Source organism: Oncorhynchus keta, chromosome 21 (assembly GCF_023373465.1).
Source record: "Oncorhynchus keta strain PuntledgeMale-10-30-2019 chromosome 21, Oket_V2, whole genome shotgun sequence".
Taxonomy (NCBI): Eukaryota; Metazoa; Chordata; class Actinopteri; order Salmoniformes; family Salmonidae; genus Oncorhynchus; species Oncorhynchus keta.
Genome location: NC_068441.1, coordinates 32,136,109 through 32,280,287, shown reverse-complemented (window position 1 = coordinate 32,280,287; position 144,179 = coordinate 32,136,109). Strand labels below are relative to the sequence as shown.

At 41.9% G+C, this 144,179-nt stretch overlaps 5 protein-coding genes across 19 annotated transcripts; 3 read left to right on the top strand and 2 right to left on the bottom strand.

Annotated features, from left to right (window-relative positions):
- Nucleotides 1-5,385: 5,385 nt before the first annotated feature.
- slc6a22.1 (solute carrier family 6 member 22, tandem duplicate 1) lies at nucleotides 5,386-23,895 on the top strand. 6 transcript variants are annotated; one of them, XR_004822879.2, is made up of 15 exons: nucleotides 5,387-5,580; nucleotides 8,594-8,802; nucleotides 10,902-11,036; nucleotides 16,177-16,317; nucleotides 16,658-16,748; nucleotides 16,886-17,018; nucleotides 17,126-17,260; nucleotides 17,644-17,747; nucleotides 18,197-18,321; nucleotides 18,527-18,639; nucleotides 19,405-19,542; nucleotides 19,873-19,975; nucleotides 21,191-21,291; nucleotides 21,978-22,122; nucleotides 23,228-23,372. XR_004822879.2 is itself a non-coding variant. In XM_035756016.2 (15 exons), exons 2-15 carry the CDS (start codon nucleotides 8,598-8,600, stop codon nucleotides 23,468-23,470), a joined length of 1,899 nt encoding a protein of 632 aa, XP_035611909.1. In that variant the 5' UTR covers nucleotides 5,387-5,580; nucleotides 8,594-8,597; the 3' UTR covers nucleotides 23,471-23,895. The 6 variants fall into 6 exon arrangements, 5 of the variants coding, with proteins under 5 accessions (XP_035611912.2, XP_035611909.1, XP_035611908.1 ...); XM_035756016.2 differs by having other exon boundaries at nucleotides 19,405-19,503; nucleotides 21,952-22,122; nucleotides 23,228-23,895; XM_035756015.2 differs by having other exon boundaries at nucleotides 5,388-5,580; nucleotides 21,952-22,122; nucleotides 23,228-23,895.
- A 13,618-nt stretch (nucleotides 23,896-37,513) lies between these two features.
- On the bottom strand, nucleotides 37,514-85,662 carry fkbp5 (FKBP prolyl isomerase 5). Its single transcript, XM_035756021.2, has 11 exons — nucleotides 85,462-85,662; nucleotides 68,781-68,913; nucleotides 67,363-67,507; nucleotides 55,478-55,620; nucleotides 55,096-55,210; nucleotides 54,667-54,823; nucleotides 54,380-54,470; nucleotides 53,975-54,058; nucleotides 45,351-45,536; nucleotides 40,161-40,400; nucleotides 37,514-38,885 (listed from the first exon to the last, which is right to left on the bottom strand). The coding sequence occupies exons 2-11, from the start codon at nucleotides 68,883-68,885 to the stop codon at nucleotides 38,772-38,774; spliced, it is 1,380 nt and encodes a 459-aa protein (XP_035611914.1). The 5' UTR covers nucleotides 68,886-68,913; nucleotides 85,462-85,662; the 3' UTR covers nucleotides 37,514-38,771.
- Nucleotides 85,663-85,849: 187 nt separating this feature from the next.
- Nucleotides 85,850-105,318, top strand: LOC118370841 (serine/arginine-rich splicing factor 3-like). 4 transcript variants are annotated; one of them, XM_052473717.1, is made up of 8 exons: nucleotides 85,852-85,995; nucleotides 90,002-90,192; nucleotides 99,918-99,972; nucleotides 100,081-100,291; nucleotides 100,405-100,551; nucleotides 102,161-102,199; nucleotides 104,520-104,606; nucleotides 104,753-105,318. In XM_052473717.1, the coding sequence occupies exons 2-8, from the start codon at nucleotides 90,169-90,171 to the stop codon at nucleotides 104,778-104,780; spliced, it is 591 nt and encodes a 196-aa protein (XP_052329677.1). In that variant the 5' UTR covers nucleotides 85,852-85,995; nucleotides 90,002-90,168; the 3' UTR covers nucleotides 104,781-105,318. The 4 variants fall into 4 exon arrangements, 3 of the variants coding, with proteins under 3 accessions (XP_035611918.1, XP_052329677.1, XP_035611917.1); XM_035756025.2 differs by lacking the exon at nucleotides 90,002-90,192 and having other exon boundaries at nucleotides 85,850-85,995; XR_008074424.1 differs by lacking the exon at nucleotides 104,753-105,318 and having other exon boundaries at nucleotides 101,085-102,199; nucleotides 104,520-104,607.
- Nucleotides 105,319-113,165: 7,847 nt separating this feature from the next.
- rab44 (RAB44, member RAS oncogene family) lies at nucleotides 113,166-131,480 on the top strand. Of its 5 annotated transcripts, none has more exons than XM_052473712.1 (10): nucleotides 114,753-116,385; nucleotides 125,854-127,104; nucleotides 127,453-127,573; nucleotides 127,804-127,938; nucleotides 128,092-128,173; nucleotides 128,333-128,447; nucleotides 128,583-128,687; nucleotides 128,880-128,956; nucleotides 129,119-129,217; nucleotides 130,923-131,480. In XM_052473712.1, the coding sequence occupies exons 1-9, from the start codon at nucleotides 115,282-115,284 to the stop codon at nucleotides 129,210-129,212; spliced, it is 3,084 nt and encodes a 1,027-aa protein (XP_052329672.1). In that variant the 5' UTR covers nucleotides 114,753-115,281; the 3' UTR covers nucleotides 129,213-129,217; nucleotides 130,923-131,480. The 5 variants fall into 5 exon arrangements, with proteins under 5 accessions (XP_052329674.1, XP_052329672.1, XP_052329671.1 ...); XM_052473711.1 differs by having other exon boundaries at nucleotides 129,854-131,480; XM_052473714.1 differs by lacking the exons at nucleotides 114,753-116,385; nucleotides 130,923-131,480 and adding an exon at nucleotides 113,166-113,224 and having other exon boundaries at nucleotides 129,119-129,634.
- Nucleotides 129,841-139,732, bottom strand: LOC118400484 (ectonucleoside triphosphate diphosphohydrolase 8). 3 transcript variants are annotated; one of them, XM_035797404.2, is made up of 10 exons: nucleotides 139,549-139,732; nucleotides 138,497-138,649; nucleotides 137,886-138,003; nucleotides 137,292-137,442; nucleotides 136,687-136,846; nucleotides 135,322-135,552; nucleotides 134,475-134,741; nucleotides 134,227-134,337; nucleotides 133,216-133,347; nucleotides 129,841-130,029 (listed from the first exon to the last, which is right to left on the bottom strand). In XM_035797404.2, the coding sequence occupies exons 2-10, from the start codon at nucleotides 138,623-138,625 to the stop codon at nucleotides 129,841-129,843; spliced, it is 1,488 nt and encodes a 495-aa protein (XP_035653297.1). In that variant the 5' UTR covers nucleotides 138,626-138,649; nucleotides 139,549-139,732. The 3 variants fall into 3 exon arrangements, with proteins under 3 accessions (XP_035653297.1, XP_035653296.1, XP_035653298.1); XM_035797403.2 differs by having other exon boundaries at nucleotides 138,497-138,636; XM_035797405.2 differs by having other exon boundaries at nucleotides 138,497-138,636; nucleotides 139,652-139,723.
- Between the last annotated feature and the right edge of the window lie 4,447 nt (nucleotides 139,733-144,179).

The following is a 144,179-nucleotide window of genomic DNA, read 5'->3' as shown; positions in this document are numbered from 1 at the left end:
TTGTAGTCTGTTGTTACGGATACAGTTATCCTGTGTCTGTGTGTATCCTGTGTGTGTGTTTCTTTTCTCTCCTTCTCCCCTCACAGGTGAAAATCATCACTCCCCAATCAATCATCAATCAGAAGACACACCTCCTCCTATTTCCTGACCTATCACAGTTCCTTCCCCATGTTTTAAAAACCCCATCATTTGTTTGTTCTAGAGCTCAGCTCAGCCTCTCTGTAAATGCCATGTCTGTAGGTCTCTGTGTTTCACTCTCGCTTTGTGTCTTAAACCTCTCTTTTGTTTAAAGCACTTCATAGCACTTTGTCATCACCTGTGAGTATTATTTTTGGTTATGGTATTTGTTTGTTGCTGGTGGGAAAAGGGGGAAACCAAGACAAGTCGCCCATGGGCATACACTACCCGTAGGTGAACTTTGTTAAATACACTAGTTAGAACTGGGCGGACCACCCACTGTATTTTTGGTTAGTTAGTTAGCTGTTGTTAAAGTAGGCTAGTCTAGCTTAGGGGTGTGTTTTTGTATACTTATTGTTTCTTTCCTTGGGTCCAGCTCAGCCCCTTTTCCTGCTCCCCCCCCCATTACCGTGTGTTTATAAATAAACCTAGAGTTTGACGGTAGATTTCTGTTGTCGTGGTTATTTCGTGCACACTTTTACTTTGTCACAATAATAATTTGCATGAGTTATGTTACGGGTCTCATTACCATCCCCCCTAGACTGTCGGGCCAAAAGGGATTCGTAACATAAGTGGAGCCTCGTCCGGGATCTGTCATAACTGACACCCATGCCGCTCATGTAGATTGTTGTAGTGGTATAGTTCAGTGTTGAGCGTCATAGCTGAAGTAGCATTAGTGTTTGCTATTTTCTTTGGCACTTGTGAAGTAGTGTAAAATGACTACTTTTGATTTGAGATCCTTTTTGGATAACCCTTCGTGGGAGGTTTTTGACAAATGTCGTAGAGTTGATTTAATGACCTTGGCTGACCATTATTCAGTATCGATTCCGCAGAGTTTAGTTAAGGCGGAGGTTAAACGGCTAGTATTAAATGTATTGTTGGAAGAGCAGGTGCTTGTGTTACCGCTGCCTGAGTCTACTACCCCTGTAGCGGATGTTGCTGCTCCTATAAGCCCATTGGTGTCTGATAATGAGGGCGAGGCTAAAACCCCAGCCACATTGTCCCGTTTTGATCCACTCTCCCCACTGTCAAATGGTGATGCCAGGAGGGATGTCCGTTTAGCACAGTTCCAACTGGAGGTGGAAGAGAGCCCAAATTAGGCGAGAGACTCTCCAGTTGGAGATGTGTAAAATAGAGGCAGAAAAAGAACGAGAACAACGGCATTTGGAGATGTGTAAAATTGAGGCAGACAGAGAACAAAGGCAGTTGGAGTTCAAAATGCGCCAGATGGAACTGGAGGCAGAGACAGCGAGGCTAGCCTCCGGTCCTACTGTGCCTGTTTGTGAGCCGTCCTCACCTGCTGTGTCCTCAAACACGTTTGACATTAGTAGGCAGATTGCCTTAGTACCTTTGTTCAGAGAGTCAGAGGTTGACTCCTATTTTTGTGTATTGGAGCGTATAGCCGTAGCATGGAAATGGCCTGAAGAGGTATGGTGCCTATTACTTAAGTGTAAATTAACTGGTAAAGCCCAAGAGGTTTTGTCAGCGCTACCTCTGGAGGACAGTTTGAATTATGAAGTGGTCAAAGCTACTGTTCTTCGTGCCTATGAGCTTGTGCCTGAGGCATACCGACAGAGATTTAGGTCTCATAGAAAGTCTTCTAGTAAGACTTATGTGGAATTTGCTAGAGACAAGGGAAATCTGTTTGATAAATGGCATGCTGCTAGTAAGGTAACTGATTTCAACTCTCTCCGGGAGTTAATCTTGTTGGAAGAGTTTAAAAATTGCTTACCCGAACGCATTGTAGTTTACCTAAACGAACAGAAAGTATCCTGTCTGGCAGAAGCGTCTGTGTTGGCAGACAAGTTTGTGTTGACGCACAAGAGTGTGTTTTCGGCTCAAACCGAGAGTAGAGCCACTGAGTTTCCTACCTTTAGCCCTAGTCGGCCAGCAGTAGTATATCAAGCACGCCAGAAGAATGAGCGTCCCTGTTTCTATTGCCATAAAGTAGGACATATGATTAATGATTGCTTCCTGCTTAAACGCAAACAAGGGATGCCTCTTCGTGCCAAGCCACCAACAGGTGTTGCTCTAATTCGTACGGTTAAGAGGTCGGCAACAAAACAGGTGCCTCAGGGTAACTGTAGTTTGAAAGTCTCAGTCCCCGACCGCAGTTATGAACCATTCATTTTCGAGGGGTTTGTGTCCCTAACGAATGACGAAGCGTCTCAGCGACCAGTTAAAATCCTTAGAGATACTGGTGCGGCGCAGTCGTTTATATCGTCTGATGTGTTGCCCTTATCTGACGATACATACTGTGGTTCCAGTGTGTTAGTGCAGGGTATTGAAATGGGTTTTGTCCCAGTGCCATTGCACTTTGTGAAAGTACACTCTGAGTTAATCAGTGGAATATTCAGAGTGGGGGTACGTCCTATGTTGCCAGTGAAAGGTGTGACCTTTATAATGGGTAACGATATTGCCGGAGGAAAGGTAGTACCCGTATTGGAAGTATTGGATAAAAGTGACCACTCTCTCTCGAATGAGCTGGCACAGAGTTATCCACATGTGTTCCCCGCTTGTGCTGTCACTCGTGCTCAGGCACGACAAGAGGGTGATGAGAGAGACTTGTCGAACTCTGTTCAAAGGGGTTGATCAAGAGGATGGATTGTGTGATACCTCTGAGAAGCTGATCACCTCTGACAAACAGCCTAGGAAAGAATCAAAGAACGTTGAAGTTATTGCTGATGCAATACAGTTACCAGTCACTTGTGAGCAGCTGATTGCTAACCAAAAGGTTGACAACAAGCTTGCTAAATGTTTTTCTAGTGTTGTCTCATTGGAAGATGTGAAGAAGAAGAACGTGGCTTACTTCATTGATGGTAATCTCCTCATGCGTAAATGGAAATCCCATGTTGACGCGGATGGAGATTGGAATGCTGTTTACCAAATAGTGATTCCTACAGCCTTTCGACAAAATGTGTTATCCCTTGCTCATGATCACCAGTGGTCTGGTCATTTAGGAATCACAAAAACTTATGATCGGATCCTTCGACATTTCTTTTGGCCGGGTTTAAAACAAGATGTGGCTCAGTTCTGTCGGACATGCCACACATGTCAGATAACAGGAAAACCAAATCAGGTTATTCCTCCCGCTCCTCTTTGTCCCATACCTGTCACAGGTGAACCATTCGAGCATGTGGTGGTTGATTGTGTCGGACCGTTACCGAAGACAAAATCGAGTAACCCGTTTTTTGTTAACGATAATGTGTTGGCAGATGCTTTGTCTCGTGTGTGAAAATGATTTCTGTATGTTTTGCAAGGTTGTTGCTTAGTTGTGAGTATTCATTGAAATACTGTAGTCGCAACCCCTAGGGTTGCTCTTTTAAGGGTGGGAGTGTTACGGATACAGTTATCCTGTGTCTGTGTGTATCCTGTGTGTGTGTTTCTTTTCTCTCCTTCTCCCCTCACAGGTGAAAATCATCACTCCCCAATCAATCATCAATCAGAAGACACACCTCCTCCTATTTCCTGACCTATCACAGTTCCTTCCCCATGGTTTAAAAAACCCATCATTTGTTTGTTCTAGAGCTCAACTCAGCTCAATCTCTCTGTAATGCCATGTCTGTAGGTCTCTGTGTTTCACTCTCGCTTTGTGTCTTAAACCTCTCTTTTGTTTAAAGCACTTCATAGCACTTTGTCATCACCTGTGAGTATTATTTTTGGTTATGGTATTTGTTTGTTGCTGGTGGGAAAAGAGGGAAACCAAGACAAGTCGCCCATGGGCATACACTACCCGTAGGTGAACTTTGTTAAATACACTAGTTAGAACTGGGCGGACCACCCACTGTATTTTTGGTTAGTTAGTTAGCTGTTGTTAAAGTAGGCTAAATATAATAATAATATATGCCATTTAGCAGATGCTTTTATCCAAAGCGACTTACAGTCATGTGTGCATACATTCTACGTATGGGTGGTCCCGGGAATCGAACCCACTACCCTGGCGTTACAAGCGCCATGCTCTACCAACTGAGCTACAGAAGGACCACAAGTCTAGCTTAGGGGTGTGTTTTTGTATACTTATTGTTTCTTTCCTTGGGTTCAGCTCAGCCCCTTTTCCTGCTCCCCCCCCATTACCGTGTGTTTATAAATAAACCTAGACTTTGACGGTAGATTTCTGTTGTCGTGGTTATTTCGTGCACACTTTTACTTTGTCACAATAATAATTTGCATGAGTTATGTTACGGTTCTCATTACCATCCCCCCTAGACTGTCGGGCCAAAAGGGATTCGTAACATCTGTAATAGTTCGCAATGACGGGCGTCGGAGCCAGTGTAGTACGATTAGAACTTAGTCCTGTATTGACTCCTTGCCTGTTTGATGGTTCATCGGAGCATCCGAGTTAGAATCCTGCTCCTTGACAGCAGCAGCTCTGCCCTTTAGCTCAGTGCGGATGTTGCCTGTAATCCATGGCTTCTGGTTTGGGTATGTACGTACAGTCACTGTGGGGACGAAGTCATCGATGCACTTATTGATGAAGCCAGTGACTGATGTGGTATACTCCTCAATGCCATCGGAAGAATCCCGGAACATATTCCAGTCTGTGCTAGCAAAACAGTCCTTTAGCTTAACATCTGCTTCACCTGATCACTTTTTTATTGACGGAGTCATTGGTGCTTCCTGCTTTAATATTTGCTTGTAAGAAGGAATCAGGAGGATAGAATTATGGTCAGATTTGTCAAATGGAGGGCGGGGGAGACAGGTAGCATGTACAACAGTATGTACAAAATAAGTTAAACAAGTTACAAACAACGCAATTTTTAAAAACAAAATAACACATTTGGTTAGGAGCAAGTAAAATGTCAGCCATCCTGTCCGATAATTTTTTTTAAACCTTTATTTAACTAGGCAAGTCAGTTATTTTAAGATCAAATTCTTATTTACAATGACTTCCTTGTTCAGAGGCAGAATGACAGATTTTTACCTTGTCAGCTCAGGGATTCGATCCAGCAACCTTTTAGATACTGGCCCAACACTCTAACCACTAGGTTGCCTGCCACCCCAAAACTACATTCTACGTTTAAGTGTTCAAGTTCTGTAACTCATCTATCCTCTATCCATTGTGAAGTTATATGAGAGAGCGTTCATTTGCTAGAATTCCACAAAAGCCCCTTCGGCAATCAAAAGAAGCCTGCCTGCTGCTGCCGCTTCCACAGAGCAAATCACCTCCTCTTCCCTCCACCAAAGGAACCAGTGTTGACTTGACTCAGTAGCTCCGCCTTTCACACACACACGCGCACACTCCAACCTCTCTACATAGGCTCCCCCATGGCTAGTTCTGGGAAGGGTATTTGGCAGGGAGAGATGTTGGATCTAGATTTGCTTCCAGTGAAAGTGACCAGAACCAGTCTTCCTCCCATAGATTAATGGAGAAGTAGACTACAGAACTACAACTTCCTCCTTAAGGTACTCTCTCGTTCTCACTCTCTGCCTTTCTATTCTCCTCTCGTTCTATCAGGAAATATTTTATTTAGACTGTTTATCACTTTTTGTATTTGAAATTTGGTGGGCTGTGATAACATAAAGACATCTCCCTAGCTGTAGATAGAAACGGACTTGGGGCTTCGGTCAGTGGTAGCTTTCTCATTCTCTATCTGCAGTCAGCAGCACTTGCTGAATGTAGGCTAAAGGTTAACGTTACAGACTGGAGGCTCAGCAGTGCCACTGAGAGCAGCAGTGTCTTTCCGTTTTGTGTAACGCTACAGGCATGTCTAATGCATGAATAAATACTCTTATCGCATGTTTTTGATTTGAACGCACGATTTCTGGTTGTTGGTGTAGATTTTATTTTCATAATTCATGCTCCAAATGTTTGTTTTTAAACACTACAGTATGTTTATGTAACGAGTGCGCTGAGAGTCAGGAAGCAAGTTCAGGGAGTGAGTGATTTAATCGATAAACGAAACATAATACAAACCAAGAACAACGCATAAACAATGACTCCTGGGGAAGGAACCAAAGGGAGGGACATGTATAGGGCAGGTAATCAAGGAGGTGATGTCTGATGACGTGCAGGTGTGCGCCATAACGAGCAGCCTGGTGACCTAGAGGCCAGGGGGAGCACACCTGACAGTTGAAAAATTGTATAGAGACAAATGCATGAAGGATGAACCTAGAAAATCTGATCTGAAAAATATATTTATGTTGCAATTAACTTTAATATTTAGCAGTAGTAACTCTCCAACTTTACAATCACTGTGCCCATAAATCTTTACATGTCGATCTTCTCTATCCACTCTGTCATTCATCTAAAACAGGCGGTACTGTATATTGAACCAAGCAGTATTATATTATCAAAGATATACAGTCAGTAGCTACTCTTAGTATCACAAACTATGCCCTGGCTAGTGGTCTTCTGGGTGTCTCGTATATTACACCTATTTTAGGCTACAGTAGATCAGGAAGGCACAGCGGTGTCCTCCCCCAATGCAGGCCCAGGAGTGCCTTAAATAGTAAAGGCAAAAGTGACCTTTTAGAACACACTTAACAACAGACCTTACGGTTGTGCTTCTTATAATCGTATAAGTACAGGGTGTTCATTTTTTGTAATTAGCATAATGGTAGCAGCAGCACATATTTCCCATTATATGTCCCACCCCCACAAAGATACAAGGCAAGAGCACAAAGGAAACATTGATGACAGTATTACCCTACTGCCACCAAGTAGTGCTGATCCCATCTTACTCTAATGCAACAAGACTAGTGCCTCAGTGTGGAATTTGATCCGTCATACATGTTGCCAAGCATTGAGATGTTGCCCTGGTCCCTTACAATACCAGATGATTTGTGTGGCCACTGCCAAATAGTCAGCTGGTATTGGCTACTCACAGATACTCAGGCTAATCCTAGAATAGACCCCAGTATGGATCAGTGTGTGGGAACTGACTTTTCTCAGGATCAGTAAAGAATGAAAACAATGTGTCCTAATACAGTCCTCATAAACATAATACACAGTACATACAATACACTAGTTGATTCAATTGTTATAAGTCAACATTGCTATATTATACCTTCAGAGCAGTTCATGTAAGCAGTGTCCCCCTAATTTACTTTGAGAGGAGGGGGTTTTATGCACATCCAAAGTAATAACAGGAGCTGGATAAAAGGACGATCTAATGCATTGAAAGACGGGGTTTTGCTGCACTGGATCTTCCCTTTTTTCCCCTATTTTCTTTTTCTTTACAGGTCATACTGATCTAGGATCTTAATTTGAGCCAGTTTGCTACAGCAGGAAATAATCCTGTAGCAACAGGACATTTGAATTATTATGTGGATTACAATTCATGGAAATTTTTGCAGGGTTTGATACATTTTTCAGAGGAGAAAATAAAGTCTGAAACTTCAGACCTTTTTAAACCACAAATACACTACACGTTTTACATTTCCTGCATTGCAGGAACATTCTCCTGGAACAAGGTGATAAAATCAACAGTGAAGAGGCGACGCCGGGATGCTGCCCTTTTAGGCAGTTGCAAAGAAAAAGCCTTCTCTCAAACTGGCCAATAAAATGAAAAGATTAAGATGGACAAAAGAACAGACACTGGACAGAGGAACTGGCCTAGAAGGCCAGCATCTCGGAGTCGCCTGTTGACGTTTAGACTGGTGTTTTGCGGGTACTATTTAATGAAGTTGCCAGTTGATGATGTGTCTGTTTCTCAAACTATTTTCTCTAATGTACTTGTCCTCTTGCTCAGTTGTACACCGGGGCCTCCCACACCTCTTTCTATTCTGGTTAGAGACAGTTTGAGCTGTTCTGTGAAGGGAGTAGTACACATCGTTGTACCAGATTTTCAGTTTCTTGGCAATTTCTCACATGGAATAGCCTTCAATTCTTAGAACAAGAGTAGACTGATGAGTTTCAGAATAAAGTTATTTGTTTCTGGCCACTTTCATCCTGTAAACAAACCCAGAAATGGCGATGCTCCAGACACACAGCTAGTCTAAAGAAGGCCAGTTTTATTGCTTCTTTAATGAGCACAACAGTTTTCAGCTGTGCTAACATAATTGCAAAAGGGTTTGATCAATTAGCCTTTTAAAGTGATAAACTTGGATTAGCTAACACAACGTGTCATTGGAACACAAGAGTGATGGTTGCTGATAATGGGCCTCTGTATGCCAATGTAGATATTCCATATGCCATTTCCAGCTACAATATTCCTTTACAACATTAACAATGTCTACACTGTACTTCTGATCAATGTTATTTTAATGGACAAAAAAAATGGCTTTTCTTTCAAAAACAAGGACATTTCTAAGTTACATTTTTGAACGGTAGTGTGTGTAGCAGGTCATATGTAGCTGTTTGCTGTGTATCACTTTTCACTATATAAAACCAGCTGCTTTGTGATTGTACTGTCTTCATAGCACACTGTTAGATACATGGTTGTTCAATGAATAAAGCCCACTTTGTCTTCCTCAGTGTTATGGAGAAGCATAATGATCCCGATATAAGGTTCAATAAGATGGCCCACCAGGAGATGGGTCTGGTCCAGCCTGTCCCTGTGGCCAAAACCCAGACCAGGGGACAGTGGTCCAGCAAGCTGGAGTTCCTCCTGGCTGTGGCCGGACAGATCATCGGCCTGGGGAATGTATGGAGGTTCCCATACCTGTGCTACAAAAATGGGGGAGGTGAGTATCACATGGTCATACATTTAAAACACACATTAAATGTGTGGCGAGGTGAATTTTTGACTTTCCGATCATCAATGCAAAAAAGCTAGGCACTTTGTTTACTTCGTTGCGGTGGAGACAGTACAATCCTTTTTATTTCTTATGCTAATGTTTATTTTGAGACTTTCTAAAATTGTTAAACAGAATAGCTGGTCTTGCTGATTTGCATATTGTTGAGTTTCAACCTAAGCTGGTCATAATGTTGGAAAAAAATGTCTCGTTCTCAGCCGGCTCTCTAGCAATTAAACCTGGGGATGAGGTTAGAAAACATGTCTCGTTCTCAGCCGGCTCTCTAGCAATTAAACCTGGGGATGAGGTGAGAAAACATGTTGTTAAAGGTCCAATGCAGACGTTTTTATCTCAATGTCAAATAATTTCTGGGCAACAATTAACCCTCCCGTTGTGTTCGTTCCATGTTAATTCATTGTTCCCGGTCCAAAATGACCGCCCCATTATAGCTGATTTATAAATCCATAATAATGCATATATTATCACCTAATGTTGTGTTAGATCTTTTTATCAACTAAAGTTCTTGTGAACATTACAAATTGTGATCTACTATTTGCTATTTCTGGCCTGTAGGCCTCATTGACCTGAGCTCATACAACTTGTTTTTGAGTTTAAAAAAAGCATAATGTACGGATTATTTTGACTATAACAAATACTCAGATGAAACATATTGTGCTATTTATCACAGACTACTTTGTGTCAAAGTCTAACAAGGACTACTCCTCACCAGTGTCATTATCAAAGATATGACCAAGAGCGTCACATACAGTATATTGTTTGGTCATTGTGCTGCCACAGAATGAACTGTTAGCAAGGCCTCAAAAAAACTTTATATACCAGAGCTGCAATGTTGCGATTGTTTGTGAGAATGCCAACAGGTGTGGTTCCCGTGGGGGAAAGACTGTATTGGGGAAAGGTTCCCGTGGGGGTTGCCATGAAGGGGAGTGAGATGTGTGTGTGCTCAAACACACATGCATGTGGGGGTCTGGGAGACGAAGTGTGTCCATCTGATGAATGGGCATGTGTCTGAACTCAATTTTATACACTAATTGTAGTCTCACCCATTCATTTCTAATGACCAGTCATTTTTAACCGGCAACACCACAGGTGTACATAACTTAAATAAAACACCCAAAATGCAATGAAAATCATCAAAATGTATTTTGTGTGTTCAGATGCGCTGTGTGGACAAAGTCATGGAACCTTATGACAATGAGATTAAATTAACTACATTTTTCAGAGAGAGAACTTGTCAATCGGTCCAATTTGATCAGAACACATCAGGAGGGTTAAGTACCTTACAATTATTATTTTTTTTATTTTTACCATTTTATTTGAAACAATCTTATCAAAGTGCAATTTCTCAAGCAAAAATTTTGCTCGGACTGTCTGGGAGTGGTTTGAGTAGGGAGGGGAAAACTGAACACTGAACACTATCTGTTATTGGCAGAGAGATTTGGAACTCTTTCCTATTGGTCTATGTTTTCCTACTTAGGTTGCACTATGCAGAAATTGCTCTGCCATTTCCTGGTTGCTAAAATTCTAATATTTCACCTGAATTCAGTGTATGTGACAAAACAAGCAAATACAGTTTAGAGAATCATTGTTCTATCTTAACCACTGTGAAATATATTTTCCATCATATTTTATTTTCAGCTGTTTGAAGCTGGTGTGCAAAACATAGAAATAGCACACAAAGAACAGATCTACCGCTTATTTAAACTTGCTTTCAACGAGTATGACAGATCTATAATAAACATTTCAATTAGAATTTTCTCAGATTGCCCAAAAAGTTACGTATTGCAGCTAATTTAACGCCTGGTGATGTCACTAGGCAGGCCAAAACTCCATCCCACCAAAACATGCTGAAATGTTAGGCATTCTTTTCAAGCAGCTCTTACACTAAAAGGGCATTATCATAATTTTCACAATATTATTCCAACCTCATAGGAAAATCACATTTTTGACTGCACCAGGCTTTTAAGTTATGGTCTTAATCCTTGGTAAATTACATGTTTACTTGTGGTTTAACTTGTGTTGTTCTTAAGGGGTGTTCTTCATCCCTTATGTGCTTTTCCTGTTCACCTGTGGCATTCCCCTCTTTCTTCTGGAGACCTCCCTGGGCCAGTACACCACGCAGGGCAGCATCACCTGCTGGAGGAAGATCTGCCCCCTGTTTGAAGGTAAACTTCAGGACCCATATTTTTAAAGCGCCACGGAGTAGGACTGCTGATCTAGAATCAGGCCCTCTGGCCATATATTTTTTTTATATATTTTTTTATTTAACCAGGTAGGCTAGTTGAGAACAAGTTCTCATTTGCAACTGCGGCCTGGCCAAGATAAAGCATAGCAGTGTGAACAGACAACACAGAGTTACACATGGAGTAAACAATTAACAAGTCAATAACACAGTAGCAAAAAGGGGAGTCTATATACAATGTGTGCAAAAGGCATGAGGAGGTAGGGGAATAATTACAATATTGCAGATTAACACTGGAGTGATAAATGATCAGATGATCATGTACAGGTGGAGATATTGGTGTGCAAAAGAGCAGAAAAGTAAATAAATAAAAACTGTGGGGATGAGGTAGGTGAAAATGGGTGGGCTATTTACCAATAGATTATGTACAGCTGCAGCGATCGGTTAGCTGCTCAGATAGCTGATGTTTGAAGTTGGTCCAACTTCAGCGATTTTTGCAATTCGTTCCAGTCACAGGCAGCAGAGTACTGGAACGAAAGGCGGCCGAATGAGGTGTTGGCTTTAGGGATGATCAGTGAGATACACCTGCTGGAGCGCGTGCTACGGATGGGTGTTGCCATCGTGACCAGTGAACTGAGATAAGGCGGAGCTTTACCTAGCATGGCCTTGTAGATGACCTGGAGCCAGTGGGTCTGGCGACTAATATGTAGCGAGGGCCAGCCGACTAGAGCATACAAGTCGCAGTGGTGGGTAGTATAAGGTGCTTTAGTGACAAAACGGATGGCACTGTGATAAACTGCATCCAGTTTGCTGAGTAGAGTGTTGGAAGCGATTTTGTAGATGACATCGCCGAAGTCGAGGATCGGTAGGATAGTCAGTTTTACTAGGGCAAGCTTGGCAGCGTGAGTGAAGGAGGCTTTGTTGCGGAATAGAAAGCCGACTCTTGATTTGCTTTTCGATTGGAGATGTTTGATATGGGTCTGGAAGGAGAGTTTGCAGTCTAGCCAGACACCTAGGTACTTATAGGTGTCCACATATTCAAGGTCGGAACCATCCAGTGTGGTGATGCTAGTCGGGCATGCGGGTGCAGGCAGCGATCGGTTGAAAAGCATGCATTTGGTTTTACTAGCGTTTAAGAGCAGTTGGAGGCCACGGAAGGAGTGTTGTATGGCATTGAAGCTCGTTTGGAGGTTAGATAGCACAGTGTCCAATGACGGGCCGAAAGTATATAGAATGGTGTCGTCTGCGTAGAGGTGGATCAGGGAATCACCCGCAGCAAGACCAACATCATTGATATATACAGAGAAAAGAGTCGGCCCGAGAATTGAACCCTGTGGCACCCCCATAGAGACTGCCAGAGGACCGGACAGCATGCCCTCCGATTTGACACACTGAACTCTGTCTGCAAAGTAATTGGTGAACCAGGCAAGGCAGTCATCCGAAAAACCGAGGCTACTGAGTCTGCCGATAAGAATCTGGTGATTGACAGATTCGAAAGCCTTGGCAAGGTCGATGAAGACGGCTGCACAGTACTGTCTTTTATCGATGGCGGTTATGATGTCGTTTAGTACCTTGAGTGTGGCTGAGGTGCACCCGTGACCGGCTCGGAAACCAGATTGCATAGCGGAGAAGGTACGGTGGGATTCGAGATGGTCAGTGACCTGTTTGTTGACTTGGCTTTCGAAGACCTTAGATAGGCAGGGCAGAATGGATATAGGTCTGTAACAGTTTGGGTCCAGGGTGTCTCCCCCTTTGAAGAGGGGGATGACTGCAGCAGCTTTCCAATCCTTGGGGATCTCAGACGATATGAGAGAGAGGTTGAACAGGCTGGTAAATAGGGGTTGCGACAATGGCGGCGGATAGTTTCAGAAATAGAGGGTCCAGATTGTCAAGCCCAGCTGATTTATACGGGTCCAGGTTTTGCAGCTCTTTCAGAACATCTGTTATCTGGATTTGGGTAAAGGATAACCTGGAGAGGCTTGGGCGAGGAGCTGCGGGGGGGCCGGAGCTGTTGGCCGAGGTAGGAGTGGCCAGGCGGAAGGCATGGCCAGCCGTTGAGAAATGCTTGTTGAAGTTTTCGATAATCATGGATTTGTCGTGGTGACCGTGTTCCCTAGCCTCAGTGCAGTGGGCAGCTGGGAGGAGGTGCTCTTGTTCTCCATGGACTTCACAGTGTCCCAGAACTTTTGGAGTTGGAGCTACAGGATGCAAACTTCTGCCTGAAGAAGCTGGCCTTAGCTTTCCTGACTGACTGTGTGTATTGGTTCCTGACTTCCCTGAACAGTTGCATATCGCGGGGACTGTTCGATGCTATTGCAGTCCGCCTCAGGATGTTTTTGTGCTGGTCGAGGGCAGTCAGGTCTGGAGTGAACCAAGGGCTGTATCTGTTCTTAGTTCTGAATTTTTTGAACGGAGCATGCTTATCTAAAATGGTCGTTTTTAGACAAGAGGAAGTTACTCTTAAAGAATGACCAGGCATCCTCAACTGACGGGATGAGGTCAATGTCCTTCCAGGATACCCGGGCCAGGTCGATTAGAAAGGCCTGCTCACAGAAGTGTTTTAGGGAACGTTTGACAATGATGAGGGGTGGTCGTTTGACTGCGGCACCGTAGCGGATACAGGCAATGAGGCAGTGGTCGCTGAGATCCTGGTTGAAGACAGCGGAGGTGTATTTCGTCGTTATGATCTAAAAGGCATTCCTCCTACTCTGATATGGTTCATAAAACGGACACAGGGTCTTGTGGTGCATACGGCAGGCACGTGCACAGATGGAGCCCTATGGGTGCTTGAGCACATGCCCTTTTTCCCTCCTGTTAAAGTGCCCTTTCGATTGGTGGCGTTTAAAAAAATAATACATACTTCATTTTCTTTAACTTTTCTCTCTTGTAACATTAAATGCATTGAATTGCCTATCAAATTAGATCCTTTCTCATAAACTCGTGAATCTTGAAAGAAGTCCCCTCCCTGCCTTTCTGTTGCTGCACTCGTCCTCATCGCATGCATGTGCTACCCACCGGCGCCGAGCAGTGAGTTTGAAATTAATACCACCAAGTTACTTTGGAGTTGCTACAGTATGATCTTAATTTGATCACCCTGTTGCAGCATAACATTTCTGCAATGTAGGAAATGTAAAACGTGCAGTGTATTTCAGGTTTTAAAACGGCTTCTGAAGTTTGTAATTTCCATTTTGAAATTTCAGACTTGATTTTCCCTAACTAAAAATAAATCAGCCCCTACAAAAATGTCCATTAATTTTAATCCACATAATAATTAACATTTCCTGTTGCTGCAGAATTATTTTCCTGCCTAAGCAAACTCGCTCAAATTAAAATCCTGCATCTGTAGCATGTCAGGGTCCAGGCAACTGAAATTCATCTGTTTGTCAGTAGTATAACAAATTCAAATCAAGTAAAGACTAACTTGCTTTACAGCCTAGCTAACTAGCTGATGCATCTAGCCTACATTACCGATGATATAGCCCATCCAAGTAGTGGTTCTAGCAAAGATACTTAACTAACTCTGGATTTGAATTAATGGCCATTCTTGTTGAGGTTGATACATTTTCGTAAGGGAAGTCTGACATTTCAAAGTCAGAAGTACAAACTTAAGAAGCCTTTTTAAACCTCAAATACACTGCAAGTTTTAGTTCTGCAACAGGGTGATCAAATTAAGATCCTACATCTGTACAGGGCCAGACAATGATCCATAGGTACATACATGCTTTTCCTTCTGTTTATTATATTTCACTATTCTATTTGTAAAAGCTTGACTGTGATTTTAATCACTATGCTTTACCAGTTTGAAACAATATAAGGCTACATTTTAGATTACTTGTAATGGCACTCTGGGGATGATGGGTCATTTTTAAAATCTAACTTAAGTTAACAAATGTATAATATAAGGTATAGGGGGCAGCATTTTCACTTTTGGATAAATAGCGTGCCCAATTTCAACTTCCTGCTACTCATACCAAGAATATAAGATATGCATATTATTAGTAGCTTTGGATAGCAAACACTCTGAAGTTTCTACAACTTTTTGAATCATGTCTGTGAGTATAACAGAACTTGTGAGGACTAACCTTTCAGAATTTTTATTTTTTAGGTCTCTGTCTGTTCCTGTATTGAACACAGACCCGTCTTCCATTTGATCGATCATTAACGTTTAAAAATACCTAAAGTTGTATTACAAAAATAGTTTGAAATGTTTTGGCAAAGTTTACATGCAAATTTTAAAATATTTTGTAGTGACGTTGCGCAATTTGGAACCTGTTTTTTTTCTGGATCAAACGCGCCAAATAAATGGACATTTTGGATATACAGTGGGGCAAAAAAGTATTTAGTCAGCCACCAATTGTGCAAGTTCTCCCACTTAAAAAGATGAGAGAGGCCTGTAATTTTCATCATAGGTACACTTCAACTATGACAGACAAAATGAGGAAAAGAAATCCGGAAAGTCACATTGTAGGATTTTTAATGAATTTATTTGCATATTATGGTGGAAAATAAGTATTTTCAACTTTGGATTTTCTCCTACCATATACATTTCTACATTATTTTAACATTTCTACAAACTTCAAAAGTGTTCTCTTTCCAATGGTACCAATTATATGCATATCCTGGCTTCAGGGCCTGAGGTACAGGCAGTTTACTTTGGGCACGTCATTCAGACAGGAAATGGAGAAAAAAAGGGGCTATCCCTAAGAAGAAAAGGGATCAAAGTAACAAAACACTTGATTCCCATTTTTGGATGAATCTTGGGTTAAATATCAACAATATTACACAGGCTCATACTAATACATGAACTATTAGATGAAGGAGTAAGTGATAGCCTTTCCTGTGACAAGACAGGTACATTCTAGATACTAGCCCTGATTAATAAGTTACGGTGCCATTCCAACAAGACAGACGTGCGAGTCTTTGAACTAGAGGTCTTCAAGGGTCCGAAAGGTCTGAATACATTCCGAATGCATTGTATGAGACCACTTGTTATTTGTCACATATATTTCTCAGAAGAAACTATTATTTTCTGAACATTTACATCGCCATATTTGTCCGGAAACAACTTCTTCATCTTTTCTCCTTTATTATTTTCTTCTTCTCCTCCTCTTCCTCCTCTTCAGGACTGGGTTATGGTGGTCAGGTGGTAGTTCTGTATTCCAGCATCTATTACATCATCATCCTGGCCTGGGCCTTCTTCTACCTCTTCTCCTCGTTCAGCTCTGAGCTCCCCTGGGCCAGTTGTAGAAACAGCTGGAACACAGGTATGTATTTCAGTGTAGCCTGAGTGCCAGTCTGCTTGTGCTATAATGCCAACTGCTTGTCACTCATTGACAAGGACTGCAATGGAGTTGGCATTGCCAAGACCACAGACAGATCTGGGACCAGGTTAACTTCAATGTGTAGACATGTTGATGGAGACGTACTGTGGCTATTAAGCTCAAATTAAAGATAGTATCTTACATTTATGGACACTACTTCAGACTGACTTACTCCGTTTTTGGCAAGTGAGTTGATAAATGTTTATTTTTAAATGTCTCCTTATCCAGGAATGATTCAGAGTTCTGAGACATGCTTGTTAATGTGTAATTTCTTCCTAACCAGCAACCTGCGTGGAGTTTGATAGAAGAGTAGTAGGATATCCAAACTGGACAATAACAGGAAACGCAACATCGCCAGTGAGAGAGTTCTGGGAGTGAGTATACAAAACCATTCTAATGAATCAAGTCTTTATTAACCACCAGATGGGCACAATGGCTATGTGCCTTAGGAGGTGCTGAGAGAATGATGAACAGCAAGTGGTGGGATTGGAACTGAAAATATCATTTGCAGGAGAAGAGTTTTGAATCTCACAGACAGTGTCTACAAGCTTGGAAATATTCGCTGGGACCTATCTTTGTGTCTTCTATTGTCCTGGATTATCTGTTACTTCTGTGTCTGGAAAGGAGTGAAATCTACTGGGAAGGTAAGGTGGCGTCTCTGCCATTCAGCCTGATGACACCATGAATGTGTAAAGTTGTTAGGATGAGCCATAGACTGAGTAAACGTAATGCTGGTCTGGTCTCCCCTTAGGTGGTCTATTTCACTGCCACCTTCCCCTATGTGATGCTGTTGGTATTGCTAGTTCGTGGACTCACACTGCCAGGGGCCATAGATGGTATCAAGTTCTACCTCTACCCAGATCCAGCCCGCCTCGCTGACCCACAGGTAGGAACACACTTCATTGTATAATTTGTGTTCAGGTGTAGCAAAAACATCATTACATACTGTAGCGATTCATGGGGGATAAAAAGTAATGTCTCTGCCTGTGTTTGAACCCTGGTCGGCATGACCACTGGCCCAAGAAAGTTTACTCCCTTGGGAGAACAGTTTACATTCCTAAGAACGTCAGATTTGTTACAATAGCAATACCTTATGAAAAATAAGAAGACTGAATTTCAAAGGAAATACATTTCCTGTTGACTTATTATAGCTACGAGCTCAAAATAGGCACCATTTTGAAATGGCCTCTGATACCCTGGGATGAGACTAGTGGATCAGAACTGTGAAACTCTGAATACTATTGTGTCTCTCTCTGGTATGTCTCACAGGTGTGGATGGATGCTGGAACACAAATCTTCTACTCCTATGCGATCTGCATCGGCTGCCTGACCGCCCTTGGCAGCTATAACAAGTATGAGAACAACTGTTACAAGTGAGTGGAAGAATGAAGTACACTGATATACATGTATTTATTTTGATTAACCTTTATTTAACTAGGCAAGTCAGTTAAGAACAAATTCATATTTACAATGACAGCCTACCCTGGCCAAACCCAGATGACGCCAATTGTGCACCGCCCTATGGGACTCCCAATCACGACTGGATGTGATACAGCCTGGAGTCGAACCAGGGACTGTAGAGTCTTGCACTGAGATGCAGTGCCTTAGAACGGTGTGCCACTCGGGAGTGATAAATGAGACTAGCTAGATAATATGTGCAGGCAGAACGGTTTCCCTTGCCTGCAAAAGCATTCCTTGTGCATATAATTCTTTGGAAGTTGGGTTGCAGAAATTGGAGGCTGTCTGGAAAGTTGATCTGCATATTGTAGGTCATTTGAATTCCTTTGTGTTTGGACTAACAGGGAAGTGAATCTCTTTTTAGGGACTGTATGTACCTGTGCCTTTTGAACAGCGGAACCAGCTTCGTGGCTGGTTTTTCTATCTTCTCTGTACTGGGCTTCATGGCTTATGAACAGGGGACAGACATCGCAACCGTGGCTGAATCAGGTAAGTGTTGTAGAAAAGCAGCAGTGAGATTTTAATGATTGAATTAATTAAGTTAGTAATGAATAAACAAATGCACAAATAAACAGACCTTTTAAAGTTATGCTTTGTTACAAGACAGGTGTCTGAGCCTTTCAAGGAGCTAACTATTCCCTCTGACCTGCCCCTGAAAGTATAGTAATGAGTTTACCTGTGTTACTGCATACAGGTCCTGGCCTGGCGTTCATCGCCTACCCTCGTGCTGTGGCCATGATGCCAGTACCCCAACTCTGGGCCATTTTGTTCTTCATCATGATCATCCTACTGGGGTTAGATAGTCAGGTAGGTTAGAGTGGCCCTGATGGCCTATTAAATTATTTGCCTAATAATAATATAAATAATAATAATATATGCCATTTAGCAGACGCTTTTATCCAAAGCGACTTACAGTCATGTGTGCATACATTCTACGTATGGGTGGTCCCGGGGATTGAACCCACTACCCTGGCGTTACAAGCGCCATGCTCTACCAACTGAGCTACAGAAGGACCACAGAAGGACCACAGAAGGATAATTACAGGATAATTACATTGACCTACAATCATCACTAAACTCAATGGACGTGATGCTGTGAAGATGTAGCTAGTATTTCAAATAAGATAATTTCCACTAAGAACCCCATCCTTAACAGCTTCTACCACCAAGCCATAAGACTGCTGAACAATTAATCAAATGGCCACCACTATTTACATTTACATTGTCCCCCCCCATTTGTTTTGTACACTGCTGCTACTCGCTGTTTATTATCTATGTATGCATTTTCACTTCACCCATACCTACATGTACAAATTACCTCGCCTAACCTGTACCCCCGCACACTGACTCGGTACCGGTATCCCCTGTATATAGTAGCCTCGTTATTTAAATTTTATCGTTCTACTTTTTATTATTTTTTACTTTTGTTTATTTGGTAAATATTTTCTTAACTCTTCTTGAACTGCACTGCTGGTTAAGGGCTTGTAAAGTAAGCATGTCACATTATGGTCTCGACTTGTTGTATTCGACGCATGTGACAAATAAAGTTTGATTTGACCATCTCTGCTTCAGTTCGTAGGTCTGGAGGCTCTGATGACAGCTATCTCAGACATGTATCCCTCCTTCTTCCTGGTTGGTCATCGGCGTAAAATACTCCTCCTCATCATCAGTGTGAGTAGCTTCTTCATCGGCCTGGTCATGGTCACAGAGGTGAGAGGTCATCTGATGTCATTATTATATAAGGAATTTATCATTTCAAAGGCATCATTATTAGCTCAATCATGACAGTAACCAGGTATATTATTGATAATCTACCTCCCAAGTGTTGTTTCAACATATCCCTGTGTTTCAGCACTTTGGGGGACACAACTCGTTCTGCAGATTCTACTTATTCCATAAGTACTTGGGCCACTGGACATACTTAAGATCATTGTCTGAGTGTGTTGTACACTCTGGAGGTAGATTATCGAGTCTTATTGTTGTTCTCAATAAGAATGTACTTTATGAATTATTTCTCTCCACACCCTCCTCTGTTTGCAGGGAGGCCTGTATATCTTCCAGCTGTTTGATTACTATGCCTGCAGTGGGATGACTCTCCTTCTCTTCGCTGTACTACAGTCAGTGTGTGTCAGCTGGGTTTATGGTGAGTTAGTCCTGCCTGCTTCAGTAGCTCTTAAGGCATGCTTCGGAGTGTGCTCGTATACTCCCTTAAAACGCCTTTGCTTGATGAAAAACGATAAAAAAGCAGCAATAGTTCTGTTTGTCCATCGCCGTAGCGAGTATACACTTCATCAACATAGCCCTAATTAATCTAAGATAGCTTAAGAAATCTATCATTCATTTGGACGTTTTTGCAGAGGAGATCTTAGTCGTGCAATTTTACACCCAACTAAGATCTATAGTGCAGTATTTGTCAAAAATTTGCATGAAAATTATTAGTCTCTCGTTGAATGACAACAAACACTTGAAGAATCACTACTGTTGACCAATCACTGGCAACGGGGTGTAGACTTCGGCTAGCCTTGATAAAAATTTGTGTGCACGAACGGCCAAAAAAACCTTTGCCCGAGACCACAATGAACAAAAACGTCACAAAATGTCATTGTAATATATGCACAAACTGTTCTGAACTGTTTCGGATAGGAAGCATGCGGACACCTTTCGTGTCAGTGCCTTTATATTACTTTATAAACCATTTATAAACATTTATTTATACATGAAAATGCCTTCATAAATGTTTGTAAGTTATTGTAAAGTGTTACTGCTATCCTTGTAGATCTTATGAAAATATCATATTAAAAGACCCTGCATGGCCCCATTCCATCAATCACAGATAGTGGCACAGCAGTCAAAGGCACTGCATCTCAGTGCAAGAGGCATCATTACAGACCCTGGTTCGATTCCAGGCTGTATCACAACCGGCCGTGATTGGGAGTCCCATAGGACAGCGCACAATTGGCCCAGCGTCGTCTGGGTTTGGCCGTGGAGGGCCGTCATTGTAAATAAGAATTTGTTCTTAACTGACTTGCCTAGTTAAATAAAGGTTACATTTAAAACGTTTAAAAAATATAAATCACAGATATTCCCTCAGGAGGTTTCTCTTAGCGGTGGTAATGGCGTTATCCAAGCTTTTCCTCTTGCAGACATTCGCATTTTGGACATCGATGAGAAACGACACCTGTCTAAAACAGTATCAAAAAAGTAAACCTGTCGTCCGGGTTTCCCAATCTGCAATTGCTTGAACTTGTTTGTCACTTGGTAGTTTGAGAAGGTTTACCTGGATGGCATTTGATTGACCAACTGACCAAACCCTTTCCTTGACTGCTGTGATTGAGCCTCTGTTATGTTTACTCTACAGGTGCAGATCGTCTGTACGATAATATAGAGGACATGATCGGTTATCGACCATTACCCCTCATTAAGTACTGTTTGAAGTATATCACTCCAGTCATCTGCACTGTAAGTATTACTTCTTAACACCCTACTCTCAACAGAAAATTCATTAGTTATTTTTCAGACTATTGTTATACAGATGTAGGATCTTAATTTGAACAAGTTTGCTACAGCAGAGAAATAATACTGCAGCAACATTATATGTGTAATTATTATGTGGATTATAATTAATGGGCATTTTTGTAGGGGTTCATACATTTTTCATAAGAGAAAATCAAGTCGGAAATGTCAAAGTGGAAATTAAACAGCTTCAGAAGCCTTTTTTTAAACCTTAAATACACTACAATTTTTGTATTTCTTGCATTGCAGGAAAGTTCTCCTGCAACAGGTTGGTCAAATTAAGATCCAATATCTGTAGTAAACATGACGTTGATGTCACAGTAATACAAGTGATTTACAGACAAACAAAAGTTAATAAGTTGACAATTTATAGAAATGGATGTCTGTGTAACCTATGTAGAGTAGAGAATCCTTCCTTTACGTTCAATATAAATGTTTCACCATAAACCTGACCTAAAAGTACTGGAAAATGGTAACCTTGTTCTCTCTGTCCACGCTCAAGCCTCACTGTTACTCTACTATATTATAATTAGTACAATGCTCTCTGAAAATACATTGTTCTTTAATGTTTATTATAAAACATCCCTCCATATATTTTTGTTCTAGGCTACGTTTGTCTTCTCCTTGATTAGGTTTACCCCGCTAAAGTTCAACAACACCTTTGAGTATACTTGGTGGGGTTACGCCATTGGCTGGTGGTTCACCCTCTCCTCCACACTCATAGTTCCTCTGTGGATGGTGTACATTGTGAGTGTCACTCCTGGTACACTGCGACAGGTAAATAGTTACTTTGTTAAACTTCTATAGCATTTTTTCATAACAGAAAAACATCTCAAAGCACTTCAAAAGCTACAAAAAACAAGCAATATATCATGGGAAGCCTAGCAATTGTTAGAGATCGCTAGTTATGTTTCTCTCTTAATACAATGATATACTCATATATTACAGCATATTCATATTCCATTCACCCAGCTCATCACTTTGCTCGTTGTATAATTCCTTCTCGCATCCTTTTCCCTTGTGGACTTCATTGCACAACAGCTGTAACCTCTCCAAACCAAAATACCATAACTGCTACACAACCTACATATTTATCAGCAAACAAGAGCTAAACCCACAGTTAATGTGTACAATCAGTTACACAGTTAGGCCCTGGTGCGATTTATATTTATTTAACCAGGCAAGTCAGTTAAACAAATTCTTATTTACAATGACAGCCTACCAGGGAACAGTGGGTTTAACAGATTTGTACCTTGTCAGCTTGGGGATTTGATCCAGCAACCTTTCAGTTACTGGCCCAACGCTCTAACCACTAGACTACCTGCTGCCCCGAATAAATTAATAATACCGAACACTTACCCTGACTTGGAAGAGTCGCAGTGTTGGATAGCCTTAGCCAGCTAGCTAACATAAATAGCATTCCTCTCTGTTTGAGTAGGCTAAATTAACTGCATTTGCTAAGTAAGTGAAAGAAACTCTCTCTACTACTGCTTTTTCTTAATTAAAAATACATTTAAAAAATTGTTAAATGATTGTCTTTCTCTCTCTTTGAGTCAACTACTCACCACAGTTTATTCGCTACAGTGCTATCTTGCTGTAGCCTACATTATGCTTTCAGTACTAGATTAATTCTCTGATCCTTTGATTGGATGGACAATATACCAGTTCATACTGCAAGAGTTCGAAACATTTGATTAAAATCACTGAGGGGGGTCCTCCCATTCCTCCTCTAAGGAGCCTCCACTGTTACACACTGATGTTTCTTTTACAAAAACAAATAAGTGAAAAAATCCATGCTCTCCAAACATCACCAGTTATTGTCTCATTGCCCCTCGTAAGCCCCTTTTAAAAATGCTCCTCTGTCCTCTCTCTCCTTCCTCAGAGACTGTCTATCCTCACCACGCCCTCAGAGGATCTCCCTATTACCAAGGCCCAGAAAAAGGCCCTCCTGGCCAAGCAGTCCGAGCTGGACAGACCACTGGGGGACATGAAGATACCAGCCTGGGGCCACAATCTCATAGACAGAGATACTCTCTCGCTCGCCCACCATCCCTACAGGCCTGGAGAAAAGCAGGTTCAGCCAGTCACTCACTCTCCTAAAGGTTGTGACACTGTGACTGTGTGACACTGTTTGGTCTGAGTGGGTTAGGAAAGTATATATCATCCACCACAGGCCTTTTTCTTGGGAGAGTGTTGTGGGCAAGTGCTTTCAAAACACACACTACTTCCTGTGTGTAGCATTATTAAGGAGACGTAGCAGCACTGGTTCTGGGAAAGTCTTGGATGTGGAAATAGTTTGGGCCAGAACACACTGAAGTGAGATAGTCAGTAAGGTCCAGCACAAAAGATGGACCTTTGAAGTTGTGCTTTAACCCTGACTTGGGTCATGTAGGACACAGTATTTCATCGAAATTCATGACTTTCTGTCACCGAACATAGTGGAGACAAAGGCATATGACGATCATGCTCTTGGTCGCAGTTGGTTAAATGATTCTGTATATACATGTGATCAAACCCTTTTTAATAAAGAAAGGTAATATTTGATTTGTATAGGTTTAAAAATCAGACATCGTTTTTTTACTAGTACTTTGTTAAGTATGACATTTGTGATAATATCCATAGTTGTTGAGAATGGATTGCGCAGGTGTGTATAAACACTCAGTGGCCAGTTTATTGGGTGCACCCATCTAGTACCAGGTTGGACCCCACTTGGCCTCCAGAACAGCCTGAATTCTTCGGGGACATGGAAACGTTTCTCAATTTCTCAAGGGACCTAACGTTCACCTGGTAAACATTCCCCACATGATTACACCACCTCCACCAGCCAGTACTGTTGACACCAGGTAGGATGGGGCCATGGACGCTGCTTATTCCACATTCTGACTCTGTCATCAGCATGACGCAACAGGAACCAGGATTCGACGGACCAGACAATGTTTTCCCACTACTCAATTGTCCAGTATTGGTGTTTGAGTGCCCACTAGACCTAAGCGACTTTTGAGTGTGGTATGATCGTCGGGACCAGGTCGCGTTGGTTCCACCGAGAATGGTGCGACAAACAAAACACATCCAGTCAGCGGCAGTCCTGCTTCAGCTGACATGAGTGGAACCCTGTGTGGTCGTCTGCTGCAATCCATGACAAGGACCGATTTGTGTTTTCTGAGATGCCATTCTGCAAACCACTGTTGTACTGCGCCGTTATTTGCCTGTTTGTGGCCCACCGGTTAGCTTGCACAATTCTTGCCATTCTCCTTCGACCTCTCTCATCAACGAGCTGTTTTCGCCCGCAGGACTGCCACTGACTGGATGCATTTTGTTTGTCGCACCATTCTCTGTAAACCCTATACACAGTCATGCGTGAAAAAACCCAAGAGGGCAGACCTTTCTGAGGTACTAGAACCAACCCACCTGTCCCCGACGATCATACCACACTCAGTCGCTTAGGTCACTCGTTTTGCCCATTCTAACATTTGATCGAACAGTAACTGAATGCCTCATGCCTGTCTGCCTGTTTTATATACCAGCCCACGTGACTCACTGTCTGTAGGAGTTAACCATTTTTATGAACGGGGTGGTGAACAAAATCCAATTTTATTGGTCACATACACATGGTTAGCGGATGTTATTGCAAATGTAGCGAAATGCTTCTGCTTCTAGTTCTGACAGTGTAGCAATATCGAACATGTTATCTAACAATTCCACAACAACTACCTAACACACAAATCTAATTAAGGACTGGAATAAGAATATATACATATACATATATGGATGAGCAATGACAGAGGCATAGGCAAGATGTAATAGATGGTATAAAATACAGTATATACATATGAGATGAGTAATGCAAGATATGTTAACATTATTAAAGTGACTAGTGATCCATTTATTGAAGTGGCCAATGATTTAAAGTCTGTATGTAGGCAGCAGCCTCTCTGTGTTCGTGATGGCTGTATAACAGTCTGATGGCCTTGAGATAGAAGCTGTTTTTCAGTCTCCCTGTCCCAGCTTTGATGCACCTGTACTGACCTCGCCTTCTGGATGGTAGCGGGGTGAACAGGCAGTGGCTCGAGTGGTTGTTGTCCTTGATGATCTTTTTGGCCTTCCTGTGACATCACGTGCTGTAGGTGTCCTGGAGGGCAGGTAGTTTGCCCCCGGTGATGCGTTGTGCAGACCGTACCAGCCTCTGGAGAACCTTACGGTTGTGGCAGTGCAGTTGCCGTACCAGGCGGTGATACAGCCCAACAGGATGTTCATCTGTAAAAGTTTTAGGTGACAAGCCAAATTTCTTCAGCCTCTTGAGTTTTTGATAACCTTTATTTAACTAGGCAAGTCAGTTAAGAACAAATCTTTATTTTCAATGACGGCCTAGGAACAGTGGGTTAACTGCCTTTTTCAGGGGCAAAACGACAGATTTTTACCTTGTCAGCTCAGGGATTTGATCTTGCAACCTTTTGGTCACAAGTCCAACCCTCTAATCACCAGGCTACCTGCTGCCTTGTTCACCAGACTGTTTGTGTGGGTGGACCATTTCAGTTTATCCGTGATGTCGCCGACAGAGATGGCCGCCTTGCTTCGCGTTCCTAGGAAACTATGAAGTATTTAGTTTTTTATGTGTTATTTCTTACAATGTTACCCCAGAAAATCTTGGGTTTTATTACATACAGTCGGGAGGAACTATTGGATATAAGAGCAACGTCAACTCACCAACATTACGACCAGGAATACGACTTTCCCGAAGCGGATCCTCTGTTTGACCTACCACCCAGGACAATGGATTGGATCCCAGCCGGCGACCCAAAACAACGGCGCCATAGAAGGGGCAGACGGAGCGGTCTTCTGGTCAGGCTCCATAGACAGGCACATCGCGCACCGCTCCCGAGCATATTACTCGCCAATGTCCTGTCACGCCTTGGTCTTAGTATTTTGTGTTTTCGTTATTTATTTGGTCAGGCCAGGGTGTGACATGGGTTTATTTTGTTGTGTTTCGTATTGGGGTTTTAGTAGGCATTGGGATTGCGGCTGAGTAGGGGTGTCTAGCATAGGCTTGGCTGCCTGAGGCGGTTCTCAATCAGTCAGGTGATTCTCGTTGTCTCTGATTGGGAACCATATTTAGGTAGCCTAAGTTTCACTGTGTGTTTCGTGGGTGATTGTTCCTGTCTCTGTGTTTGTCATCACAAGATAGGCTGTATAGGTTTTCACGTTTCATTTGTTGTTTTGTATTTAAGTTATTTCATGTATCGTACATATTTTAATTAAAGATCATGAGTAACCACCACACCGCATTTTGGTCCGCTCCTCTTTCAACAGACAAACGTCGTTACAGAATCACCCACCACACCCGGACTGAGCAGCGTTGTGACAGGCAGCGACAGCAGAAGCAGCGAAAGGAGGAATGGACATGGGAAGACGTTTTGGATGGCAAGGGTTGTTACACTTGGGAGGAGATACTGGCTGGAGGAGATACTGGCTGGAAGAGATCGCTCCCATGGGAACAGGTGGAGGCACTTAGGAGAGCAGAGGCAGCCGGAGAGAGGAGCCAACGTTACGAGGGAACACTGTTGGCAAGGAAACCCGAAAGTCAGCCCCAAAAATGTATTGGGGGGGGGGCTCAGGGAGAGTGTGGCAGAGTCAGGGTTCAGACCTGAGCCAACTCCCCCTGTTTATCGTGAGGAGCAGCGATCACAGGACTTCTGGACTTGGGAGGAGATATTGGACGGAAAGGGACTCTGGGCACAGCCTGGTGAATATCGACACCCCAAAGAAGAACTGGAGGCGGCGAAAGCGGAGAGGCGCTGGTATGAAGAGGCAGCACTGCGACGCGGATGGAAGCCTGAGAGTCGGCCCCAAAAAAGTATTGAGGGGTGGCTCACAGGGAGTATGGCTACGCCAGGTAGGAGACCTGCGCAAACTTCCTGTGCTTACCGGGGGGCTAAAGACACCGGGCAGGCACCGTGTTATGCTATGGAGCGCACAGTGTCTCCAGTGCGGGTGCATAGGCCGGTGCAGTACATACCAGCTCTTCGTATTGGCCGGGCTAGAGTGGGCATCGAGCCAGGCAAGGTTGGGCAGGCTTGGTGCTCAAGAGCTCCAGTGCGCCTGCACAGTCCAGTCTATCCAGTGCCACCTCCACACACCAGTCCTCCGGTGGCAGCTCCCCGCACCAGGCTTCCTGTGCGTGTCCTCGGTCCAGTACCACCAGTTCCAGCCCCACGCACCAGGCCTTCAGTGCGCCTCGCATGTTTAGCGCAGCCAGAGCTTTCCTCCTCTCCTGTGCTGCCGGAGTCTCCCGCCTGTTTAGCGCAGCCAGCGCTTTCCTCCTCTCCTGTACTGCCGGAGTCTCCCGCCTGTTTAGCGCAGCCAGAGCTTTCCTCCTCTCCTGCGCTGCCGGAGTCTCCTGCATGTTCAGCGCTGCCAGAGCCTTCCTCCTCTACAGCGCTGCTGAAGTCTCCTGCCTGTTCAGCGCAGCCTGAGCTGCCAGCCTGCATGGAGCAGCCTGAGCTGCCAGTCTGCATGGAGCAGCCAGAGCTGCCAGTCTGCATAGAGCTGCTAGTCTGCATGGAGCAGCCTGAGCTGTCAGTCTGCATGGAGCAACCAGAGCTGCCAGTTTGCATGGAGCAGCCAGAGCTGCCAGTCTGCATAGAGCAGCCAGAGCTGCCAGTCTGCATGGAGCAGCCAGAGCAGACAGGATCCGCCAGTCAGCCAGGATCCACCAGTCAGCCAGGATCCGCCAGTCAGCCAGGATCTGCCAGTCAGCCATGATCTTCCAGATCTGCCAGTCAGCCAGACTTCCAGATCTGCCAGTCAGCCATGATCTTCCAGATCTGCCAGTCAGCCATGATCTTCCAGATCTGCCAGTCAGCCAGACTCTTCCAGATCTGCCAGTCAGCCAGACTCTTCCAGATCTGCCAGTCAACCAGACTCTTCCAGATCTGCCAGTCAACCAGACTCTTCCAGATCCGCCAGCCAGCCAGGATCTGCCAGAGCCAACTACCTGCCTGAGCTTCCTCTCAGTCCCGAGCTTCCCCTCAGTCCCGAGCTTCCCCTCAGTCCCGAGCTGCCCCTCAGTCCAGCGGGGACCTTGGTGAGGGTTATTAGGCCTAGGCCGGCGGTGAGGGTTGCCAATCAAAGGACGCGGGACAGAGGGACTAAGACTTGGTTGGAGTGGGATCCACGTCCCGAGCCGGAGCCGCCACCGTGGACAGACGCCCACCCGGACCCTCCCCTATGGGTTTAGGTGTGCGGCCCGGAGTCCGGCGCACCGCTCCCGAGCATACTACTCGCCAATGTCCTGTCACGCCTTGGTCTTAGTATTTTTTGTTTTCGTTATTTATTTGGTCAGGCCAGGGTGTGACATGGGTTTATTTTGTTGTGTTTCATATTGGGGTTTTAGTAGGCATTGGGATTGCGGCTGAGTAGGGGTGTCTAGCATAGGCTTGGCTGCCTGAGGCGGTTCTCAATCAGAGTCAGGTGATACTCGTTGTCTCTGATTGGGAACCATATTTAGGTAGCCTAGGTTTCACTGCGTGTTTCGTGGGTGATTGTTCCTATCTCTGTGTTTGTCATCACAAGATAGGCTGTATAGGTTTTCACATTTTGTTTGTTTTGTATTTAAGTTATTTCATGTATCGTACATATTTTCATTAAAGATCATGAGTAACCACCACGCCGCATTTTGGTCCAATCCTCTTTCAACAGACGAACGTCGTTACATGTCCAGTCTCTTGACAACAAGGTAGACGAAATTCGAGCAAGGGTAGCATTCCAGAGAGACATCGGAGACTAACGTTCTTTGTTTCATGGAAACATGGTTCACTCGAGACACGCCATCTGAGTCGGTACAGCCACCATCCTGGTTTCTGGTAAGAAGGGCGGGGGTGTATGCCTTATGATTAACGAGATGTGGTGTGATAACAACATACAGGAACTCAATTCCTTTTGTACACCTGACTTAGAATTCCTCACAATCAAATGCCGACCGCATTATCTACCAAGAGAATTCTCTTCGATCATAATCACAGTCGTGTTTATTCCCCCCCAAGCAGACACATCGACGGCCCTGAAAGAACTTCATTCGATTCTATGTAAACTGGAAAACGCATATCCCGAGGCTGCATTCATTGCAGCTGTGGATTTTAACAAGGCTAATTTGAAAACAAGGCTCATATATCAGATATCAGAATATCGATTGTGCTTCCAGGGCTGGCAAAACCCTAGATCACTGTTATTCTAACTTCCGTGACGCATATAAGGCCCTCCCCGCCCTCCCTTCGGAAAAGCTGACCACGACTCCATTTTGTTGCTCCCAGCCTATAGACAGAAACTAAAACAGGAAGCACCCGCGCTCTGGTCTGTTCAACGCTGGTCCAACCAATCGGATTCCACGCTTCAAGATTGCTTTGATCACGTGGACTGGGATAGGTTCCGCATTGCGACGAACAACAACATTGACGAATACTCTGATTCGGTGAGCGAGTTTATTAGCAAGTGCATTGTCTATTAAAACATTCCCCAACCAGAAACCGTGGATTGATGGCAACATTCGCACAAAAATGAAAGCACAAACCACAGCTTTTAACCAGGGCAAGGAGCTTGGAAACATGACCGAATATAAACAGTGTAGCTATTCCCTCCGCAAGGCAATCAAACAAGCTAAGCGTCAGTATAGAGACAAAGTGGAGTCTCAATTCAACGGGAGAGGGGTATGTGGCAGGGTCTACAGTCAATCACGGACTACCAAAGAAAAACCAGCTCCGTCGCGGACCACGATGCCTTGTTACCAGACAGATGAAACAACTTTTTTGCTTGCTTTGAGGATAATACAGTTCCACTGACACTGACCCGCTACCAAAACCTGTGGGCTCTCCTTCACTGTAGCCAACGTGAGTAAAACATTTAAACGTGTTAACCCTCACAAGGCTGCAGGCCCAGACGGCATTCCCAGCTGTGTCCTCAGAGCATGCGCAGACCAGCTGGCTGGTGTGTTTACGGACATATTCAATCAATCCCTATCCCAGTCTGCTGTTCCCACATGCTTCAAGAGGGTCAGCATTGTTCCTGTTCCCAAGTCACGGACCAGGATGTCTTGCTCCCAGGCAGACTAAATAACTTTTTTGCCCGCTTTGAGGACAATACAGTGCCACTGACACGGCCTGCAACGAAAACATGCGGTCTCTCCTTCACTGCAGCCGAGGTGAGTAAGACATTTAAACGTGTTAACCCTCGCAAGGCTGCAGGCCCAGACGGCATCCCCAGCCGCGCCCTCAGAGCATGCGCAGACCAGCTGGCCGGTGTGTTTACGGACATATTCAATCAATCCCTATACCAGTCTGCTGTTCCCACATGCTTCAAGAGGGCCACCATTGTTCCTGTTCCCAAGAAAGCTAAGGTAACTGAGCTAAACGACTACCGCCCCGTAGCACTCACTTCCGTCATCATGAAGTGCTTTGAGAGACACCCTAGACCCACTCCAATTTGCTTACCGCCCAAATAGGTCCACAGACGATGCAATCTCAACCACACTGCACACTGCCCTAACCCACCTGGACAAGAGGAATATCTATGTGAGAATGCTGTTCATCGACTACAGCTCGGCATTCAACACCATAGTACCCTCCAAGCTCGTCATCAAGCTCGAGACCCTGGGTCTCGACCCCGCCTGTGCAACTGGGTACTGGACTTCCTGACGGGCCGCCCCCAGGTGGTGAGGGTAGGCAACAACATCTCCTCCCCGCTGATACTCAACACAGGGGGGCCCACAAGGGTGCGTTCTGAGCCCTCTCCTGTACTCCCTGTTCACCCACGACTGCGTGGCCACGCACTCCTCCAACTCAATCATCAAGTTTGCGGACGACACAACAGTGGTAGGCTTGATTACCAACAACGACGAGACGGCCTACAGGGAGGAGGTGAGGGCCCTCGGAGTGTGGTGTCAGGAAAATAACCTCACACTCAACGTCAACAAAACTAAGGAGATGATTGTGGACTTCAGGAAACAGCAGAGGGAACACCCCCTATCCACATCGATGGAACAGTAGTGGTGAGGGTAGCTAGTTTTAAGTTCCTCGGCATACACATCACAGACAAACTGAATTGGTCCACTCACACTGACAGCGTCGTGAAGAAGGCGCAGCAGCGCCTATTCAACCTCAGGAGGCTGAGAAATTTGGCTTGTCACCAAAAGCAATGTGGCTTGTCACCAAAAGCACTCACAAACTTCTACAGATGCACAATCGAGAGCATCCTGGCGGGCTGTATCACCGCCTGGTACGGCAACTGCTCCGCCCTCAACCATAAGGCTCTCCAGAGGGTAGTGAGGACTGCACAACGCATCACCGGGGGCAAACTACCTGCCCTCCAGGACACCTACACAACCCGTTGTTACAGGAAGGCCATAAAGATTATCAAGGACATCAACCACCCGAACCACTGCCTGTTCACCCCGCTATCATCCAGAAGGCGAGGTCAGTACAGGTGCATCAAAGCTGGGACCGAGAGACTGAAAAACAGCTTCTATCTCAAGGCCATCAGACTGTTAAACAGCCACCACTAACATTGAGTGGCTGCTGCCAACATACTGACTCAACTCCAGCCACTTTAATAATGGAAAAATGTATGTAATCCATTTATCACCAGCCACTTTATATAATGCTTACATACCCTACATTACTCATCTCATATGAATATACTGTACGCTATACCATCTACTGCATCTTGCCATCTTGATGTAATTAAATGTATCACTAGCCACTTTAAACAATGCCACTTTATATGTTTTCATACCCTACATTACTCATCTCATATGTATATACTCTTTTCCATCTGCTGCATCTTGCCTATGCCGTTCAGGCATCACTCAGTCATATATGTTTATGTACATATTCGTATTCATTCCTAATACACACAAGTGTAAAGGTAGTTGTGAAATTGTTAGGTTATATTGCTTGTTAGATATTACTGCATGGTCGGAACTAGAAGCACAAGCATTTCGCTGCACTTGCATTAACATCTGCTAACCATGTGTATGTGACAAATACATTTGATTTGATGCTGTCCTGTCGATAGGATAGGGGGGTGCTCCCTCTGCTGTTTCCTGAAGTCCACGATCATCTCCTTTGCTTTGACTTGAGAGGTTGTTTTGCTGACAACACACTCCGAGTGCCCTCACCTCCTCCCTGTAGGCTGTCTCATTGTTGGTAATCAAGCCTACTACTGTTGTGTTATCTGCAAACTTGATGATCGAGTTGGAGGCGTGCATGGCCACGCAGTCATGGGTGTACAGGGATTACTGGAGGGGGTTGATGTTGTTACCTACCTTCACCACCAGGGGACGGCCCGTCAGGAAGTCCAGGACCCAATTGCACAGGGCGGGGTTGAGACCCAGGACCTGTAGAGCTTGTAGGGTACTATGGTGTTGAATACTGAGCTATATTCAATTAACATTATTCTTACATAGGTATTCTTCTTGTTCAGATGGGATAGGGCAGTGTTTTGACGATTGCATCGTTTGTGGACCTATTGGGGATGTAAGCCAATTGAAGTGGGTCTAGGGTGACAGGTAAGGTGGAGGTGATATGATCCTTGACTAGCCTCTCAAAGCACTTCATGATCTGGCAACTGAGTGTATAGTAATAATTTGTATTTTATTTGGAACCCCATTAGCTGTTGCTGAAGCAGCATCTACGCTTCCTGAGGTCCACATAAAACATGACATAATACAGAACATCAATAGACAAGAACCGCTCAAGGACTAAACAGCACAAATTTCAAATTAAAATAATAGAACCAAAAAAAGGTCCTACTTGACAGTTACACATATTACTGACAATTACCCACACATCAGTACATATTAGTATGCCTAAGAGCTGTGCTAAGCATCTCTTTATCACAGACAGATCTCTCCCCATCTTTACAACAATTTAATCTATGCCTTGAACATCCATGACAATTTACACCAAGAAGTTTAGTCTTCTCAATTCACTCAACATCCACATCATTCATTACCAGATTCAGCTGAGGTCTATAACTTAGGGAATGATTTTTACATAATACAATGTTATACATTTTAGATATGCTTAGGACTAGTTTATTACAAGCCACTCATTCCAAAACTGACCGCAACTCTGTTTAGGGTTGCAGTGATTTCACTGCTGTTCCTGACGTGTATAATATTGAATCATCAGTGTATGTAGACACAAAGGCTTATGAATAGAGTAGAAACACTCTACAGTACTGTGATATCATTTTTTTGCCAATATCAATACATTCATTAAACCTAGTGCCATGGTTTATATGTACATTTTTCACCCATTTTATTTTTTCACTACTGTAAATTAAAAGTGTAATTAGCTACAGAAATATCATCTGAGTCATCTGAAACTGATCCTAGATCAGCACTCCTATTCTGAGGTAATTGAACAGACACATACTCTCATTCCAGGGGCTTTCAATACATTTTTCCCAGAGGGTATAGACAGACTGTGTTCTATAGCCGGGCTGAAAAATGATGCAGGAATAATGCCCTTCTATTAGTTACTGAACAAAACGGTAAATAACAGCAGTTACCAGTAACTATACCAACACAGAGCACAGCTGCACCTGAATTTGTGTCTGAGGTGAATTTAGCCTGATATGAAAATGAATACATTAAGCTTTAGATGGTTGTTTGTACAATATCTATATTCATCCTTTAATGAAGTATTATGGGTTGTATTACAGTGTGCAAAAGGATCTGATGATTGCTGACCAATGAGGTGGGAGCTCTAGCTCTACTATCCCTCTGATGATAGTTGGTGGGGTTTGTTTGTTCATAGATACCTTAACAACCCTCATTGTAGCAGGTTAGGGTGATAAGTGTTTCAAGATGTGGGCATATTATTGTTTTTCTCATGATCATTTTACACAAATCCCCAGCTGCTTATTCCATTAGTATTTGACATTATGGTGGAGTGATTGGTTGTGTCACTCCACATAACCTTGTGTCAGGCTACCATCTGGTGTGCTTCAGCAAATTGTAATGCTATCAAAAAGCAAGGATGACCAAGGCACTCTTCATATAATGAAATGCCTTTGTTTGTATGGTATGTTGAATGGAACAAAGTTTTTCAACAGACACGTTTTAAGCAGCATGGCCTTCGTCAGGGAGTACAAAGATACAATGTGTACTTTTGCACAAACCATGTTCCAATCACCCTGATTGAAGAGGAAGTGGTTTAGTTAATAGACTAAAGTTATTTAGTTATTGGACAACACCTAGTAAACAGCCATATACATTCAAAAGTGAAATAGATATTTTATCAAAATGCATATTAAGGTTAGAACTATTAGAAAATACAAAGTAGTTATACTCTTGAAAAGGAGTCAGTTTTTAAATCTTTGTTCCACTGAACATGCCATACAAATAAAGGCATTTGAATTACATGAAGAGTGCCTTAGTCCTCCTTGCTTTTTGATGACCAATTTACCCCTTTTACCAAAGAGCACCTTCTATCTACAAAGACCTACTACTGTGTACATTAGCAGCGCTTCCCTTCTTTTATTCTACACTTTGTAATACTAGTTCCAACAGAGATGTTAGACAGACTTGTAAAAGGCTCTGGTTCTAACCACTGAGTTTAAAGATGAGGTCATTAAGGGTTTCAAGTGTTTCAAGAAAAAAAGTTGAATGGTAACTTATGAATTCACATAACAAGTTATGTTCGGTTTCCCAGAATCTCCATTGAAAATGCCTTTTTAGGTTCGGCTATATCTGTGTCTGGGAAACTGGCTCATTATATCCTATCTTTCTTAATATTGATTAGACATTTGAAAGAGTAGCCATTCCATAGAGACTGCCAAGACATGCCAAAGTCACCTTACCATGAACAAGTATTTGAAAGGTTCCCTCATTGCCCCCACGCTATTGCATTACAGTAAATAAAGAACAACAGAATAAGTCTGATATTTGTGTGCTCCTTGCATTTAAGGTAACACTTTATTTGGATAGTTCATCTGTAGATGCTCTATAGACCATCAGCAACATTTCAACCATCTCCTAACCCTTACTTTCCTAACACTGAACTTAACCCTTATACTAAACCTAGCTCTAAGCCTAAACTTAACCTTTACTCTTATTCTATACCTAACCGTAGCAAGCAATTGCTTTTCGACAGATGGTCATTCTGTCTGTAGAGCATCTACAGATGGACAATCCAAATAAAGTGTGACCCAATTCAAATATGAAATTGACAAGTTTGTTGTTGTAAGGTAAGACAGAATGTCTATTTAAAGTGTGCCAGTTATCAGGTTGTACAACATGCCTATACGGAAAAATGAGATCACTCTGTTAGAGACTTTCAGTGAGAGTGTGCCTGTTATGAGTGAGAAGTTGTATTTTATACTATTTCCTACTGCATTCATGTGTCAAATGTCAATGCCCCCTTTCTGTATTTGATATTTCAGGCAAGAAGAGAAAAGAGCTGAGACGTATTGCCTGAGTATATGAGCGCAACTACAACTTCCCCTTGTTTGACACCTCAAGCAATATAGTAATATCATTTTTAACGTTTTATTGTTTAAAATAATGATATTACTAATCATACAGCATTTTGTTGAAATGAGGGTACGAAATAACTATTTCAAGTTACGTTTACAGCAATTTGATATTGGGGCTTTATGACCGGGGTTTCCTTTGTTCCTTTTCAAGTCTTTAAATGCAGGAGGTCTATTTTATGTTTACACATAGGACATCATCATGATCCTCTGACTGAAAATCACCATGGAGATCCAGTCACTTGTTTCACTAATGTGCCATGGTAGATAAAGAATATGCATCACTAAAAGTCCAGTTGGGGTTGGGCAGGCCAATGTAAACTAAACATGTAATCTCTATTGACTGCATTTGCACATTTACCAGAGACAGAGTGAATACTTAAAGGGATACTTTGGGATTTTGGCAGTAAGGCTATTTATCTTGTTCCCAGAGTCATGAACTCATGGATACCATTTGTATCTCTCTGTGACCAGTATGAAGGAAGATAGAGCTAGTTTCGCAAGCCAGTGCTAACTAGTGTTAGCGTACTGACTAATGCTAATAATCAATTGCACTAGCGCTAGTTAGCAACTTCCTTCTAACTGCACACAGAGACATAAAAATTGTATCCATGAGTTTATCTGACTCTAGGGAAGTAGATAAATGGCCAAAATCCCAAAGTATCCCTGTATTAATTTGTTGGAACATAGATTCAAGGCTGTATCACATCCAGCCGTGATTGGGAGTCCCATAGGGTGGCGCACATTTGGCCCAGCGTTGTCCGGGGTAGGCCGTCATTGTAAAGAAGAATTTGTTCTCAACTGACTTGTCTAGTTAAATAAAGGTTCAATAAAAAAATCTAATTCAATACCATCTGTGTCATGTTTATAACACTTACAACGGATTATGTACAGTATGTGGTGCATTGTAAGACTCTTATGTCTAACGCTCAGTGTAGTCCAATAACATTTAACATTTACATTTAAGTCATTTAGCAGACGCTCTTATCCAGAGCGACTTACAAATTGGTGCATTCACCTTATGACATCCAGTGGAACAGCCACTTTACAATAGTGCATCTAAATCTTTTAAGGGGGGTGAGAAGGATTACTTTATCCTATCCTAGGTATTCCTTAAAGAGGTGGGGTTTCAGGTGTCTCCGGAAGGTGGTGATTGACTCCGCTGTCCTGGCGTCGTGAGGGAGTTTGTTCCACCATTGGGGGGCCAGAGCAGCGAACAGTTTTGACTGGGCTGAGCGGGAACTGTACTTCCTCAGTGGTAGGGAGGCGAGCAGGCCAGAGGTGGATGAACGCAGTGCCCTTGTTTGGGTGTAGGGCCTGATCAGAGCCTGGAGGTACTGAGGTGCCGTTCCCCTCACAGCTCCGTAGGCAAGCATTCATAGTTGGGTCAGTATGAATAGAAGCAGGTCATTTGTATCCAGAGCATTGGTGAACAAATATTATGGATGTTATTAACATAGAAACTCTTGATAAGGTTTAAATGCTGTGATATCTAGTCCTGGCAACACTACACTTAAATCCTAACCTTGTGGCATTACTGTGGGTTAAGGTAACTACCCCCCAATAAATAGTGTTGGGCACAGAGATACATTTTAAGTTAAACAGATACGTTTCAATAAAAAAAGCATACACACACAAGGAGTCAATGGCTTCTTTTTATATTGAGAGCATAAGCCTCCCTTATTTTGTTTAACAATTATAAAATCATTAAGACAACCAAGGGCAGATGTCCAATGAATGCAAAAAAAACGAAAGCCCAGATTTTATCCAAGGCGTCATTGAGTGTTATTGTTCATTAAAAGACAACATCGGTGATTTTACAATCTTAGCTGAAGATCGAGGTGCATCCTTGTCCATAATTTAACACTCTTTTATTAAAAGGAAATAAGACAAGTCAGACAGTACAGCCACCCATTCCAGGACTGAGGAGGAAGAGAACTACGAGACTAGAACCTTTTTGGTAATTACGGGAGACCTTGGTCCCAGCATGACTCCCTGTCTAAATAAAAACCTGCCCTAGATATTATCAGTCACATAATTTAAATTCAAACAGTGTACTGTGAAAAAAGAATTTGTCCAGGAGAGAATGCAAGGTTGAAGTCAGAGAGGACTGGACAGCAGCTTGGAAAGCTGAGACTTAAAGCTTCATTATTGGACATTGATTTGGGCAGTCAACGAGAGTAGCACACACAGAACAGTATGTAGCATCTGTACCATGCAAGGGTCTATCTGGGATGAGCCTGTACTTGTTAATTCTCCATGTTCAAGAGTAAAGAGTGGGGGGGGGGTTCTTTAATCACTGCAAATAAACTGTATGACTCATTGTCTTAACATAAGTAGTCTTCTGGGACTGTGGGTGTTATGACAATTAAGTGACGATGACGCCAGCTGTTTTGTCTGTGTCTCCACTTCCACATTGCCAAATTATGTATATTGAGGATTACAATTGTGACTAAGCACAAGGTGCAAGGCAACCCCAGCCAACTCAACCAATAGACTGAAGCTACCAAAATAGAATGATACCTGTTGCTCATCTGTATTGTGCCAAATGAGAAAATGCCATGGCAAAATTATATTTGATTATCACCATCAGAATGCAGACTGTGGGTTTGAGTTAAGTTGAGGTGTGCATTTGGAGGCATTGTGCAACGCAAGAGGTTCAGGACTAGACCTGGACTGGATTCCATGTTATGGACTGAAAGAAGGAATGCTGTTTGGCCTGCAGCCTTCCCCACTCACTCGCGCCCCCTGTCTGTCGTGCAGGGGACAGCACATATGGTGGGGGGTAGGTAGGGGATGATGAGGTCAGGGTGGAGGGGTGTGGTCTGGCCCCGTCTGGTTCCTGCCTCTGTGTGCGTAGCGAGGGGAGACCTGCCCCCCCCCTAGCCTCCTCGGGAGCATCAAGGACAGTCCTGGCCGTGGTCCTGACTCCTGCGGCGTCTCTTAATTGCCACTTGATGGTTCTCGTTCATCACTCCACTGTCCTCCCCCCACCTCCTCTTCCCCTTCCCTGCCTGTTGAGCACACAAATACAAAGGAGAGGGACTTTTAAATGTTTAGATGTCTTCCATTGTGCAAAAATAAATCACTTTTTATACATTTTGTTTTGCAATATTAACGAGTATAATATTTATTACAATAGATCATGGAGTAAAAAGGAAGCATCGAGTGGTAAAGAGTGGTCCTCTGTAGCTCAGTTTGTAAGAGCATGGCTCTTACAACGGCAGGATAGTGGGTTTGATTCAGACAACCACTCATACACTTGGGCATGAGTCCTTTCGATAAAAGCATCTGAAAAATGGCATAGGCATAGGCTACCCTGTCATTAGCCTAGTGGTTAGAGCATTGGACTAGTAACTGAAAGGTTGCAAGTTCAAATCCCCGAGCTGACAAGGTACAAAATCGGTCGTTCTGCCCCTGAACAGGCAGTTAACCCACTGTTCCTAGGCCGTCATTGAAAATAAGAATTTGTTCTTAACTGACTTGCCTAGTAAAATAAAGGAAAAACATATATTATAAACAGAGAACAAAAGTTCAGTACTACCACTAGATGTCAGCCTACTACCACTAAACATGAAACTCTAAACCAGCGATTCTCTACTGGTGGGTCACAACCCAAATTAGCGTTTCTGAGTAAAAAACAATAACTTTTAATTGTCAAAAAAATCTGGATTTTTTTTTCCCCCTCATGAAATAAATACTCCAGTCTGAAAATAAACGACTAAACCCAGATAGGAAGTGTGTAGAAATGATAATGGACCTATCATTTGATCTAAACTATTTTTCTTGAATCACAGAGATTTCAATAGCAGCGCTATTGGATTTCGTTAATTGTGTGGTCAAACCAGTAAGCTTGCCAACATTTGTCATGAAAAACATGATCAATATGGAATAATTAATAATGCAAGATGTGGGAAATGTGTTCCCTTGTCATATAAAACAACAATGAGATTGTAAAAAAAACTGGGATGAAACTAAAAACACAGTTGAGAACCACTGCTCTAAACCATGAACGATGGACCACAGTCAGTCAGCAGCACAGCACAGATTATTGAAATAGATAAACATCTCATATCACATGTATCAAATTACTCAAACAGTGAACAAGGTCAGATTGTAAAACTAATTACACATCCATATTGCGTCCCAAATGCTACCCTATTCCCAATATAGTGCACAACTTTTGACCAGGGCTGATTGCGCTCTGTTCAAAAGCAGTGCACGATATAGGGAATAAGTTGTAGTTTGGGATGCAGCCCATCCAGACTGTGAAAGATGTTGTTACAGACCTTGACGTCATGTTCAGCAAACTTCTGGAACATGTTGGCATAGATCTTCTTGTCCCTTTCATGGTGTTCCCGGATTTTGCATTGACAGATAGAGACTTGACCGTGTGCCGCCCGGTTGGAAGGGTTGACCTGCAGCACCAGTTTAAAGTCAGACATGGCCAGGCTGAACTCATTACGGAAGAGACGAGCCTCCCCACGCCGGTACAGAGCCTTCTCATTCTTCCCATCCAATTCGATCACCTGCGAGATACACACAGACACACAACTAAATTGGTAACATTTTACATTAAGGTATACCTACAGGGATTTATAAAGGGCTTTAAAAAAAAAAAAAAGCAAATTATTAGTATATAAAGCTGTAAAAAAAAATAATAACAGAATGGTTGAAATTGTGTGATTATTTTTTGAACGCTTGCTAAACAGATTAATACAGTGCCTTGCGAAAGTATTCGGCCCCTTTGAACTTTGCGACCTTTTGCCACATTTCAGGCTTCAAACATAAAGATATAAAACTGTATTTTTTTGTGAAGAATCAACAACAAGTGGGACACAATCATGAAGTGGAACGACATTTATTGGATATTTCAAACCTTTTTAACAAATCAAAAACTGAAAAATTGGGCGTGCAAAATTATTCAGCCCCCTTAAGTTAATACTTTGTAGCGCCACCTGTTGCTGCGATTACAGCTGTAAGTCGCTTGGGGTATGTCTCTATCAGTTTTGCACATCGAGAGACTGACATGTTTCCCCATTCCTCCTTGCAAAACATCTCAAGCTCAGTGAGGTTGGATGGAGAGCATTTGTGAACAGCAGTTTTCAGTTCTTTCCACAGATTCTCGATTGGATTCAGGTCTGGACTTTGACTTGGCCATTCTAACACCTGGATATGTTTATTTTTGAACCATTCCATTGTAGATTTTGCTTTATGTTTTGGATCATTGTCTTGTTGGAAGACAAATCTCCGTCCCAGTCTCAGGTCTTTTGCAGACTCCATCAGGTTTTCTTCCAGAATGGTCCTGTATTTGGCTCCATCCATCTTCCCATCAATTTTAACCATCTTCCCTGTCCATGCTGAAGAAAAGCAGGCCCAAACCATGATGCTGCCACCACCATGTTTGACAGTGGGGATGGTGTGTTCAGGGTGATGAGCTGTGTTGCTTTTACGCCAAACATAACGTTTTGCATTGTTGCCAAAAAGTTCAATTTTGGTTTCATCTGACCAGAGCACCTTCTTCCACATGTTTGGTGTGTCTCCCAGGTGGCTTGTGGCAAACACTTTTTATGGATATCTTTAAGAAATGGCTTTCTTCTTGCCACTCTTCCATAAATGCCAGATTTGTGCAATATATGACTGATTGTTGTCCTATGGACAGAGTCTCCCACCTCAGCTGTAGATCTCTGCAGTTCATCCAGAGTGATCATGGGCCTCTTGGCTGCATCTCTGATCAGTCTTCTCCTTGTATGAGCTGAAAGTTTAGAGGGACGGCCAGGTCTTGGTAGATTTGCAGTGGTCTGATACTCCTTCCATTTCAATATTATCGCTTGCACAGTGCTCCTTTGGATGTTTAAAGCTTGGGAAATCTTTTTGTATCCAAATCCGGCTTTAAACTTCTTCACAACAGTATCTTGGACCTGGCTGGTGTGTTCCTTGTTCTTCATGATGCTCTCTGCGCTTTTAACGGACCTCTGAGACTATCACAGTGCAGGTGCATTTATACGGAGACTTGATTACACACAGGTGGATTGTATTTATCATCATTAGTCATTTAGGTCAACATTGGATCATTCAGAGATCCTCACTGAACTTCTGGAGAGAGTTTGCTGCACTGAAAGTAAAGGGGCTGAATAATTTTGCACGCCCAATCTTTCAATTTTTGATTTGTTAAAAAAGTTTGAAATATCCAATAAATGTCATTCCACTTCATGATTATGTCCCACTTGTTGTTGATTCTTCACAAAAAAAATACAGTTTTATATCTTTATGTTTGAAGCCTGAAATGTGGCAAAAGGTCGCAAAGTTCAAGGGGGCCGAATACTTTCGCAAGGCACTGTACATACACTACATGAACAAAAGTATGTGGACACCTCCTCGAATGTCTCATTCAAGAATTATGGACATTAATATGGAGCTGGTCCCCCCTTTGCTGCTTGCTACAACAGCTTCCACTATTCTGGGAAGGCTTTCCACTTGCTTCCATTCAGCCACTAGAACATTAGTAAGGTTGGGCACTGATCAGTCGGCGTTCCAATTCAACCCCAAGGTGTTCGATGGGGTTGAGGTCAGGGCTCTGTGCAGGCCAGTCAAGTTCTTCCACACCAATCTAGACAAACCATTTATGTATGGACCTCGCTTTGTGCATGGGGGCATTGTCATGCTGAAACATGAATGGGCCTTCCCGTTAAGATTTCACTTCACTGGAACTAAGGGGTCTAGCCCGAACCATGAAAAACAGCCTCAGACCATTATTCTTCCTCCACCAAACTTTAGTTGGCACTATGCATTGGGGTAGGTAGCATTCTCCTAGCATCCGCTAAACCCAGATTTGTCTGTCACTCCAGAGAACACTTTTCCACTGCCCCAGAGTCCAATGGGGGTGAGTTTTACACCACTCCATCTGACGCTTGACATTATGCATGGTGATCTTAGGCTTGTGTGCGGCTGCTCAGCCATGGAAACCCATTTCATGAAGCTCCTGACGAACAGTTATATTGCTGAAGTTGCATCCAGAGGCAGTTTGGAACTCGGTAGTGAGTGTTGCAACCGAGTACAGATACTTTTTACACAATATGCGCTACCGCACTCGGCAGTCCTGTTCTGTGAGCCTACCACTTCGTAGCTGAGCCATTGTTGCTCCTCGACCAACAACTTCGTAGCTGAGCCATTGTTGCTCCACTTCACAATAACATCACTTACAATTGACCGGCACAGCTATAGTGTCACGTTCTGACCTTAATTCCTTTTTTTATGTCTTTGTGTTAGTTTGGTTAGGGAGTGAGTTGGGGTGGGTAGTCTGTGTTCTTTTTCTATGTTGTATTTCTGTGTTTGGCCTGGTATGGTTCTCAATCAGAGGCAGCTGTCGATCATTGTCTCTGATTGAGAATAATACTTAGGTAGCCTGTTTTCCCCATTTTGGTTGTGGGTGATTGTTTTCTGTTTAGTGTCTGTTCACCTGGCAGAACTGTTTAGTTTTCTCTTCGTTATTATTTTGTGTAGTGTTCTGTTTGTTCAATTAAAATATTATGAACATTTACCACGCTGCATTTTGGTCCTCCTCTCCTTCCACCAACGAGAAGCGTTACAGAATCACCCACCAACCAAGGACCAAGAAGCGTGGTATCGAGCAGCAGCGTTCGCTGAACTCATGGACATGGGAGGAGATTTTCGACGGTAAGGGACCCTGGGCACAGACTGGGGAATATCGCCACCCCAAGGAAAAACTGGAGGCAGCGAGAGCTGAGCGGCAGCGATATGAGGAGGCAGCATGGCAGTGTGACAGGCACGAGAGGCAGCCCCAAAAATGTTTGGGGGAGGGGCACACGGGGAGTGTGGCGGAGTCAGGCTGGAGACCTGAGCCCACTCCTCGTGCTTACCGGAGGAAGCGTAGTACTGGTCAGGCACCGTGTTATGCGGTCAAGCGCACGGTGTCGCCAGTATGCGCTCATAGCCCGGTGCGCTATAGGCCAGCTCCCGCAAGTGCCATGCGAGTGTGGGCATCCAGCCAGGGCGTGTTCTGCCGGCTCAGCATGTCTGGTCTCCGGTACGCCGTCTCGGCCCAGGGTATCCTGCGCCTGCTCTGCGTGCTGTGTCTCCAGGGCGCTGGGAGGGTGCAGTGCATCCTATGCCTGCGCTCCGCCCGTGCCGGGTGAATGTGGGCATTGAGCCTAAGGGAGAGGTCCATCCGGGGCCTCCTCCATGCACCAGGCCTACTGTAGGTATCCCCAGCCTGGAGGGTCCTATGGCAGCCCCACGTACCAGGCCGTCTCTCCGTCTCTTCCCTCCAGGTTCGTCCGTCTGTCCTGAGCTGCCAGAGCCGCCCGTCTGTCCTGAGCTGCCAGAGCCGCCCGTCTGTCCTGAGCTGCCAGAGCAGCCCATCTGTCCTGAGCTGCCGGAGCCGTCCGTCAGTCAGGAGCTGCCGGAGCCGCCCGTCAGTCAGGAGCTGCCGGAGCCGCCCGTCAGTCAGGAGCTCCCGGAGCCGCCCGTCAGTCAGGAGCCGCCGGAGCTGCCCGGATTGCCGGAGTCACCGCTGCCGGAGTCACCCTTCACTACGGTGCTGCCGGAGTCGCCCTTCACTACAGCGCTGCCGGATTCGCCCTTCACTCCGGTGCTGCCAGAGTCTCCCGCCTGTCCGGCGCTGCCCGGAGTCTCCCGTCTATTTGGGGCCCGCTGTTAGGGTCCCCAGTACGAGGTCGGCGGCGAGGGTCGCCGCTCCAAAGTGGGCCAAGACCATGGTGGAGTGGGGGACACGTCCCGCGCCAGAGCCTCCACCGTGGTTATAGGTGATAGGTGTTAGGTGTTTTCTGTTTAGTGTCTGTTAACCTGGCAGAACTGTTTTGTTTTCTCTTCTAGTTATTATTTTGTGTAGTGTTCTGTTTGTTCAATTAAAATATTACGAACATTTACCACGCTGCAATTTGGTCCTCCTCTCCTTCCACCAACGAGAAGCGTTACATCTAGCAAGGATGACATTTTACAAACTGACTTGTTGAAAAACTGGCATCCTATGATTGTGCCATGTTGAAAGTCACTGAGCTCTTCAGTATGGCCATTCTACTGCCAATGTTTGTCTATGGAGACTACATGGCTGTGTGCTCGATTTTATATACCTGTCAGCAACAGGTGTGGCTGAAATAGCTGAATCCACTAATTTCAAGTAGTGTCGACATATTTTTGTAAATATAGTGTATATATAGTGCATATAGTATATATAGTGCATATAGTATATATAGTATATATATATATAAGAAAATAAATGTACATATATATATATATATATATATATACAGTATATATAAATGTACATATGTATACAACCCCACTGACCCAGATCAAAGAGTTAAAGAGACACACAACTGTATGCTATTCCATGCACAGGCACTAGCTGCATGCTCTGTTCGGCTTCAGAATATGGTATACGTGTATATGTGTGTGGGGATCCCATGTGTACAGCCAGGTATGCATTGAGATTGTACCTTGTTGCAGTTCTCCACAACCAGTGCATACTCTCTCAGCCTCAGGTAGCACATTGCCAGGTTGAGCTGGGCGACCAGTAGGAAGTTCTGGATCGTCTGCTGCTGTTCCTTCCCTACACCAAACTCCATCTCGAGCCACGACACAATACGCTGGTATTGGACCACCGCCTGCAGGAAACACCCTGCCTAGAACCAGGGACAACACATGGAGTAGGTTTTGCAGGTCTCTCATGCAAAAAAAGCAACATTTAATAACGCAAAAGAAATGTGCAAAGCAGGAACATACACAGATAGGGCTCTACCAATGCAGAGCACATGCCCCTTTGCCCTTCCATCTCTAAAGTTCCCCTTTGTATTGGGCTATAAAAAAGTATACAGTACCAGTCAAAAGTTGGGACACACCTACTCATTCAAGAAAAAAAGTGTTTAAACAAATCAAAATATATTTGAGATTTGAGATTCTTCAAAGTAGCCACCCTTTGCCTTGATGACAGCTTTGCACACTCTTGGCATTCTCTCAGACAGCTTCATGAGGTAGTCACCTGGACTGCATTTCAATCAATAGATGTGCCTTGTTAAAAGTTAATTTGTGGAATTTCTTTCCTTCTTAATGCGTTTGAGCCAGTCAGTTGTATACAGAAGATAACCCTATTTGGTAAAATACCAAGTCCATATTATGGCAAGAACATCTCAAAAAGCAAAAGAGAAACGACAGTCCATCATTACCTTATTACCTTAAAACATGAAGATCAGTCAATCCGGGAAAATGTCAAAAAGTTTTAAAGTTTCCTCAAGTGCAGTCGCATAAACCATCAAGCGATATGATGAAACTGGCTCTCATGAGGACTGCCACAGGAAAGGAGGACCCAGAGTTACCTCTGCTGCAGAAGATAAGTTCATTAGAGTTAACTGCACCTCAGATTGCAGCCTAAATAAATGCTTCACAGAGTTCAAGAAACAGACACATCTCAACATCAACTGTTCAGAGGAGACTGTGTGAATCAGGCCTTCATGGTTGAATTGTTGCAAGGAAACCACTACTAATGGACACCAATAATAAGAAGAGTCCATGCCTTGCTGAGGCCAAGAAACATGAGCAATAGACATTATACCGGTGGAAATCTGTCCTTTGGTCTGATGAGTCCATATTTGAGATTTTTGGTTCCAACCGCCGTGTCTTTGTGAGACGCAGAGTAGGTGAATGATGATCTCTGCATGTGTGGTTTCCACAGTGAAGCATGGAGGAGGAAGTGTGATGGTGCGGGAGTGCTTTGCTGGTGAGACTGTTAGAATTCAAGGCACACTTAATCAGTATGGCTACCACAGCATTCTGCAGCGATACACCATCCCAACTGGTTTGCGCTTAGTGTCACTATCATTCGTTTTTCAACAGGACAATGACCCAAAACACACCTCCCGGCTGTGTAAGGGTTATTTGACCAAGGAGAGTGATGGAGTGCTGCATCAGATGACCTGGCCTCCACAATCACCCGACCTCAACCCAATTGAGATGGTTTGGTATGAGTTGGACCGCAGAGTGAAAGAACAGCAATCAACTAGTGCTCAGCATATTTGGGAACTCCATCAAGAATGTTGGAAAAGCATTCCTCATGAAGCTGGTTGAGAGAATGCAAAGAGTGTGCAATGATATCATCAAGGCAAAGGGTGGCTACTTTGGAGAATCTAAAGTCTAAAATATATTTTGATTTGTTTAACACTTTTTTGGTCACTACATGGTTATTCCACATGTGTTATTTCATAGTTTTGATGTCTTCAATATTATTCTACAATGTAAAAAGAATTGTGAAAATAAAGAAAAACCCTTGAATGAGTATGTGTGTCCAAACCTTTGACTGGTACTGTGTGTGTATGTGTATGTGTATATATACATATAACATCAAAAAGGTGGGGAAAGGAACCATATTTCGGTAATCCAACCAGCTGAAAATATGTGTTGGTACTTAAAGAATATGATGCCAGATCAGTTGTCATCTGAGACATTAATACTAATGATAGGATGACATAAACTGTATCTTGGAAAGTCTACACATTATAGTTATCAGATTCACATGGAATTGTTGTGCAATTTAAATGTTTAAATATGAAACTATTTGTGAAAAGATTAAATGTATTTTAGCTTCTTAATGAGAGAACGGTTTGTTATAGAGTAAACTCTGCCAACTCAGTGGCCCCGCCCATGTGAACAGACAGTGGTTGTAAACTATGAAACAGGGCCCTCTCTCCCAATCCTATATAAGCCCCTTGATGAAAATGTAACTTCCTGTTCCAAGGACTTGTGGACTTGAGGTCCCCACGTTGAAAGGACAACCACCTACAGAACTAAGCTAACCTTAGAGAACCTAACAAAATTAGCATTGAATTTCAATGTGAAGTTGACGACCTACACGCCGGAAGGATGAATTTTGACTATACCAGCCAGAATATAGCATGAGCATATTAGCATGGCAACTTGGTATGAACTTTGAACTCTTATTTACTAAAGAAGTGATACTTCCTAGCCATCGCGTTAGCGCAGCAACTGTAGACGCGGAGTAGGAGAGGACGGACAGAGTATTTGTTCTATCACAAAACGACGGTACTACCAAGTATCCATTCTACCATCAGACATTCTTCAAAGGACAACCCGGCCTCCCCTTACGACCCATCGTTCGAAGCGCAGCTCAGAGTAAATATTTATTGCATTTTCGTTTTTGAAATGGGCGGTAATTTAGAATGCATAAGATACTATATTTTCGATAGCATAGCTGCCTACGGCCCGATAGAGACATAGATTCTCCCTCTTCCCGCTCTTTCATTCAAATCCCCACCCCCTTTCTCTGCGTAACCAGCTGTCATATCTGTTCCGTCCGCTAGGGACGTTTTCCTTTATGACATCATTTGTAATCAATGTATGATACATTCTGTGTATATGTAATTCTGTGTGATTATTTAGGTATTTAGTAAATAAATAATGAAACCACATTTTGTATTGCTGATTCAACTTGTTAGACAGGGTTCGTGAAGATAACCAAGAACTTACAACTTTCAGATGAGACTAAACAAGGTGACGATTAAATATTGACTGCTATTGATGTAAAACATTACTAAGTCTTTAAGAGTTTATTTGGAAGCTAACAGCTCTATAAACATTCTTTAGTGGTACCCTGACTTTCTAGTTAATTACGTTCAACTGATTAGCTGAATAAGGTATTATGAATTACAGAGAAATTATTTTATAGAATAGCATGTCATGTCACTTAATCCAGCATAACCAAAGACACAACAATATATATACACACACACACTGACTGTACAAAACATTATGAACACCTGCTCTTTCCATGACATAAACTGACAAGGTGAATCCAGGTGAAAGAAAGCAATGATCCCTTATTGATGTCACTTATTAAATCCACTTCACTCAGTGTAGATGAAGGGGAGGAGGCAGGTTAAAGGATTTGTAAGCCAGTGGAGACATGTATTGTTTATGTATTTTTATTTAACCTTTATTTAACTAGGCAAGTCAGTTATTAAGAAAAAAAAGTATTTACAATGACAGCCTACCCTAGCAACACTGGGACAATTGTACATCGCCCTATGAGACTCCCAATCACAGCCAGATATGATGCAGCCTGGATTTGAATCAGGGATTATAGTGATGCCTCGTGTATTAAGATGCAGTGCCTTAGACCGCAGAGCCACTCAGGAGCCATACATGGAGTGTGTATGTGTGCCATTCAGAGGGTGAATGGGCAAGAGAAAAGATTGAAGTGCCTTTGAATGGGGTATGGTAGTAGGTGCCAGGCGTGCCGGTTTGTATCAAGAACTGCAAAACTGCTGGGTTTTTCACACTCAACAGTTTCCCGTGTGTATCAAGAACGTTCCACCACCCAAAGGACATCCAGCCAACTTGACCCAACTGTGGAAAGCATTAGAGTCAACATGGGCCAGCATCCCTGTGGAATGCTTTTAACACCTTGTAGAGTCCATGCCCAGATGCAACTCAACATTAAGAAGGTGTTTTTAATGTTTTTTACACTCAATATATATGGTCTCATTTGCATATTTTGTTACAATATTTCAGAAGAAAATGTATACAAAAAACTAACTGTTCACTGTATACAGTTTTGTCATTGTTGTTCTGAACCCACCATCATTAAATGTGTAATTTATTTAGCCATTAAGATGCGGCCATCTATTGTTTTTATGTAACTAAATAGTCATAATTACTCAATGAGTCTGTGACCGCGGATGCAGAATTTCTTTTTTCGGGGGTTCCTTATTATAGTTTGAGCACCTGGGGAGGCAGGTAACCTTGTGGTTAGAGCGTTGGGCCAGTAACCAAAAGGATTGAATCCCTGAGCTGACAAGGCACAAATCTGTCGTTCTGCCCCTGAACAAGGCAGTTAACCCACTGTTCCTAGGTCATCATTGTAAATAAGAATTTGTTCTTAACTGACTTGCCTAGTTAAATAAAATAAAAACTTCCCCAAAAAATGTTTTGTACACAACCCTTGTGAAAAGTACAACAAATACAGTAAGCATTATTACAATCTCTCAGTTTAGGCATTAACTCATCATTTTAAGGTTAGAGTTAAGGCATTAACTCAGAAATCTTAAGGTTAGGCACGGGTGACCTGGCTAAAATTAGGGATGCACAATATAATCGGTGAACATATCGGAATCGGTCAATATTAGCTAAAAATGCAAACATCGGTATTGGCCCGATGTCTAGGTTAACGCCGATGTGAAAAACCAATATCAAAGCTGAAGTGCATACCTATATAACCTAGATACATTTTGGCGCTAAAATTTGGCACTACACCTGCAACACGGCATTCCTAACCTAGCCCGCAATGTCTGCTGTGTGGATTGAGCAGTCAAGTCGAGCAGTCATTTGAAAGATTAAGACAATTTCAGCGACACAACTCAAAGGCGAAATCCATTAACACCAAGATAATGGAATTCATTGACACTGTTCCGCTCTGTCATGGGTGATGTTGGCTTTCGTGAATGATAGTGCACCGGTACACACTAACGTTACCAAGTGCGCTATTGTTCACATGTTGCCCTACCAGAGTTACACAGTAATAGCATCACTGCTATTAGCTTCAGGACACGCCGTTTGGGTCTTTGCGTGTCAAAAGAAATACATGTCAAATAACAATATTTGACAATAACACTATTTGACGTTTTAAATAAGCTTTTAATTTGACACGTCAAATAACACAGTTCTATTACAGAATTTTATTTTTATTTTTATTTTACCTTTATTTTACTAGGCAAGTCAGTTAAGAACAAATTCTTATTTTCAATGACGGCCTAGGAACAGTAGGTTAACTGCCTGTTCAGGGGCAGAACAACAGATTTTGTACCTTCTCAGCTCGGGGATTTGAACTTGCAACCTTTCGTTGTTGTGTGTTCTGAATTTGCGCATGCAAGCCAAGCACCACCACTACTATCAGTAGCACTGTCAAAGCTGTACAAAAAAATCTGCAAACAAGCAAACGGCCACGAACGGCGTGTTTACAATAACGTGTTTGTAATAAAGCATTATTTGTTTGACAGCAAATTCTGAGGTAGATAGCTAGCTTTAGCTTGGCACCAATACAACCAGCCTGAAAACAATGACCAGTAGAAACTGCAGTCATTTTCACTATTCTTAGCAATGATTTAGGAATCCTTGTGAGTAAGTATTAGCTAGGTAGCCACTTGTTGTTCGCCTATTGAAATTTAACTTCAGTTCATGAAAATAAATAGCTAGCCAGCTACTTAACCCTGTTGTCCAAAGCTAATGTTATAAGCAGCCAGCTAGCTTCATCTGGCTAGCAAGGCTCGACCTGACCGGGTTATGTGTTGTGAAGCTAGCCACAATAGTGGAATTTTCAGTTTGCCTAAAAGTACCTCTTTGAAAGTGATGCAGAAGGTTACAATTGGTGGAATCATGACAAATTTAGACTAGATAATGTTAAACAAGGTTGGAATATGAAGCGATGAAATGGGTTATCAGTCTACTCTGTGACACCCACATAACACAACTGTGAAGAGTTTACACAAATATTAGCATGTAACCTTTTATCACGAGACTGTGACTGTGTGAAATCACCTTCCCAGTCAGCCTACTGTGTGTATTGACATTCATATTGCACTGTACAGCTTTACCTAAGGATTGGGGATCAATGAAATGGGGTAACAGTCTACTCAATACCCTATATATATATTTTTCCCAATATCCTCCAAAACATCCACACAGTATTGTTTTTCCTCGGGAATAGTGCTCAATACACATATTTTGACAATAAATGTGGCTCAATTCACAATGGTTTCAGAGTCCTAAAATAAGGGCTATGATGCTAATGTTCTCTGAGTGTCACTGAGTAGACTGATACCCCATGTCATTGATCCACAATCCATAGGTGGGGCAGTCTAGTGGTTAGAGCGTTGGACTAGTAACCGGAAGGTTGCAAGTTCAAATCCCCGAGCTGACAAGGTACAAATCTGTTGTTCTGCCCCTGAACAGGCAGTTAACCCACTGTTCCTAGGCCATCATTGAAAATAAGAATTTGTTCTTAACTGACTTGCCTAGTTTAAAAAAAAGGCTATACAGTGAAATAATATTCCCCCAATGCAATTCTAAAGTGTAATACATCCAGTCTGATTTCAGCAGATTTTTGTCAAATTGTCTTTTGTTGATTTTATATAACATTGCAACCTTGTTTAGCAGGATCTATTCAATTATGGCATAATTCTACTATTTGTATGCATTTGCATCACTGTCAGTTACATTCTTTTATTTTGAAGGCTAACCGCAAAGTCCACTATTGTGGCTAATCCTTATTGTGGCTAGCTTCACATAGATGGGTACAACCACCATTAATCAAATAAGAACTGTCTTATAAATGAGGGTTATTTTAGAGTATGACAACTAGCTATATAGTTAGTTAGCTAACTATAGCTAGTGAAACAGATGATGTAGTTTTGCTATGTTTTTTGGGAAGAACTGTAATGGTTCTCTTTCGGTAAAGTAGAGTCAGACCAAAATGCGGCGTGGCTATTGCAATCCATGTTTAATGAAACAAAGTAAACACGAATCAAAAACAATAAACGTACCACGAAAACCGAACCAGCCTAATACTGGTGCAAAGTAACACAGAGACAGTAACAAGGACAATCACCCACAAAACCCAACACCAAACAGGCTACCTAAATATGGTTCCCAATCAGAGACAATGACGAACACCTGCCTCTGATTGAGAACCATATCAGGCCAAACATAGAACTAGACAAACTAGACATGTAACATAGAATGCCCACTCAGCTCACACCCTGACCAACCAAAACATAGAAACATACAAAGCAAACTATGGTCAGGGTGTGACAAGAACATTGTTTGCATCCATGAGCTAGCCAACTTTTTTTATGACCAGCACTGTAGATGCGTGTCACGCCCTGACCTTAGATATCTCTGTTTTCTATATATTTTGGTTAGGTCAGGGTGTGACTAGGGTGGGTACTCTAGTGTTGTATGTCTAGGGTTTTGTATGTCTAGGGTTTTGTATGTCTAGGGTTGTTGTAGGTCTAGGGGGTTTTGTATTTTTATGTTGGCCTGATATGGTTCCCAATCAGAGACAGCTGTTTATCATTGTCTCTGATTGGGGATCATATTTAGGCAGCCCTGTTTCCCACTTTCTGGTGTGGGATCTTGTCTACATTGAATTGCCTGAGTGCACACCTGTAGCGTCACGGTTAATTTGGTTGTTTTTGTTGGGTGAGTTTCAGTTGATTAAAATGATGTGGAACGCTACTCACGCTGCGCGAGACAACTTTACCAGCATCATAGCATACCTATCGATGAATCGTTGTGACATAAAATACGAGCGATAGTGTAATCAATATGTATTAACTAGGCAAAAAAACGAATGAATGCGTTAAATTATTATGTGACGTGCAGTCATATTTAGGTCCTGATTGGTCAACAAGTTTATTTGACAGGTCAAATAACATGCAAAGACCCAAACGGCGTTCCATAGAAATCCTGGTTGAGAATGAAATGACTGAACAAATGAACAACGAAACAGCAAAGCAACTAAGTGAAAGAAATAGGTTTTGACTATGTTTTACTGGTAAAGGGGACATACGTAAATGCCAAGAAAAATAACGTTGTGGTGTGTGTGTGTGTGTGTGTGTGTGTGTGTGTGTGTGTGTGTGTGTGTGTGTGTGTGTGTGTGTGTGTGTGTGTGTGTGTGTGTGTGTGTGTAACCTTTATTTAACTAGGCAAGTCAGTTAAGAAAAAAATGTTATTCACAATGACCGCCTACCCTGGCCAAACCCGGATGACGCTGGGCCAATTGTGCGCCGCCCTATGGGACTCCCAATCCCGGTCAGCTGCGTCCATGTGTGTGTGTGTTTTCACTATTTAACTGTACTAGAATGCTTAAAAGGCTGCTAAAATTTGAAATACCGGTTATCATTATCGGTTTCTTTTGGCAAGGAAACTATCAGATATCGGTATCGGCCAAAAATGTCATATCGGTGCATCACTAGCTAAAATATTCATACACAGATGCATCCAATGGTCATTACATTTTGTCTATTGTCTGAAAGACAGAGATGGTGCACCATACCTTGAAATATTGGGTCCCTTTCTGTTTGGCTCTAGCAGACAAATCCAGTTTCTCCTTTAGATCCAATTCCCAGGATTCTTTGGCCTTGAAAAGAAAACATACTGTTATCAGTTTCAGAGAAGGCCTTGAAAAGAAAACATACTGTTATCAGTTTCAGAGAAGGCCTTGAAAAGAAAACATACTGTTATCAGTTTCAGAGATGGTGACTTTCAATGAGATTATGCCTGTTTCTTCCCATTATTTTCTCCAGGGTCACTCTGCCATCATGGAATATCTAACTGAGACCCTCATTGTCTAAACTCCACCAGCTCAAATAAAAGCAATCTGTTGGTATCTTCCAGGGACACTAATAGGATACATGAACACATTCTTTTTACCCTATCTAATCCAGTAAGTAGAACTCACCTTCTCAAAGTCATTTAGAGTCACTTCATACATCAGGTCTGAGTTTGGTCCAATCTTATGCTGTGCTCTACCATCTTTCCCAAAGCCATACCTACAAAAAACAAGAGCGAGAGTATTGTATGGCTGATTATTTCTGACGCACACCTACATTCTTTCGTGATTTTTCTATAGAGATGCTTGTTGAAGGTTACAAATCATTGCTGATGATGACTGACTAAGCATATCTACTTTTTGTTGCAATAGGTCCACCTCAGCGACAGGAGGTAGAGTAGAGTAAAGGCCCTTACTTGGGTTTTAAGTAGAGCATGCAGCATTCTCCTTTCTGCATCTTCTCCATGGCTCTGTCTACACCCAGAGGAACACCCATGTCCTCTGACTCGCCCACAACGAAGTGCACGTTCCTGGAGTCAAACAGACGCTCTCCACAGCGACCCTCCAGGTGCACTGTGGAATACAGGACTGCAATTGAAAATATACCGATTTTCTTTCTTTTTTTTAATGGAAAATATTATTATTATACTTCAGATAACAAACATAATGTAGGTTTGAATGTTCACAGTTTTTTTGTGTTGTTTGAGACTACAAAAATCAAAATGTTGATGACAGTCAATGTGAGACAAAGCCTTTGTACCAAAATCAATACAAATATTGATCACCAAGTTCACAGTTAATGAGATCACAATGAATGTGATGGAGAGAAGGCATGTCTGCCTCACCGTGGACAGTTGATCCATCATTGGGACTATTATAACCTTCCCCTTTGACCCTTATCCTCCTCGTGATGCCGCCATCGTCCGTCAACACCTCCCCTTTGAAGCTCAGCAGCTCCACCTAAAGGAAGTGAAGAGACACGTAAGAACAGAAAAAACATCAAATCACATCCATTTGTTGGGTGTTGACCACAACAGTAACCATATGATTCCATAATGATGAGAATTATGACAGAGACCGTGTTATTTATGTGTTTTGTTCACAATGCAGAGAGAGAATATAGAACAATCCACAGTCAGAATACAGTATAGGGGAAACCTGCAACTGTATGTGTAGATGAAGGCCCGTATACCACCATCACATTGGAAACCACTCTGCTTAACCTACCTCAAACTGTAGCATGGCATTGGGAGGTATTTTGGGGGGGCATCCAGCTGAACCATAAGCATATTCTGGTTTGCAGAGGAGCATGCACACCTCTCCTCTCTGCATAGAGGACACACCAATATCCAAGCCCTTAATCACCTGACCTGAGGAGTGATATATGAGAAGAGACATGATGAACAGATGTAGGCTACATATGCAGTGACATATAGGTGATACATACGGCAGGTGAATAAGATGTGTTACCACAACCCACCATCCACACTCCCTCCCCAACATGCACACAGATGTCAAACACATGCCACACTTTGAGATGTAAGTATGATGGTAGGGTAACAATTTATATTAAAGTCCCTTAATAAACCATTTATACGTTTATATAGAGTTTACTTATCAAGTATTAATCATTATTCCTATATTTGTTCATGTAAATAAGAAATATCTAAATAGTAATTTACACATACATAAACACTATTTTAAATAATGTGTTAATGATTTCTAAGAAAATTAGTACGGTGTTTCATCATTGTATGTTCACAATTTGTAAATTATTAATCATGCATTACTGATGTACTTATAAACCAGGTCTAAAGGAGTTATTGTCAACTCAAAAGATTATTTATAAGGCATTTGTTAATGGTTTATACGGTATATTATTAGTATAATGATGCAAAGCATCAGCTACTCTTCCTGGGGTCCACATAAAACATGAAACATGACATAATACAGAACATCAATAGACAAGAACAGCTCAAGGACAGAACTACATAAACTTTTTTTTAAACAAAAGGCACACAGCCTACATATCAATACATACACACAAACTATCTAGGTCAAAGAATTCTTTGACTCAAAATTTACAGTGCATTCAGAAAGTATTCAGACCCCTTGACTTTTTCCACATTTTGTTACATTACAGCCTCATTCTAAAGTGGATTAAATAGATTTTTTCCCCATAATGACAAAGCGAAAACAGATTTTTAGAAATGCTTGCATTATTAGAAATATAAACAGAAATACCTTATTTACATAAGTATTCAGACCTTTTGCTATGAGACTCGAAATTGGAGTCCACCTGTGGGAAATTCAATAGTTTGGACATGATTTGGTAAGGCACACAGCTGTTTATATAATGTCCCACAGTTGATAGTGCATGTCAGAGCAAAAACCAAGCCATGAAGTCGAAGGAATTGTCCGTAGAGCACAGAGACAGGATTGTGTCGAGGCACAGATCTGGGGAAGGGTACCAAAACATTTCTGCAGCATTAAAGGTCCCCAAGAACACAGTGGCCTCCATCATTTTTAAATGGAAGAAGTTTGGAACCACCAAGACTGTGCTGCCATCCTGTTAGAAGGTAACATATTATTTTATTATAGTGGTTAAGATGAACTTTCATTGTGTTCCATTGTGCTTATCGCCCCCTAGGGAGCTTTCTGTGCGGAATCAGGAAGTATTGTGCAGTTCTTTCTGTGCAGCTATTCCTTGTCACGCTTCAGCCACTGAAAATATTTGTTTGTAAGTTCAATTCAAGCATATTGCTAGTGATGATAATATTGTTTATTGATAAAATTGCTTACTTATCAATGTTGGTTGGTTGCATTTACTCACACAAATTCCAATGCCTTTCATGTATGCCAGTCAGCTGTATTAGTTTGTAAAACATACAATACTGTACTTTTGTTACTGTTTCTAGTGTAATATGCTTTGTTATTGTACAGAGGTGTTTTCACATTATTAGAGTAATGAAAAGAGTTGGCTAGTTACTACTCATATGGTAATTAGCTATCTAGTTTGGCATCATGCCAGATACATGGTTTTTTGGCAGGTGCTTTGTATTTATGCAACTTCAACTTGGAATGTATAATGTACAGCTACAGTATGTCAATGTGAATTGATACTAAAGTAGATTATTTTCTGTATTTTGCAGTTTCACAACAAACGTTTTCAATATATCCGTTCAAGAAAAGTCAAGCCTTTTATTGAAGACTTAGTTGTTAGCTATCTGTCTAATTCTGCATGGTAACGCAATTCCAGGGCAGAATAAAGACTCTTCCTAAAGATGGACGCCCTGCCAAACTGAGCAATCGTGGGAGAAGGGCCTTGGTCAGAGAGGTGACACAGAACCAGATGGTCACTCTGACAGAACTCCAGAGTTCCTCTGTGGAGATGGGAGAATGTTCCAGAAGGACAACCATGTCTGCAGCACTCCACCAATCAGGCCTTATGGCAGAGTGGCCAGACGAAAGCCACTGCTCAGTAAAAGGCACATGACAGTCCGCTTGGAGTTTGCCAAAAGACACCTAATGACTCTCAGACCATGAGAAATAAGATTCTCTGGTCTGATGATATCAAGATTGAACTCTTTGGCCTGAATGCCAAGCATCACGTCTGGAGGAAACCTGGCACCATCCCTATGGTGCAGCATGGAGGTTGCAGCATCATGCTGTGGCGGCAGGTAGCCTAGTGGTTTGAGCATTGGACTTGTAGCCGAAAGGTTGCAAGATCAAATCCCTGAGCTGACAAGGTAAAAATCGTTAACCCACTGTTCCTAGGCCATCATTGCAAATAAGAATTTGTTCTTAACTGGCTTGCCTAGTTAAATAAAGGTTAAAAAATAAATACAAATTCTGTGGGGATGTTTTGGGATAGTCAGGATTGAGGGAATGAGGAATGAAGCAAAGTACAGAGAGATCCTTGACTGAAACCTGCTCCAGAGCACTCAGGACCTAAGACTGGGGTGAAGGTTTGCTTTCCAACAGCACAACGACCCTAAGCAAACAGCCAAGACAACGCAGGAGTGGCTTCGGGACAAGTCTCTGAATGTCCTTGAGTGGCACAGCCAGAGGCCGGACTTGAACCCGATCGAACATTTCTGGATATTTATTTTGAGGTTCCTTTTTAAATATATACATTTTAGTATAAGGCTGTAATGTAACAAAAGTCAAGGGTTCTGAAAACTTTCCAAATGTACTGTATGTAACTAGCAACATTGCTAAAGCTTAGATCTGTATAAGTAAACTGAAATATTTTTGTGGTCTCTGACACCCAAAGTCAGTATCTACTTGCTATTTAGCAATAAAATGTAAGTTTGTCATTTTTGTTTAATACCTCTTCCATGGAGGTTTTCATATTGATCTAGAACAAGACAAAAACAATGCCTTTCCTAAGAGCCTGAAACATGCTCTAAGACACCTGTATTTATTTGTTTTTACCATAAAGAGCTTACAGTAAGGCCATTCTTCTGGAAAAGTGGTCAAAAAAAGATCCAAGTCCTTGATTTTTCAATTACTTCGAACTATAAGATTCTATCAGCAAAATGTATCGTTTTGAGATGACTATTTTTAAGTCCCAGATCTCAGAATTTTTTTGTGATGTCTCACCTGGATAGCTAGATGAGACAACCACATATCAGAGTATTCCAGCTAAACAATGGATGTATTACGTTTTGCAAAAACACTTTTTAATTCACATCTAAAATCTATGAATAAAATATCTGAGAACAGTGATATCTGACACAATCAAATTGTATTTGTCGCATGCGTTGAATACAAGTGTAGATTTGCTTAAGCCTTTCCCAACAATGCAGCTAAAAAGTAAGAAAATGAATCAATAAAAAAGGAAATAGTAACACAATAAAATAGCACAAAATAATACCATTTTAATATATATATAATATAATTTATAATATAATTTAAAATAGAACATTGCGGCCCCCACACGCCTGTGGGGAAAACAACCCAAGGTACCTTGGTTATTAATTATAATTATAAATTAAATTATCCCATTGGCTCACAGCAAAAACCTGACCTTTTTCAAACAAATTTTCTTCTTGTCTGCTTGCTTAAGTCAATTACAAAACTACATGTAGATGTCTTACCTGTGATGAAATGTTTTCCACACGCATTGCTACGTGTAGCCTACTTGGACAACGGGTCCCCACAATTTCCCACTCTTCCACACCAAATAGCATGAAGCCACAGTGCTCTTCTCGCAGGTTCGATTTCTCTACGTGGGAGCATTGCGAACCGCAAGTTGGCATTTTTGACCTGGCTACATGTACATTGAACAACACAGCAGCCTTTCAGCATGTTTTTTTATTTCTGTATAACAAAAATCTATGACGAAGGTGGCTCTTTCACAGAGGGGGTCTACGAGAAAGAATGCTTGTTTTCCCCAATTTGTGGGCATAGTCGAGGGGAATTCCTTATTATTACAGGAATACCAAATGTGACTATAGATCAAATGCTTTTCAAATGCACTCATTAACAATTAATAAATATCACATTCATGACATTTACATTTATAAATACGTACAGTTCCTTCAGAAAGTATTCACAAACACTTGAATTTTCCAATGTTTTGTTTAGCGTTACAGCCTGAATTTAAAATATAATAAATGTAGTTTCTTTTTTGTCATAGTTAGAAAATGAAAAGCTGAAATGTCTCGAGTCAATAAGTATTCAACCCCCTTTGTTATGGCAAGCCTAAATAAGTTCAGGAGTAGAAATTCACTTAACAAAACACATAATAAGATGCATGGACTAGTGTTAAAACATGATTTTTCAATGACTTTCTCATCTCTGTACCCCACACATACAATTATCTGTAAGGTCCCTCAGTCGAACAGTACATTTTAAACACAGATTCAACCACAAAGACCAGGGAGGTTTTCCAGTGCCTCGCAAAGAAGGGCACCTATTGGTAGATGGGTAAAAGAAAAAAGTAGACATTGAATATCCCTTTGAGCATGGTGAAGTTATTAATTACACTTTGGATGGTATATCAATACACCCAGTCACTACATAGATACCGCCGTCTTTCCTAACTCATTTGCCAGAGAGGAAGGAAACCACTCATGGATTTTACCATGAGGGCAATGACGACTTTAAAACAGTTACAGAATGTAATGGCTGTGATAGAACACTGAGGATGGGTCAACAACATTATAGTTACTCCACAATACTAACCTAAATGACCGAATTAATAGAAGGAAGCCTGTACGAATACAAATGTTTTCAAAACATGTATCCTGATTGCAAGAAGGCACTAAAGTAATATTGAAAAAATTACTGCGTACCACTCTCCATATTTTAAGCATCTATGGCACAACCTGCAAATGGTTGTCGAGCAATGTTCAACAAATTTATTAAATTGTTTTGCAAATTTTGCAAAATCCAGGTGTGGATTTTGAGCTCTTAGAGACGTATCCAGAAAGACTTGCAATCGCTACCACAGGCGCTTCTACAGCGTTTTGTCTCGGGTGTGAAATGTACATTTGTTTTTTTCTGTATTTCATTTTCAATAAATTAGCAAAATGTCAAATGTTTAAAAAATAATAATAATAACTTTGTCATTGTGGGATGTTGTGTGTGTCACGCCTTGGTCATAGTGTTTTGTGTTTCGTTATATATTTGGTCAGGCCAGGGTTTATTTTGTGGTATTTCGTATTGGGGTTTGTAGTTATTGGGATTGCGGCTGAGTAGGTGTGTTGCATAGGCATGGCTGCCTGAGGCGGTTCTCAATCAGAGTCAGGTGATTCTCGTTGTCTCTGATTGGGAACCGTATTTAGGTAGCCGGGGTTCACTGTGTATTTCGTGGGTGATTGTTCCTGTCTCTGTGTAGTGTTCACCAGATAGGCTGTAATTAGGTTTCACGTTCCGTTTGTTGTTTTTGTATATGTATAAGTTATTTCGTGTATCGCGATCCTTCATTAAAGATCATGAGTAACAACCACGCTGCATTTCGGTCCGACTCTCTTTCAACAAACGAAGAACGCCGTTACAGTGTGTAGATGGGCTTTGAATTCAGGCTGTAACACAACACAATGTGGAATAAGTCTAGGGGAAGGAATAGTTTCTGAAAGCACTGTATACAAATGGGGAGACAAACCATCAAATCAAATTTTATTGGTCACATTCACAGTGACATCTGTTAACCATGTGTGTGTAGCGAAATGTTTGTGCTTCAATCTAGTTCCAACAGTGCAGTAATACCTAACAAGTAATCTAACAATTCCACAGCTACCTAATACACACAAATCTAAGCAAAGGGATGGAATAAGAATATATACATATAAATATATGGATGAGCGAAGACCGAGCGGCATAGGCAAGATGCAATAGATGGTATAAAAATACAGTGTATATACATATGGGATGAGTAATGCAAGATATGTTAACATTATTAAAGTGACCTGTGATCTATTTATTAGAGTGGCCAATGATTTAAAGTCTGTATGTAGGTAGCAGCCTCTCTGTGTTAATGACAACTGTTTAACAGTCTGATGGCCTTGAGATAGAAGCTGTTTATCAATCTCTCGGTCCCAGCTTTGATGCACCTGTACTGGCCTCACCTTCTGGATGGTAAGCGGGGTGAACAAGCAGTGGCTCGGGTGTTTGTTGTCCTTGATGATCTTTTTGGCCATCCTGTGACAACGGGTGCATTAGGTCTCCTGGAGGGCAGGTAGTTTGCCCCGGGTGATGCGTTGTGCAGACCGCACCACCCTCCTGGAGAGCCCTGCGGCTGTGGCAGTGTGGTTGTCATACCAGGTGGTGATACAGCCCGATAGGATGCTCTCAATTGTGCATCTGTAAAGGTTTGAGGGTTACAAGCCAAATTTCTTCGGTCTCCTGTGGTTAAAGAGGCGTTGTTGCGCCTTCTTCACCACACTATCTGTGTGGGTAGACCATTTCAGTTTGTCAGTGATGTGTACGCCAAGAAACTTAAAACTTTCCACCTTCTCTACTGCTGTCCCATCGATGTGGATAGGGGGGTGCTCCCTCTGCTGTTTTCTGAAGTCCACGATCATCTCCTTTATTTTGTTGACATTGAGTGAGAGGTTGTTTTGCTGACACCATACTCTGAGTGCCCTCACCTCCTCCCTATAGGCTGTCTCGTTGTTGGTGATCAAGCCTACTACTGTTGTTTAATCTGCAAACTTGATGATTGAGTTAGAGGCGTGCATGGCCATGCAGTCATGGGTGAACAAGGAGTACAAGAGGGGGCTGAGCACGCACCCTTGTGGGGCCCCAGTGTTGAGGATCAGCGAAGGGGGGGTGGCCCGTCAGCAAGTCCAGGATCCAAATGCACAGGGCGGCGTTGAGACCCAGGGCCTCAAACTTAATGATGAGCTTAGAGGGTACTATGGTGTTGAATGCTGAGCTGTAGTCAATGAACAGCATTCTTACATACAGTAGGTATTCCTCTTGTCCAGATGGGATAAGGCAGTGTGCAGTGTGATGGCGATTGCATCGTCTGTGGATCTATTGGGACGGTATGCATATTGAAGTTGGTCTAGGGTGGCAGGTAAGGTGTAGGTGATATGATCCTGGACTAGCCTCTCAAAGCACATCATAATGAGTGCTATGGGGCGATAGTCATTTAGATCATTTACCTTTGCCTTCTTGGGTACAGGAACAATGGTGGCCATCTTGAAGCATGTGGGGACAGCAGACTGGGATAGTGAGAGATCGAATATGCCCTTAAACACACCAGCCAGCTGGTCTGCGCATGTTCTGAGGAATGTTTTAAATGTCTTACTCACATCGGCCACGAAGAAGGAGAGGGAGAGGCCACAGTTGCGGGCCATGTCGGTGGCACTGTATTAACCTCAAAGTAGGCAATGAAGGTGTTTCGTTTGTCTGGAAGCGAGACGTCAGTGTTCGTGACGTGGCTGTTTTTTCCTTTTTGTAGTCTGTGATTGCCTGTAGACCCTGCCACATACATCTCGTGTCTGAGCCGTTGAATTGTGACTCCACTTTGGCCCTATACCAACATTTCGCTTGTTTCATTTCCTTGCGGAGGGAATAACTACACCGTTTTTATTCAGCCATATTCCCAGTTATCTTTTCATGGTTAACCTGCTACTCCTACCCCCTACTTTTTCGAACATTCTGTTAAAAATCGCGCAACATTTCAGCGCCCTGCTGCTCATGCCAGGAATATAGTATATGCATATGATTAGTATGTGTGGATAGAAAACACTCAGATGTTTATAAAACTGGTTAAATCACGGCTGTGAGTATAACAGAACGTGCGTTTCATCGAAAAGCGCAGGAAAATCTGATCACTGAAAATTGGAAAATATATCAATGCGCCACTTGCATGTATTGTCTATGGGAAAGCAAATTACCTGGAGCCGAGATTGCAATTCCTACAGCTTCGACACGATGTCAACAGTCTTGTCATTTGCCTAGGCTTTGTTTCTTGGTCAAACAAAGAAGAGACAGCCCATTTCTTCAGGTCTCGGACCAGATATTTTGGTTGAGATTTACCCGGACATTATTTCCAGACGTACCCCTATAGAATATACATCGCCTCGTGATCAATTTGATCGCTTATTATCGTTTACTAATACCTAAAGTTGCATTACAAAAGTATTTCGAAGTGTTTTGTGAAAGTTTATCGTCTACTTTTTTAATTTAAAAAAATGACGTTACGTTTTAAGACGCTATTTTTTTTTGTTTATCACACAGTCTTCATAGATCGATATCTAGGTTATTTATTGGACCGATTTAATCGAAAAAAAGACCCAATAGTGATTATGGGACATCTAGGAGTACCAACAAAGAAGATGGTCAAAGGTAATGAATGTTTTATATTTTATTTGTGAGGTTTGTGTAGCGCCGACTATGCTAATTATTTTGTTTACGTCCCCTGCGGATCTTTTGGGGTGTTACATGCTATCAGATAATAGCTTCTCATGCTTTCGCCGAAAAGCATTTAAAAAATCTGACTAGTTGCCTGGATTCACAACGAGTGTAGCTTTAATTCAATACCCTGCATGTGTATTTTAATGAACGTTTGAGTTTTAACTAGTACTATTAGCATTTAGCGTAGCGCATTTGCATTTCCAGATGTCTAGATGGGACGCCTGCGTGTCAGGTAGGAGCAAGAGGTTAAATGCGGTGGTTCACGCTTTCAGTTTTGCGCAAATGCCGCCATCTATTCACATCTCCAATGCACTTCCTTATAAACTGACTCACCGAATCAGCGTACAAATCAATATTATTCTCCGAGGCGATGTTCCAGTCCGCGTGATCAAAACTTCTTGTCATAGGTACATCCTGTTTGAATTTATGCCTATAGACAGGATACGTAATATGGAGTCGTGGTCAGATTTGGCGAAAGGAGGGAGGGGGAGAGACTTGTATGCATCGCGGAAGTTAGAGTAACAGTGATCCAGTATTGTGCTACAGTCAATATGTTGATAGAATTTAGGTAGCCTTGTTCTCAAATTTGCTTTGTTAACTTCTTACGGCTGAAATCCCGTTAACAGGATCGATTTGACAACAGCCAGTGAAAGTGCAGGGCACCAAATTCAAACAGAAATCTCATAATTAAAATTCCCCAAACACAAATATTATACACCATTTTAAAGATAAACTTGTTGTTAATCCCACCAGTGTGCGATTTCAAAAAGGCTTTACAACGAAAGCATACCATGCGATTATGTTAGGTCAGCGCCTAGTCACAGAAAAACACAGCAATTTTTCCAGACAAAGAGAGGAGTCACAAAAAGCAGAAATAGAGATCAAATTAATCACTAACCTTTGATGATCTTCATCAGATGGTACCCATAGGACTTCATGTTACACAATACATGTATGTTTTGTTTGATAAAGTTCATATATATTTCCAAAAATGTCAGTTTACATTGGCACGTTATGTTCAGTAATGTTTTGCTTCCAAAACATCCGTCATAAATGTTGAAATACAATTGTTATGCATGGAATTAAAGATATACTTCTCCTTAATGCAACCACTGTGTCAGATTTCAAAATAGCTTTACAGCAAAAGCACACTATGGAATAATCTGAGTACAGCGCTCAGAGACCAAAACAAGCCATACAGATACAAATATTCACTTACCTTTGATGATCTTTATCGGAATGCACTCCAGGAATCCCAGTTCCACAATAAATGTTTGTTTTGTTCGATAAAGTCCATAATTTATGTCCAAAGACCTCCTTTTTGTTCGCGGGTTTAGTTCACAAATCCAAATTCACAAGGCGCAAGTACTAAGTCCAGACGAAAAGTCAAAAAAGTTCCATTACAGTTCGTAGAAACATGTCAAACGATGTATATAATACATTTTTAGGATGTTTTTATCGTAAATCTTCAATAATGTTCCAACCGGACAATTCCTTTGCTTTTAGAAATGAAAGGGAACGCAGCTCGCTCTCACGGCCATGCGCGAGACTTAGCTCATGGAATTCTGCTAGACACCTGGTTCAAACAGCTCTTATTCACTCCCGCTTCACAGTAGAAGCCTGAAAAAAGGTTCTAATGACTGTTGCCATCTAGTGGTAGCATTAGGAAGTGCAATCGGACCAAATCCAAGCACTTCCTGATTGGATTTTTTCTCAGGTTTTTGCCTGCCATATGAGTTCTGTTATACTCACATACATAATTCAAACAGAAACTTCAGTGTGTTTTCTATCCAAATCTACTAATAATATGCATATCTTAGCTTCTGTGCCTGAGTAGCAGGCAGTTTACTCGGGGCACCTTATTCATCCAAGCTACTCAATACTGCCCCCCAGCCATAAGAAGTTCAAATCCCCAGATACAATAAATGCAGCCTCAGGATATATGGTTTCCAGTGAAGTTCCTTGAGGGCCGTTGTGGTATCGGCTTAAGGGGGGGATATACACGGCGGTGACAATAACCAACAAGAATTATCTTGGACATAATATGGTCGGCATTTGATTGAGTTAAAATGTCTTGAGTTCCTGTATGTTTTCATGATTACACCATGATTTGTTAATCATGAAGCATACACCCCCGCACTTCTTCACAGAGAAATGTTTATTTCTGTCGGAGCGACACATAAAGAATTCCGGTGGCTGTTCCGACTCTGACAACATATCCCGAGAAAGCCATATTTCCCCGATGTCTCTCTGGAAAGCAACCCTTGCCCTAATTTAGTCTACCTTGTTATATACTCGGAAGCGGTGGGTGGTGTCCCCACCTCTGAAGTCTGACCAGAAGGCCGCTCCATCTACCTCTTCTGCGGCGATGTTGTTTTGGGTCGGCCTCTGGAATCAGATCAAATGTCCTGGGTGGTGGTGCGAACAAAGGATCCGCTTTGTGAAAGTTGTATTCCTGGTCGTAATGTTGGTAAGTTGATGTCAATCTGATATCCAATATTTCTTCCCGGCTGTATGTAATTAACACTTAAGATTTTCTGGGCTAACAATGGAAGAAAGAATACATAAAAAAACTAAATACTGCATAGTTTCCTAAGGACTAGAAGCGAGGTGACCCTCTCTGTCGGCACCATCTTGTCTTTAAAAACCGTTAATAAATTCCTTATAAATAGTCTTGTGAGTTAGAAATTAGATTTTTGTCATTTTAGTCATTTAGCAGATGCTCTTATCCAGAGCGACTTACAGTAGAGTGCATCATTTTTTATTTTTTATTCTGAGCCCCCATGGGAATCGAACCCAAAAACCTTGTTGCAAGCGCCATGCTCAACCAACTGAGCCACAATAACGCCTTTATAACTGGTTTATAAGTACATTAGTAGTATATTATTGATCATGAACAAATTGTGAACATGCTATGATCAAACACCTTATTCATTATCTTATTAACTCTTAATAAATAATTTTAAATAGTGTTTATAAATGCGTAAATAACTATTTAGAGATTGCATATTGACATTTACAAATGTAATAAATGGAACAATGATTAATAAATGGCAAATAAACACTTTACAAACTGTTTATAAATGGTTTATTAAGGGACCTTAATATAAAGTGTTACCTGATGTAAAAGCTATGTACATCTGTAGATCCTGATAACGGTCATCTTCAGCTAAAAGTTACTGAGATGTACAGAAACAAGTACTGGAAGGAAGAGGCAGACTCAGACTCGAACATACCTTTTCCCAGATTGAAGATGAAGGGTTTCTTGCGGTCCATACTGGAGTCAAACTTCTTCCCATTGAGAAGTTTGCCAGTGTAGTGCACTGCTACCTTGTCCCCGATCATGGGTCTGTCCCCATCCTCTCCCTGTTTTTTCACCACCTGTACAAAGAACAGATGTCAGCCCTAAGATCAGCTCAGCTCAGCATGCTAGTTAGTACTTGTTTTCTATAGCTAGACAGTAGCTAGATTTCCATCCAATTGGAGAAAGATTTTCATGCAAATATTCTAGAATCCGCATAAAGAAAATATGTGTTTCCACCAATTGGACTTGTTGCGAATAAAAATCACTGTGTGATGACGTAGTGCCCTCAAAATGACATTTTGCATAAGTTTTCATGTACCGAATACAAATCTAAAGTTCAATGTGTTTCCATATAATTTTCAACTCTACCGATAGTTTTGTCACAAAAACAGTTTCATTAAATAGAAAATGTGCCTAACGTTGCTCTGGTCTTGGCACATGCTCTCGAGCCAACAGTTCGCAGATACAGTGCGGGTAGGCTAGTATACATGATGAGATTATTATGGATAAGAGCAAGAATATTTTTATTTGTCAAATGGCAGTCAAGCATCGATCATCATGTCATCAGAATAAGACCCTTGATATTTATTGGAATGGAGGATCAAGATCACTGTGTACTTTCACCACACTGAAGTTCATCATAACTTATTTTAGCTATAGCCTAATAAACTGCAAGGTTTCCCGAGTTGTAGTGGGAGGACCACACACCATAGCATCGTGTGACTCCAAATTTACTTTGATATGATTGTCATTATATCAATATTTGTGCATAAAAGCGTTTCCACCACCCTTTCTCGCATTACTGATTGTACAGTAAAAAAAAACACAAAAAGATCACACAATGTCAAATTAACAAATTATCTGTCAGCATTCATAAAATTGTACCGAAACGTCCTGTATCCATCACAGCTGTAGTGATTTTTTTTAATACGATATGACTTTATTCATGTGAAATATTTATCTTTCATGTACCCCTACTAGTATTTTTAATCCTAACGGTATTTCTTGCCGTGCTCTGTTCTTCTTGCCACGTTTAGAGGAGGATGTGCTCAAAACAAAGGAACACTTGAGTGGTGGCAGAATTATGAAAGAAGAGTATCTCTGAAGTCTCTCTGAATAACATGCCAAAGGGAACACATTGTGTGTGTGCTTCAGGCCTGACTTAAAAGAGGATGACAACAGTAGAACACATCCTACCTTTCATAACCAACAACGCATGTTTATGGAATGATAAGCAACGCAGAGAATGACAAGTAGAGCTGAATCCTAATAATAATTTGAACTGCGCTCCTTTATGTCAAGTCCGAGTTTGTCCTTTACAGAGGATGGTGGGATGAGATTAAAGCCTACCTTGCAAATTCCCTCGTCTTTGTTAGGAGTGACGTCAATGCCCTTAACGGCAAAGACCACAGCAGGAGACTGGTCATCCATGGACTGATCCTTATCTGTGGTCATATCGGCACCTGAGAATGCCACTCTAACCCTGCACAAAAGAGTCACACACAAACATTGTTAGAACTGGGATACGCACCAATGTAATAACACACTCACAAAACCCCACCAACACACAAAGTCACCAGTAGAAAGGCCTCTCAGAATCACCTGACTCTCACTTTAAATGTAATCAATGATATTCATATGACCTTTAGGTAGGTACATTGTTAACTATATTATACAGTATCTCTGACATCATGTGAGTCAGGGAATGGCGCCTCTATCATCTCAACTCTGTTTCTTCTTCATTCTGATAAAATGCATGAGCTGACGCATACCCAAAAATGTATGTTGAGGTGCTGACTAACGAAGAATAAACTCTGCGCCGTCCCTCTTTGTGAGGCATGCAGCACAGTACGTTCTTGATAGACTGTTGTCATTGAAGAGCCAAACATGTTTTCTGATGAGGAACTTAGAGAAAGTGCCTCAATGGCTGCCTTATCTCCCAGCCCACAGTACATCGTGTTAACTCACGGTACATCGTGTTAACTCATGATACATCGTGTTAACTCACGGTACATCGTGTTAACTCACGGTACATCGTGTTAACTTTCTGCAGTCATACCATCACACTAATGTCAAGACACCAGAAAACGTACACATGTAGCATCTTAATTTGAGTCAGTTTACTATATCAGGAAAATAATCCGGAAGCAACAGGAAATGCAAAATTATTATGTGGATTATAATTCATTGTACGGGATGATACCTTTTTTCATAAGGGAAAATCAAGTCTGAAATGTCAAAGTGGAAATTACAAACTCCAGACGCCATTTTAAACTTTTTAAAGTTCTCCTGCAACAAGGTGATGAAATTAAGATCTTACATCTGTAGGTCTTTATGTACAGTATCTATGCTGTTTCTTTGCAGTATACTATTCCCACATTCACTAGTGACAATGCCAAAATGTTAAATTCAATCAAAACTGCAATGTGGTAAGTAATTTACACAGTAGCTCTTTTTCTTCCATGGCCAAATAAAATTATTTTTGTTCCTACTTCATTCTGAAAACTGTCCCTTGATGAATGAAATATGAGAGATGATGGTGCAACAGTGCAGTCAATCTTTGTGATGCTGCACAGTGCGTTCTGGGACACCGTTGAAGAGCCAAAAGAGATTTCTGATGATGAGCTAACATATAATATTATCCTGATGTCTTTCAATGGCAGCCTTCATGAGTTGTATCTCTCAAACCACAATACATCATGTTAACTCATGGAATGTGTTGCTGTCATACCATAATACTAGCATCAACAGTGCAATGCACATAGTTTAGAACGAACTGTAAAAACTCCTCACATTAATTTAATGAAAATTCCACACACAAAAAAAGACAGTGGGCTGGGTGTGCTACGCCAGAGCCTGTTGCATCTTTAGAGATACGATACAACTTAATTTTCCCCTCAGGCCAATAAGATTAGGGCCTGGTCCCATGCCTTAGGACATAAGAAAATTAGGTAGACGCAATCAGGGTTAAAGTCATCATTATTCATCTTTCATCAACTCCAGATTTGAGTTCAGTCCACCATGACGCTATGTGACTACCTAAAGAGCACTATGGTATTAAAATGCTGCTTTGCTGTCATATTTGCCAAGTTAACGTGTATTGTGTCGATGTTGATTTTGGAATGTCTATATCTGTTTATAGCTTTAGCCTGCCCGTGAACTAGGGCTGGGCGATATGATGATATATATTGTGTGACTATAGAGCATAATATGAAACGATATAAAAACGTATATCGTTTATTTCGCTGTGTTTAAAAATCACACTCTTTACAGCAATATTTTTCCTCAATTGGACGATGCTTTTCGTGCCGTGTGGAAGGAAATTTGCAACACAAACAAACATGGAGGAGAGTGAACGGGACACAGAGCATGGAGACACGGAGCTCGTACCTAAAAGAGGGGCTACTTTGGTCGCATGGACGTGGTTTGGGTATGAAAAGTCTGACATGGACCAGAAAACCGTCCTTTGCAAAATATGCCGCAGGCCGGTCCCGACAACAGGCTCAAACACCACTAACCTCTTAACACCTACTCAAGAATCATGTGAAACAGTACAGGGAGAGTCTACGGATGAGACCCAAAAAAGTACAGTCGCGTGCTCAAAATAATCATGTGAAACAGTACGGAGAGAGTCTACGGATGAGACCCAAAAAAGTACAGTCGCGTGCTCAAAATAATCATGTGAAACAGTACGGAGAGTCTACGGATGAGACCCAAAAAAGTACAGTCGCGTGCTCAAAATAATCATGTGAAACAGTACGGAGAGTCTACGGATGAGACCCAAAAAAGTACAGTCGCGTGCTCAAAATAATCATGTGAAACAGTACGGAGAGAGTCTACGGATGAGACTCAAAAAAGTACAGTCGCGTGCTCAAAACAATCATGTGAAACAGTACGGAGAGAGTCTACGGATGAGACCCAAAAAAGTACCGTCGCGTGCTCAAAACAAACCCCCGACTCAGACGTTGCAAGAGGCTTTTGCCCGCGACCCACCATATGGCAAAGAATCAAAGATGGAAGGAGATAACAGCTGCCGTTACAACTTAAGTCTGCAAAGACATGGCCCCAATTTACACGGTCAAGAAACGGGGGTTTCGTGAGTTGATGCTAACACTTGAACCAAGGTACTAAATGCAAACTGATATGTGACGCATATTAACCAGGTAGGCCAGTTGAGAACAAGTTCTCATTTACAACTGCGACCTGGCCAAGATAAAGTAAAGCAGTGCGACAAAAACAACAACACGGAGTAACACATGGGATAAACAAACGTACAGTCAATAACACAATAGAAAAAAATATATATACAGTGTGTGCAAATGAAGTAAGGAGGTAAGGCAATAAATGTGCAAGTATAAATACTGGTGTGCAAAAAAGCAGAAAAACAAAAACAAATATGGGGATGAGGTAGGTAGTTGGTTGGATGGGCTATTTACAGATGGGCTGTGTACAGCTGCAGCAATCGGTAAGCTGCTCTAACAGCTGACGCTTAAAGTTAGTGAGGGGGATATAAGTCTCCAACTTCTGTGATTTTGGCAATTCGTTCCAGTCATTGGCAGCAGAGAACTGGAAGGAAAGGCAGCCAAAGTAGGTGTTGGCTTTGGGGATGATGTAACGGCTCTCCTCTTCGTCTGATGATGAGGAAAGGAATCGTCGGACCAACACGCAGCGTGGTAAGTTTTCATAGTAAATTTAATTAAATAAACTGAACACTGAATGACAAAAAACAACAAAGAGAGTGAACGACACAAAACAGGAAACAACTACCCACAAACACAGGTGGGAACAGGCTACCTAAGTATGGTTCTCAATCAGAGACAACAATTGACAGCTTCCTCTGATTGGGAACCACACCAGGCCAAACACATAGAAATACAACACACAGAACAAAACATAGAATGCCCACCCCAACTCACACCCTGACCAAACCAAAATAGAGACATAAAAAAGGAACTAAGGTCAGGACGTGACAGATGACCAGTGAAAAATACCTGCTGGAGCGCATGCTACTGGTGGGTGTTGCTATGGTGACAAGTGAGCTGAGATAAGGTGGAGCTTTACCTAGCAAAAACTTATAGATGACCTGGAGCCAGTGGGTTTGGGAACAAATATGTAGTGAGGACCAGCCAACGAGAGCATACAGGTTGCATTGATGGGTAGTATATGGGGCTTTGGTTACAAAACAAATGGCACTGTGATAGCAAATTGGATGCAGACTGAGTAGAGTGTTGGAGGCTATTTTGTAAATGACATCGCGGAAGTCAAGGATCAGCAGAATAGTCAGTTTTACGAGGGTATGTTTGGCAGCATGAGTGTTGAAGGCTTTGTTGCGAAATAGGAAGCCAATTCTAGATTTAATTTTGGATTGGAGATGCTTAATGTGAGTCTGGAAGGCGAGTTTACAGTCTAGCCAGACACCTAGGTATTTATAGTTGTCCACATATTCTAAGTCAGAACCGTCCAGATTAGTGATCACAGTCAGGCGGGTGGGTGCAGGCAGTGATCGGTTGAAGAGCATGCATTTTGTTTTACTAGCAGTTGGAGGCCACGGAAGGAGTGTTGTATGGCATTGAAGCTCATTTTGAGTTTTGTTAACAGTGTCCAAAGAGGGGCCAGATGTATACAGGTGTTGTCTGTGTAGAGGTGGATCAACAAATCACCCGCAGCAAGAGCGACATCATTGATAAATACAGAAAAAAGAGTCTGCCCTAGAATTGAACCCTGTGGCACCCCCATAGAGACTGCCAGAGGTCCGGACAAAAGGCCTTCCGATTTGATACACTGAACTCTATCTGAGAAATAGTTAGTGAACCAGGCGAGGCAGTCATTAGAGAAACCAAGGCTGTTGAGTCTGCCGATAAGAATACGGGTGAAAGAATACGGTCGAAAGCCTTGGCCAGGTTGATGAAGACGGCTGCACAATACTGTCTTTTATCGATGGCAGTTATGATATCGTTTAGGACCTTGAGCGTGGCTGAGGTACACCCGTGACCAGCTCGGAAACCAGATTGCATTGCAGGGAAGTAACGGTGGGATTCGAAATGGTTGGTGATCTGTTTATTCACTTGGCTTTCAAAAACTTTGGAAAGGCAGGGCAGAATGGATATAGGTCTGTAACAGTTTGGGTCTAGAGTGTCTCCCCCTTTGAAGAGGGGGATGACCGCGGCCCTTTCCAATCTTTAGGGATTTCAGACGATACGAAAGAGAGGTTGAACAGACTAGTAATAGGGGTTGCAACAATGTAGGCAGATAATTTTAGAAAGAGAGGGTCCAGATTGTCTATTCCAGCTGATTTGTAGGGATCCAGATTTTGCAGCTTTTTCCAAACATCAGCTGTCTGGATTTGGGTGAAGGAGAAGCAGGGGGGCTTGGGCCAGATGCTGCGGGGGGGGGGTGCGGAGCTGTTGGCCGGTGTAGGGGTAGCCAGGTGGAAATCATGGCCAGCCGTAGAGAAATGCTTATTGAAATTCTCGATTATTGTGGATTCATCAGTGGTGACAGTGTTTCCTAGTCTCAGTGCAGTGGGCAGCTGGGAGGAGATACTCTTATTCTCCATGGACTTTACAGTGTCCCAAAACTTTTAGGAATTTGTGCTGCAGGATGCAAATTTCTGTTTGAAAAAAAGTAGCCTTTGCTTTCCTAACTGACTGTGTGTATTGGTCCCTGACTTCCCTGAAAAATTGCATATCACGGGGACTATTCGAAGCGAGTGCAGTATGCTTATTTAAGATGGAGAGGAAAGCACTTTTAAAGAACAACCAGGCATCCTCTACTGACAGGATGGGGTCAATATCCTTTCAGGATACCCGGGTCAGGTTGATTAGAAAGGCCTGCTCGCAGAAGTGTTTTAGGGAGCGTTTGACAGTGATGAGGGGTAGTCATTTGACCATGGACCCATAACGGACGCAGACAATGAGGCAGTGATCGCTGAGATCCTGGTTGAAAACAGCAGAGGTGTATTTAGAGGGCAAGTTGGTCAGGATGATATCTATGAGGGTGTGCATGTTTATGGATTTGGGGTTGTACCTGGTAGGTTCCTTGATAATTTGTGTGAGATTGAGGGCATCTATCTTAGATTGTAGGACGGCCGGGGTGTTAAGCATATCCCAATTTAAGTCACCTAGCAGTACGAACTCTGACGATAGATGGAGGGCAATCAATTCACATATAGTGTCCAGGGCACAGCTGTTAGCTGAGGGGGTCTATAACAAGCGGCAACAGTGAGGAACTTATTTCTAGAGAGATGGATCTTTAAAAGCAGAAGCTCAAACTGTTTAGGCATAGACCTGGATAGTATGACAGAACTCTGCAGGCTATCTCTACAGTAGATTGCAATTCCACCCCCTTTAGCAGTTCTGTCTTGATGGGGATGTACATTTCAGAATTTTTGGTGGCCTTCCTAAGCCAGGATTCAGACATGGCAAGGACATCAGGGTTGGCGTAGTGTGCTAAAGCAGTTAATAAAGCAAACTTCGGGAGGAGGCTTCTGATGTTAACATGAATGAACCCAGGGCTTTTACGGTTGCGGAAGTCAACAAATGAGCGCGCCTGGGGACACACAGGGCCTGGGTTAGCCTCTACATCACCAGAGGAACAGAGGAGGAGTATGATGAGGGTATGGCTAAAGGCTCTAAGAACTGGTTGTCTAGTGCTTTGGGAACAGAGAATAAAAAGAGCAGATTTCTGGGCGGGGTAGGATAGATTCGGGGCATAGTGTACAGACAAGGGTATGGTAGGGTGCGAGTACAGTGGGGGTAAACCTAGGCATTGAGTCACGATGAGAGAGGTTGTATCTCTGGAGGTGCCAGTTCAGCTAGGTGCGGTCTCTGCATGTGTGGGGGGTGGGACTATCTGAGGCATGTTGAGAGAACTATCTGAGGCTTGTTGAGCAGGACTAGGGGCTCCACAGTAAAATAAAACAATGAGAGCTGCCCTAAACAATGGTTTATGATGCATATTGACATGTTAATTGATGTCAATTAGCCTATCAGAAGCTTCTTAAGCCATGATATAATTTTCTGTAATTTTCCAAGTTGTTTAAAGGCACAGTCAATTTAGTGTATGTAAACTTCTGACCCACTGGAATTGTGATACAGTGAATTATGAGTGAAATAGTCTGTCTGTAAACAGTTGTTGTAAAAATGACTTATGTCATGCAAAAAGTAGATGTCCTAACAGACTTGCCAAAACTATAATTTGTTAACAAGAAATTTGTGGAGTGGTTGAAAAACGAGTTGGAATGACTCCAATCTAAGTGTATGTAAACTTCAGACTTAAACTGATGTATGTACATATACAAACTCGTCAAAAAAAGAAATGTCCTCTCACTGTCAACTGTGTTTAATTTAAGCAAACTTAACATGTGTAAATATTTGTATGAACATAACAAGATTCAAGAACTGAGACAAACTGAACAAGTTCCACAGACATGTGACTAAAATAAATGGAATAATGTGTCCCTGAACAAAGGGGGGGTCAAAATCAAAAGTAACAGTCAGTATCTGGTGTGACCACCAGCTGCATTAAGTAATGCAGTGCATCTCCTCATGGACTGCCCCAGATTTACCGGTTCTTGCTGTGAGATGTTACCCCACTCTTCCACCAAGGCACCTGCAAGTTCCCTGACATTTCTGGGGGGAATGGCCCTAGCCCTCACCCTCCGATCCAACATGTCCCAGACGTGCTCAATGAGATTGAGATCCGGGCTCTTCGCTGGCCATGGCAGAACACTGACATTTCTGTCTTGTGGGAAATCACGCACAGAACGAACAATGTGGCTGGTGGCATTGTCATGCTGGAGGGTCATATCAGGATGAGCCTGCAGGAAGGGTACCACATGAGGGAGGAGGATGTCTTCCCTATAACGCACACTGCCCCAGACCATGACAGACCCTCCAACCCCAAATTGATCCCCCTCCAGAGTACAGGCCTCGGTGCAAAGCTCATTCCTTTGACGATAAACGCAAATCCGACTATCACCCTGGTGAGACAAAACCGCAACTCGTCAGTCCTGTCGGGTCCAGCGACGGTGGGTTTGTGCCCATGGGCGATGTCGTTGCCGGTGATGTCTGGTGAAGACCTGCCTTACAACAGGCCTACCACCCCTCAGTCCAGCCTCTCTCAGCCTATTGTGGACAGTCCTGAGCACTGATGGAGGGATTGTGCGTTTCTGGTGTAACTCGAGCAGTTGTTGCTATCCTGTACCTGTCCCGCTGGTGTGATGTTCGGATGTACTGATCCTGTGCAGGTGTTGTTCCACATGGTCTGCCACTGCGAGGACGATCAGCTGTCCGTCCTGTCTCCCTGTAGTGCTGTCTTAGGCCTCTTTAGTGTCCTAAGTTTTCATAAGTGTGACCGTAATTGCCTACCTTCTGTAAGCTCTTAGTGTCTTAACCGTTCCACAGGGGCATATTCATTCATTGTTTATGGTTCATTGAACAAGCATGGGAAACCGTGTTTAAACCCTTTACAAATGAAGAACTGTGAAGTTAAGATTTTTACTAATTATCTTTGAAAGACAGGGTCCTGAAAAAGTGAAAAATATATTGATTTTAGGCCTGTATTTATTTTGTTTGCAACTAGTTTAAGTGTTTTTTCGATTTCCCTTTTTTAGATTTTATACATTCATATTTAAAATCTTGTAACATGCTTAATTGAACATTTACACAAAGGTTCTAAATAACAGGAGAAATAATCAAACATGAATAAGTACCTTTTATTTGTTGAGTATAATTCTAAATGTAATAAGAAATAGGCCTTTACACGTGGTCATTTTATAAAAACTATTTATTCATTTGAATTTACAGAAAATGTGCCATATCGTGATATGTATTGTTATCGTCTACATTGCTCTCTGTTACTGTCATGTTCGTTATAGCGATGAGACCAAGGCGCAGCGTGATGAGAATACATCTTCTTTAATGAAACGAAGAAACTTAAACAAACTTACAAAAACAACAAAATGAACGTGAAGCTATAATAATAGTGCTGACACAGGCAACTAAACATAGACAATAACCCACGAAATACCCAAGGAATATGGCTGCCTAAATATGGTTCCAATCAGAGACAACGATAAACAGTTGCCTCTAATTGAGAACCAATCTAGGCAACCATAGACATACATAACACCTAGACTATTAAACACCCATAGACATACAAAACCCCTAGACAGGGTCACAAAAACACATACATCACCCATGTCACACCCTGACCTTACCAAAATAATAAAGACAACAAAGAATACTAAAGTCAGGGCGTGACAGTACACCCCCCTGAGTACTGTTGCGGCCCGTCGTAGGAGGTTCCGGTCTGCGGCCCGTCGTACGAGTTTCCGGACTGCGACCAGTCGTGGTAGGTTCCGGACTGCGACCAGTCGTGGCAGGTTCCGGACTGCAACCCGTCGTGGTAGGTTCCGGACTGCGACCCGTCGTGGTAGGTTCCGGTCTGCGGCCCGTCGTACGAGGTTCCGGTCTGTAGACTGTTGCCGGACGCTCTGGACTGGGTACTGTTGCCGGACGCTCTGGACTGGTGAGGCGCACTGTAGGCCTGGTGCATGGTGCCGGCACTGGTGGTACCGGGCTGGGGACACGCACCTCATGGCAAGTGCGGGGAGGAGGAACAGGGTGTACTGGACTGCCGAGGCGCACTATAGGCCTGGTGCGTGGTGCCGGCACTGGTGGTACCGGGCTGGGGAGACGCACCTCAGGGCGAGTGCGAGGAGCAGGAGCAGGGAGTACTGGACCCTGGAGAAGCACTGGAGGCCTGGTGCGTGGTATCGGCACTGGTGGTACCGGGCTGAGGACACGCACCTCAGGGCGAGTGCGGGGAGGAGGAACAGGGCGTACAGGGCTCTGGATGAGCACAGGAAGCCTAGTGCATGGTGTTGGCACTGGTGGTACTGGGTTGGGGACACGCACCTCAGGGTGAGTGCGGGGAGCAGGCACAGGACGTACTGGGCTGTGGAGGCGTACTGGAGGTCTGGATTGTAGAGCTGACACAACCCGTCCTGGCTGGATGTTAATACTTGCCCACTGGCACAGGACGCACAGGGCTGTGCAGACTCACAGTACGCAGGATATCCTGGTCCATGTAGGTATACTGAAGACCAGGAGCGCTGAGCCGGCACCCTCCTTCCTGGCTGGATGCCCATTCTAGCCAGGCAAATGCGAGGAGCTGGAATAGAGCGCACCGGGCTAGAAATGCGCACTGGAGACACCGTGCGTTCCACCGCATAACACGGTGCCAGACCAGTAACATGCTCCCCACGGTAAGCACAAGGAGTTGGCTCCTACCTGACTCAGCCAATCTCCTCTTGTGCCCCCCCCACAAAATCTTGGGGCTGCCTCTCGGGCTTCCGTGCTAGCCGTGTACCCTTATATCGTCGCCGTTCCTCCATTCTCCTGTATCCCTCCTCGCAATGTTCCATAGAATCCCAAGCGGGCTCTGGTACTCTCCCTGGATCGATCGACCACCTCTCTATCTCCTCCCAGGTTGTTACCCACTCATCCTTCTCCCGGGTCCATTCTTCCACAAAGCGATGTTCCTCCATTTCACGCTGCTTGGTCCTTGTTTGGTGGGTTATTCTGTCACGTTCGTTATAGCGATGAGACCAAGGCGCGATGAGAATACATCTTCTTTAATGAAACAAAGAAACTTAAACAAACTTACAAAAACAACAAAAACGAACGTGAAGCTATAATAATAGTGCTGACACAGGCAACTAAACATAGACAATAACCCACGAAATGCCCAAGGAATATGGCTGCCTAAATATGGTTCCAATCAGAGACAACGATAAACAGTTGCCTCTAATTGAGAACCAATCTAGGCAACCATAGACATACATAACACCTAGACTAGTAAACACCCATAGACATACAAAACCCCCAGACAGGAACAAAAACACATACATTACCCATGTCACACCCTGACCTAACCAAAATAATAAAGAAAACAAAGAATACTAGGGTCAGGGCGTGACAGTTACTCATGTTTTGTATTGTCATTAGCACATATACATGATTCCAATTTAAGCTCCAAGATGCAGGCAATTAGAGAAAAACAAAAAAGTTTACAGTGCTGATTTATTGGCACATTGAACCATGTCGTGCATCGTAGTTCAAAAAAACTCCATGGATAGTGGTAAAATATGAAATCATATCTGACTTCCGACATCGTTATGCACCTTCGCCATTCACTACCTACACTTTCCCATAGGCCCTAAACCCTTGATATTTCTCGATCTGAAGTGTCTGGATAGGTACTCAGTGTGGTGGTGGAGCTTCCACCATATTGCTTAAACCTTACAAATCTGCAAACATTGAATGGTTAGAGCCAAGGGAAAGGGAGCAAATTGGAAGCAGCTGACACAGTTGATCTGTTGGCCCTCTAGATACCCAGTGACCTACTTGCTTCACTGCTGGTCTGGACAATCCATACCAGACATGATGAACTAAGTTCAAAGCATTTTCCGGTACTTTCATATACTTTTTAGCAAGTAGTTCTTAAAGTAGTGCTCACGAGCCAAAAGTGGTCCCCGAAAAATGCGTACTACGTCACATATGTGCAGGTATGTGCACCACGTAATTGCTCTCTCTCTCTTGCTCTGCTGTGTGTGCATCTTGCTAGCTGTCACTCAAATGACGAGGGGCTGAAGCTCATTGGATGAAACGTTAGTTGCTAGGGGTCTGGAAAATGTAGTGGAAATGGTGCTGCACAGCTTCCAGAAAACAGTCACTTTCAGACTAGGGATTTTGTGGATAGTTGAGGTAAAACAATAATTCTGCTCACATATTATGCATGTATAAACTACACATTGACACATTCAGACCAAAGTGGGAGGATTAAAAAATACATACTAGTCGCCAAAGTACTGTAACATGTCTTTAAATGGCTTTCTACTAATCATTGTGGTCCATCTCTCCTCCTCCATCTCTTCCACCCCTCTACAACCAACCCCCTCCTCTGAAACATCTTCTCTGCCTCTTTCTTTACCCCTTGCTCACACGTTACCCTTCCACTCTTGCTTTTTTTCACGACACGCAGGTTAAAATATCAAAACAAACTCTGAACCAATTACATTAATTTGGGAACAGGTTGAAAAGCATTAAACATTTATAGCAATTTTGCTAGTTAGCTTGCACTTGCTAGCTAATTTGTCCTGGGATATATACATTCATCCGAAATGCACAAGGTCCTCTACTCCGACAATTAATCCACACATAAAATGGTCAACCGAATCGTTTTGAGTCATCTCTCCTCCTTCCAGGCTTTTTCATCTTTGAACTGATATGGTGATTGGCATCTAAACTTTCATAGTATTACTACACCGACAGGCAACACAGTTCGTCTTTCAAATCACCCACGTGGGTATAACCAATGAGGAGATTGCACGTGGGTACCTGCTTCTATAAACCAATGAGGAGATGGGAGAGGCAGGACTTGCAGCGCGATCTGAGTCAGAAATAGAAAGGAGTTCTATTTTAGCCCTTGGCAACGCAGACGCTCGTTGACGTATGCGAGCAGTGTGGTCAGCCTGTAAGACAGTTCTTATTTGATTAATGGTGGTCGGACCCATCTATGTGACGCTAGCCACAATAAGGATTAGCCACAACAGTGACTAAGGTTAGCCTTCAAAATAAAAGTATGGCATAATTCTACTATTTATATTAATTTGCATCACTGTCAATGACAATACTTTTATTTTGAAGGCAAACCACAAATTCCACTATTATACATAATCTTTATTGTGACTAGCTTCACAATACATAACCAGGTCCGGTCGAGCATCACTAGCTAGATGAAGCTAGCTGGCTACTTATAACGTTAGCTTTGGTCAACAGGGTTAAGAAGCTGGCTAGCTATTTATTTTCATGAAGTTCAATTTCAATAGGCGAACAACAAGTGGAAACCTGGCTAATACTTACAAGGATTCCTAAATCATTGCTAGGAATAATGAAAAGGACTGCAGTTTCTACTGGTCATTGTTTTCAGGCTGGTTGTATTGGTGCTAGCTAGGTACCAAGCTAAAGCTATCTACCCCAGAAGTTGCGGTCAAACAAATTATGCTTTTTTACCAACGCAGTATTGAAAACACATAGTTAGTGGCCGGTGTTTGCAGACTTTTTTGTGCAGATTTGACAGTGATACTGTATATTTTTTGACACACAAAGACCCTAACGTCATTACTTCATGGTCTTCATGGACTTTGGTTTTGCACATCGGCGTTAAACTAGACATCGGCCGATACCGATGTTGGCATTTTTAGCTAATATCGTCCGATTACGATATGTTCACTGATATATCGTGCATCCCTAGTTTTCATGTCTTCACTATTATTCTACAATGTAGACAATTGTAAAAATAAAGAAAAAGCCTTGAATGAGTAGGTGTGTCCAAACTTTTGACTGCTACATATGTGAATGGTGTGTATAGACAGTATGTACAGTATATGAATAGAAAAGGTATGTACAGCAGTAGTTATATAGGATGAACCATGACTACAATTTAGTATATACATATAAAGTGGTAAAACAGTATGGAAACATTATTATAGTGACAGGGGTTCAATGACTCTGTAGGGCAGCAGTCTCTAAGGTGCAGGATTGAGTACTGGATGGTAGCCGGCTAGTGATAGTGTCTCAGGTTCAGGGAAGGGTACTGGGCAGTGGCCGGCTAGTGATGACTGTTTAACAGTCTGATGGCCTGGGGATAGAAGCTGTTTATCAATCTCTCGTCAGTCCCAGCTTTGATGCATCTATACTGTCTCCGCCTTCTAGATGGTAGCGGGGTAAACAGGCCATGGCTCAAGTGGAGAGTACCTATTGGTATACTGGTGCATATTGTACAGAGGTGCTTGTGAGCGCGCACACACACACAGGAGGCTGGTGGGAGGAGCTATAGGAGGACGGGCTCATTGTAATGTCTGGAATGGAATTCATGGAATGGTATCAAACAGATCAGACATATGGAAACCACATTTGACTATGTTCCATTTATTCCATTTCAGACATTACAACGAGCCCATCCTCCTATAGCTTCTTCCACCTGCCTCCACTGACACACACTCTCACTCTCATACACACATACTCTCACACACATTTGATGCTTAATTTAGATCTGTAAGAATCTCACATTTGTTCCCGCATACAGTATGTCAGAATGATATCAGGAGCCTGTGATCACTTGTCATTGTTAACATAAACAACAATAACCATAGTAATAAATAATCAAATTATTATTGTTTTCTGTGACTCTGCCTTTCCTCATATGGATATCACTTCTAAGAAATGTTGGAACGGAACATCATGTTCTGGGAGCTGTAAATGTATAGTTTCGACATTGACAGAGCCAAATGCATAAACACACACACACACAACTAACATGTAAGAATAATTAGTTGATTTAATGATCTAGTAATATAATTATGAAATAAACCTGTGTAATAGCCTGTATGACTCTATGTCCATCTCTGTCTGTCCACCTCTGTCGATCTCTGTTTGTGTCCACCTGCACAGTAGTGTGCGTTTCCATCTGTGTGTGTGTGTGTGTGTGTGTGTGTGTGTGTGTGTGTGTGTGTGTGTGTGTGTGTGTGTGTGTGTGTGTGTGTGTGTGTGTGTGTGTGTGTGTGTATATGGTTTTACTATCCTTGTGGGAACCAGAAATTAGTAAAACAAGGACAATTCTGATGTGTGGGAATATTTCCCCAGTACCCACAAGGAAAAAGGCTATTTTAGGTTTAGGGGTTAGGTTTAGGGTTACAATTCAGGTTAGTGTTAGAGGTTAGGTTCAGGGTTAAGGTCAGGTTTAAGGTTGTGTGTGTGTGTGTGTGTGTGTGTGTGTGTGTGTGTGTGTGTGTGTGTGTGTGTGTGTGTGTGTGTGTGTGTGTGTGTGTGTGTGTGTGTGTGTGTGTGTGTGTGTGTGTGTGTGTGTGTGTGTGTGTGTGTGTGTGTGTGTGTGTGTGTGTGTGAACACTATGGCTCTTCCGTTCCAAATTCCTGGCACAATCTGATGGTGTTCACCAATCTGAAACCCACTCAGTCACAACACAGCATCGGTGGCGATATCCAAATAGGCTCCCCGCAACACAAATAGAGACTAACACACATTCCGTCTTCTTTTAATGGGGGAAATGCAGGGATTGATGCAGATGTACTAAAAAATCTATTATTTTAATTTCTGAAATGTCAAATCTGAGTTTGGAAGGCGTTAAAATGTTTGGTAACACAGGCTACGGAACATTACTAGCGGAATGTAACTGTTATTAATTATGTACCACAGTATTTAATCCAAACATCATTCATTCGGAATCCTTGTGAATTTGTCTTTAAGTTAATATTTATGATGAAGAAATATAAACCATCTTGGTATGTTATTATTAATGTAAGTTACAGCTGTGTTACAGCCGGTAGTGCGTGAGTTCGTCTCGTAGCCCTTGCCTGCAGTCAAATGACCTAGTGGCCTCATGAGTGGAATGTTATTTTTTTCATCATTTCATAATTAATCAACTTTTTTTTTTCTTTTTTTATCCAGTGTTTCTATGTCAAACAATGTTGTTATATTTCTGTATTCTGTGATGTATATAAAGTGTAATATTGGGATGCAAACTCAAAATGTAATACATTTCAACTCTATCTGACATGGTACATGTCTTTTTTTTAAGCCCTTAACCATGTGTGAGGTGTATACTTTTGTTTCAAAGTAGATTTGTTTAAGAATCAAGAAACACTGTGTGTGACCCTGATTTAGTACACTGCAGTAAAAGGTTATTCAGAGAGAGAGTGGAACAGAGACCCTGTGGATAAATGCATGGACGGAACACAACAGAGCAGAGAACATTCAGTCCTGAGAGCTCCAGCACTACACAGATGCATACTGTGCCTCCAAGCTCTCTATCACAAGTCAATGCTACACACTAATCCACATATAAACATGCAGTAAACCATTGTGTGGCCAAGCAGACCTTGGGTGGAAACCTTGGTCTGATAATAGAGGGTACTGTATGTACACCTAATCCCCTACACATAACAAGCCTTGAACGTGTGCTGCAATAAATGCTTTGGTTGTCTTCAACCTGCAACCTTATCCAGCAATCACAATGCAAAGGAAATTACAGATTAACATATTTAACAGTGTCCTAGTTTTCTATCCGTTTTGCCCAGTCTTCCAGTCAGTAATTAGACTGAAACAATGATTGGATAAAATCATACTGTTTTTAACAATAGTCACACCTATTATACTATGCTTCACTGCATAAGCAACAGTTCTGGAGAAACATGTTGAATAAATGTAAACATCTAGCATACAAAGTCTGTTATATATTTCTTAAACTATATGTAATAAGCCTGTAATAAGAAATAGGGCTAAATATTCATTTTAGGTCAATTATAGATTTTCCTTTAATTAAATAGAAATTGTAATTGATATATTATTCTCTCTCGCTTTGTGTGTGTGTGTGTGTGTGTGTGTGTGTGTGTGTGTGTGTGTGTGTGTGTGTGTGTGTGTGTGTGTGTGTGTGTGTGTGTGTGTGTGTGTGTGTGTGTGTGTGTGTGTGTGTGTGTGTGTGTGAAGAGAGTGAGAAAGAAAGAAAAATCATGAAAAGAGTAAATCGGTTATAATAGCATTGGATTAGTCTTCAATGGATGTAAATTCATCTCACTCGCATAAAAAACATTGACACGTGATAAATGAAGGACTAGAACATGAGCATGAGATCTAGCCTACATGTATCTGGAAAAGAACCGGAGAACAGAACTTAATTGCACTGAACACTGATTCTACACATTAGCCAAATTACCGGAATCATATGTTTTAAAAACTGAAATTATTAAAAACATATTGCTTATTATCTACTTTTTCATTTTATTCCGAGGCTACAATTGTATATACAACACTAGGCTACAATTGTATACCATGTAACTCAATACTCATTGGTCTCGCTAGATAAAATATGCCCAATAAAGCCATTCAGAAGACAGCAAACCAGTTATCCTATGTCCATACAAGACAAAGAAATAAAGCTGTAACTTACCTATTTATCTTTTGTCTTTTGTCTCTTTTGAGTGCTCGTGTGCTGCTTCCGTGCTAACTTCAGCCGGTATATCACCGCTAGCTCTGCAACGCAAGTAAGCACCCTATGCTGCTGATTTCAAACCCGCCCTCTCATAACAAAACAGGGTACTGAATGTTCTGCCGGCAGTTTTTTACACTCAAACCCCCCGACATTAGTGAAGATCAAAACGCGAGTGTGAGCCCTAAGGAGAGGAGAATTGAAATTACACTAGGAAGAAGGCGGAGGGAACTGCGAGGGGGGGGGTGGTTTAGTGGAAAACATACGAACAGGCCTTGGAAAGTAGCCACAAAGTAACACAATGTTCCGGTAGTACTGTAGCTGCGCTCTGATGAGGACACACTGTTCTAGCAGACACCCTGACCCTGTAACCCGTTCTGTTCCGAGCGCCGCCGCAGCTCGCGCAGCGCAGCGCAGCGCAATTACCAGGAACAGCCTGTACAGCAGTGTACTCACTCTGTCCTCGAGAACAGCTCAGCTCCAATAAACGGAACAGTAAGTACACAGATGAACTTTGCGTTTCAGAAGTGTTCAATGCTTTACTGGAGGAAAGATAGTTAGGCTACGCCATATTGAATGGAATAATTTATCAAGTAACATACTGGCTGCCTAGGTTAATAATGAGATGTGGAATTAAATGTCATTCAATTTGCTATGTTGGCTAAATTCAATATTTTTTGGGGGTGAATAATATTTACATAGTCATTTTCACATCTTAATCATCATAACAACAAGCAGGTTATTTGGAGCATTGATTGTCAGCCACAATTCATTAGAGTAATCAAGCACATGAGACATTTATTATAAAATTTGACAGATTGAAAATGTATTTGGGGGGTTTCTTTTTAGACTCATTTTATTTTTGTATTTTTTACAAAGCAGAATCCAGTCATATATTTAGGCCTCGTAATCAAGGGCCTTTGTGTAAACCATGTTTTGGACTAATAACAATCAAATGTACCAAAATATGAATAATATATGAACAATATATAACGTTTCTAGTTAGTTTACCTCAGTGCTCCAATCATATAGTCCTATTTGTGTTTCATAAACCAAGATTGGCAGTTTTACCAAGTGTGGTGTAGCCTAATGCACAATATGTTATAGGCCCTAGGCTAAAAACTAGGCCTTTATGCTAGTGTATGTTGTTGATGTTTTTCTTATATTTCAAGGATACACATTGACGCTATCAAATCATGCTCAATAGCTCTCTCAGGGACATGATGTATGTTACTTAAGCTTTCAGGTCACAAAATACCACCAATCCTATAGGTTGTCATCAGTAAGGATTACGTGTAGTATAACCCTACTGTAATAGCCTATGAAATGGATACAATTACACATTGTAAAACATACATACTACATGCAATGCATTAAATGCTTGTAATGGGCATTTTATTTTTCAAATTAACTATCAACAACATAAGTTCTTAAGCTATTACACTTGAGCAGCCATGAGAATGAATAACATCTATATTTACACTTCCTTCTGTGTTGTACAAGGAGACTGACATATACATCTGTTTTTGGAAGTAGACCAAGTCCTCAATGAGCAGGACAATTCTGTTATGTTAGTTTATGATATATTCCATCAAGTACCTCATAAGTGCCAAGTTGGAAATTGGATCAGTAGATGTCACTTTGTTCCCTGTGCTCTGCACATTAACTTTGGTTCTCGTCAATGAATACCTCCTCAATTACATGCAGTATATATATGTATCTATTTCAGGTAGGCCTGTGTGAACAACCTTTCAATACTTGGGGGGATTTAACCTATACCGTGCATACAGTGCATTCAGAAAGTACAGAGACACCTTGGCTTTTTCCACATTTTTTATGTACAGCATTATTCTAAAATTGATTAAATAGTTGTTTTCCCCTCATCAATCTACACACAATACCCCATAATGACAAAGCAAAAACAATGACAAAGCAAAAAATAAACCTGAAATATCACATTTACATAAGTATTCAGACCGTTTACTCAGTACTTTGTTGAATCACCGTTGGCAGCGATTACAGCTTTGAGTCTTCTTGGGTATGATGCTACAAGCTTGGCACACCTGTATTTGGGGAGTTTCTCACATTTTTCTCTGCAGATCCTCTCAAGGTCTGTCAGGTTGGATGCACAGCCATTTTCAGGTCTCTCCAGAGATGTTCGATCAGGTTCAATTCCGGGCTCTGGCTGGGACACTCAAGGACATTCAGAGACTTGTCCCGAAGCCACTCCTGCGTTGTCTTGGCTGTGTACTTAGGGTCGTTGTCCTGTTGGAAGGTGAACCTTCGCCCCAGTCTGAGGTCCTGAGTACTCTGGAGCAGGTTTTCATCAAGGATCTCTCTGTACTTTTCTCTGTTCATCTTTCCCTCGATCCTGACTAGTCTCCCATTTTTTTGCAGCTGAAAAACTTCCCCACAGCATGATGCTGCCACCACCATGCTTCAACATAGGGATGGTGCCAGGTTTCCTCCAGACGTGACGCTTGGCATTCAGGTCAAAGAGTTTAAACTTGGTTTCATTAGACCAGATAATCTTGTTTCTCATGGTCTGAGAGTCATACATGCCTTTTGGCAAACTCCAAGCGGGCTGTCATGTGCCTTTTACTAAGGAGTGGCTTCCGTCTGGCCACTACCATAGGGGCCTGATTTGTGGAGTGCTGCAGAGATGGTTGTCCTTCTGAAAGGTTCTTCCATCTCCACAGAGGAACTCCAGAGCTCTGTCAGAGTAAGCATCTGGTTCTTGGTCACCTTCCTGAACAAGGCCATTCTCCCGCGATTGCTCCGTTTGGCCGGGCAGACAGCTCTAGGAAGAGTCTTGGTACCCTTCCCCAGATCTGTGCCTTGACACAATCCTGTCTCAGAGCTCTATGGACAATTCCTTTGACCTCATGGATTGGTTTTTGCTCTGACATGAACTGTCAAATGCGGAACCTTATATTGACAGGTGTGTGCCTTTCCAAATCATGTCCAATCAATTGAATTTACCACAGGTGGACTCCAATCAAGTTGTAGAAACATCTCATGGGTGATCAATGGAAAAAGGATGCACCTGAGCTCAATTTCGACACTCATAGCAAAGGGTCTGAATACTTACGGTACCAGTCAAAAGTTTGGACACATCTACTCCTTCAAGGGTTTTGCTTTATTTGTACTATTTTCTACATTGTAGAATAGTAGTGAAGACATCAAAACTATGAAATAGCAAATATGGAATCATGGAGTAACAAAGTGTTTAACAAATGAAAATACATTTTATATTTGAGATTCTTCAAAGAAGCCACCCTTTTCCTTGATGACACCTAGGTACACCTTTGGCATTCTCTCAACCAGCTTCATGAGGTAGTCACCTAGAATGCAATTCAATGAACAGGTGTCGTCACGCCCTGATCTGTTTCACCTGTTCTTGTGATTGTCTCCAACCCCTCCTGGTGTCGCTTATTTTCCCCAGTGTATTTATCCATGTGTTTCCTGCCTCTTTGTGCCAGGTCGTCTTGTATGATTCCAAGTAAACCAGCATTTTTTCCTTTTCCCTGCTTTTTGCATTCTCCTTTTCCTAGTCCTCCCGGTTATGACCCTTGACAGTTTTTCTACTTTGTACCCGCCTGCCTGACCATTCTGCCTGCCTTGACCACGAGAGCCTGTCTGCCACTCTCGACTGTGTTCTGGTTTTGACCTTTTTGCCTGTCCATGACCATTCTCTTGCCTACCCCTTTGGATTAAAAAACATTGTAAGACTCCAACCATCTGCCTCCTGTGTCTGAATGTGGGTCTTGCCTTGTGCTTTGATAGGTGTGCCTTGTTAAAATTTTATTTGTGGAATTTCTTTCCTTCTTAATGCGTTTGAGCCAGTCAGTTGTGTTGTGACAAGGTAGGGGTTGTATACAGACGATAGACCTATTTGGTAAAAGACCAAGTCCATATTATGGCAAAAACATCTCAAATAAACAAGGAGAAATGACAGTCCATCATTACTTTAAGACATGAAGGTCAGTCAATCTGGAAAATTTCAAGAACTTTGAAAGTTTCTTCAACTGCAGTCGCAAAAAACATCAAGCGCTCATGAGGACCGCAACAGGAAAGGAAGACCCAGAGTTACCTCTGCTGCAGAGGATAAGTTCATTAGAGTTAATTGCACCTCAGATTGCAGCCCAAATAAATGCAGCCAAATAAATGCAGAGTTCAAGTAATATCTCTGCACAGACACATTTCAACATCAACTGTTCAGAGGAGACTGCGTGAAACAGGCCTTCATGGTCGAATTGCTGCAACTAAAAGTATCTTTGTGTATCTTTGTGAGATGCAGAGTAGGTGAACAGATGATCTCTGCATGTGTGATTCCCACCGTGAAGCATGGAGGGGGAGTTATAATGTGACGGTGCTTTGCTGGTGACACTGTCTGTGATTTATTTCAAATTCAAGGCACACTTAGCCAGTATGGCTACAACAGCATTCTGCAACAATACGCCATCCCTTCCCAATGGGACTATCACTTGTTTTTCAACAGGACAATGACTCAACACACCTCCAGGCTGTGTAAGGGCTATTTGACCAAGAAGGAGAGTGATTGAGTGCTGCATCAGATATCCTGGCATCCGCATTCACCCGACCTCAACCCAATTGAGATGGTTTGACGGCAGAGAGAAGGATAAACAGCCAACAAGTGCTCAGCATATGTGGGAACACCTTCAAGACCAGGTAAAGCTGGTTGAGAGAATGCCAAGAGTGTGCAACGCTGTCATCAAGGCAATGGGTGACTGTTTTGAAGGATCTAAATTATAAAATATATTTTTATTTGTTGAACATGTTTTTGGTTACTACATGATTCCATATGTGTTATTTTATAGTTTTGATGTCTTCACTATTATTCTACAATGTAGAAAATAGCAAACATAAAGAAAAACCTTGAATGAGTAGGTGTGTTCAAACTTTTGACGGGTACTGTATGTAAATAATGTATTTCTGTTGTTTATTTTGAATAGATTTCTTTTTTAATTCTACATTGTACATAAATTCTACAAGATTCACAAATTATGAAGGTGATATATACCTTTAAATCACACCTGATATTTTTATGTTTATTTGGATTATATAGCCTAGTTGAGAAACACCTGACATGATATACACTATAATTTACCTACATGACATACATGCAGTATAAACTAGCAACAAATGTCCTCTGCCAGTTACAGTTGAATCACAGGTCATTCTGTAGTTCCTCAAACAGCCTACTGATTTCACTTCTAATAATGTATTGGAGTTCTCTCTGGTAATGGGCTCTATTCTGTGGGTTTTCCTAAAAGATAGTGTAAGGCAATTCATCTATAAGACATATGTTTTTAAAACATTGGTTAAGACATGTTGTTATAATACTTGAGGAACATAGTGATTGATTCTCATTTCTCCATATTAGACTGATATTTTGTTGATCCCTAGAGTCCTGCTTATCAGCATTTAGGCTAATTGAAGCAATGATGAGGAGGTTAGCCCAAAAACCTACGTTTAGGCTATGGCCTAGGCCTTATAGACCTAGGCCTCAGTATGGATGAAATATAAAGGCTAAATATAGGTCAAATATATAAGCTACAGTGCCTTGCAAAATTATTCATTCCCCTTGGCGTTTTTCCTATTTTGTTGCATTACAACCTGTAATTTAAATAATTTTTATTTGGATTTCATGTAAATGGACATACACAAAATAGTCCAAAGTGGTGAAGTGAAATGAAAAAAACAACTTCTTTCAACAACAAAAAAGAAGGAAAAAAAGAAAAGTGGTGCGTGCATGTGTATTCACCCCCTTTGCTATGAAGCCACTAAATAAGATCTGGTGCAACCCATTACCTTCAGAAGTCACATAATTAGTTAAATAAAGTCCACCTGTGTGCAATCTAAGTGGTCACATGATCTGAGGAGGACCTGCCGTACAATAGGCCTACATGCCCTCAGTCCAGTCTCTCTCAGCCTATTGCAGACAGTCAGCACTGATGGAGGGATTGTGCGTTCCTGGTGTAACTCTGGCAGTTGTTGTTGCCATCCTGTACCTGTCCCGCGGGTGTGATGTTCGGACGTACAGATCCTGTGCAGGTGTTGTTACACGTGGTCTGCCGCTGCGAGGACGATCAGCTGTCCGTCCTGTCTCCCTGTAGAGCTGTCTAATGCATCTCACAGTACAGACATTGCAATTTATTGCCCTGGCCACATCTGCAGTCCTCATGCCTCCTTGCAGCATGCCTAAGCATGCACGTTCATGCAGATGAGCAGGTACCCTGGGCATCTTTCTTTTGGTGTTTTTCAGAGTCAGGAGAAAGTGAGTCTCCAGCTTCAGTGATTTTTGCTGTTTGTTCCAGTCATTGGCAGCAGAGAACTGGAAGGAAAGGCAGCCAAAGGAAGAATTGGCTTTGGGGGTGACCAATGAGATATACCTGCTGGAGCGCGTGCTACGGATGGGTGCTGCTATGGTGACCAGTGAGCTGAGATAAGGCGGGGCTTTACCTAGCAGAGACTTGTAGATGACCTGGAGCCAGTGGGTTTGGCGGCGAGTATGAAGCGAAGGCCAGCCAACGAGAGCGTACAGGTCGCAGTGGTGGGTAGTATATGGGGCTTTGGTGACAAAACAGATGGCACTGTGATAAACTGCATCCACTTTGTTGAGTAGAGCGTTTGAGGCTGTTTTGTAAATGACATCGCCAAAGTCGAGGATCAGTAGGCTGGTCAGTTTTACGAGGGTATGTTTGGCAGCATGAGTGAAGAATACTTTGTTGCGAAATAGGAAGCCGATTCTAGATGTATTAAAGAAGGCCTGGAGATGCTTAATGCGAGTCTGGAAGGAAAGTTTACAGTCTAACCAGACACCTAGAATATGTGGACAACTACAAATACCTAAGTCAGAACCATCCAGAGTAGTGATGCTGGACGGGCGGGCAGGTGCGGGCAGCGATCGGTTGAATAGCATGCATTTAGTTTTACTTGCATTTAAGAGCAATTGGAGGCCATGGAAGAAGAGTTGTATGGCATTGAAGCTCATCTGCAGGTTAGTTAACAGTGTCCAAAGAAGGTCCAGAGGTATACAGAATGGTGTCGTCTGCTTAGAGGTTGATCAGAGAATCACCAGCAGCAAGAGCGACATCATTGATGTATAGAGAGAAGAGAGTAAGAAAGTATGTTCATCTCTAGGAGACATAACGCGCCTCCTTCCTGAGCTGTATGACGGCTGCGTGGTCTCATGGTGTTTATACTTGTGTACTATTGTTTGTACAGATGAACGTGTCACCTTCAGGCATTTGGATATTGCTCCCAAGGTTGAACCAGACTTGTGGAGGTCTACAATTTTTTTATGAGGTCTTGGCTGATTTCTTTTGATTTTCCCATTATGTCAAGCAAAGATGCAATGCGTTTGAAGGTAGGCCTTAAAATACATCCACAGGTACACCTCCAATTGACTCCAATTATGTCAATTAGCCTATCAGAAACTTCTAAAGCCATTACATAATTTTCTGGAATTTTCCAAGCTGTTTAAAGGCACAGTCAGCTTAGTGTATGTGTCACGCTCGGTGTATAGAGGAGACCAAGGCACAGCGTAGTAAGCGTACATTCTTCTATAATAAAAGAAAGACCTCTGAACAAACTATCAAAACTTTCCATGACGCAGACAGGCAACTAAACATAGACCAAGAACCCACAAAATACCCAAGGAATATGGCTACCTAAATATGGTCCCCAATCAGAGACAACGATAAACAGCTGCCACTGATTGAGAACCAATTCAGGCAACCATAGACATATAACCACCTGGACTTACAAAAAACCCTAGACATACAAAAACTAACAAACCACCCTCGTCAAAGCCTGACCTAACCAAAATACTAAAGAAAACAAAGATAACTAAGGTCAGGGCGTGACAGTATGTAAACATCTGACCCACTGGAATTGTGATAGTGAATTATAAGTGAAATAATCGGTCTGTAAACGATTGTTGAACAAATTACACAAAGTAAATGTCCTAACCGACTTGCCAAAACTATAGTTTGTTAACAAGAAATTTGTGGAGTGGTTGAAAAATGAGTTTTAATGTCTCCAACCTAAGTGTATGTAAACTTCCGACTTCAACTGTAGGCCTATGGGTTAAGCTACATGATGCATGTGACTATGATTTGCACTGTCTTGTATTTGCATATACTAAATAATATGTGTGAAATTAGTTTTGATTTAGAATGTGCCAGTATCATACACCTGTCAGAACAGGGGTATAAAAAACATGCCTTCTATATGCACTTGAATAGCAAATGGAGGACTATTTTCCCACGGTTAATTTTCATGCTAGCCAGTAGGCTCCTCTATAGGCCTATCCTATAGAAAGCTCATGGGATCCTCCTCTTTTCGATAGAGGTCATCAAAACTGTTTTCTCACGCAATTGCATAGTATAGCCTATATAAATGTTGCACTTATTTATTACATGCATCAACCAGTTATGAGGAGCTGGCTTTCGCTGCACAACAGGTAATCGATCCTATTCCACTCAAACTCTGAATGCTAGGGCTCTCATGAAGATTTTGATTAGATTTTAGATTGTATTTGCATTGATGTCAGAGTGATCATTGGTGACTGGCCGTCAGCAAGTTTGGTAGGCTACTAATGACCTTCAGAGGCATCAGAGCACAGTTTTGGAGAAGCCTAGTTACCCTGACCGAATGGTCACGTGGAATTTGACTGCGGTCATGACTCCTGACTGCTGGTGTAGCAGTAATAAGGTCACCATAACAGCCCTAGCTGTGGCCATCTGGCTAGTATCAATAAGTGCTTTCAACAAAATAGCAACAGACCATAAACTAAGCAACAAACACAGACATGCAATTGCCAAACAACGCTACTGCCACCTTCTGGTTTGGAGTATATTAACAAGGCTGAGTGGCTGATGACTTCAGAGGTCTTTGCTCTGTGAACACAAAATAGATTGACTGCCGACACTTTTCAGAGGTGCTAATACTGTCGGCAGGCAAAAGTTTGACAATCGTATGGGGGATTCTGAGCTATTAAAGAAGGCATGGGTAAGGCCAAAATGTCACAAATATTCCATCTTCAATTCATTATTTCTCAATTATGCTTTAATATATAATATCAAATATATGTTGACAATCCTTCCACCAAAGGATTACATTTAGTGAAAATATTTTTTTATTGTTCTAGTTTCATGAGGAACCACTAGGCTACATGCTATCATAGAATGAGCACATTCAGGTTTCTGATTAAAAATAAATAACAATTTTGATATCATTTATTATGAGTATTAATCATAATCCTCTGGCACTATTTCTGCAAGTTTTTCCCATCCATCGTAGTCACTGTCTCTTCATATGTTGGAAAGTAAGTTAATCGAGCATGAACATATTCTGTTGCTCTACTAGGACACATTCAACAATTTACTGGACTAGGTAACATCAGGGCTATACTTGATCTGTTTCATATCCCTCAGGTAAAAGGAGTCAGGGCATTAGTCAGTCAGTCCAATAAAGTGCTTTATTTCCCCTGTCCTGTTTTTGTTCTGCAATGCCTACTGCTGGTTTAGTTTCCTAGGTATCCAGGCTGTATCACAACTGGCGAGTCCCATAGGGCGGCTCACAATTGGCCCATCATTGTCTGGGTTTGGCCGGTGTAGGCCGTCATTGTAAATAAGAATTTGTTCTTAACTGACTTGCCTAGTTAAATAAAGGTTACTAACACTACACCTATACACAAATGGTGACATTGCGCATTGCTCACCAGAACTCATTCCAAAAAATTACTTTGTTCTGGGGTGTTCGGTTGTTTTTTCCTAACACAGCATTTTGTATTTTTTAGTATGTGCAATTGTGAATATATACACTACCGTTCAAAAGTTAAACAATACTTGTTAACTTTTCTACTTATGTTGGTAACCAGTTTATAATAGCAATAAGGCACCTTGTGTAACAGCTCTCATTGGTAGGAGACCAAGGCTCAGCATGGTAGGCATACATCTTAACTTTATTGATGACACCAAACAAAATCAAAAAACCAAAAGCGCACAGTTCTGTCAGGCTCAGACACTAAACAGAAAACAAGATCCCACGACCTAATGGTGGGAAAAAGGGCTGCCTAAGTATGATCTCCAATCAGAGACAACGATAGACAGCTGCCTCCTCTGATTGGGAACCACACTCGGCCAAAAACAAAGAAACAGAAGACATAGAATTTCCCACGAGTCACACCCTGACCTAACCAAACATAGAGAAAGATCTCTAAGGTCACGGCGTGACACCTTGGGGGTTTGTCGTATATGGCCAATATGTCACCACGTTCGTGGTATATTAGGCCTCTGTACACCTATGTAGATATTCCATAAAATATCAGCCGTTTCCACCTACAATAGTCATTTACAACATTAACAATGTCTACACTGTATTTCTGATCAATTTGATGTTATTTTAATGGACAAAAAAATGCTTTTCTTTCAAAAACAAGGAAATGTCTAAGTGACCCCAAACTTTGGATCGGTAGTATATGTATTTATACAAAAGTGTAATTATACTTATTTTTTAGATTTTAAGGAATTATTGTATTATTGCTGAACTATCATTTTGCTTATCTTCCAGAAAAACAGTACTTGTTCTGAAAATAATATATATTCTCCTCCAAACAGACTCTAGAATTCAATGCCACTATTATCAGAAAGAGAGAGAGAGTGTGTCTGTGTGTGCGTGTGTGCGTGTGTGGGTGTGTGTGTGTTCTAACTGCAAGTACGAGGGCGGGTTCATGCAAGGATACCGAGTCATCAGGAAGTGAAACAGAACAGAATGTGCTGCACTAATCTGATTGAAAAACACTGCCCTGAGTGGTCGGAAGAAAAAAATAAGATGTTTTATTTAAGCTAAAAGAGAATTCTGTGTCACAGGCGAAGAAGAGCAACAACAACGAAAACAACAAAACATTTGAACCACAGACACAAGACATTTTGTTGGATTTTGTTCGCCCATAGTGTGAGAAAAGTTGCCTAGTGCACTCTCACTCAAACATGAACACCACAACAAAATAAAAGCTGAGCAACATAATGCTCTTTGTTTGTTAGCGAGGCATGTGTGTTATGCAACCCCATACATTTAACCTCCTGTCCTAATCCTTTTTAGCTGTGGACTTTTGGCCTCCGGAGGTCAGAGGGGGTGATAGTTGAGGAACATGGAAGTCGTCTGGCTGAACCGCGCTGTGCTCTAATTCACACATTCCGTTAGATATTATCTCAAAGCTTAGAGCTCTGAGCTGGGGGCCAGAGTCAACTACTAAGCACTGTTTTTTTAATGAATAGGGCAAAGCTAAGCACCATGTTTGTGGTTTAAATAAGTTAGACGGAGGGACCTGGCTGTAGGAGAGGGAGATGAGTGAAAAGAAGAAAGGGCGTATGTTTTATTGGAAGGCAAAGACAGAGTAATGTTTGTAATTAGAAACTAGGTCAAACAAGCTGAACTTAACCAAAGCCTATAGGCTACAAGTGGTGATGCTTGTTGGGATTCCATGAATCCTGATAGTACCACATGATGAAATCGAGAGGGATACTATGGATCTGTCTCCGTCCATATGTTAATACGTCCGTCACAAGTTATATCTAAGACACTGCTGACCCAATTTTGACAAAACTTGGTTGAATGATGCGTCTTGCCATTGAGATTCTGCATTTACAAAATTACACTGATTGGCCCAAGGGGCGTCTATAGTAATCAACTTAAATTCCAGACTTTGAACAAGCGTATCTCCTGTCCCGTTTGAGCTATAGTCATTACATGTTGTACATACAGCAAATAGAGTCCCTCATGAGAAACAACTTTCCCATAAGGACCTATAAACTCTGAACATTAGATTTTCTGCAAAGTTGACCTTTTGTCCCCCACCAAACTTTGAACAAGCATATATCCTGCCCTGTTTTCCCATATTGACGAATCGTGGATGAATGATGCTTCTTGCCATCAACATCCAGCATTTATAAAATTACAATAATTGGATCAAGGGTGGAATTATAGTAACAGCAACACTTGATTGTTTGTTTCTCTCTCTCATTAATCCACCCATCATAAATTAGAATAATTGTCACTAATTGGCTCCATCATTCGTGGGGGATGACATGTTTATGGTTGCCTTGTTCTATTTTATAGCCATTACATTGTAAGTTTAGAAAGGCCTTTTGGTGTGAGGCTTAGTCCCTCTGAGAAAACATTGCAGTGTTTCCCATGTTAACATTGAATTGCATTCAGGTGTGAAAGTAGATACAATTTATTGCCAGTATGGTACCCACTATGTGTGCACTCACTTGATAGTTTATTGGCCATATACCACAAACCCCCAAGGTGCCTATCATAAACAGGTTACCAACATAAATAGAAAAGTTAACAAGTATTGTTGGGTCATACCAGATATATATTGTCTGATATACACATGGCTGAAATGCTGTTTCAGCCAATCAACATCCAGGACCCATCATTTGCATTATCAAATATAATCTTATATTACTGTGTTAAAATAACTGTTCAGTGAAAATCGCACTTTTAAAAATCCATATTCTGTTAACTCATACCCAAATAATGCTGTTGACTCATCCCATACTCATATTTGCGGCCAAAGCATAAATTGCAGGACCGAGTTTGGGAAACCCTGTCATAAATGCTGGATAAACAATACTAATGTATTCTACATAACATACCCTGTAATAGAAGGAAATCAGTAAATTGTGCTGGCGTGGTTACATGTGGTTGTGAGGCCAGTTGGCCATATTGCCAAATTCCCTAAAATGACATTGGAGGTGGCTTATGGTAGAGAAATGAACATGCAATTCTCTGGAAACCACTCTGGTGGACATTCCTGCAGTCTGCATGCCAATTGCACGGTCCCGTAAAACTTGAGACATCTGTGGCATTGTGTTGTGTGACAAAATGTAGTTTTTTGGTCCCCAGCACAAGGTGTATCTGTGTTATGATCATGTTGTTTAATCAGCTTCTTCATATGCCACACCTGTCAGGTAGATGGATTACCTTGGTAAATGATAAATGCTTACCAAAATGGATGTAAACAAATTTGTGCACAACATTTTAGAGAAATAAGCTTTTTGTGCATATGGAACATTTATGGGATATTTAATTTCAGCTGATGAAACATGGGACCAAACTTTACATGTCGCGTTACAATTTTTGCTCAGTATACATCATTGGTCTCTCTCTCTTTTTATTGAAGAAAAAAATACTTGTTCATGTAGTCATACCAGAGACGGTATAGCCATACTACTCCGCTCCAGTAGACGGCGATAGGCTATGGGTAGAGCACTTTCTTTACTAACCCCAGCAGATATACTTTTGAGGAAATGGGAAAACTCCATTGTGTACGTTGCCCATGCATCCTCAATGGGCTTTATTATGTGTATATATACATAATATGACATTTGAAATGTCTTTATTATTTTGGAACTTCTGTGAGTGTAATGTTTACTGTTCATTTGTATTGTTTATTTCACTTTTGTTTATTACCTACTTCACTTGCTTCGGCAATGTTAACATTTGTTTCCCATGCCAATCAAGCCCTTGAATTGATAGTACATTGTGGGAGACGATGAGGCAAAGAAAGCTCTCCTTCAAGTAGTGAATGGGAGTCAATTGGGCGCTAGCTCGAAAACCCAACATTAGTATGCATTTTGTCAACAAGAAGTACAACATTACACATATTTTCCGACATGTGAGATAATTAACTTGTTCTCTGTACTATCATATAGCTTTGGAATCGTGACAATACGTACTTTTAAGGAAAACGGGCAGGTTTCTCGACTCATTCCCTTACATTGAGACGGGATTGCGTGACGATTAGTTTAGAAACCGCGTGACGCAGCATGACAACGTCTGCGCGATTGGTCGACAGTCTGCTGGATGAGGCCTTTCTCTAATATTTATGTCACAAACTGGCTAGTAAGAGTATTTATTTCCGGTCAACGCCATTTTCGAACGCCTTGTGGACCTCTTCTGCTGCTAGCTGTAATCGGAGACTTTGGCCAGTACATAACTGGTAACATTTCGATTCATGGAACTGGGAATGAAAACAATTTAAGATTTAGTAACATGCACTGTAAAATAGTTTATCTTCAGTTAAATTGAACCGTCAACAAAAGCCAGCTAGATAGCTTGCTAACCCCGATGCGCCTCTACGGCTAATGTGGCTGCTAACTAATGAAACAAACAATGAACATAATTGACTAACTAGAGTGATACAATTAAAAGTGTTTTTTTTTTTTTTTTTACTGTCTGTAATTATTAAATGCATGCACTTTTTTTTAGCAAAGTAGCATGGTCGAAACCTAATGTTAATATTAGCTAACGTTGGCTAAACACTATAATTTGTCTGGTATCTAGCTAACTAATCAAGACTCCCTCTTTTGTTCCAGTTTATTTATTATTTCGTCAGCTCTTCAAAGAAACCAGGATCCGTCGAGATGGGAGGTAATTAGCTATGATATATGGATTTCATAATATATTAATTAATGTAATTGTGCATGACTGGATCTCATCTAGATTATTTAATTTTCCTTTTTAACCTTTCACTCTCAGAACCTGCTCATCTCAGAGATTGTCCTCTGGATTGCAAGGTGTATGTAGGGAACTTGGGCAACAGTGGAAACAAGACTGAGTTGGAGAGGGCGTTTGGGTACTATGGCCCTTTGCGGAGTGTGTGGGTGGCCAGGAACCCCCCAGGCTTTGCCTTTGTCGAGTTTGAGGATCCCAGAGATGCAACCGACGCTGTGAGAGAACTGGATGGACGGTAGGCCTCAAGGGGATATTCACTTGATTATTTGGGTCAAAGCTCATGACATACAAACATTGAAAGAGTATTCCAGTTTAACTTGTGATTCTGCTATTGCTCCATGTGAACAGGACGCTGTGTGGCTGCAGAGTGAGAGTTGAATTGTCCAATGGGGAGAAACGCTCGAGGAGCCGTGGACCTCCTCCCTCCTGGAGCCGTCGCACTGGACGTGAAGACTACAGCAGCAAGCGCCGTGGGAGCCCGCCTGTCAGACGCCGGTATAATACATCATCTCTCACCTCCACTTATTCTCACCCACTTTTAACATGTAGTCCTACAAGTGTTTATCACCTACCTTACCAGTCAACCCCAAGCCCTTCCATCACATCTCCCTCACTTCCAACTGTTCCATATGTACTATAATTTCAATTTAAACACTTGGACCTAACACACTTGGACCTAACACACAATCTTGCACTGTAGGTTCGTTAGTGCTGTGATACGTTAACTTTTTTTTTTTTTTTTACTATGGACACAATCAGAGCTGAGAAATGTCAATTTACTCATCATAGGGATTGGGTCCCCTTTTAACAGTGACAATTTAGGTGATTTTTGAAAGGCTTAATTCAGGCATCATTTGTTTAGATCTAGGCAATACATTTTCGAAATTACATTTTAGATAATTGGAACCAATTTCAATAAAGGGGGCACTTGTTTGATTATTTGATTACTATATGGATGTTGGTTTTGTTTCACTTTTCTCAGTTTGATTTTATTCTATCTATATTAATAAAAATAAACCCCGTTGCAGAGTCATCACCATCCCTCTTCTCACCACCCTCTCAGACAGTCAACTAGTCCTCTTACAGCATCATGTGACCACTGACCAGCGCCAGCACCGTGCCCCACCCAATCAGCTTGGCTGGTGCCGTGTCACATGACCCAGGCATGGCCAGTCATGTTCCAGCCTATTGGTTCCTGAGCATGCAGCTCTCAGCCTCCTCCAACCTTAACCCGATCGGCATCGTCACAGCCCACCTCACAATTCCGACCAATCAGCGATTTTTAACTCCTTTCCCCAATTATCAACACAACTACCTACAAGCAGCACAGCAGCCCTCGGCTAACCCCAAAAAGACAGGGAAAATCTACAACTACTGTACCCCCACCAGCCAACCAACTTCATATCTCCAACACTTGCAACTTGTGGCAAATCCTCTCTGCAAATTCTACCTCCCTCGCCATCAGTCTGGCTTCCTTGCGTCATTTCTATCTTGTGTCCAAACCTGAAAAAATAGTAAGTTCCTTTTCTCCTGCTTTTTGTAGTGTCATGCTTACCACAGGTTTGGTTTTACAGCTGCTTGATGGTATGAAATTGGCGGTCATGGAAATTGTCATTTGAATTTAGTTTCAAACATCAACTTGTGAGTACAATAATAAGAATCTTGAATCCCCCTCCCATAGATCAAAAATGAAAAGCTTTTATCCTTGAACTCAAGTTCTGTGGTCTTGGAGCTGCCCTGGTTAGCATGAACTGTATGAGGTCCAATATTGGTAATGTGCCCTATGTCATCTATGCCACAAAACAGTACAGTATGTAGCTTAAGTCTGCAGACCTGTACTTAAAAATGTTCTCTCTAATTAATTCTCACTTGGTTTTATAAGAGGTCTCATTTTGACCTCAGTTGGTTGTCCAAGCATTCTGTCCTCTAGCAGGGGTGCGGAGAGGATGTCCTATTCTGATCTGTCTGCAGAAAGAGAAAGGCTGTGTGGTATTGTTAAATGATTGGAATGGTGTTTCTTCAGGGATAAGGAATGCCATATTTGATTGGCGGTGATGCCTTTATGCACTGTATTAAATGTTTTTCCTGCTCCATCCACCTCCAGCTCTCCTAGGAGGAGAAGCTTCAGCCGCAGTCACAGCAGGTGAGCCTAAGTGCCTCTTTACCCTAGCCTACAATGTAATCAGTGTTGTAACTAACTATAGTTTTCCTCACAAATATAAATATATCTGTACCCAATAGTAGATCAGTCTAGTACAGATTAGGGTTGTAACAGTACACCAAACCCATGGGATCACGGTTCTGTTTCGGTACTGCGGAAAAAATTAAATGCCAACAGTTTCTGTAGTAAATGTTTATTTAATAATCTACCGTGGTGCTATTTCTTATTTACATGCATGATCATGAGTCCTGTAATGTCTGATGAAAGCACAATCAGGAATACCAACCCAGTACTCACAACTAAAATAAATCACATTTTATTAGTAACATGCGCCGAATACAACAGGGGTAGACTTACAATGAAATTCTTACAGTTGAAGTCGGAAGTTTACATACACCTTATACATCTACATTTAAACTCGGTTTTTCACAATTCCTGACATTTGTCCCTAGTAAAAAAAAGTCCTGTCTTAGGTCAGTTAGGATCACTTAATTTTAAGAATGTGAAATGTTAGAATAATAGTAGTTATTTATTTCAGCTTTTTTCTTTAATCACATTCCCAGTTGGTCAGAAGTTCACATTAACTCAATTAGTATTTGGTAGCATTGCCTTTTAAATTGTTAAATTTGGGTCAAATGTTTCAGGTAGCCTTTCACAAGCTTCCTGCAATACTTTGGGTGAATTTTGGCCCATTCCTCCTGACAGAGCTGGTGTAACTGAGTCAGGTTTGACGGCATCCTTGCTCGCACACTCTTTCAGTTCTGCTCACAAATGTATTGGATTGAGGTCAGGGCTTTGTGATGGCCACTCCAATACTGTGACTGTTGTTCTTAAGCCATTTTGCCACAACTTTGGAAGTATGCTTGGGGTCATTGTCCATTTGGAAGACCCATTTGCGACCAAGCTTTAACTTCCTGACTGATGTTTTGAGATGTTGCCCCAATATATCCACACAATTTTCCTGTCTCATGATGCCGTCTATTTTGTGAAGTGCACCAGTCCCTCCTGCAGCAAAGCACCCCCACAACATGATGCTGACGCCCCGTGCTTCATGGTTGGGATGGTGTTCTTCGGCTTGCAAGCCTCGCCCTTTTTCCTCCAAACATAACAATGGCCATTATGGTCAGACAGTTCTATTTTTGTTTTATCAGACCAAAGTACAATCTTTTTCCCCACGTGCAGTTGCAAATGGTAGTCAGCCTTTATTGCGATTTTGGAGCAGTGGCTTCTTCCTTGCTGAGCAGCCTTTCAAGTTATGTCGATATAGGACTCGTTTTACTGTGGATATAGGTACTTTTGTACCTGTTTCCTCCAGCATCTTCAAGGTCCTTTGCTGTTGTTCTGGGATTGATTTTGCACTTTTCCTCAAGTCCTCAACTGGCATCTTAATTTAAATAGTACCCGCAAAACACCAGTCTCAACAGTGAAGAGGTGACCCCGGGATGCTGGCATTCTAGGCAGAGTTGCAAAGAAAAAGCCATATCTCAGACTGGCCAATAAAAATACAATATTAAGATGGGCAAAAGAACAGACACTGGACAGAGGAACTGGCCTAGAAGGCCAGCATCCCAACGTCACCTCTTCACTGTTGACGTTGAGACTGGTGTTTTGCGGATACTATTTAAATTAAGCTGCCAGTTGAGGACGTGAGAGGCGTCTTTCTCAAACTAGACACTCTAATGTACTTGTCCTCTTTCTCAGTTGTGCACCGGGGCCTCCCACTATTCTGGTTAGACAGTTTGCGGTGTTCTTTGAAGGGAATAGCACACAGCGCTGTACGAGATCTTCAGTTTCTTGGCAGTTTCTCACATGAAATATCCTTAATTTCTCAGAAGAATAGACTGACAAGTTTAAAAATATATATATATTTCACCAGGTAGGCCAGTTGAACAAGTTCTCATTTACAGTTTTAGAAGAAAGTTATTTGTTTCTGGCCATTTTGAGCCAGTAATTGAACCCACAAATGCTGATTCTCCAGATACTCAACTAGTCTAAAGGCCAGTTTTATTGCTTCTTTAATCAGAACAACAGTTTTCAGCTGTGCTGACAGAATTGCAGAAGGGTTTTCTAATGATCGATTAGCCTTTTAAAATGATCAACTTGGATTAGCTAACACAACGTGCCATTGGAACACAGGAGTGATGGTTGCTGATTTATGGGCCTCTACGCCTATGTAGATATTCCATAAAAACAGCTACAATAGTCATTTACATTTCAAGTGACAGTTCTTCAAATGTAATAATCCTGAGAGGTATCTGAATACATGTCAGTACATTGGAAACACTAACTTGTTCCTCTCTAGGTCTCTGTCAAGAGACCGAAGAAGAGAGAGGTCTATCTCCAGAGACAGGAACCATAAACCTTCAAGATCCTTCTCAAGGTCTCGGAGGTAAATGTGTGTGCGTGTTCACTGGCGTCTGTGTATTGACATGAGTCTTCCTATATAGGCTTGTATTATTTTAGGCCTATGGATTGTAGTAATGCATTGTGCAAGTTATTCTTGTTTCTGACAACTTTATTTTGTTTATTTTTCAGCCGCTCCAGGACCGCTGAGAGAAAGTGAGTGTCTGACAGTCTGAACTCAGTCCAAACCTGAGTATGTCTTGTATAGAATCAGGGTCTGTATGAGTGCATTTCATTTTTAAATGATTAACCTTTTTAGATTTGTGTTTAGGTGAGACAGCCATGTCTGTCCATCTGTGAAACAACTGTTTTTGAAAGCTGTATAGTTCAAATTACTGTCTTTATTCTACCAAATGTCTCTTTCACTTGTTTAAACATACAGATGACTGACTTACTGTCCAACTACACCTAACACATTGTCCAATAGGGGCAGGGGTTGGTTTTGAACATTCAGTCCAGCCTAAATATGGGAGTATCTGTCAATGTGGGAATAACATAACTACTTTATTTGTTTCTGTTAAACTGTTTGAAGTGATTAAATACCAAATGTTTATATGTTTCACTGGGCATACATTTTTGCATTTTTGAATGATGTATAATTTTGATTGTGACACTGTTCTTGGATGAGAGAGCTTTTGAGTTACACTTTAACCGTTCTGTCATTAAATTGTTCCTCAAGAGGAAATTTGTCTAACTCAGCTTGAGTACATCCCATTTTAACTTCTGCATATTTAATTGATTCTGACTGATTTGTTGAGCTCTACCCACATTGCAAGTACAGTGCATTTGAAAATGTATTTAGACCATTTACTTTCTCCATTTTGTTACTTTACAGCCTTATTCTGAAACTGAGTATTAAAAAAATCTCAATCGACACACAATACCCCAAAATGACAAAGCAAAAACAGGGTTTTAGGAATGTTTGCAAATGTATTAAATGTTACATTTAATTTGTAAAAAAATATATATATATATATTTACTTGGTTGTTGTGCTGTTGGAAGGTGAACCTTCACCCCAGTCTGATGTCCTGAGCGCTCTGGAGCATGTTTTCATCAAGGATCTCTGTACTTTGCGCTTTAATCTTTCCCTCGATCCTGACTAGTCTCCTAGTCCCTGCCACTGAAAAACATCCACACAATATGCTGCCGCCACCCATGGTGCTAGGTTTCCTCTAGACCTGGCGCTTAGCATTCAGGCCGTCATGTTCAATCTTGGATTCATCAGACCAGAATCTTGTTTCTCATGCTCAGTCCTTTAGGTGCCTTTTGGCAAACTCCAAGCAGGCTGTCATGTGACTTCTGTCTGGCCACTACCATTGATGGAGTGCTACGGAGTTGGTTGTCCTTCTGGAAGGTTCTTTCTCCAGAAGAACTCTGGAGCTCTGTCAGTGTGGCCATCAGGTTCTTGGTCACGTCCCTGACCAAGGCCCTTCTCCTGATTTTTGCTCAGTTTGGCCAGGCAGCCAGCTCTAGGAAGAGTCTTGGTTCCAAACCTCTTCATTTTAAGGATGATGGAGATCACTGTGTTCTTGGGGGAACTTCAATGCTGCAGACATTTTATTTAGTACCCTGCAGATCTGTGCCTTGACACAATCTAGTCTCGGAGCTTTACGAACAATTCCTTCAACCTCATGGCTTGGTTTTGCTCTGACATGCACTGTCAGCTGTGGGACCTTTTTATATAGATAGGTGTGTGTACCTTTTCCAAATCCTGTCCAATCAATTGAATTTACCACAAGTGGAAACAGGATGCACCGGAGCTCAATTTAGTCTCATAGCAAAGGGTCTGAAATAGTTGTGTAAATGTAATTCTATTTTTTTTTTTACATTTTCAGACATTTCGTAACATGTTTTTGCTTTGTCATTATGTAGTATTGTGTGTAGCTGGATGAGGAGCAAAAATGTATTTAATCCATTTTAGAATAAGGCTGTAACGTAACCAATGTCTAAAGGGAAGGCGTCTGAATACTTTCCCAATGCACTGGATATACCTTAATATTTAAATTGTAAGTTTTAACTTGCAATCCCTTTAACGAAGTCATAGTTAAGTAAGGTTGAGAAACAATGCCCACTGCTAATTCAGTCGTGTATATTTTATTTTTGTGTGTGTATATATAGCACGCTCCATTTGGTATTTCCTTTTAGTTAGGAACATGTTTCACACATCCAGGATTGACTATAAACATGATGCCAGTTAACATGAAGGATAATGGGCCCAAATATATGTTGAAGGTGCATTCAGCCTTCAGAAAGTATTCAAAATGGATTAATTAGTTTTGTTCTCACCCATCTATACACAATATCCTGTAAAGACATGTTTTTACAACTTTATGAAATGCAGCAATATGCCATTTAAATAAATATTCACACCCCTGAGTCAGTATGTGTTAGAATCACCTTTGGCAGCGACTACAGCTGTGATTCTTTCTGGGTAAGTCTAAGAGCTTTGGACACCTGGATTGTACAATATTTGCACATTTATCTATTTTAAATTATTCAAACTCCGTCAAGTTGGTTGTTGATCATTGATAGCCATTTTCAAGTTTTGCTGTAGATTCTAAAGCAAATTTAAGTGAACTGTGACTAGGCCACTCAAGAACATTGTGTTGTCTTGATAAGAAACTACAGTGTATATTTGGCCTTTGTGTTTTAGGTTATTGTCCTGCTGAAAGTTGAATTTGTCTTTTGGAAAGCAGACTGAACCAGGTTTCCTCCTATTCCATTTATTTTTAACCTAAAAAAAAATGCAGTCCTTGCCGATGATGGGCATACCCATAACATGATGCAGCCACCACCATGCTTAAAATTTGAAGTGGTACTCTGATGTGTTGTTGGATATTCCCCAAACATAACTTTATGTCCTGAATACAAAGCATTAAGTTCTTTGACACATTTTTGGCACTTTTACTTTAGTGTGTTATTGCGAACAAGATGCATGTTTTGTGTGTAGGCCAGTGACACATCTACATTTGAATACATTTCAAATTCAAGCTGTAACACAATACATGGAAAAAGTAAAGGGGTGTGAAGGCACTGTACATCACAATATTGGCTGCACAAACCCAGGTAGCAAGTTATGTTGTTGGTAAAGATTTTTTATTGTTGAGTTTTACCTTTCGTATATCATATTTACAGTGACGTTCTCATGACCAGAGATGTCTCAAAGCTGTAAGTTAAGCATTTTCCGGGAAGGATAATTTTTGCTCAGTTTGTTTCAACATAGGGGTTGGTGTTAATTACACAGGAAGTCTTTGGTCACACAGGAAGTCTTTGGTCACGGTTGCAGAAATAGGAAAATGTTTTAGAAGAATGAAACATGACATGCTATAATTCTAGCCAGCAATTGACATCATACGGTGTATTGGGAGGAGGTAAATGATTTCCTGAACATTTTACATGAAAGTTTGCCACAAGTGGACTCTGGAGGTGAGTACATAAATGTTGTATTATGGTTAGAGCAAGGCATATGTTATGTCAAGGGTTTGTATATGTGCAGATTCCAATGCAAATGTTAGGTATTACAGTAATGACATGGTTTCTTTAAATATATTTTTATTGGGCTTTTATAAATATATCTATACATGCATATTTACTACAATACTGCTGCATTACAATTCATAATACATATAATTTGCAATCACATGGTTTTAGCAACAAACTCCAGCACATACTTTTATTGGTTGAATTAAAAAAAAACTCACCTTTAAAAAGCTAGATTTTGTTGAGAATCAGGGCAGGTACCGAGTAACTTTGTTTCTTGAACATTTTATATAAAACATATTTTTTAAATTCTGATTAAGTGTCATGTTCTGTGTGTGATACTCTTGTGGGTTTTCATATGGAAACAGGAAATTATGAATCAGGCAGGTGTTTAAAATGGTGTTGTAAACCTTTGTTTGCATCACTTACATTGATAACTCTTGACTATTAATTTGTGCATTTAATGTAAATGTTGTATATTCTCCATAGCTTTTGTGGACATCATGTAATCCAAATATCCCTGTGAAATGGCACAAGTGGGGAGGCTTTTCTCCCTTACAAAAATGTACCATGGAAGTACAATGAAAACAAAATACCATTGTTTTGTACTAGCAGCATGTAGTGAAACATGAAAGCATGGTAGTTGTTTACAATGTATTATGGTGGTCTGTGCCCCACTGTTTGTTTTGGGTAAAGTGACCAAAAATGTAATTTATGGACAACATTGACCACTAGCTCTGCAATTGCAAAGCGTAGGCCTAGTACCTTCTTAAACCTCTTTAGCTCATAGTGAAAAAAACACAAGATGCATGGTCTAGTAGTGTATTGTACCCTCTTAAACCTCTAGCTCATAGTGAAAAAAACACAAGATGCATGGTCTAGTAGTGTATTGTACCCGCTTAAACCTCTAGCTCATAGTGAAAAACCACAACATACATGGGAGCTGGTTAGGGTATGGTGAGAAGAATGAAGGCAATCTGAAACCTTGAAGTGCAGTTCCATATTTCCATAGTACGGTCAACCTGAGCATGAAAAAACGACTTTCATATTTATCTTGAATGTGTGTATTATGAGGTAAAGACTACATTTGACCTTTATATTTGACAAGTGTAATGTTATTGTTACTACAAAGTAGTATACAAAGTCTCAAAATAGGTCATTTTAGTCATCCAGATTTAATAGCATTTGGCTACGGCTCACAGAACTTGTTTTGGTACTCACATCTGTCCCCCTGTGTTTCTGACCAAGTCGGAAGGTTAATGAAAAAATATCGAAACACATTTTTGTACATTGAGTGCTAGTATAGAATTCTACAATCTAGTGAAGATAGAATCTGATTTGGACAGGCAGTGTCACACCCAAAAAGTTTTTGAGGAAAGGTTGTTATTGTGAATGTGCCCCAACAGCATGCTCGAACGGCAGAGTCAATATCCACGCTTATAAACCCAGGGTTGTTACACAATCATTACACTCCGCTTAACTTAGTGTTTCATATCCTATGCCTTATAACTTGCTCACCGTGATGATAAGGTGTAAAATAGTTTGTTTATATGGTGGGTCTCTTCAGTTTTCAGTTGGCTTTCTCATTCAACTGATTCAGTGACTTCCAGGCAGGCCAGCGCGAGAACTACTTTAGAGTGAGAGTGCGTGAAGAAACCACAAGAGCGAGCCAGCCCAAACAAGTACAACTGGAAACCTGGTTACAGGCTAGGTTCCCATCCAATTGGCGACAGATTTTCATGCGAATATTAAAAAATCTGCATAAAAACAATATTCATATTTTCCCATGCGAGATGTGTTTCCATCGAATTGACTAGTTGCAGATACAAGGCTGTGCCCAATGACGTAGTAAACTATTTCCATGTACCAAATAAAAAAAGTTAAATGGGTTTCCATGCCATTTTCAACTCTACTGATGATTGGGTAGAGCCCAGATACAGTATAGCCAACATGATGAGATTATTATTATGGACAATAGAGCGAGATTATTTTTTATTGTCAAACGGCTGCTAAACATCGATTATTATATCACCAGAATAAAACCCTCAGAATAAGACCCTGGATATTTATTGGAAAGGAGCATCAAGCTCATCACCTTGCACTTTCACCACCCTGTGACATAAAAGCACTGCACTGGGCCTTAAATAGTCCTGTATTAGCAGAACTACATAACAAAAAAAAGTTTGCTTGTCAACATTTATTTAACTAGGCAAGTCAGTTAAGAACACATTCTTATTTACAATGATGGCCTAGGAACAGTCAGTTACCTGCCTTGTTCAGGGGCAGAACTAGAGATTTTTACCTTGTCAGCTCGGGGATCCCATCTAGCAACCTTTCGGTTACTGGCCCAACACTCTAACCACTAGGGTACCTGCCGCCCCAGCAGGTAAAGTTTACCGAAAAAAAATCAGTTTCCATCAGGCCTGTAATTAAAAATGTATCTGACGTACTTTACTTGCATAAACATTTTGGATGGAAACCTAGTAACAGTTAGAAATAATTTGTGGACTGCAAATTGACCACAAGAATCCCAAACAGATATATTATTTGACAAAAACAGACTCATTTCAAACATTGATTACATTTGGATACAATCACATATGATTTCTATTTATGCGTGGGAATACTTGGGAACATATTTCCAAAATTAAAATCACTTTGAGCTCATTTCCTTTTTTTGTTTTGTTGCTCAGACAACTTGGAGTGCAAATAAAATCAATTTGACCCACGGGCCACCTATTGGGGAAACCTGGCCTACTGCATGAAGTTTGCACTTGTGTCTATAAAACACTATTTTGCTCAAAACCATTTTTTTTACGCTAAAGTGTGTGTACATGACTGTATTTATATGTGGGATATTGTTTTTCAACAGAAAAAAATCCAAAATAGCTGGACTACGTCTCTAAAAAGGTAGAGTGATGCCAACATTCTTTTAGTGGTGCCTTCAGTGAGTCATTTTATTGTGTAAAAAATGCAAGGAGCATATAATCCCTGGAAGCCTTTTAATTGCAGTGGGGTTTAGTGATTAACAATCTACTGTCTGTGTCGTGATATAGGAGGGACTTTGAAGAACCATGTCTGGCAAGAAGTCAAGAAAAGTGAGAATGGGATCATCACGTCAGAATCAAGATGAACATGAGACCAACAAAGATGATGATGGGTCCCAAATGTTGTCAAAGGAAAGGAAAGTAGTTGAAGTTGGGGCTGATTCAGTTTCAGTGATGCTCCAAACGGACCTTGTCTCATCAGATAACGTATCAACAATAACACAACAACACACAGAAAGAAATAATCCACCATTAAATTACGTCACAGAGTCACATCTGTCTCAACCTGTAAACCCATATCTTCTAAAATCACTTGACACTGCAGGGAAGAGAAGGAAAATGGGGTCTACTCGTCAGAATAAAAGAAAGCCAGAGGAGACAGACTTTGGGGTGATACAAGACACCAAAACTGGAGACACAGAACAATCACTAGAACTTCAGGCATCCATTGCAGTTGTGGAATCTGAGTCCCACAGCAAAGGAGAAGAGTGCCTGGGTCCTAAAGAAAGTGAAAGGAACACTGAGAGCAGAAGTCAAAGTGAGTTTCTTTTGTTTGCTTCTAACACACTCAACCAACCGGATGACAGATGGAAAGAGGAAGTTGGTGAGGATACTGAACCTAGAACTAAAACTGTGGTTAGTTATGGCAGTGAAATAGTTCAAGATACTCTTGGAACCGAATCACTCTTGCATCTGCCCCTAGACCTTGCGTTAGAAGTTGTTCATGGATTCGCTGCTGAACCCATAACAGAGGAGTTGAAGAAAGAGGAAGAGAGGAGGCAGGAAAGTGAGCATGCCGAGGTGGAGTCCCCCACATTTCTCAGCTCTAGACAGTCATTAGATCAATCCCTTGAGTCAGACACTTTAACCAACACAGAAAAGTTTGAGTCATTCAATAGCACAATAATCCTCCAAAGAGGAGAAGGTGAAGAGAAACTTGAACCTGTTGTAAATGAGTCAGAATTGCAAGATGATATGAACTCTACTGGTCCAGGCAATCAGGAAACGTTGCACCAAAGAAATGAACATGACTTTGTTGATCTGATAGTTGAGGAAAACATAGTAATGGCAAATATAACTCATTTTAGACAACCAGACCATGTAGAAAGCTTTGAACCTGAACAAAGTGAGGATATGACCTGCTTTTTACAATCAACCCCCTCAGACTGCTCTTTGGGTCATGACAAAAGTGCTCAATCAGAATCCAGGAGAAGAAAGATGGGTTCAACTCGCAGGAATCATAGAGGTATACATGAGGAGGAAGAACATGGAGAGAGTAAGATGCATGGATATCGTTACCTTTATGATGAGGGAGAAGAGGTCATTTTGGGAAAAGAAGAAATGTTTGGCATCGAAGAGACTGAGTTTGAAATATCTATGGAGCCTAAAGATAGCGCCAGTGTAGACGAGAAAGAAGGAGAGCAGATGGAGAATTTCCAAACAGAGGAAGACACAGAAAACATAGGAGAGACAGGAAGGGGGTTGGAAAGAGACATGGGAACAGTGGAAGGATCTGGTGTTGAAATATCGGAAGAGTCTCTGATGTTATTGGAACCGGAGCATGGAGCAGATGAGGAGAAGAAAGGAATGGAAGAAGAAAGTCTGATTGAACCCACCTCTTTTGATCAATACATCGATTCATTTGGTATTGCAGATCAATTATATAACCAAGAGAAAGGTAACAGATTCACTGTAGACTCTGTAAATACAGAAACTGAGAGCAACAATGAAGCAAGCATGGCCCACATAGTTGACCCAATAGAGCCCTTCAGTGTTGGACTGGACCAATCAGGAGACACTTTACTCAGGGAGGAAGAAGTTAGTGATTTCACACTGCTTGTGAATAATTCTGAAGTGATCAAGTGCAGCCAAATAGCATATGATTGTGCTCTTACACTAGAGTCAGATGACACTTTCAGCACTGATGCCAAAATCTCTCCTCGTCAACTCATCCAAACTCCATGTATGGAAATCACTAACCCCTTTCTCAAACCACTATTACCGCAGAGTATTCAGGGGAATGAGGGTGGTGCAAACACTGACCCCAATACCACAGGGGGACTGGACACATCAGAGGTCATGTTACTCAGCGAGGAGGAAATGAGTGATCATGTGCCGCTTGTAAATGAAGTGAGTGTCAGTAGCCAAATGACGTATGATGATAGAACTCTCACAACAGAGCCCTGCCAAACAGATGAGGCTTTGAGCACTGATCCCAATATCTCTGCTCGTCAACTCAACCAAACTCCATACTTGGATGAAAGCCATAACTCTTTTCCCAATTCACTCTTACTGCAGAGTGTTCAGGACCAAGGTGATAACGCAGCAAACATCAACTCCAATCAGAGTCCTTCTCCGAGCAGGAGGAGAAAGATGGGGTCGACTCGTAGGCATCCTAGAGTTGTACAAAGAGAAGAGGAGGACACAGAGGAGAAACAAGAAGGGGAAATAGAAAGCACAGAGATAAAAGACAAGAGAGAAAACATGGATGCAGTGGAAGGTTCTTGCATGGAGTTTGAAATGTTGATGGAATCTAAGGATGGAGCTGGTAATGAGAAGAATGAAGGAGAAGAGAGAAATGCGGAGACTGTCCTGACTGACCTCAGCTGTTCATTCAGTACTTCAAATCAAGAGGGAAGAAACATAGAGACTGACAATATAGAAAGTGAGAGCCAATCAATTATAAAGGAATCAATGGCAACAAAACGCTTGCTTCTACTTGAAGTAGAGTTGACTCAGATTAGTCAAACTCTTCCCAATACTTACCCTGATGTTCCTACTAAAGAGTCATATGACTCCTACCTGACCGATGACACACTGAACTCAAATCCTGCCATCACTGGTTTGCAACACAAAGGAACATCATTGGAGGAAACACTTGATGAATCAAGAGGAAACACTGACTCCCCTCCAGATCCACGCTCACTGCAGAGTTCTCTTGTTCCAGAGGAAACAGCAGAGGTAGAATCCTACACTCCAGGTAGAAAAGGAGAGGAGAGAAGAGAGCAGGGACAGGAGGAGGAGAAAGAAGAAGACACAGATGTTATAGGAGAGGTGGGAGATGTCATTACAACAGCAGAAATGGATTCTAGCATAGAAAAGACTGAGCTTGTAGAGCTTGAGGAACTTCTAGAAAAAGTGACAGAGGAGCAGGCGATGGGAGACCCAGCGATCATAGTAGTGGAGGGAGAGGTCAACATAGTAGTAGAAGGAGAATCTGGCATCGAAAGGTCTGAGCTTGTAGAACATACAGAAAAAGTTAGAGAGGCGGAGGAGATAGAAGTAGAAGTGAAAATAGTCGCAGAGAGCGAGAGCAACCAAACTCCCTCTGACACAGCAGCTCTTACAGTAGAGGCCCAAGAGTCATGTGACATGGTTTGTATAGAGCCATATATAACATCACAATACCTGGAAGACAATAATCCCTCATTAAATGACCTCACAGAATTAAATATGTCTCAAACTGAAAACCCATATCTGCTGGAATCACCTGACACTGCAAAGAAGAGAAGGAAAAGGGGTTCTACTCGTCGGAATAAAGGTAAACAAGCAGAGACAGACATTGGGGAGAAACAAGACGCCAAAACTGGAGACACAGAAAATCCCAACAACTTCAGGCATCCATTGCAGTTGTGGAATCCTGGTCCTACAGCAACACAGAAGAACTCCTGGGTCCAAAGGAAAGTGAAACGGACACTGAGTGTCTTTTGTTTGCTTCTAACACACTCGACCAACCGGATGACAGATGGAAAGAGGAAGTTGGTGAGGATATTGAACCTAGTAGTGAAGCTGTAGTTAGTTATAGCAGTGAATTGCTTCAAGATACTCTTGGAACTGAATCACTCTTGCATCTGCCCCTAGACCTTGCGTTGCAAGTTGTTCATGGATTCGCTGCTGAACCCACAACAGAGGAGTTGAAGAAAGAGGAAGAGAGGAGGCAGGAAAGTGAGCATGCCGAGGTGGAGTCCTCCACATTTCTCAGCTCTAGACAGTCATTAGATCAATCCCTTGAGTCAGACACTTTAACCAACAAAGAAGAGTTTGAGTCATTCAATAGCACAATAATCCTCCAAAGAGGAGAAGGTGAAGAGAAACTTGAACCTGTTGTAAATGAGTCAGAATTGCAAGATGATATGAACTCTACTGGTCCAGGCAATCAGGAAACGTTGCACCAAAGAGATGAAGATGATGACTTTGTTGATCTGATAGTTGAGGAAAACATAGTAATGGCAAATATAACTCATTTTAGACAACCAGACCATGTAGAAAGCTTTGAACCTGAACAAAGTGAGGATATGACCTGCTTTTTACAATCAACCCCCTCAGACAGCTCTTTGGGTCATGACAAAAGTGCTCAATCAGAATCCAGGAGAAGAAAGATGGGTTCAACTCGCAGGAATCATAGAGGTATACATGAGGAGGAAGAAGATGGAGAGAGTAAGATGCATGGATATCGTTACCTTTATGATGAGGGAGAAGAGGTCATTTTGGGAAAAGAAGAAATGTTTGGCATCGAAGAGACTGAGTTTGAAATATCTATGGAGCCTAAAGATAGCGCCAGTGTAGACGAGAAAGAAGGAGAGCAGATGGAGAATTTCCAAACAGAGGAAGACACAGAAAACATAGGAGAGACAGGAAGGGGGTTGGAAAGAGACATGGGAACAGTGGAAGGATCTGGTGTTGAAACATCGGAAGAGTCTCTGATGTTATTGGAACCGGAGCATGGAGCAGATGAGGAGAAGAAAGGAATGGAAGAAGAAAGTCTGATTGAACCCACCCCTTTTGATCAATACATCGATTCATTTGGTATTGCAGATCAATTATATAACCAAGAGAAAGGTAACAGATTCACTGTAGACTCTGTAAATACAGAAACTGAGAGCAACAATGAAGCAAGCATGGCCCACATAGTTGACCCAATAGAGCCCTTCAGTGTTGGACTGGACCAATCAGGAGACACTTTACTCAGGGAGGAAGAAGTTAGTGATTTCACACTGCTTGTGAATAATTCTGAAGTGATCAAGTGTAGCCAAATAGCATATGATTGTGCTCTTACACTGGAGTCAGATGACACTTTCAGCACTGATCCCAAAATCTCTCCTAGTCAACTCATCCAAACTCCATGTATGGAAATCACTAACCCCTTTCTCAAACCATTATTACCGCATAGTATTCAGGGGAATGAGGAGGATGCAAACACTGACCCCAATACCACAGGGGGACTGGACACATCAGAGGTCATGTTACTCAGTGAGGAGGAAATGAGTGATCATGTGCCGCTTGTAAATGAAGTGAGTGTCAGTAGCCAAATGACGTATGATGATAGAACTCTCACAACAGAGCCCTGCCAAACAGATGAGGCTTTGAGCACTGATCCCAATATCTCTGCTAGTCAACTCAACCAAACTCCATACTTGGATGAAAGCCATAACTCTTTTCCCAATTCACTCTTACTGCAGAGTGTTCAGGACCAAGGTGATAACGCAGCACACATCAACTCCAATCAGAGTCCTTCTCCAATCAGGAGGAGAAAGATGGGGTCGACTCGTAGGCATCCTAGAGGTATACAAAGAGAAAAGGAGGACACAGAGGAGAAACAAGAAGTGGAAATAGAAAGCACAGAGATAAAAGACAAGAGAGAAAACATGGATGCAGTGGAAGGTTCTTGCATGGAGTTTGAAATGTTGATGGAATCTAAGGATGGAGCTGGTAATGAGAAGAATGAAGGAGAAGAGAGAAATGCGGAGACTGTCCTGACTGACCTCAGCTGTTCATTCAGTACTTCAAATCAAGAGGGAAGAAACATAGAGACTGACAATATAGAAAGTGAGAGCAAATCAATTATAAAGGAATCAATGGCAACAAAACGCTTGCTTCTACTTGAAGTAGAGTTGACTCAGATTAGTCAAACTCTTCCCAATACTTACCCTGATGTTCCTACTAAAGAGTCATATGACTCCTACCTGACCGATGACACACTGAACTCAAATCCTGCCATCACTGGTTTGCAACACAAAGGAACATCATTGGAGGAAACACTTGATGAATCAAGAGGAAACACTGACTCCCCCAGATCCACGCTCACTGCAGAGTTCTCTTGTTCCAGAGGAAACAGCAGAGGTAGAATCCTACACTCCAGGTAGAAAAGGAGAGGAGAGAAGAGAGCAGGGACAGGAGGAGGAGAAAGAAGAAGACACAGATGTTATAGGAGAGGTGGGAGATGTCATTACAACAGCAGAAATGGATTCTAGCATAGAAAAGACTGAGCTTGTAGAGCTTGAGGAACTTCTAGAAAAAGTGACAGAGGAGCAGGCGATGGGAGACCCAGCGATCATAGTAGTGGAGGGAGAGGTCAACATAGTAGTAGAAGGAGAATCTGGCATCGAAAGGTCTGAGCTTGTAGAACATACAGAAAAAGTTAGAGAGGCAGAGGAGATAGAAGTAGAAGTGAAAATAGTCGCAGAGAGCGAGAGCAACCAAACTCCCTCTGACACAGCAGCTCTTACAGTAGAGGCCCAAGAGTCATGTGACATGGTTTGTATAGAGCCATATATAACATCACAATACCTGGAAGACAATAATCCCTCATTAAATGACCTCACAGAATTAAATATGTCTCAAACTGAAAACCCATATCTGCTGGAATCACCTGACACTGCAAAGAAGAGAAGGAAAAGGGGTTCTACTCGTCGGAATAAAGGTAAACAAGCAGAGACAGACATTGGGGAGAAACAAGACGCCAAAACTGGAGACACAGAAAAATCCCAACAACTTCAGGCATCCATTGCAGTTGTGGAATCCTGGTCCTACAGCAACACAGAAGAACTCCTGGGTCCAAAGGAAAGTGAAACGGACACTGAGTGTCTTTTGTTTGCTTCTAACACACTCGACCAACCGGATGACAGATGGAAAGAGGAAGTTGGTGAGGATATTGAACCTAGTAGTGAAGCTGTAGTTAGTTATAGCAGTGAATTGCTTCAAGATATTCTTGGAACTGAATCACTCTTGCATCTGCCCCTAGACCTTGCGTTGCAAGTTGTTCATGGATTCGCTGCTGAACCCACAACAGAGGAGTTGAAGAAAGAGGAAGAGAGGAGGCAGGAAAGTGAGCATGCCGAGGTGGAGTCCTCCACATTTCTCAGCTCTAGACAGTCATTAGATCAATCCCTTGAGTCAGACACTTTAACCAACAAAGAAGAGTTTGAGTCATTCAATAGCACAATAATCCTCCAAAGAGGAGAAGGTGAAGAGAAACTTGAACCTGTTGTAAATGAGTCAGAATTGCAAGATGATATGAACTCTACTGGTCCAGGCAATCAGGAAACGTTGCACCAAAGAGATGAAGATGATGACTTTGTTGATCTGATAGTTGAGGAAAACATAGTAATGGCAAATATAACTCATTTTAGACAACCAGACCATGTAGAAAGCTTTGAACCTGAACAAAGTGAGGATATGACCTGCTTTTTACAATCAACCCCCTCAGACAGCTCTTTGGGTCATGACAAAAGTGCTCAATCAGAATCCAGGAGAAGAAAGATGGGTTCAACTCGCAGGAATCATAGAGGTATACATGAGGAGGAAGAAGATGGAGAGAGTAAGATGCATGGATATCGTTACCTTTATGATGAGGGAGAAGAGGTCATATTGGGAAAAGAAGAAATGTTTGGCATCGAAGAGACTGAGTTTGAAATATCTATGGAGCCTAAAGATAGCGCCAGTGTAGACGAGAAAGAAGGAGAGCAGATGGAGAATTTCCAAACAGAGGAAGACACAGAAAACATAGGAGAGACAGGAAGGGGGTTGGAAAGGGACATGGGAACAGTGGAAGGATCTGGTGTTGAAACATCGGAAGAGTCTCTGATATTATTGGAACCGGAGCATGGAGCAGATGAGGAGAAGAAAGGAATGGAAGAAGAAAGTCTGATTGAACCCACCCCTTTTGATCAATACATCGATTCATTTGGTATTGCAGATCAATTATATAACCAAGAGAAAGGTAACAGATTCACTGTAGACTCTGTAAATACAGAAACTGAGAGCAACAATGAAGCAAGCATGGCCCACATAGTTGACCCAATAGAGCCCTTCTGTGTTGGACTGGACCAATCAGGAGACACTTTACTCAGGGAGGAAGAAGTTAGTGATTTCACACTGCTTGTGAATAATTCTGAAGTGATCAAGTGTAGCCAAATAGCATATGATTGTGCTCTTACACTAGAGTCAGATGACACTTTCAGCACTGATCCCAAAATCTCTCCTAGTCAACTCATCCAAACTCCATGTATGGAAATCACTAACCCCTTTCTCAAACCATTATTACCGCATAGTATTCAGGGGAATGAGGAGGATGCAAACACTGACCCCAATACCACAGGGGGACTGGACACATCAGAGATCATGTTACTCAGCGAGGAGGAAATGAGTGATCATGTGCCGCTTGTAAATGAAGTGAGTGTCAGTAGCCAAATGACGTATGATGATAGAACTCTCACAACAGAGCCCTGCCAAACAGATGAGGCTTTGAGCACTGATCCCAATATCTCTGCTCGTCAACTCAACCAAACTCCATACTTGGATGAAAGCCATAACTCTTTTCCCAATTCACTCTTACTGCAGAGTGTTCAGGACCAAGGTGATAACGCAGCAAACATCAACTCCAATCAGAGTCCTTCTCCAATCAGGAGGAGAAAGATGGGGTCGACTCGTAGGCATCCTAGAGGTATACAAAGAGAAAAGGAGGACACAGAGGAGAAACAAGAAGGGGAAATAGAAAGCACAGAGATAAAAGACAAGAGAGAAAACATGGATGCAGTGGAAGGTTCTTGCATGGAGTTTGAAATGTTGATGGAATCTAAGGATGGAGCTGGTAATGAGAAGAATGAAGGAGAAGAGAGAAATGCGGAGACTGTCCTGACTGACCTCAGCTGTTCATTCAGTACTTCAAATCAAGAGGGAAGAAACATAGAGACTGACAATATAGAAAGTGAGAGCCAATCAATTATAAAGGAATCAATGGCAACAAAACGCTTGCTTCTACTTGAAGTAGAGTTGACTCAGATTAGTCAAACTCTTCCCAATACTTACCCTGATGTTCCTACTATAGAGTCATATGACTCCTACCTGACCGATGACACACTGAACTCAAATCCTGCCATCACTGGTTTGCAACACAAAGGAACATCATTGGAGGAAACACTTGATGAATCAAGAGGAAACACTGACTCCCTCCAGATCCACGCTCACTGCAGAGTTCTCTTGTTCCAGAGGAAACAGCAGAGGTAGAATCCTACACTCCAGGTAGAAAAGGAGAGGAGAGAAGAGAGCAGGGACAGGAGGAGGAGAAAGAAGAAGACACAGATGTTATAGGAGAGGTGGGAGATGTCATTACAACAGCAGAAATGGATTCTAGCATAGAAAAGACTGAGCTTGTAGAGCTTGAGGAACTTCTAGAAAAAGTGACAGAGGAGCAGGCGATGGGAGACCCAGCGATCATAGTAGTGGAGGGAGAGGTCAACATAGTACTAGAAGAAGAATCTGGCATCGAAAGGTCTGAGCTTGTAGAACATACAGAAAAAGTAAGAGAGGCGGAGGAGATAGAAGTAGAAGTGAAAATAGTCGCAGAGAGCGAGAGCAACCAAACTCCCTCTGACACAGCAGCTCTTACAGTAGAGGCCCAAGAGTCATGTGACATGGTTTGTATAGAGCCATATATAACATCACAATACCTGGAAGACAATAATCCCTCATTAAATGACCTCACAGAATTAAATATGTCTCAAACTGAAAACCCATATCTGCTGGAATCACCTGACACTGCAAAGAAGAGAAGGAAAAGGGGCTCTACTCGTCGGAATAAAGGTAAACAAGCAGAGACAGACATTGGGGAGAAACAAGACGCCAAAACTGGAGACACAGAAAAATCCCAACAACTTCAGGCATCCATTGCAGTTGTGGAATCCTGGTCCTACAGCAACACAGAAGAGCTCCTGGGTCCAAAGGAAAGTGAAACGGACACTGAGTGTCTTTTGTTTGCTTCTAACCAACCGGATGACAGATGGAAAGAGGAAGTTGGTGAGGATATTGAACCTAGTAGTGAAGCTGTAGTTAGTTATAGCAGTGAATTGCTTCAAGATACTCTTGGAACTGAATCACTCTTGCATCTGCCCCTAGACCTTGCGTTGCAAGTTGTTCATGGATTCGCTGCTGAACCCACAACAGAGGAGTTGAAGAAAGAGGAAGAGAGGAGGCAGGAAAGTGAGCATGCCGAGGTGGAGTCCTCCACATTTCTCAGCTCTAGACAGTCATTAGATCAATCCCTTGAGTCAGACACTTTAACCAACAAAGAAGAGTTTGAGTCATTCAATAGCACAATAATCCTCCAAAGAGGAGAAGGTGAAGAGAAACTTGAACCTGTTGTAAATGAGTCAGAATTGCAAGATGATATGAACTCTACTGGTCCAGGCAATCAGGAAACGTTGCACCAAAGAGATGAAGATGATGACTTTGTTGATCTGATAGTTGAGGAAAACATAGTAATGGCAAATATAACTCATTTTAGACAACCAGACCATGTAGAAAGCTTTGAACCTGAACAAAGTGAGGATATGACCTGCTTTTTACAATCAACCCCCTCAGACAGCTCTTTGGGTCATGACAAAAGTGCTCAATCAGAATCCAGGAGAAGAAAGATGGGTTCAACTCGCAGGAATCATAGAGGTATACATGAGGAGGAAGAAGATGGAGAGAGTAAGATGCATGGATATCGTTACCTTTATGATGAGGGAGAAGAGGTCATTTGGGAAAAGAAGAAATGTTTGGCATCGAAGAGACTGAGTTTGAAATATCTATGGAGCCTAAAGATAGCGCCAGTGTAGACGAGAAAGAAGGAGAGCAGATGGAGAATTTCCAAACAGAGGAAGACACAGAAAACATAGGAGAGACAGGAAGGGGGTTGGAAAGGACATGGGAACAGTGGAAGGATCTGGTGTTGAAACATCGGAAGAGTCTCTGATATTATTGGAACCGGAGCATGGAGCAGATGAGGAGAAGAAAGGAATGGAAGAAGAAAGTCTGATTGAACCCACCCCTTTTGATCAATACATCGATTCATTTGGTATTGCAGATCAATTATATAACCAAGAGAAAGGTAACAGATTCACTGTAGACTCTGTAAATACAGAAACTGAGAGCAACAATGAAGCAAGCATGGCCCACATAGTTGACCCAATAGAGCCCTTCTGTGTTGGACTGGACCAATCAGGAGACACTTTACTCAGGGAGGAAGAAGTTAGTGATTTCACACTGCTTGTGAATAATTCTGAAGTGATCAAGTGTAGCCAAATAGCATATGATTGTGCTCTTACACTAGAGTCAGATGACACTTTCAGCACTGATCCCAAAATCTCTCCTAGTCAACTCATCCAAACTCCATGTATGGAAATCACTAACCCCTTTCTCAAACCATTATTACCACATAGTATTCAGGGGAATGAGGAGGATGCAAACACTGACCCCAATACCACAGGGGGACTGGACACATCAGAGGTCATGTTACTCAGCGAGGAGGAAATGAGTGATCATGTGCCGCTTGTAAATGAAGTGAGTGTCAGTAGCCAAATGACGTATGATGATAGAACTCTCACAACAGAGCCCTGCCAAACAGATGAGGCTTTGAGCACTGATCCCAATATCTCTGCTCGTCAACTCAACCAAACTCCATACTTGGATGAAAGCCATAACTCTTTTCCCAATTCACTCTTACTGCAGAGTGTTCAGGACCAAGGTGATAACGCAGCAAACATCAACTCAATCAGAGTCCTTCTCCAATCAGGAGGAGAAAGATGGGGTCGACTCGTAGGCATCCTAGAGGTATACAAAGAGAAAAGGAGGACACAGAGGAGAAACAAGAAGGGGAAATAGAAAGCACAGAGATAAAAGACAAGAGAGAAAACATGGATGCAGTGGAAGGTTCTTGCATGGAGTTTGAAATGTTGATGGAATCTAAGGATGGAGCTGGTAATGAGAAGAATGAAGGAGAAGAGAGAAATGCGGAGACTGTCCTGACTGACCTCAGCTGTTCATTCAGTACTTCAAATCAAGAGGGAAGAAACATAGAGACTGACAATATAGAAAGTGAGAGCCAATCAATTATAAAGGAATCAATGGCAACAAAACGCTTGCTTCTACTTGAAGTAGAGTTGACTCAGATTAGTCAAACTCTTCCCAATACTTACCCTGATGTTCCTACTATAGAGTCATATGACTCCTACCTGACCGATGACACACTGAACTCAAATCCTGCCATCACTGGTTTGCAACACAAAGGAACATCATTGGAGGAAACACTTGATGAATCAAGAGGAAACACTGACTCCCCTCCAGATCCACGCTCACTGCAGAGTTCTCTTGTTCCAGAGGAAACAGCAGAGGTAGAATCCTACACTCCAGGTAGAAAAGGAGAGGAGAGAAGAGAGCAGGGACAGGAGGAGGAGAAAGAAGAAGACACAGATGTTATAGGAGAGGTGGGAGATGTCATTACAACAGCAGAAATGGATTCTAGCATAGAAAAGACTGAGCTTGTAGAGCTTGAGGAACTTCTAGAAAAAGTGACAGAGGAGCAGGCGATGGGAGACCCAGCGATCATAGTAGTGGAGGGAGAGGTCAACATAGTACTAGAAGAAGAATCTGGCATCGAAAGGTCTGAGCTTGTAGAACATACAGAAAAAGTAAGAGAGGCAGAGGAGATAGAAGTAGAAGTGAAAATAGTTGCAGAGAGCGAGAGCAACCAAACTCCCTCTGACACAGCAGCTCTTACAGTAGAGGCCCAAGAGTCATGTGACATGGTTTGTATAGAGCCATATATAACATCACAATACCTGGAAGACAATAATCCCTCATTAAATGACCTCACAGAATTAAATATGTCTCAAACTGAAAACCCATATCTGCTGGAATCACCTGACACTGCAAAGAAGAGAAGGAAAAGGGGCTCTACTCGTCGGAATAAAGGTAAACAAGCAGAGACAGACATTGGGGAGAAACAAGACGCCAAAACTGGAGACACAGAAAAATCCCAACAACTTCAGGCATCCATTGCAGTTGTGGAATCCTGGTCCTACAGCAACACAGAAGAGCTCCTGGGTCCAAAGGAAAGTGAAACGGACACTGAGTGTCTTTTGTTTGCTTCTAACACACTCGACCAACCGGATGACAGATGGAAAGAGGAAGTTGGTGAGGATATTGAACCTAGTAGTGAAGCTGTAGTTAGTTATAGCAGTGAATTGCTTCAAGATACTCTTGGAACTGAATCACTCTTGCATCTGCCCCTAGACCTTGCGTTGCAAGTTGTTCATGGATTCGCTGCTGAACCCACAACAGAGGAGTTGAAGAAAGAGGAAGAGAGGAGGCAGGAAAGTGAGCATGCCGAGGTGGAGTCCTCCACATTTCTCAGCTCTAGACAGTCATTAGATCAATCCCTTGAGTCAGACACTTTAACCAACAAAGAAGAGTTTGAGTCATTCAATAGCACAATAATCCTCCAAAGAGGAGAAGGTGAAGAGAAACTTGAACCTGTTGTAAATGAGTCAGAATTGCAAGATGATATGAACTCTACTGGTCCAGGCAATCAGGAAACGTTGCACCAAAGAGATGAAGATGATGACTTTGTTGATCTGATAGTTGAGGAAAACATAGTAATGGCAAATATAACTCATTTTAGACAACCAGACCATGTAGAAAGCTTTGAACCTGAACAAAGTGAGGATATGACCTGCTTTTTACAATCAACCCCTCAGACAGCTCTTTGGGTCATGACAAAAGTGCTCAATCAGAATCCAGGAGAAGAAAGATGGGTTCAACTCGCAGGAATCATAGAGGTATACATGAGGAGGAAGAAGATGGAGAGAGTAAGATGCATGGATATCGTTACCTTTATGATGAGGGAGAAGAGGTCATTTTGGGAAAAGAAGAAATGTTTGGCATCGAAGAGACTGAGTTTGAAATATCTATGGAGCCTAAAGATAGCGCCAGTGTAGACGAGAAAGAAGGAGAGCAGATGGAGAATTTCCAAACAGAGGAAGACACAGAAAACATAGGAGAGACAGGAAGGGGGTTGGAAAGAGACATGGGAACAGTGGAAGGATCTGGTGTTGAAACATCGGAAGAGTCTCTGATGTTATTGGAACCGGAGCATGGAGCAGATGAGGAGAAGATAGGAATGGAAGAAGAAAGTCTGATTGAACCCACCCCTTTTGATCAATACATCGATTCATTTGGTATTGCAGATCAATTATATAACCAAGAGAAAGGTAACAGATTCACTGTAGACTCTGTAAATACAGAAACTGAGAGCAACAATGAAGCAAGCATGGCCCACATAGTTGACCCAATAGAGCCCTTCAGTGTTGGACTGAACCAATCAGGAGACACTTTACTCAGGGAGGAAGAAGTTAGTGATTTCACACTGCTTGTGAATAATTCTGAAGTGATCAAGTGTAGCCAAATAGCATATGATTGTGCTCTTACACTGGAGTCAGATGACACTTTCAGCACTGATCCCAAAATCTCTCCTAGTCAACTCATCCAAACTCCATGTATGGAAATCACTAACCCCTTTCTCAAACCATTATTACCGCATAGTATTCAGGGAATGAGGAGGATGCAAACACTGACCCCAATACCACAGGGGACTGGACACATCAGAGGTCATGTTACTCAGCGAGGAGGAAATGAGTGATCATGTGCCGCTTGTAAATGAAGTGAGTGTCAGTAGCCAAATGACGTATGATGATAGAACTCTCACAACAGAGCCCTGCCAAACAGATGAGGCTTTGAGCACTGATCCCAATATCTCTGCTAGTCAACTCAACCAAACTCCATACTTGGATGAAAGCCATAACTCTTTTCCCAATTCACTCTTACTGCAGAGTGTTCAGGACCAAGGTGATAATGCAGCAAACATCAACTCCAATCAGAGTCCTTCTCCAATCAGGAGGAGAAAGATGGGGTCGACTCGTAGGCATCCTAGAGTTGTACAAAGAGAAGAGGAGGACACAGAGGAGAAACAAGAAGTGGAAATAGAAAGCACAGAGATAGAAGACAAGAGAGAACACATGGATGCAGAGGAAGGTTCTTGCATGGAGTTTGAAATGTTGATGGAATCTAAGGATGGAGCTGGTAATGAGAAGAATCAAGGAGAAGAGAGAAATGAGGAGACTGTCCTGACTGACCTCAGCTGTTCATTCAGTACTTCAAATCAAGAGGGAAAAAACATAGAGGCTGACAATATAGAAAGTGAGAGCCAATCAATTATAAATCATGCAATGACAGCAAAACTCATGCTTCTACGTCAATCAGATTTCTCTGAGATTAGGGAAACTCTTCACAACCCTGATGTTCCTAATCTTGAGTCCCACTTGACTGAAGACACACTGATTTCAACAGAAAAAGTTAGAGAGGTGGAGCAGATAGAAGTTGAAGAGAATACAGTCATGGAGAGCGAGAGCAGCCAAACTGACACAGCTGCTCTTACAGTAGATGTTCAAGAGTCAGGTGACATGGTTTGTATAGACCCTTACATCTCTGCTATTCAACATACCCAAACAGCTGACATGGAACAATGTCTGTTAACACAAAGTAATAGCCCCAGTCTTCCTTCGAAATCATCTCTGTCTCTGAGTTCCCAATCTCACGAGGATGTTGGTGAATCCAAAGCTACAGGGAAGAGAAGAAAGATGGGCTTTACTCATTGGACACAGGGAGGACTCCACGTAGAGGATGAGAAGCAGGAGACAGGAGAACATATAAGAGAGGCAAAGGTCAGAGCGGAAACCATTGGAAATCCAGAAGTCAATGCTGTTTTGGAAAGATTTCAAGAGGAGCGCAGGGCTGAAGCTGTCAGTCTGGAGGACCAACAGGAGATACAGAGCACAGAGAAGGAGACAATACTCATAGAGGTACTTTGGCTTTCCTTACAAATGGCTTCACTTATTTTATTGAACTCATAGCATTCTTGATGTGTACAAACACCCTGAGTTCTTGAGGATATTTGAGTATTCAACATTTTATGATAAAGAGCTGCAGTGATGTCACAACTGAAATGGTTCATATACTGTAAATCTGAATTTGGCCCTAACATTTCAAAATATGTTAAACATCTGATTTGTTACTTTTAAATGTTTTACATAGTGTGTATACCAGACAGTATATAGAATTTTGAACACACAACGATATTTCACATTTCATTTTGAAGAGATGATCATATCCTGTCCTTTGTGTGAGATGATGTTTTCTATTTGTCTAAGGTGGTTGCCTCAAGCACGGTTTTGAGTGGAAAAGGGTCTGGACCAGTGGCTCCAGCTCCACAGCCAGGCCCTGGGAATAAAAGAGGTCAAGAAAAGGCAGAGCGTGTGGAGAAGCCACCGGGTAAGTATCGAATAGCAACAGTGAGGATGTACAAGTGGGATGGAAAGGTTTGTCTTGTGTAAGTAAGTAAGCCCACCAGGCAGGAATCACCTGGAATTAACTGCTGGATGTGCACTGTTGAGGCCCTTTGCTCTCCACTTGTAGCCAAAGGAATAAGTCAAGTTAGGTTTGAGTGAGATCAGAGAAGTGATATCAACTGTAATAGACCAGTCTCTTTGATCCCCCTCCAGGTACCTTCGGAAGCTCTGGCTCTAGTTCAAACCCCTACAACGTGGTGATGGTTGGAAACAGCAGTGTGGGCAAAACCTCCTTCATGAGGCGTTTCCAAAGTGGAGAGTTCTGTCTGCACCACGATGCAACCATTGGTGAGTATCATCATCCTTGTTGTATGTTTGGCATCATGCCCTTTCATGTCATGCGAAGAAATGAACACACCATGGTATTACTGTACATTATTCATATTACTCATTCATGTCTGGTTTCATGTTTGTTTGTTTGTGTGCTTATCATCTGAGCAGGTATTGATACCTGTATACAGTCTGTGACAGTGGATGGCAGCCCAGTGACTCTACAGTTATGGGATACTGCAGGTCAGGAAAGGTGGGTCTCTAACCTAAGTTCATCACAAAAGTTCATTATATGTAATGCATCGATACAGAATCTGTTCCTCTGTCCTAATTTGAACCCTCCATGTGTGTGTTTTATTTGTTAGTATATAATTACATACATTTTATACTATTGTTACGCTCTACTCCCCAGATTCCACAGCATCACCAGACAAGTGTTCCACAAAGCCCAGGGTCTAATGCTGATGTATGACATCACCTCCTCTCAGAGCTTCTGTGACATCTGCTACTGGGTCAATTGCATTCAGGTAGGGGGCATTTAAATCATGCCTTTAATATTATAATCAAAGAACAACTATGTAACAACACAAACAATTGTTTGCAGGATTCACAGTTCTTCCACTGGTATCTATTGTACTGTCATAACCTTTTGTATTTTGTAGGAGGGGGCTCCAGATGATGTCATCGTTATACTCCTTGGGAACAAGACTGATTGTGCTGAACTAGATCGAGAGGTTCAGACTCATGAAGGGGAGAACCTTGCAAAGGTATGTTGACGTTACTGTAACTTTAACAGCCAGAATGTGGGCGACTGGACAGTAGGATTTACAGGTGATATGATTATTTTACACTTCTGTAGCTGGTGCTGAAATTGACAGTGGTAGCAAAGCAGGATTGAGATCATTCATAATAAATACAAATAATACTTTTATTGATGATACTTGCCCTCACTCTTAAAGGGGTACGACATGCACTTTATGGAGTGTAGTGCTGCAACAGGTGACAATGTGACTCTGTCTATGGAAACTCTGGCAAGGTAAGACATGCCGACAGGTCTTCCAAGTACAGTAAAAGCTATTGTTTGTTTGTGTTGTTGTGTGTCGTCTGGATTTGGCTGCGTATTGTCATTATCTGCAAGTGGAAGAGGATTCTGTTCTGTGAATATTCAAACATTGATTTGGTGTGTTGTTGCTTCAAGGATGCTAAAGCAGCTGGGTGAGCAGACAAGACAAGAAGAGGGAAGCTTGGTGTTGCAGAAAGAACCGCCAATGAAGAAATCAGGCTGTTGCTGATTAAGGTGGAGAAGATTGGTACATGTCATAGTCTGCAGCACATACACGCACACACGTACGCACCCACGTACGCACACACACATGCATTTGTGCCCTATAGCCCCTTATGATAGTATTTTTATTTCTAAATGTTCTATATGTAATATAGCAGATTTAAATGTTAAAAACATGTGTCAGTGCATGCCAAAGCATATACTGTAGTGGTAGTAATGTAAAGCTTGAGATGATTCTCCCTTTTCTACTTCTTTCAAACACTGTTTGTGGGGGAAAAAATGTATTTATTAGATTATGAAGAGATATATATTCATAGCAACACTATTTATTTACAGTTAGTGTCATATTACTGTTGGGTTTCCTTTTGCTTGAAAACATCCACCTATGCAGTTTATACAAGCCTAATAAATACATAATACATTCAATTACCTCCATAATTCCAGTCATATTGACAGAAAATATTACTAATTATTTCTTTAACTATTAATGTGAGTTCCAGGAGCTGCCACGCTCATCCGATCCGTCGATCTTATTGACTCACTGCTATTATCACATTGTACCTAATCTGTATGGACTAGAAGAGACTAGAAGTCAGAGACGTTCAGAGTGTGATTGCATCGATTGTTGTGTTGCCTCATGGGTTCCAGAGCAACAGTATGGCTAGCACCAACAGGCTGAGGAACACAGCAAACGCTATGAAGAAGACATCTGCTGCCCACTGGCCACACTGCACACCTGTCACAACCAGGGGGCGCTCTGAAGGGATCAGGTTGGTCAGGTTCAACATGTAGCCCAGCGTCCAGTTGATGTCTGTATCTGCCACCTGATAGACAGTGATGTATATAAACATAAACTGAGCAAAACAGAAACGTCCCTTTTTCAGGACCCTGTGTTTCAAAGATCATTTGTAAAATTCCAATTAACTTCACAGATCTTTATTGTAAAAGGGTTTAAACACTGCTTGTTCAATGAACCAGAAACAAGTAATAAACATGCACCTGTGGAATGGTCGTTAAGACACTAACAAACGTTAGGCAATTAAGGTCACAGTTATGAAAACTTAGGACACTAAAGAGGTCTTTCTACTGACTCCCAGGGTCCCTGCTCATTTGCATGAACGTGCCTTAGGCATGCTGCAAGGAGGCATGAGGACTGCAGGTGTGGCCAGGGCAATAAATTGCAATGTCCATACTGTGAGACGCCTAAGACAGCGCTACAGAGTTACAGGATGGACAGCTGATCGTCCTCGCGGTGGCAGACCACGTGTAACAACACCTGCACAGGAATGGTACATCCGAACATCACACCTGCGGGACAGGTACAGGATGGCAACAACAACTGCCCGAGTTACACCAGGAATGCAGAATCCCTCCATCAGTGCTCAGACTGTCCGTAATAGGCCGAGAGAGGCTGGACTGAGGACTTGTAGGCCTGTTGTAAGGCAGGTCCTCACCAGACATCACCGGCAACAACGTCGCCTATGGGCATGAACCCACCGTTGCTGGACCAGACAGGACTGTAAAAAAGTGCTCTTCTCTGTTGAGTCATGGTTTTGTCTCAACAGCGGTGATGGTCGGATTCACGTTTATCGTAGAAGGAATGAGCGTTACACCGAGGCCTGTAGTCTGGAGCGGGATCGATTTAGAGGTGGAGGGTCCGTCATGGTCTGGGGTGGTGTGTCACAGCATCATCGGACTGATCTTGTTGTCATTGCAGGGAATCTCAACGAGGTGCGTTACAGGGAAGACATCCTTCCTCATGTGGTACCCTTCCTGGAGGCTCATCCTGACATGACCCTCCAGCATGACAATGCCACCAGCCATACTGCTCGTTCTGTGCGTGATTTCCTGCAAGACAGGAATGTCAGTGTTCTGCCATGGTCAGTGAAGAGCCCGGATCTCAATCTCATTGAGCAGGTCTGGAACCTGTTGGATCGGAGGGTGAGGGCTAGGGCCATTCCTCCCAGAAATGTCCGGGAACTTGCATGTGCCTTGGTGGAAGAGTGGGGTAACATTTCACAGTAAGAACTGCCAAATCTGGTGCAGTCCATGAGGAGGAGATGCACTGCAGCTTTTAATGCAGCTGGTGGCCACACCAGATACTGACGGTTACTATTTTAACCCCCCCTTTTGTTCAGGGACACATTATTCCATTTCTGTTAGTCACATGTCTGTGGAACTTGTTCAGTTTAAGTCTGAGTTGTTGAATCTTGTTATGTTCATACAAATATTTACATGTGTTAATTTTGATGAAAATAAACGCAGTTGACAGTGAGAGGACGTTTATTTTTTTGCTGAGTTTATATGCATGTACAGTCGTGGCTAAAAGTTTTGAAAATGACACAAATATTAATTTCCACAAAGTTTGCTGCTTCAGTGTCTTTAGATATTTTGTTACTATGGAATATTGAAGTATAATTATTAGCATTTCATAAGTGTCAAAGGCTTTTATTGACAATTACATGAAGTTGATGCAAAGAGTCAATATTTGCAGTGTTGACCCTTCTTTTTCAAGACCTCTGCAATACGCCCTGGCATGCTGTATGCTGTCAATTAACTTCTGGGCCACATCCCAACTGATGGCAGCCCATTCTTGCATAATCAATGCTTGGAGTTTGTCAGAATTTGTGGGTTTTTGTTTGTCCATCCGCCTCTTGAGTATTGACCACAAGTTCTCAATGGGGAGTTTCCTGGCCATGGACCCAAAATATCAGTGTTTTGTTCCCCGAGCCACTTAGTTATCATTTTTGCCTTATGGCAAGGTGCTCCATCATGCTGGAAAAGGCATTGTTCGTCATCAAACTGTTCCTGGGTGGTTGGGAGAAGTTGCTCTCGGAGGATGTGTTGGTACCATTCTTTATTCATGGCTGTGTTCTTAAGCAAAATTGTGAGTGAGCCCACTCCCTTGGCTGAGAAGCAACCCCACACACGAATGGTCTCAGGATGCTTTACTGTTGGCATGACTAAGGACTGATGGTAGTGCTCACCTTGTCTTCTCTGGACAAGCTTTTTTCCGGATGCCCCAATCAATCGGAAAGGGGATTCATCAGAGAAAATGACTTTACCCCAGTCCTCATCAGTCCAATCCCTGTACCTTTTGCAGAATATCAGTATGTCCCTGATGTTTTTCCTGGAGAGAAGTGGCTTCTTTGCTGCCCTTCTTGACACCAGGCCCTCCTCCAAAAGTATTCGCCTCACTGTGCGTGCAGATGCACCCACATCTGCCTGCTGCCATTCCTGAGCAAGCTCTGTACTGGTGGTGCCCCGATCCCGCAGCTGAATCAACTTTGGGTTGGGCGCCCTGAAGCCTTCTTCACAACAATTGAACCGCTCTCCTTGAAGTTCTTGATGATCTGATAAATGGTTGATTTAGGTGCAATCTTACTGGCAGCAATATCCTTGCCTGTGAAGCCCTTTTTGTGCAAAGAAATGATGACGGCACATGTTTCCTTGCAGGTAACCATGGTTGACAGAGGAAGAACAATGATTCCAAGCACCACCCTCCTTTTGAAGCTTGCAGTCTGTTATTCAAACTCAATCAGCATGACAGAGTGATCTCCAGCCCTGTCCTCGTCAACACTCACACCTGTGTTAACGAGAGAATCACTGACATCATGTCAGCTGGTCCTTTTGTGGCAGGGCAGTGGAAATATTTTTGGGGAATTCAGTTCGTTTGCATGGCAAAGAGGGACTTTGCAATTAATCTGATCACTCTTCATAACATTCTGGAGTATATGCAAATTGCCATCATGCAAACTGAGGCAGCAGACTTTGTGAAAATTAATATTTGTGTCATTCTCAAAACATTTGCCCACGACTTTATATGATAGACACACAGTTTCATTAAGGCAGCACAGCTATTCACATTGACTGCCATACAAGAACATTCCCCTTTTTTCATGATTTCTGTGGTAAAATGTCCTTCATTCTGTGTCCTGAAGCAAACTCTTTCGAATTGGATGTTGATGTTTTACATATGTCAATACACAAGTGTATAGTTAAGCACACACCTGTTTCTGGAAGTATATATTTCCCCAGGTCTGGTTGAACTTGTAGCCGTCTAGTAGTACTGTCATTATGTAGTTTGCTGAGGCACAGTAATCACGAAGGTACTTGTCCTTTTCACTATACTCTGTCTTGAGCTGCCAAAATAATTGATATTATCACAAACAAAGTTGCAGTAACATTGGGGCCGATTCTGACCCGAGGTAAGTGGTGTACATGGAGGTGAAAGAAACGCACACCTGTTTAGGTGAGGTGCTGGCTTGCAGAGTAAAACACATGAAAAAGAAAAGGAGAGCCACACACTCTAGGAGATCAGATGCAATAATTGAATAACCCAATAACCAACATTTCGACAGACAAGCTGTCTTCATCAGTGGCGTAAATGGAACATAATTCCCTTTTTATGCACTTTTCTCTCTATGTGTATTCTGACCTTGAACTTAAGCGTGAGAATAGCATGCTATTCACCCTCTATTTGTTGGGGGTGGCGATCAAATAAATGAAGGTGTGTAGACAGATATGCTGTATTCTGACCTTGACTTATTTCCCTAATAATTCCACCACCTTTACGTGTGAGGAAACCATGAATAATGTGGAGTCTACCTGCCGGTCCCAAGTGGAAAAAGCATCAAATACATTTTTCAGATAGAATTAACACCATTCTCCATGCACTGTAATTTACAACTTGATAAGAGCTACAGTAGGTAAATTATTAATCTGTTTGGATAAATGCATTGTAAATATAAATGACACTTGTTTTAGATCTATTAAAGTTTATGAAATGCTGTGCCATTATGCAGTATTTAAATTACAAGGCTTTTTTGCTTGCAGAGATGGGCCCTCTCAAATGTTTTAATTACAGGCTACCTTAATATTCTCTGTCTCCTATTTCTATCAAACCACCGTTGTGATGACACAACATTAGTAGGCTTGATTGCCAATAACAACGAGATGCCGCTCGGTTTTAGGAAGTGTACTGGTAATGTGGAAGGTCAGCAGAGGTCTCTATATCTCACCGAGTCCCAGGTCCTTTTACAGAATGTGTCTATAGTTGTGGTAGCCTGAGCCAGAGAAGGCTGAGGAGCCAGACCAAGGAAGTCAAAGGTATAATAGTATGTTGAGAAAGCCTAGGGAGAAGGAACAGTATGATGGTGACAATATTTACTGTACAAAGTTCAGACATGTTTCAAATTGGAGTGTTTGATTGAGCCTGCCTGGAGTGCCAGTTGAGTGGGCTTTGCGTAGATATAGGATGAACACTCACAAAGAAGTCGCCACTGACTGGGGGCTGGTATACCCCGTTGAAGCCACAGTCAGGAGCCAGGGAGCAGTCAGTCAGGTTCATGATGTTCTTCATCTGGTTGAGACACTGCAGTGGCTCACTGGTCCCTGTGAAGGTGACCTCTGAGGCCGGATCAAAGGTCACGGGTCTGGCAACGCAGGGGGAGTCATAGAGGTCACCCAGAGTCAGGGTTAGGTTGTAGCCCAGGTGGTAGCAGGGGTGCTTGACTGGGCGGGTAGACCCACTCATCTAAGAGAGGAGGAAGTTTGCTTGAATCAAAAGAAAAACAGCCCTTTAAAACAGCCACAAAATGCGTCTGACTCAACTGAGAAGCATTCAGTCAAACAGATTTTGGGTAATCAGATTGGCCCAAAGATATTTATGATGTGCTTTAAAGCTGGAATCCATAGTGGTGAAACTGCCACGTCTGTTTGCGTAAACAACAAAGTGGCTACTTTAAACAACGAACATTGTTTTTCCCCCTCGGACACCATTGCACGTGCAATAAAACAGCAGAGTATGTACTATGATTATTTTTACCACGATGCAGGATGCTCCTCTGACCAGTTACAATTTTTTTAATCTAAAAACAATAATAAATGCACCTGAGGCATCCAGTGGCGCTGTTTCAACTTATGCAGATCTTAGCTTTAAAGAAGGCCTGGGTAAGGCCAAAACACTACTGCCTGTTTACACGTTTCTATTCCTGAAAACTGGTTTTATATCCACATGTAGGGGAAGTTTACCTGGCATTTTTACAGTACCCAAAACCATTCTGCATTTTTTTTTAGTCATATCTAACAGGTGACCAGACAACTACTCACAGTACCTTCAGTAGATGAACCCGTAGCTGCCTCATGGCCTGTTCCTTGCCATAGCACAGGTAGCTGTGTGTGTACACCTCATATTGGTAACCATAGAGCTTGGGTCCCAGGGCGGAGGCAGGGTCCTGTACAGGCTGGCCGGGGGTAAAGGATATCTGGGTAGAAGAACCTCCCATGTCCAGGGCGCCCCAGATCTTCCTTCCTTTAGGGCTCACCCATTCTCCCTCAAAGGTGTGCTGCTCAGGAGAAGAACAAATACTGTATGTTAGCTATAATGTTAAGCTGCTGTCAGGCATATGTGTATAGGTGGCAGGGAAGTCAGGCGCAGGAGAGTCAAACGGAGTGTAAAATGGAGTATTTTAATAATGTCCTAGTAACATGCTCCATAACACTAAACAGGAAAAGAACATAAACAAAATATGGGTACGAAGACCCGTCGCGCACCTATACAACAAACACTACACTGACAATAAACAATCTCTGACAAAGACATGAGGGGAAACAGAGGGTTAAATACACAACAGGTAATGAATGGGATTGAAAACAGGTGTGTGGGAAGACAAGACAAAACCAATGGAAAATGAAAAAAGGATCAATGATGGCTAGAAGACCGGTGATGTCGAACGCCGAGCACTGCCCGAACAAGGAGAGGCAACGACTTCGGCAGATGTCATGACAGTTGCAAAGACCTGCAATTCACCATTATAACAAGCTTTTACAGTGGTTATAAATGGTACTACTACTGTATATCCACAAACCTCTGTTAATTTTGCCTCAACAAGGTTGACACCATTCGGGTGTGTGTGTGGGAGCGTGTGCGCGTTCCCTATATTTGTATTCATATTTTTTATTGATCCCCATTAGCCAAAGCAGCAGCTACTCTTCCTGGGGTCCAGCGAAATTAAGGCAGTTTAATGTTAATGTTAAAAACATTACAATACAGTCACAGATTTCACAACACACTGTGTGCCCTAAGGCCCCTACTCCACCACTACCACATATCTACAGTACTAAATCCATGTGTATGTATAGTGCGTATGTTATTGTGTATGTGTGTGAGTGTGTATGCATGTGTTTGTGCCAATGTTTGTGTTCCTTCACAGTCCCTACTGTTCCATAAGGTGTTTTTTAATCTGTTTTTTAAATCAAATTTTACTGCTTGTGTCAGTTACTTGATGTGGAATAGAGTTCCATGTAGTCATGGCTCTATGTGGTACTGTGCGCCTCCCATAGTCTGTTCTGTACTTGGGGACTGTGAAGAGACCTCTTGTGGCATGTCTTGTGGGCTATGTATGGGTGGCCAAGCTATGTGCAAGTAGTTTAGACAGACAGCTTGGTGCATTCAACATGTCAATACCTCTCATACACACCTTGATGAAGCTCTCTTGTAGATAGTTGATGGTGATCCATCCGTAAGCCCCTTCCTCCATCCCCGATAGGATCCGTGCCCCCCGGAAGTCAAAGGGATACCCCTGGATCACCTTGGTTACCTGCTCCAACACCTGATAAGACTGGGTGTGATTCTGTAGCCTGAGGAGAGGAAAATATTCAGCCACTCTTACCGGACAATGAAAGTAGATTTCATAAATGCTACTTTATTATTAAAACCAAGTTCTGCAGCCTGAAAGAGCATACATCACCCAGTCATAATGTACAGGAGGTTAAATACACTCAGACAAAAGGGTTCCAAAAGCTTTGTGGTTCCAGGTAGAGCCCTTTGTGGAAAGGGTTTTACATGGAACCCAAAAGGGATCTTCCTGGAACCAAAATGTTTCTTCAAAAAGGGTCTCCTATGGGGACAGCCGAAGAACCGTTATAGGTTCTAGATAGCACCTTTTTATTCTTAGAGTTTTAGTCACCACATAGATTAGTGGGAGGTTTTCCTTGCACATTCATTCATAAAGTCGTAGTATTGGGATGAGGTAAATGAAAATGATTAAAACTATCAAGATAACACTGTGCTGTCTTGACTTACTGCAAGAGTCGCATGCCAGCGGTAGCACCAAGGTACACAGGAGTTTCCCTCTGCTGGTTTGCAGGGACGGCTGCCAGTGCACTTTCCAGGCACTTCCTCAGACTGAGCCCTGCACCAGGTGGGTCCTGGGCATAGCTAGAGATGCCATCTCCTACAGACAAGCAGGGGACAGGGGTGTGAGTCACTGGTATATTTTTTTATGTGACAACCATTACTGGGTGGTACTGGGTGATTTGTCTTGGCCCTTGCGATCAAGCTGCCATGAAAATAGGTGTAAGATGACTTAAGGGCATATTCTAACTTCTTCCTTCTAGGGGCAAATCCTATCTACTCTCCCATTGACATCAATTTTGATTGACAAATTCCGGTAACTAAAATCCCAGACGAGGAACTCCAGGTTGGAGGCTGCCCCTGCAGCTTACTCCCTCTACATTCCAAAACCTGGGAATTTTGGGAAAGTTACTGGAATTTTTAAACCTTAATGTCATTGCATGACTAAGTGAAGATTCGCCTTACGTAGAAGATAGTATTCACCCCTAAGAGATCAAATAATAGAGTAGTAATCATGGTTCACTGACAGCACTCAGCACTGACCGTCAACATCACAGACCAGCATCTGTGACACCACCCCAGTGTTGTTTTCTTTGTTGCCAGGCCAACGGTACATGTAGAGAGAAGTGTGTGTGGATCCAGCATCAAACACCATCCCATACTGAAGGACACACAGAGACAGAGAAGTCAAATACCAACAGAGAGAGAGAGAAACTAAGAGTACTTCGTCCTTACTAGGACAATCTCATAAATATACAATTTCCATAAAGTGCCATATTATTGTTGGGACATTTTTTAGTTCCTACTTTCCCATATTATTGTTGGGACATTTTTGAGTTCCTACTTTCCCATATTATTGTTGAATATTGTCCCATATTGGGAGCTTGACAGGGGCCCTGTTGCATCCTGTGAGGTATGTGCTTTGTGAAGTAACATTGATGTCTGGGAAATGATGAAGGAAATGTGATATCCAAACGGGTCAAGGGTGGAATTAGGAGGGAACACGTGGAACGGCGTTCCCAAAGTCAAATGATTTCAACATGAAAAACGTAGATTTTTAAGGTGAATTTTAGGATTTTACATGGGTGAGTTCCCAGAGTGAATATTCCCCAATTACTGTAGTTACAACCCAGGTAACAGTTTTTCTTCATCACCTGCATGCGATGGGGGAGATCCACCAAGTGGTGCTGAACTAATGTGAGGATTAGAGCGATGATGCCCACGCATCCCATCACTACCACCACTGCAGCCAGCACAACCTGTTTCCCCATTGACATCTTCATTCCAAACACAACTGTAAGCCCACTCTCCCGGACACACACACACACACACACACACACACACACACACACACACACAGGGTAAATTACACTTTGGTCTTGTTTTTATGCCACCATCGCAAAAGAGAACATCTGTTTTACCAGTGACATCTTCATTCCAAACACACGTAAGCCCACTCTCCCGGACAAACATACACACACATGGCAAATTTGTTGAGAACTAATCAACTGTCTCTCTAAAATCAATCCTTTTATTATAAAAACAAATTACACTGGAGTTTTTTTTCATGCCATCAATGTGAAATATTACATTGTCACCGATCTTCATTCATAAATATAACATTATTTATAACATAACAGTACTAGTTTCTATAAATAGGCACAATGTACACAGTCTATCCCAAAATAATGTATATTTTATCTGATGTATCTGCTTTATTTTATCAGATTCTTATCAGACTCGTTACAGAGTTGGCAAGAACAAAATATATATATATATATATATTCTGATTCAGATTTTACCACAGCAATTGTGAGTTTAATGTATTTATGCCACTTGTCTCCTATGCCACTGTCTCCTCTTCTCCAAAGGTGTAAAGAACTGACAAAGACTATTGTACATTATGTGATCTTAAAATGCTGTCTGTACATCCAAAATGTACATATCGCTTAACAGTATAGTTTTGTCTTGGTTTACTGCATAGTGCTATTATAAAGATGTTAACATGAGAGAATTTTGCCTAACGTATTGAACAGATAATGCTGCCTTTGAAATAACCATGAAAGACAAATAGGAGCAGTGACTGACTAGTAGTCAACCATTAACAGAGAAAGCCCCTGAACTCTTCTATTAAAACATGAGATGACGACAGGAGTTTTCCACTTGATCCTCCATGGTCCAACATGGTCAAAACAACTGGACTTACCGTCAGAGAAGTTTCTTCTCTGTGATCTCTCCTCTCTGACCCCCAGGTCAAATTAGAAACAGATGCGTTACCTTAGAAATGTTTTGCAAGATCTTACACTGACCAGAGTATAGGTGTTCTCCCCCTTTCTCTTGTGCTCTCACTGACTATCACTTACGCACTCTCTCTGTCTCTCTCACTCACCCTCTCGCTCTCTCTTTCCCTCCCTACCTCACGTATCTCTAATAAACTCACACTCTCTCTCTTCCTCCCAAGATCTGATACACTGTACAATTTGTCATCTTTCTTCCTCAAGTGGTAGGCTGAAATGTAATGTTAGAGCCCTCACAGCTACTCACGAATTTGAATACATTGAATATGTGGACATTTGAAGTATGTGATGTCTCATGCTTGAAGTAATACTGACAATGCTGCCTTTGAAATAACCATGAAAGACAAATGTTTGAGCGTTCAACACTTGACTTTGCACTTGCACACAGGGCAGGACAGTGTTTCCAAGAAACTGTCTCTTATCTTTACTGAAACCACTAACAAGATACTGTCTCTTATCTTTACTGAAACCACTAAAACCAAGCCCTACCCTCAGGGTCAATACATTCCTCAATAGAGCCCCACAGTGGAGGTGTTATGATACCCATAAAACCTATCAGTCAAACAGGGAAAAGGTTCCAATCGTTTTTCCACCATAAATTTTTCCCCATAGCTAATTTATGAAACACTTAAAATAAGGGCTGTGTTTTGTGTAGGCTTACCCTGGCGTGACGTTTTGATAACCATGTAAATTTCTCTCGGACAAGGTGACTTTTATCAATATATTTGCCTCTATTTACTCTCAAATTCGAAAATGCTAATTAGCATTAAAGTAGACATTATGCAAGACTACAAATCCCTGCAAGCTTCTGCACGTCATCTCGAGCTGACACGTTTGCTAACAGGTATTGTGTCAACTTAAAACTTGCACAAGAAAGTTCACAGAATTGTGAATTTAAAGAAATGTAGCTAGTTTATTAATTACAACATTTTGTTAATATGATATAGTTAATCCAGAGATTCTTACCTTTGCCTCAAGTCGTCAGACTCATCCAGATCATGATGGCATTTGTAGTTCTTCACATTAGCAGCTAATTAGAATTTCATTTTTGGGTGGTAAATACAGGCGAATATATTGATAAAAGTCACTTTTTGCTAGAGAGATTTACACTTATCAAAACATCACGCCAGGGTAGGCCTACATGAAAGACAGCCCTTATTTTAAGTGTTCCTAAAATCCCTTATGTGAAAAATGAATGGTGGAAAAACTATTGGAACCATTTCCTTGTTTGACCGATAGGTTTGATAGGCATTATGACTCATACTGTGGTACTCTATAGGTGCTCACCAGATTAGTGCCATAGGAGCAACACTGAAGATTAAAATGTCAACAAAACAAGCACGGATGACAAAACATTTTTCTCTGTTATTTCGAGATGAGCTAAACATGAAAGAGGAGAGAAATGGTCTACAAAGCTGGCCACGTTAATATTTTTATGTTGACGTTTCTGAAATGATATTTGGCTGTAAAGGCTAGCATGAGGGACAAGTATCTAGCCACAATGAGGTTTGTTTAAAGAAAGGTCAGCTAACCTTGTAAGCTACCAAGGCATAATTAACTAGCTAGCTACTAGCTAGTTTAAATCCTCTCACGATTGTAAAGCTAACCTTTAATTTTACCTAAAATGTTAGCTGTGTTAGCCACACAAGCTTATCAGTCAGTGATACATGAAGCAGCCATGTACTATTAGTGGGAGGTTTTCTATTCATGGGAACTGCAATAATTTTGCTAGAAACTTTGCTAAAATAAAGGAAATAAAATAAAATGAACCTCATAAAATGTCACCTGTAATGCTCATCTCCTTTAGCCTAATTCTCCTTTATTAGTACCTCGATAACACAGCTTGGATTTACACTAAACAGTTTTATATGTCAGCACTTACAGGGCATGTACAAAATCTAGTATTTGGTTTGCCTCATATACATTGTCTACTGGTATCATTTTAAATTGAGAAAATACACTGAGTATACCAAACATTACAAACACCATTCTAATATTGAGTTTTCAATACCCCTTTCAAAGGTGCTTACATTTTTTGTCTTTCCCATTCATGCTCTGAATGGCACACGTACACAATCCATGTCTCAATTGTCTCAAGCCTTAAAAATCCTTCTTGAACCTGTCTGTTAGTCTCCTCCCCTTCATCTACGCTGATTGAAGTGGATTTAACAAGTGACATCAATAATGGATCATAGCTTTCACCTGGATTTACCTGGTCAGTTTATATAATGTAAAGAGCAGGTGTTCTTAATATTTGTATACTCAGTGTATAGCTCAACATGTAAACAATGTGTGAGTTCAGCTATTCTCTGCCTCAGATGACAGATGTCCATAAGCCCAGTAATGCCATCATACTGTAGGCCTATGGCTGCATTGGTGATGCATGCCATATGATAAGCTGCTAAATGGATTCACATAGCTGACATAATGAGAGAAAGTGACAGTCAAATAAAACAGATTTGAGATCTTACAAATAACCAAAAAGGAAATGTTCAATTGAGAATGCAACACATAAACACAGACACATTATAGACAGAACCCCCTCCCCTATTTATTGCAGATTGTCATATGTGATTAATCAACAGACATTGGTTCATTTTGAATAATAGTTTAACATTTAAAACAAGGTTAAACACTTTACTTCAAAGAATTAACACTTCATCACTTCAATACATACAAATAAGCCAACTCGTATGTAAAGATTAGACATCTTAGTCTAAACAACAATAGATAATTAAGTGGTAACAAGTAGACTATAATTACTGAAGCATAATTTCAAGTGAACAAAAAAACTCCATACCAGTGGTGGCCAACCCTGCTCCACTGATCCCTGATCTACTAGGTGAGCCAACTTCTTTTCCAGCCCAGCAAATGCACACTTGATTATCAACTCATTAAATTTGATAAGTTAAATCAGCTGCTGGGCTGAAACAGAACCCTGCACACCCGGCAGACCACAAGCAGGGTTGGCCTGCTCCAATTGTAATAGGTTTATACATTGTGTGTGATGTTTAACTATATTTTTGTATACAACATTTGCTAACATAGGTAGGCCTACACATATAACCCATGGCATATAGAATATATCCTTAGTCTCTTGGGACATTCATTGGGACCTCTCTCTTTATCTGCCTTCACAACATCACAAAGAAACCGGCTTCATTATACACAAATTAGAGAGCACTCTATATTATGTTGCTATTATCTCTCTGTCCTCAAAGATTTCCCCTCTAGGAGCTGAAACTGGAGAATATTTACGTAATGTCCTCCCACAAAATTACCTGCCCTATCCAGTAGCCTACAATCTCCCTTTAATGACAGATGGATCTGCAATTTCACCCAATTTTCCATGGCTGTTATCTACAAATGCATTTGGAGACTGTGTTTTTAATTTACAATGATTACATCAAGATATCTAACTAATAGGAAGTTAGCACCCTTTTTTCTAAGAGTGTCGCTGTTACTCGGCTGTCCCCATAGCAGTACACTTTGAAAAACCCTTTTTGGCTTCATGAAGAACCCTTTCCACAGAGGGTTCCAAAAGGATTCTACCTGAAACCAAAAATGGTTCTACCTGGAACCAAAAATGGTTATCCTATGGGGACAGCTGAAAAACCCTTTTGGAAACCTTTTTCTACGAGTGTAGCTTGATGACATTTGTATTCATTTTTAAAATTGTATTTCATCTTAATTTAATCAGGTAGGACAGTTGAGAACAAGTTCTCATTTACAACTGCGACCTAGGCGGGATAAAGCAAAGCAGTGTGACACAAACAACAACACAGAGTTACACATGGAATAAACAAACGTACAGTCAATAACGCAATAGAAAAAAATCTATATACAGTGTGTGCAAATGAGGAAAGATTCGGGAGGTAAAGCAATAAATAGGCCATAGCGGCAAAATAATTACAATATTGCAATTAAACACTGGAGTGATATATGTGCAGAAGATGAATGTGCAAGTGGAGATACTGGGGTACAAAGGAGCAAAAAATGAATAACAATTTAATTAACTTAGCTAAACAGCGTGTACAGTTAGCTAGCTAGCAGCTAATTTTAGTTAGCCAACAATGTGACCTACTGGCCTACAGCTATCTAACTAGCTAATAATATATTGTCTTTCAACATTTTAAAAGTGTATTTATTTACCTGAATTGTTTTTCCCACTGACTCTGTTTTTTTGTGTCCTTACAAAAACAAAATGGTGGTCAATCTTCACAATATTTTCAGGGTTTGCGAAGCGCAGCCAGCAGCCACGTGGACAAGTGGAGACAAGGAAAAAAGTATTTGTCATCAGAGCGGTTTAGAACGTGTTGTGACGTTTGACGTTGGTGGATATAACGTTTTGTAAAGAAAACTTGTCCACTTCAAATACACTATTAATACATTTTCCCCATGTGTCCATAGTTTGGTTTGTGTAGTTTCTCAAAAGAGTTGGGTTACATGTGAAAGTTTTGATATATTCACATATGCAATTTTTCATCACATAATACTGTTTGTTGATAGTGTGCTTCGCAGAGCTTTGCATGTTGTTTCA

Excerpts from the sequence above, each read along its gene's own strand:
- slc6a22.1 (XM_035756015.2), top strand. The coding sequence starts at position 8,598 with ATGGAGAAGCATAATGATCCCGATATAAGGTTCAATAAGATGGCCCAC. Across the intron at positions 17,748-18,196 it reads TATGAGAACAACTGTTACAA|GGACTGTATGTACCTGTGCC; the intron begins GTGAGTGGAAGA and ends ATCTCTTTTTAG. Across the intron at positions 18,322-18,526 it reads CGCAACCGTGGCTGAATCAG|GTCCTGGCCTGGCGTTCATC; the intron begins GTAAGTGTTGTA and ends TACTGCATACAG.
- fkbp5 (XM_035756021.2), bottom strand. The coding sequence starts at position 68,885 with ATGACCACAGATAAGGATCAGTCCATGGATGACCAGTCTCCTGCTGTG. Across the intron at positions 54,824-55,095 it reads TGATGGATCAACTGTCCACG|TGCACCTGGAGGGTCGCTGT; the intron begins GTGAGGCAGACA and ends TGTATTCCACAG. Across the intron at positions 45,537-53,974 it reads AAGGGACCCAATATTTCAAG|GCAGGGTGTTTCCTGCAGGC; the intron begins GTATGGTGCACC and ends CCCTGGTTCTAG.
- LOC118370841 (XM_052473717.1), top strand. The coding sequence starts at position 90,169 with ATGTGGGAACACCTTCAAGACCAG. Across the intron at positions 99,973-100,080 it reads AGGATCCGTCGAGATGGGAG|AACCTGCTCATCTCAGAGAT; the intron begins GTAATTAGCTAT and ends TTTCACTCTCAG. Across the intron at positions 100,552-102,160 it reads AGCCCGCCTGTCAGACGCCG|CTCTCCTAGGAGGAGAAGCT; the intron begins GTATAATACATC and ends ATCCACCTCCAG.
- rab44 (XM_052473712.1), top strand. The coding sequence starts at position 115,282 with ATGAACTCTACTGGTCCAGGCAATCAGGAAACGTTGCACCAAAGAGAT. Across the intron at positions 116,386-125,853 it reads GGGGACTGGACACATCAGAG|GTCATGTTACTCAGCGAGGA; the intron begins GTCATGTTACTC and ends GACACATCAGAG. Across the intron at positions 127,939-128,091 it reads GCACCACGATGCAACCATTG|GTATTGATACCTGTATACAG; the intron begins GTGAGTATCATC and ends TCATCTGAGCAG.
- LOC118400484 (XM_035797404.2), bottom strand. The coding sequence starts at position 138,625 with ATGAAGATGTCAATGGGGAAACAGGTTGTGCTGGCTGCAGTGGTGGTA. Across the intron at positions 137,443-137,885 it reads GCTGGTCTGTGATGTTGACG|GAGATGGCATCTCTAGCTAT; the intron begins GTCAGTGCTGAG and ends GCTTGTCTGTAG. Across the intron at positions 135,553-136,686 it reads TACAAGAGAGCTTCATCAAG|CACACCTTTGAGGGAGAATG; the intron begins GTGTGTATGAGA and ends TCTCCTGAGCAG.